Source organism: Anabrus simplex, chromosome 13, assembly GCF_040414725.1.
Source record: "Anabrus simplex isolate iqAnaSimp1 chromosome 13, ASM4041472v1, whole genome shotgun sequence".
Lineage (NCBI taxonomy): Eukaryota > Metazoa > Arthropoda > Insecta > Orthoptera > Tettigoniidae > Anabrus > Anabrus simplex.
This window is the reverse complement of record NC_090277.1, coordinates 44,483,651-44,627,829: the sequence shown is the minus strand read 5'-3', so window position 1 is coordinate 44,627,829 and position 144,179 is coordinate 44,483,651.

Genomic DNA, 144,179 nt, shown 5'->3' with positions numbered 1-144,179 from the left:
AAGGTTACGGCCGTTTCCTTCCCATTCATAGGCCTTTCCTGTCCCATCGTCACCATAAGACCTATCTGTGTCGGCGCGACGTAAAACAAATACCAAAAAGAAAAAAAACTATATTTGCACTAAAAGGAAGAAGAGTTAGTCCCTACTCAAAAAGTTTAGTTTGGAACTGTGAAAGCAAATTATTTACTGTCAAGAAAGTTTCAAAGTGATAACTTAGAAAGAAGGTTTACTCAGCACTTATAGCTTATTGGTGGCAACTACAATGTTACTGCACTAGAAAGTGAGATGAATATTAGGATTAAGTGTGTTCTAGTGTTGCGGTGGTGGTGGTGATGGTATGGAAAAGTGAGGTTTGGCTGTAGCCAATTAGAAATGTCTGATTCCATCAAGACAGGTGTTATTGGGCTCAATATGGAAGTAATAAACAAGTTAGACACACTTTTATCACGTGAATTTTTTTGGTGGGCATTTTGAGATATCAGGGGTAATATGCTGTACATTTCTGGGTATACACTAAGGACAATATCCAGAAGGATATGTTGTGACACTTCTTTAGGTCTCCTGCAGGGTAATGAAACAGGTGATCCCCATTTTGAAGAACTTCAGAGAGTTGGGTTAGTGGTGCCATCCCGTTTGTGTTGTGTGTGTCTGCAGAACAGAGGTATACGAAGACCACCTGGATTGTGAAAACTATAAAGAAATTCTGTTCTCTCTATTATGAGCTGCTTTAGGAAGATAAGACACTCAACAGTTCTGGTTTGAACGTCGTGCGATAGATTGTTTATTGTCTGCATTGTCTACATTTTCCAATGTCGTGTTAAAAAAGTGCTGAAAGCAGACGAAGAACACGAGTTATGTCAGCATTAACGATAAAACACTAAGCGGTGGAAGTTGCCAACGCTCCACAATAAATGAGCTTGTGACTGTTCTTTTGTTTTTATTTTTGTAAAATGTGTATTGGCGGTAGAGGTGGGATCCCTCGCTAAGTCGGAGGGAAAAACCGAACCTGGAGGGTAAACAGATGATGATGATGAAAATGTGTATTTCTAACTTCAATGAATGCATTTACTGATGTGTGTGTTTCTTAATACCATTTTAACAAAAGTGTGCATTTATCATAATCATCGTGTTGGTCTAAATGTAGTGAATACGCGTGTGAAATCGTTCAAAATCGGCACGCCCCCTTTTCTCTCGGTCTCCGCTTGACAGATAGATACAGCGTTGCCAAGCGTACCACCCGGCTCTAACTGTATATGGCTCTGGGTACTATCGTGGTAGGTATTTATTTCCTTATGTTGGTGGAGAAACAGGGGCCACTATAGCTTCCATGTCCTGTTTTCTCAGCGAACTTTATTATTCAGGAGTGACGGATCTATTTATCTTATATGATCCTTGGGCTGTGGTATAAAAACTACTTTCGCTTCGCCTTTCAGCCACCACGCAGCTCACCGTTACAGCTAATTCGAACAATCACCGCTAGATACCAGCACGTCAGGCTTCAGGCGTGAGCCTCCTCGATGAAGTTCTCTGTATTAAAATAACGTTGATTTTATAGAAGCAGACATTCCTCCACCATTAAGCCGTGTCTCAACATTGCCGTCTCTTCCAAACCTGTGACAAATTCTGATAGAAAACAATGTACAGGAGAAGCTCACACTTCGAAGTCGGTTACTTAAATTGAACAGTGTGAATGGATCCGTATATTTTGCAAATTCTATTGTTCAGTGCTGGATCATTTACTCATTTCTGTTAAAATCGTTCAATGTGTTTCGTGAATTGCAATATTTTCATTGCCGTGGTATACTACATCTTGTTACAAGATGTTTCTCACAAAGACTGATTATGTGAATATATTTAACTTCTTGAAAGCACTCGTAGATGGTATACATTCCATTCTCAATTTATATCCTTAAGTTCGTGCGATACGTTACATCAGGTGCTAATATTACCATAAAATCAATTTTTGGCTGCCCGAGTTTATTGAACTGAGGGCATGATTAAGTAATTTAACAAAGTTGAGGGTTCGCATTTTACGCGATACGTGTATCTGTGACACTAAAATATCTGTGATTCTCAGGGCCGGATTAACGGGGGGGCTAAAGGGGCTGCAGCCCTGGGCCCCGCGTGCCAAGGGGCCCCGGCCCTTGGTCGAACCTAAAATTGTATGAAAAGGCCTGCTGCTCCACCTCCGTGGATGTATATGAATATTTACGCTCGCAAAATATCGAACACGCACTCTTCTTTTCTTCAGCTTGCAAGTACGGGCACAGGGGGAATGAGGAAGACGTCAAGAAAGTGAGCGAGGGGGGACAGGGGAAGCACGGTGGAATGCGCATTCTATACTATATCTTTGCATCAAGAAGAGAACCAGTTCACCTCTGATTATTGAACCATTCGTATCTTACAACTGTAATGTTCTTGTAAAATGGATAGAAAATATCCTAGCGGTGCCAAAAACGTAAGTTCTGTTTTGTATGTCGATTTGATAGTGATGAAGAGACAAATGTAAAATATGTTAGGCATTATGAAATATTAACATGAAAAATAGAGAAAAATTGTAGTCTATTTCAACACTTCCCTATTCATCAATTTAAGTGGAAGTAGTTCTATAACGACTTCAGTCTGCTAGTCTTACGTGATGTTACGTAGAAGGGGCCCCACATTTTTAAATAGCCCAGGGCCCCCAAACACATTAATCCGGCACTGGTGATTCTGTCGCGGATAGCATAAGCATAGGATTATTGTTAGGGTTACTCTTTGGTCGCGGGCAGCTAGTATGGAAATGCTGTAGTTGATATGATGACTATGTCGGGCAGTTTTTTCTCGGAAGATTCGGTACATTAGAAATGGGAAAAATAATATTCACCTTTATAATCTTAAAGTTTTAATAATGCATAAGGAATGCATGATGTGCAATAAATGAACAAATTGAATGTAATTACCCGTGTCGTGTCTCCGGGATACCAGTTGCTTACAGTAGGCCCTGTCCGACTCGTTGGCTGAATGGTCAGCATACTGGCCTTAGGTTCAGAGGGTCCCGGGTTCGATTCCCGGCCGGGTCGGGGATTTTAACCTTCATTGGTGTCCGGCTCCATGGCTAAATGGTTAGCGTGCTGGCCTTTGGCCACAGGGGTCCTGGGTTCGATTCCCGGCCGGGTCAGGGATTTTAACCTTCATTGGTTAATTCCAGTGCCCCGGGGGCTGGGTGTTTGTGCTGTCCCCAACATCCCTGCAACTCACACATCATACACAACATTATCCTCCAACACAATAACATGCAGTCACCTACATTTGTCCGATGCCGCCCACCCTCATCGGAGGGTCTGCCTTACAAGGGCTGCACACGGCTATAAATAGCCACACGAAATTTAAAAAAAAAGAACAGTAGGCCGTACTTAAATTTAGGTTTAAGAATAAAATGACTAACTTTTATGACGAGTGTTAATCATACAATATAATGTCATTTCACACTGTCTATAAAACCAAGTCACGTAGGGTTATAGGTTGTTACAGGGTTTGTCTTAGTTTCAGAGTCATTAATATAATATTGAATGCAGATCTGTATGAGTCGGAAAAAAGTATTCCATATATAATATGATTAAAATAGTTTAAATAAAAGAAAATCTCTGTCTACTCCCTTACCCAGTTCACGCCTCGCCTCTGCGTAAAAAGCAATAATAGTGTACAGTTTTCGATATAGTCTGCTGAGCCATTGTAGGCTGTACAAATCGTAGCAGACAAGCATTCATTCCCTAAAGACACTGACCTAAATACATGGTGGGGTCAACACACACGGTCACACTACGAACAGGGCTTCGTTGACAACTCTTTTTCCCATCTCCACGCACTTTTTTCGGCTGGGTGGCGCTCTTCTCTGCTCAGTCGGCCCAAGAACAATCAAACGTGCAGACGCCTAGTTGGCTGTCGCCTCCCCTTTCCACCATGTACTCCTGCCTCATTAAGGGCGTGGACACATCTCATTCTCCGAGTTCCATCATGATGAAATTCACCGCAATGGAACGTATGTGGACGCAGTTCTTCGCCTCCAGGATGGCCTCTCCGGACAACCTTCTCCAGATGTCGTCGCCTTCTTCCGCTTTCCAGGCCCACCGCTCGGCATCATTGAAAATGGCATCCGACTATATGATGCAGACTACGCCGCAGTCGCTACACCGGAGCATCTCCTCCAGCAAATGCTTTCCCTTCCTGACTTCCCCATCTCTCCTACCATATCTCCCATCGTTACCCACTCCACCCCCACATTTACTACTACTACCACCACCACCACCATCACCACTTCTGTCCATTCTGCTCCGTCTCCTTCCACCTGCACTGTTTCGTCCTGTCACCCCTCTTCTAAAATGTCTGCCCCCATTCCCTCCCTCCCTGCTCACTCCCAACCGCCCCCTGCTCACTTCACTGATGCCACTGTAGCAGCTCAGCATCTCTCCCCCAACACTGCAGACTCCAACGTACCAGCTCCAGACCGGCCTTCGTCATCGAGTTGTGTCATCCGTGGCCTGGACCCAGCACTCACCGAGCGTGACATCCTAGCTGAACTGACCTCCGCCGGCGTTCCAGCCCGTCGAGCGCTACGCATCTATAACTCCAGCGGCCCGACATTCATGGTTCGTCTCCAAGTCTCCTCACCAGCCGACGTCGACCGCCTCATCACCACCGGCGTCCGATTTCGCGGACGTACATATAGAGTGGAGCCTTCTCGCTCCCCACCCCGCCCCGCTCATTCCCCTCCTCTTACCACTTCTCCTGGCCCACCGCCCACCGTCCACCCCACCACCCCCGCCGCCGCCGCAAGAGGTCCCTTTACCCGCTCCGCAACCTAACTTTTTCCTCCCACCCCTCCCGACCCTGGATCTCCTCCGCCTTCTTGCCACCTCCCTTACCAACATTACCACCTCCCTTTCCTACATTCTCTCTCATTACTACACCCCCCCTTACACCCAATTTCTCCCCACACCGTATATGTAATATGATTATGTACTTGTCTGTCAATTAATGTCATTCTCTGTAATGCGCGCCTGAGATACGTCAGTTTTCAATAAAGTCACTAGTCCCCAATTTCCCCGCAGTTCGTAGGGGTTTGCCTGTGCGGGGTGCTTTGCGGGTTTCGCCCTGGATTCCGACTTGTTGTGCCGGTGCCCTTACACCAGATTCATTCTTTCTTTTCCCCTTCTGGTGTGTACAACACACACCCCCTACGTTTTTCTCTTTCTAAACTACTTTTCCCTTCACTTCGCTTCGTCAAAATTATCAGTTTAGAGTTATATTTACGATGTTCTTAAAATAGTATCAGCGTGTTCCTTCGTCTTTGAACTGTTTTTTTTAAATCTTATTTACAAGTCACTTAGTAATCAGCACGTAGCTTCGTCAAATTGATCTTTTAACTGAATTATTCTTCTCTTTATACTCTAATGTCTAATCGATATGCACAGCAAAAGAAACACATCTTAAAAATACTGTTAAATCACCGGTCTCTTCAAACTGTTGAGTTGCTCTTTGGATTCTGTCATCCATTGAACATATTTTGTTTTCCCTTTTGTGGCTGGCAAATTCAACTCTGCCCGCATTATTTCTTCGTCTGAAATTTGAGAGGTGGTGGTGGTGATTATTGTTTTAAGAGGAAGTACAACTAGGCAACCATCCTCTATATAACACTAATCAGAAGGAAAAAATGGAAGGGATCCGACACTTTGATAAATGAAGGTATCGGCCAAAGGAAGACAAGGGCCACGAAGGGCGTGAAAATGAAAGACTCCCTAGCCCTCGCAAACCTAATAGCGTCGGGGTCGAAAAAAAGCAAGAGTTGACCAAGGAAGGTCAAATAGGATAGATGAAAGTGAGGAGCCAGGCACAAGTAAGTGGAAGCAATGCCAGGACTCAGCTAAGGGCCCCGTGGACGCCAACGCACGCTCCAAAGTTCAGAGCCCTTGGGGCCCCTTTTAGTCGCTTCTTACGACAGGCAGGGGTTACCGTGGGTGTTATTCTACCGCCCCCACCCACTGGGGGATGAAATTTGAGACTCCTTCAAACACAACACCAAGTCTCTTACACGGGGATGTAGTTTTCCGCATTTCAAATTCAGGTTATGGTTCCAACCCTGTAGAGAGTTATTCGTTCTATGCCTCTTCCCATGGCAATTCCACATTTCAATCGGAATATGCACGTTTTTAAGCCATTGCTCGACAAAGTAATCAAAAACACTCGATTAACTTTTCATTGTCCGGGAGTGTGCTATGAATGTGTCGCCAACCGTCTTCTACCTTTTCTGGTTTGAGGAATACAAATGCAGCACACTGCCTGATGGTGTTTCTGATTTTCTGGCTAGTTTTATGCATACCCGAAAGCCCAATTTCTTGCACTTTTCTCCAAATACTTTGGCTTAAGTGGAAAAAACAACCTTGCATCTGGACCCTTGGAAATATTTCTTCTATCGCTTTGATAGCTCCAACCTCAAAATCCATGTTTACTATTTCAGGTGACCATTCAGGTATTACATTAAGGATTTTTTGAAAAGGCGAACATTAAGTGGCTTTGCTCTTGTTTGGAAGCAGTGCGAAAACAACAGACGTTACGTTTGTTGCTTCCCAAGTCTACATGAATGGTGCACACTTTGCTACTGACACTCTTAAATGTCCCGCCCGTTAAGAAGTGTTTTTTGTTTCAATATTTCTTTGCCTCTAGGGCTCGCAAATATCAATAATCTGTCGCCTTCACAGACGTCAACCAATAGTAAGTTTGTGCCATCAGGCATATCCTACATAGAGTTTCTTCAGCTAAATTACTTCATCTGGATGCACTGGTTCTTTCTGCACTCCTTGTGCTTTACTCCGCTGTCTGTACAATGAACTCTCTAAACTTTGGAACTGAGGCATTCGAGTCACTAACTCGTATCCTGTCTGATGCAAGTGTCCGATTTCTTCGTCGTATATCTGAAAAAAAAAAAATACATGGCGTTAGGTACCAATAACATTATATTCGTCGGAGCTGAAGAAAATTGAAGTGCTGGAAGGAGTAGGATGAGAATCTATTTAACGATGTGTGACCACACAAACCAACCTGTATCGAAGAATGCAACAAAGCAAGTCCTGTTGCAGTCAATCTCCAGAAGAAAGGTAAATCTGGGGGTCTGGACAACGCATACGCAGAAAATCTCATATTCGTTGCTAAAGGTGACAGTAGAGGCACGATTCAATGCAGTATATAAGGCTGGAGGAATTCAATCTGACTGGTTAAGATCAACGTTTCGTATCGTACTTAAAAAAAAAACTAGAGAATCACATTGTGATGATTATCGCCTGATCAGCCTAATGTTACACATCTTAAAGGTATCATCCACACTCGTATCTACTGTTGGGAGATTAGAAGAATGCATATGCCCGGTGAGGAATGGGGTGTCAGCAGCCAAGCCTGTGATGTCATTGGCATAGCAATCCCACTACTATCCAGGCAACTTATTTTTACCCTGAAGTAGCAGCCCTCGGTGCTATTATTTGCAATCCCGCCATCTCTGCATTCATTACCATTGTATTATTCCACATTTGTTCATATATCTTTCTCGGTTCTTTCTTCTTTTGCCTTTTATCCACTGTTTCTGCTGTTGCCCTTTATTTCTGAGTAAATAACTGTTTTGTAAAGACTCTCGAATGCCCATCGTTAGCAAGAAAAACTACTCATAGTGAAGCTAGAGAACTGCTAAGGAACATTTTAAACCAGTGTGATGAGAAATTTAAACAGGGAAAATTCACGTACTTTGTAAGAGAGAGTGAATTGCGGGCTGCGAATTACATCTATGCATCAGTTTGAACGATCTCAACCATTTGTAAGGAAGGACTCCCTGCTGATGAGTCTCCACTGAGTAGCCTACTCCAGGGTATAAAGGGGAATAGATCTGAGGAATACAGGATTCATTGTCATGGCTTTGATACAAGAGTCATATGAGACATCATAAACGACTTCAATCTAACGCAGAGAATTGCTCCCACAGCAACTAAGCTACTGATGGTAGTTAAGGAGAAGGGACGGGGCATACTTTAGAATTCGTTGCATAATATAAGGTTCAGGTGGAAGAGATATGTCAGTGACAGGAACATACTGATTGGCCCCCAAATACTGTTTATTGGTAAGGCGACTATTAGGACACACAAAAATATGCCATACTCAGAACAGGAACATCATTTATATAGATGAATCTCACATTTAATAAATGTTGGACGGGATGTATTGGCTATGCAGTTTGGGTCTGGCACCCTTAGCTTGTATTTGGATGATAATGTGTTCGAACCCCACTGTCGGCAGCTCTGAAGATTGTTCTTCGTGGTTTCCCATTTTCACACCGGGCAAAAGCTGGGGATGTACCTTAATTAAGGTCAAGATAATTTCCTTCCTGCTCGTGGCCATAAAACGTGTCTGTGTCAGTGTGACGTTACAAATATTACCTTCAAGATGTTGACAAAATGAGAGTATTCGAGGAGTTAAATCCAATATAGCTTTTCAAACAGGCTGATGCTCGTCCATGCTGGTTCTGTCGCTAACCTAATGTTTAGAGCTGGAAAGTTTGCAGATTACCAAAGCCAAATTTTTGCAAGTGGGCAAGTGAGAAACTCCTTTCTGTTCTCCCTTCTAGAAGTGTAACATAATTTACTATGTGCCTTACCACAGTGCTGAAGAAAACAAAGTACCTTCTGGTTATGCCGTTAAAAGGGATGAGGTAAATGGCTTGAAGAAAACAAGGTAATATTTTATAAAGGAATGAAGAAACTTCAGCGTTCTGAACTGATGAAGGAGTTCAAAAATCCAGAAAAGAATACCTGTTCAATGGGCTACTGAGATTGTACGGACACTTGCAGCATTACGTTATGAACTCAAAGCCATCAAGCTGGCAGGGGCCAAAGTCAAAAGGACTGCACAAAAGCAAAACATAATGGGCAACACCTCATTAATGAAGCTGCAGGAAGTGATGACTAAAGCCCGACAGAGCTCGATAGCTGCAGTCACTTAAGTGCGGCCAGTATCCAGTATTCGGGAGATAGTGGGTTCGAACCCCACTGTCGACAGCCCTGAAAATGGTTTTCCGTGGTCTCCCATTTTCACACCAGTCAAATACTGGGGCTGTACCTTAATTATGCCGACTGTAACCATAATCGTCTTGATCTTCCTCTACTTATCTTGCTCTCCATGACAGAGACCATTATTCTACTGTGTAACCTATCCTCCATTTGCCTCACATGACCCGACCACCGAAGCCAGTTTTTATAACTTACTCTCAACCATTGATTGGACCTTCCCTTCCAAAATGCCTGTGAAAATCTTACTGGGTATAATGATCCTAAACCTCCTTACTGTCTATTGTTTGGAACTTTTCTTAATTATATCCATATTCTGTATAATTTTTGACGGGGTGTTTCTGTGCTCTTATTTGTCTCCGGACCAGAGGACACTTTCTGTATAATATTGCTATCTTAGGTGTACAGATGCTTAGGTCACTACAGGTCAGATAGTGGTGTATTAACAAAAAATTCTGAACAGAATAACCAAAGGATCATCCATGCACTAACTTTTCTAGGCTCACTTCATGACTACGAAATGAAGCATGTCTTCTTTAACACTTGTCTTTTGGGTTGGTACACTGAACATTAATTCTTATTCCTTGGTTTCTGTTAGAGATGATTAAGTCAAGAGACGGATGAAGCGGAAAAAGGTCTCGCCAGTGCTGCAGAATTAAAATTAATAAAATTATGTAATGGTTCCACCTTTTCAATACATGTAAGCTTAGTAATGTAAGGTTACATCACTAGTTGATCATAAACTGTACCGGTTTCGACCCAAATTCCGGGTCGTAATCAGCCCATCACTTAAAAACAGAAAAAACAATGCACAGATTAATAAACAATAATGTATAGTTTTTTCACCAGACGTAAGTTTGTGTGGAGCAGTATAAACCCTGTGAATGTTAGCACTATTTTGTAAAGGTTTTTAAATCTTGAAAAGGAGAAGAATAAATAGCTTGAGGATCAATCTTGTAATCGTTGCCAGACGTAAGTTCGTGTAGAGCAGTATAACACGTGTGACTGCAGCACTAGGTATAATTTTACCTTCTGCAGCCCAGAATAAAACATTATACGGAAGCGAAAATAATGCAATTCTTACTTGGAATTCCTTTTAGAGGAGAGATGTGTTCATTGCGATGTCTAGGAACCCACCATCCCGCCCTAAGAAGTACATCTACTTTTATAACCTAATAAAGAGCAGCACCTACCATCGGCCATGGCGAAAGTAGCTTCTTGCATTCTCATTGGACAACGTGAACGGAATGTGACATCATTGCCATCAGTGCTGATAAATACATTGCGTTACCAACCCCGGCTGAATAAAACCACAAACAAAAAACACCATGTAAAATATCAATGTGGCTTGTAACCGTCCAGACCAATGGTGTTGTCCAGATCCTATCCTAACCGTCCGCACGGCAAAAACCAGTTCAGACCAATCGTGTTTCCACACGAAACTAGGGGCCTAGGGCCTCTTTGCGGCTGAACGTGTACACAAACGACAGTCGTTCCGCGCGCTGCTGAATTTAGTGAGTACTGGGCTGCGGAATGTAAAATTATCATTAGCACTATGTTTTAAAAGCTTTTAAAATCTTGAAGAGAAGGAAGATAAATAGTTCGAGGATTATAATTGTAATCGTATGCCTGATGTATGAAGATGTCTTTGATTAGTCTTCTAATCACCGTGTGTCTTGTGTCACCTGGAGTGTGATTATTGATACAGGGTGAGCTCCAGAATTGTTGCTTTGCAGATGTGATGTTTAGGAATTAATTGAACCCCCTTTTCACATACTCCCACACAATACTTAAAACATCATATAACATTCCCCGAAGAATTCAGGTCTTAGCGTGTGTTCCAATATTTGACAACTCGATGGAGGTTACATTTGCTTTTGGTGCTGTTATATATATATACTTAAGAAAATGGAAATTGTAACACCATGAAGGCATTGGTCGTTTGTGTTGATTTTCAAGATATGGAACGATGCCATGTAGGTATTGTACCGGGAACGGCGGTACGAAACTAAATCCCCGTAATTAAGTTTAAAACTTCTCGTTACGCGCCGGCCCAGCAGCGGGAGACAGACTGGAACAGCAAGCAACAGCTGTGTGTGACGTAGAGCGGAGTGACGTCACAGCCTGCCTCACCATAATACAGAGAGCCTATACTAGTATGGAATGTTCCTCGAGTTTCTTCGGATAATAACTTTCCCCGCGATAATAACTAGACAAAACTAACCACATCATAGTGTAGCCCAATATTTTATCTACGTTCCTGCAAGGTTTAATAAAAATCCGACACGAGACGACGAAGTTGTGGAGCGAGATGCGAAGGCATGGATCGGGTATAAATGGAGTGCTGCTTCGCTTAGCAGACAACACTTACAATCACACGACTTCTCGCTAGGAGCGACATCTCCGAGTGGAACATCAAAGCTACTCCTTACTCGTTAATTTTTTCTTGGCCGGGTGGCACACCATCTTTACCTCAGCTACCTCGCCGACTTTAAAGAGCATATTGGCTGACACCTAGTTGGTAGTCGGCCTCCCCGCCATGCTTACCTACCTACTCCGTAACGTCAACCTCTCTCTCTCAGATGACGACATCGTCCAACAAATCCGCAAGGCAGGCGTTCCAGTTCATTGGGCCACAAGACTACTAAACAGTTCCGGACTGTCACCGGATGTACTTCTATATTTCCACACAGAGGACGACGTCTGTCGTCTCCTGAACAACGGCGTCTATATTCATCATATCTTCCATAGTGTGGAAGTTACTCCTGCGTCACTCATGGATCAGCTCATAGCCACTGATTTTACTCCGCCTGCAACGGTCGCGCCACCACAGGAGACTTCCTACCAGCTGCCTTCGCACCAAGTGGAATCTACGCCGTCAAGCCAGCCAACATCACACGCCGTTTCTACATCGCCGATAACTACCACTACCACCACCATCTCCACTACAACATCAACCTTCAACCCCTCCCCTATTCCCATCACTATGGTTACAACCAGTCATCCTGCGTCCAAAATGATTTCTTCCTCCCTCTTCCTTCAACACCTGAAGAACGTCATGCCTCATACATGCCTCCCGCAACATCTGCAGCACCGTCTTCTTCGTGTCTTTCAACGCCGCCGAAGAAGCACCACCCACATCGCAGTCATCACCGTCCCGCCACACCATGTATAGCTGTGTGATCCGTGGAGTGGATCGTGCTCACTCAGAACAAGCCATCCTCTAACAACTTCGAGCAGAAGGCGTACCCGTCCGTCGAGTCTTCAGGATCAAGAACACCTCCGGTCTGACGTACATGGTCCGCATCCACCTTCCTACTGCCGTCGACGTTCACCATCTCATCGCCAATGGAGTCTACATCTTTGGCCATCGCTACAAAGTCGAGCCATCTCTTTCACCACCCCAACCTGTTCTACATAACTCCAACAATGCCCGTCGTCACACCCGGCCACCCCCTCCATATCGACCCCCTCCACCCGTTTACCCTCCCCTCCTACCGCTCAGTTTCTTCCCCCCATCAGCTCCAACACTCGACATCTTGCGATTCCTAACCTCCTCCCTCTATAACATCACGGCGACCCTGCACCTCCTCAGTTTCCATTTACAGCCTAGTACCCTCCTCTAACTCTAAACATTTTACTCCTCGCGCACACCCTCATAACCTCAGCCCCGTAGCCATTCATCCAAATTTTCACACCGTTTTTCCCCTCTTCTTCATTTGAAACATCTCACTGTTCTCTCCATATCTCCCGGCCCGAGAGATCGCGACACGATCTAGGGGACCCGCCCCGTCCTTCGGGCGGGGAATGAAAGCTCTCCAGCAGCAGCAGCAGCTTAGCAGACCAGTGTGTGTGTGTATCGCAGTGGAGGAGAAAACTCCTCTTGGGGAGCGGACGCATACTCTCCATCGCAGCACCTTCAAATCTTTTGCTCGGCCGAGTGGTCTTCATCTATACTCACTACCCAGCCGACCTCAAGACAAACACATAGGCTGGCACCTAGTTGGAGGTCAGCCTTCCCAACACCACCATGCACACCTGTCTTCTCAGCGGTGTTGATCCCGCTCTCACTGATACTGACATCTATCACGAACTCCGCTCAACCGTCGCCCCCATCTACGATGCCTGCAGGCTGTTGGACGGCACTACTGGATTACGGTCATCAGCGGTTCTTCTTTAGCTCCCCAGAGTGGACGATGTGACCCATCTTCTCGACACCGGCGTTACTATCTATCAACGCTTTTACCAAGTGGAGCCTACTCCTCCGAACATCATCGCCCAACTCAACACAGATCCTGCTACCCTGCTCGCTGAAGTTGATTCTCCACCCATGACACCGCAAGAAGAGTCACTGCCCCCTTTCCCACTTCCCCCACGACTACCACTACCACCACCATTACGACTTCAGTCTGTACGCCTTCCAATACTCCCCCCACTACTATAACAACCCGCCATCCTTCGTCAATAATGATATCATCCCTTCCTCTTACTTCACTTCCCGAACAAACTATCCCCCAGCTACCCCCTAAGAACGTCTTGGATTCCCACGCAGCACCGCCACCACCACCATCTCCACACGCTGACGCTGCAGCAACCACCGAGTCTCTATCATCGAAAACGCAGCCACCACCATCATCCACAGCTATGCCTAGCTGTGTACTTCGCGGCATCGACCCTAACATCTCAGCACGGGAAATACTCCGGGAACTTCAAGCAGCTGGTGTCCCCGCCCGCCGTGCGTCCAGGATCCAGAACGCCACCGGTCCTACATACCTGGTCAGACTACACCTTCAAACGACGTACACTATCTTATTCAAAACGGAGCAACTATCTACCGCCATCGGTATAAGGTGGAACCCTCACGTTCACTGCCCCTACCACTTCGCCATTCCCTTCCAAACATTTCTCGTCGCCCCCGGCCAGCCCCTCCTCCCTTCGAACCTCGTCAACCGGTCTGTCCACCCCTTTCCCCGACAAGCTTCTTCGCTACACCCCTTCGGACGTTCGAACTCCTTCGTCTCCTCACTACCTCCCTTTGTAATCTCACCGCTACCCTCCAACTTCTAACCTTTCATCTCCACCCAGGCACACCACTTCAACCTCCACACCTCGCCCTCCGTCTTTGTAAATCTGTCACTAAAGCACTCGATAACCGACACGTCCTTTATTCTCATCTCCATTACTTACTCATGCCTCATTTTACCCATCTCCCTCTTTTCTCACTTCTTCTCAACCCCGTCATCTCTCCTGGCCAGAGAGATGGCGACACCCTCTAGGTGGCCCGCCCCACCCCTTCAAGGTGGGGAATGAAAACATTTGATAGTTAGATATCGCAGTGGAGTTCGTGCGGTCGGCTCGTGAGGACTGCGATGCGACGTGAAACGACTGTCATATATGGACTTTAACTCCGTAGCGTCGAGTATGGACTTATACAAGTTTCTTTAAATCGTGAGTGATAGAATTCTGCTCCAACGGAGAGTGATATAAATTGTGCTTCATCAAACTCTTAACATTATCAAGTGATTGTTTATTCTGAATGAATGTCTAAGACTTGCGATTATTTTTCCAAGTGCTCATAAATTAAATTTTAATGTTGTGGACAGTGACAGGATTTGGAACAGTTTTTGCTCCTTACGAAGTGACTGAATATTTCGAGAAATCTCATTAACGAGACTGTGCTTTAACTTAGAATTACTCAAGTGGCAAGCATTCCCTGGCTCATGACTGTCCCAGTGCTCTCGGGCCATCCGCCTTTTATACCCTGAGCGGGTTCGCGTGTGAACGGAGAAGCACTGGGCGCAGCCCGCGAGCGAGAGAAGGTATAAAGGCGACAGAGTAGTACAAAAATACTTACTCTGCCAGTGACTACATCACTAATTTACAATTTCGTGTGGAGATAATTCTCTAAACTGTGTAAATATTTGTGGATGATAGACTGTAGACTGTGTATTTGAACTGTGCATTTTCAATTCTACGAACATTCGAACTAAGAGCTGTGCATTTTCAACTCTACGAACATTTGAACTAGGGACTGTTGATAAATGATCAATTTCACTTTATTTTCATTAACATGCGTGAACAAGATTAACCTCACGAGTGAAAGATTCTTATTTCATTTCAATCCAACTGATTACATTGAACGGTGTTCAGACTAAGAAATATGTCGTGTGGCATAACTTCAGATTATGCCAAGTGTCACAAACTTTAGGTGACTATTTATTAGTTGACTTTATTGACATTCGACGACAAGTTTTAAGTGGTTATTCATTTTATGAGTGTTTAACTTATATGCTTATTCGAGTCTAGCGACTTTTTTTCATTTCAAATGATTAATGACATAACACGGGATAGATTTCAGTGACATTCTACCGTGTGATAATTCTTCAATTATACAGTTCTTACGTGTTATGAACCTTGTTAAATCCATTGCTATATCTTTTTCTCATCTGTGCAGAAGCCGCTTTTTGCATTTAAGCGTCCCAAGGCTTAACGTTGTTAGTTCACGTTTATCATTTACGTGGTCTATCTCAACGCCCTTACTTTGACACCGCATGGATCTTCTAGACATCGCATGGATCTTCTAGAACTTCCATCGAGGGAGCAATGGTGGTCCAATGGTGCGGAGAGGAGAGGAGCAGCCGGAATTCTAGGACATCGCCAACCCTAGGATGAGGAAAGAACACTTCCTACTGTTTCTTCTGTACAGAGGTGATATGATTTTGAACTTATTAATAAACTCAGAAAAAACTTAAGATTAAAAAAAGAAAACCCTCTCCCTCTGTATGCACTTCATCAGATCGGTACACGCCCTGCGTTTCTCATGCGCATCAAAGTACCACATTTACTGTTACAGAGGAGAGGGATAAAGAAATTGGCGCCCAGCGTGGGGCCCTATTTGGAGTGCACTAGAAATAGAAATTAACGCCTCAGCCATATTAGGGCATTTACTGTTACAGTATGTAAACCATCAAAGTTTCAGACCCATTGGATTGTTCTTACAGGTCTCCCCACGTGATTGGTCGCGGAGGAATCAACTCCAGTACACGGATTCTGGTGTAGAGTAGTTGACTGCAGTCTGTGCAGTGAAGTGTTCCCCGTCAAACATGCCTCGACGACAGAGAAGAGCACGCTATCAACAACTGTCACCGTTTGAGAGGGCTCGGATAATGGGGCTGTGTGAGGCTGGATTATCGCTAAGGACTGTCGCTGCACGTGTTGACCGACAGGCATCTACGGTACAACGTGTATGGCAGCAGTGGTTAAATGGAGATACCCACACTCGTAGACCTGGCACCGGCCCAGCGTGACAGATAACTGTGAGAGAGGATCGCCGCATCATTCGGATGGCCCGGATGGAACCCCATGAAACAGCAGCGCAAATTCGAGCAGCTGTGGCACCCCACGTTACACAACAAACAGTTGGCAATCGCCTCCGTGCAGCTGGCTTACGAGCCCGTGTCCCTGCAGAAGATGTTCCACTGACCCCACAACAGCGACGTGTAAGGCTGGCCTGGTGCCGAGAAAGATCGACGTGGGTCGGCGAATGGCATAGGGTCGTCTTTAGTGATGAATCGCGCTTCTGTCTTGCCCGCAGTGATCGCCGGAATCGTGTGCGCCGACGTACCGGGGAGAGGGCCGCCCAGATCTTATTGTCGAGAGGCGCACAGGGCCAACACCAAGCATTATGGTCTGGGGAGCTATTGGCTTTAATGTGAAATCAGAATTAGTGCTTGTTGAGAGCACTATGACTGCTTGACAGTACGTTGATAGGGTACTCAATCCAGTGGTTGTCCCTATGATGGCAAACATTGCTAATGGGATGTTTCAGCAGGACAATGCCCGGGTTCACATTTCACGTATCTCCAGAGAAGCTTTCCACGACATCACAACCTTAGAACGGCCCGCCAGGTCCCCGGACCTCAGTCCTATTGAGCATGAGTGAGACATGATGGGTCGACAACTGGCCAACCGTCCTCAGCCACCCACAACTCTGGAACAACTGAATCGTTCAGTGCAGCAATCATGGGCCACAATTCCTTAGGAAGCGATCCAGGGCCTTATTGACTCCATGCCTCGACGAATTCATCAATGTATTGCAGCTCGTGGTGGGGACGTCCTGTATTGATTGTTGTCCAAACTTGCGATCAGAGGGACCTGAAAGTTTAACCATCGAATCACAACCGAACACTCGTCCTGCATGTTCAATTGCAGCAATGTAGCACCACTCTTTCTGTGTGTTGCAATTTCCATTTTCTTCAGTGTATTTTGAGTCATTTTATGTGATGGGAGTATCCTGCTCTTGCAAGATGAATTTCTTTCATTCCAGGTTTATTTTTTCAAGTTTTACATGTTTTTGAGAGTATGGAGTTAATTAGAATTATACGCGTTGTTAGTGTGAAGAAATAGTATTATGATCATGAACTTACCTCACATTGAACTACCTAGCTGTTGCGGGTAAACTTGTGTGTGTGTTTGTGCTTCTTAACTGTTGTTTGGAATAAATAAACTCAAAATACAAACTGTGTGCATTATGCTGTGTTGTACTTCTTCCTTTCCTTCTCCTGTTTTCCATTCTCATACATGAAGGTAGTGGGAAGTGTTCAACGAACGGAGAAAAGAATGAGGTTATGTTATGTCGTGATTTAGGTAAGTGTGGGGGTTTTGGGGTTTTATATGAATTACACTGACATTTTCAGTAATCAATGTTGCATTTATTGTTTAATAGATGTAAATTTACATTAAAATGCGAACGGTGAAACGATACAAGCTAGCGTAATAAAAGGATTGCCAACATACAAGTACGGTAATTGCAATTTACATTTGAAGTAATAGACACGAGAAAAGCTCGTGATACTGAAATGCAATCATTATATCGTATTGCAATTAAAATTTTAACAAAGTAACTACTGTCATGAAGTTAATTACGACGTACTATCATAGCCGACTACAGTTACAAGCCGGAACCTGTAAGTTTGGCAACGTCCAGTGGAGGCCAACGTGAAAGCACGGGATCTATTCGTGTATGTTGAAGTCCAGTGAACTTCGTCTCGTGTTTCGTTTAATTTTTCACGGATAGGTTCGAGTGTATATATCAAGATAAGTGACGGAATAAGCATACGTAGAGCCTATTATCGAAATAATGTGAAGGCTAAGCAGAGCCGAGTAGCTTGGACTGTAGAGCTGGCTTTCTAAGCCCAGCTCTGTCCGGTGATATTTGAAGGTGCTCAAGTATGTCAGCCTCCTGTCGGTAGATTTATTGGCACGTTAAAGAACTCCTCCGGGACAACATTTATGCATCTCTACGTCTCCAAAAAACCGTAAGAGTAGTTAGTGGGACGTTATATCAATAACGTTATTATTTGCGAAAGTGCGGGCTGAATTTGGCTTATTAATAAAACGTTTCGTGTAATTGCAGATGCCCAGAAAATGTTGTGTTCCCATGTATCGTAACAACTATAGCATTAAAAAAGGTTGCTACCTAGTTTAGTTTTACTTCAGACGAGGAATTAAAACAAAAATGGATTTGTCATTTTAAACGGGATAATTAGGAACCTGGGAAGGATTCAGTCGTATGCATAAAACATGTCACACACGAACGTTTTTCAACAGGGGATAAAATTTGTGATAGTAAAGTCAACGTAACTAGGCCAATACTATCAACTAAACCTAACGAGCTTCTTCCTGATGTATGTCCAATTATTTTCCCAAATTTGCCAAAATATTTGTCATCGAAAAGTGTTAAAAGAAAATATTCTGAAGGTAGAAGCCTAGAAATGTAGAGTAGGGTAAACAAGAAGATGGATGATATGCCAAATGTAACCTATTTACTCAAAATTCACCAAGATATGAATGTCACTGTATATGTTATCAAGTGTTGGTAAAAGAAATGACACCGGGCGAGTTTGTGCGGTTAGAAGGGCGCGGCTGTGAGCTTGCATCCGGGAGATAGTGGTTTCGAATCCCACTATCGGCAGCCCTGAAGATGGTTTTCCGTGGTTTCTCATTTTCACACCAGGCAAATGCTGGGGCTGTGCATTAATTAAGGCCACGGCCGCTTCCTCACCACTCCTAGGCCTTTCCTCTCCCATCGTCGCCATAACACCTATCTGTGTCGGTGCGACGTAAAGGCACTAGCAAAACAAGTGACATGTTTATTAGATGATAAAATATCAAAGCGGTTTCAACTAAATGCATATTTGTTAAATTGTATAGGAACCACTTCTTGTAGTGTTAGTGTTAAATGTGTACAAATAAATCTAACATGCTTCACAGACAAGTAGAGTATCGTGAGGTAAGCAGTGAAAACACCCTATTTGTCTTGCATATTTTTAAGGAAACAATTCGAACTTTGCACTAAAAGGGTCGGGCTGAGTGGCTCAGACGGTTAAGGCGCTGGCCTTCTGAATCCAACTTGGCAGGTTCGATCCTGGCTCAGTCCGGTAGTGTTTGAAGGTGCCCAAATACGTCAGGCTCGTGTCGGTAGATTGACTGGCGCGTAAAAGAACTCCTGAGGGACTAAATTCCGACACCTCGGCGTAGCCAAAACCATAAAAGTATTAAGTGGGACGTAAAGCATATAACATTATTATTATTATTATTATTATTATTATTATTATTATTATTATTATTATTATTATTATTATTATTATTTGCACTACCGGGCGAGTTGGCCGTGCGGTCAGGAGCGCGCGACTATGAACTCGCATCCGGGAGATAGTGGGTTCGAACTCCACTGTCGGCAGCCCTGAAGATGTTTTTCCGTTGTTTCCCATTTTCACACCAGGCAAATGCTGGGGCTGTACCTTAATTAAGGTTACGGCCGTTTCCTTCCCATTCATAGGCCTTTCCTGTCCCATCGTCACCATAAGACCTATCTGTGTCGGTGCGACGTTAAAGAAATACCAAAAAGAAAAAACTATATTTGCACTAAAAGGAAGAAGAGTTAGTCTCTACTCAAAAAGTTTAGTTTGGAACTGTGAAAGCAAATTATTTACTGTCAAGAAAGTTTCAAAGTGATAACTTAGAAAGAAGGTTTAGTCAGCACTTATAGCTTATTGGTGGCAACTACAATGTTACTGCACTTAGAGTCCTAGAAAGTGAGATGAATATTAGGATTAAGTGTGTTCTAGTGTTGCGGTGGTGGTGGTGATGGTATGGATAAGTGAGGTTTGGCTGTAGCCAATTAGAAATGTTTGATTCCATCAAGACAGATGTTATTGGGCTCCATATGGAAGTAATAAACAAGTTAGACACACTTTTATCACATGGATTTTTTTGGTGGTCATTTTGAGATATCAGGGGTAATATGCTGTACATTTCTGGGTATACACTAAGGACAATATCCAGAAGGATATGTTGTGACACTTCTTTAGGTCTCCTGCAGGGTAATGAAACAGGTGATCCCCATTTTGTAGAACTTCAGAGAGTTGGGTTAGTGGTGCCATCCCGTTTGTGTTGTGTGTGTCTGCAGAACAGTGGTATACGAAAACTACCTGGATTGTGAAAACTATAAAGAATTTCTGTTCTCTCTATTATGAGCTGCTTTAGGAAGATAAGACAATCAACAGTTCTGGTTTGAACGTCGTGCGATAGATTGTTTATTGTCTACATTGTCTACATTTTCCAATGTCGTGTTAAAAAAGTGCTGAAAGCAGACGAAGAACACGAGGTATGTCAGCATTAACGATAAAACACTACGCGCTGGAAGTTGCCAACGCTCCTCAATAAATGAGCTTGTGACTGTTCTTTTGTTTTTATTTTTGTAAAATGTGTATTGGCGGTAGAGGTGGGATCCCTCGCTAAGTCCGAGGGAAAAACCGGACCTGGAGGGTAAACAGATCATGATGATGAAAATGTGTATTTCTAACTTCAATGAATGCATTTACTGATGTGTGTGTTTCTTAATACCATTTTAACAAAAGTGTGCATTTATCATAATCATCGTGTTGGTCTAAATGTAGTGAATACGCGTGTGAAATCGTTGAAAATCGGCACGCCCCCTTTTCTCTCGGTCTCCGCTTGACAGATATATACAGCGTTGCCAAGCGTACCACCCGGCTCTAACTGTATATGGCTCTGGGTACTATCGTGGTAGGTATTTATTTCCTTATGTTGGTGGAGAAACAGGGGCCACTATAGCTTCCATGTCCTGTTTTCTCAGCGAACTTTATTATTCGGGAGTGACGGATCTATTTATCTTATATGATCCTTGGGCTGTGGTATAAAAACTACTTTCGCTTCGCCTTTCAGCCACCACGCGGCGCACCGTTACAGCAAATTCGAACAATCACCGCTAGATACCAGCACGTCAGGCTTCAGGCGTGAGCCTCCTCGATGAAGTTCTCTGTATTAAAATAACGTTGATTTTATAGAAGCAGACATTCCTCCACCATTAAGCCGTGTCTCAACATTGCCGTCTCTTCCAAACTTGTGACAAATTCTGAAAGAAAACAATGTACAGGAGAAGCTCACACTTCGAAGTCGGTTACTTAAATTGAACAGTGTGAATGGATCCGTATATTTTGCAAATTCTATTGTTCAGTGCTGGATCATTTACTCATTTCTGTTAAAATCGTTCAATGTGTTTCGCGAATTGCAATATTTTCATTGCCGTGGTATACTATATCTTGTTACAAGATGTTTCTCACAAAGACTGATTATGTGAATATATTTAACTTCGTGAAAGCACTCGTAGATGGTATACATTCCATTCTCAATTTATATCCTTAAGTTCGTGCGAAACGTTACATCAGGTGCTAATATTACCATAAAATCAATTTTTGGCTGCCCGAGTTTATTGAACTGAGGGCATGATTAAGTAATTTAACAAAGTTGAGGGTTCGCATTTTACGTGATACGTGTATCTGTGACACAAAAATATCTGTGATTCTCAGGGCCGGATTAACGGCGGGGCTAAAGGGGCTGCAGCCCCGGGCCCCGCGTGCCAAGGGGCCCCGGCCCTTGGTCGAACCTAAAATTGTATGAAAAGGCCTACTGCTCCACCTCCGTGGATGTATATGAATATTTACGCTGCAGCCCCGGGCCCCGCGTGCCAAGGGGCCCCGGCCCTTGGTCGAACCTAAAATTGTATGAAAAGGCCTACTGCTCCACCTCCGTGGATGTATATGAATATTTACGCTCGCAAAATATCGAACACGCACTCTTCCTTCCTTCTTATCAGCTGTCGGCGTTAATATTTCATCACTGCTAGAGTCAGTTACCATCCGGAGACACGAATCATCGCCACTTACGCACTGTAATTATTGTAAAGGTTATTGTTGACGAAAATTAAAATCTGGCAGCTTGCAAGTACGGGCACAGGGGGAATGAGGAAGACGTCTAGGAAGTGAGCGAGAGGGGACAGGGGAAGCACGGTGGAATGCGCATTCTATACTATATCTTTGCATCAAGAAGAGAACCATTTCACCTCTGATTATTGAACCATTCGTATCTTACAACTGTAATGTTCTTGTAAAATGGATAGAAAATATCCTAGCGGTGCCAAAAACGTAAGTTCTGTTTTGTATGTCGATTTGATAGTGATGACGAGACAAATGTAAAATATGTTAGGCATTATGAAATATTAACATGAAAAATAGAGAAAAATTGTAGTCTATTTCAACACTTCCCTATTCATCAATTTAAGTGGAAGTAGTTCTATAACGACTTCAGTATGCTAGTCTTACGTGATGTTACGAAGAAGGGGCCCCACATTTTTAAATAGCCCAGGGCCCCCAAACACATTAATCCGGCACTGGTGATTTTGTCGCGGATAGCATAAGCATATGTTTATTGTCAGGGTTACTCTTTGGTCGCGGGCGGCTAGTATGGAAATGCTGTAGTTGATATGATGACTATGTCGGGCAGTTTTTTCTCGGAAGATTCGGTACATTAGAAATGGGAAAAATAATATTCACCTTTATAATCTTAAATTTTAATAATGCATAAGGAATGCATGATGTGCAATAAATGAACAAATTGAATGTAATTACCCGTGTCGTGTCTCCGGGATACCAGTTGCTTATAGTAGGCCCTGTCCGACTCGTTGGCTGAATGGTCAGCATACTGGCCTTAGGTTCAGAGGGTCCCGGGTTCGATTCCCGGCCGGGTCGGGGATTTTAACCTTCATTGGTGTCCGGCTCCATGGCTAAATGGTTAGCGTGCTGGCCTTTGGCCACAGGGGTCCTGGTTTCGATTCCCGGCCGGGTCAGGGATTTTAACCTTCATTGGTTAATTCCAGTGCCCCGGGGGCTGGGTGTTTGTGCTGTCCCCAACATCCCTGCAACTCACACATCATACACAACACTATCCTCCACCACAATAACATGCAGTCACCTACATTTGTCCGATGCCGCCCACCCTGATCGGAGGGTCTGCCTTACAAGGGCTGCACACGGCTATAAATAGCCAAACGAAATTAAAAATACAGTAGGCCGTACTTAAATATAGGTTTAAGAATAAAATGACTAACTTTTATGACGAGTGTTAATCATACAATATAATGTCATTTCCCACTGTCTATAAAACCAAGTCACGTATGGTTATAGGTTGTTACAGGGTTTGTCTTAGTTTCAGAGTCATTAATATAATATTGAATGCAGATCTGTATGAGTCGGAAAAAAGTATTCCATATATAATATGATTAAAATAGTTTAAATAAAAGAAAATCTCTGTCTACTCCCTTACCCAGTTCACGCCTCGCCTCTGCGTAAAAAGCAATAATAGTGTACAGTTTTCGATATAGTCTGCTGAGCCATTGTAGGCTGTACAAATCGTAGCAGACAAGCATTCATTCCCTAAAGACACTGACCTAAATACATGGTGGGGTCAACACACACGGTCACACTACGAACAGGGCTTCGTTGACAACTCTTTTTCACATCTCCACGCACTTTTTTCGGCTGGGTGGCGCTCTTCTCTGCTCAGTCGGCCCAAGAACAATCAAACGGGCAGACGCCTAGTTGGCTGTCGCCTCCCCTCTCCACCATGTACTCCTGCCTCATTAAGGGCGTGGACACATCTCATTCTCCGAGTTCCATCCGTGATGAAATTCGCCGCAATGGAACGTATGTGGACGCAGTTCTTCGCCTCCAGGATGGCCTCTCTGGACAACCTTCTCCAGATGTCGTCGCCTTCTTCCGCTTTCCAGGACCACCGCTCGGCATCATTGAAAATGGCATGCGACTATATGATGCAGACTACGCCGCAGTCGCTACTCCGGAGCATCTCCTCCAGCAAATGCTTTCCCTTCCTGACTTCCCCATCTCTCCTACCATACCTCCCATCGTTACCCACTCCACCCCCACATTTACTACCACCACCACCATCACCACTTCTGTCCATTCTGCTCCGTCTCCTTCCACCTGCAGTGTTTCGTCCTGTCACCCCTCTTCTAAAATGTCTGCCCCCGTTCTCTCCCTCCCTGCTCACTCCCAACCGTCCCCTGCTCACTTCACTGATGCCACTGTAGCAGCTCAGCATCTCTCCCCCAACGCTGCAGACTCCTCCGTACCAGCTCCAGACCGGTCTTCGTCATCGAGTTGTGTCATCCGTGGCCTGGACCCAGCACTCACCGAGCGTGACATCCTGGCTGAACTGACCTCCGCCGGCGTTCCAGCCCGTCGAGCGCTACGCATCTTTAACTCCAGCGGCCCGACCTTCATGGTTCGTCTCCAAGTCTCCTCACCAGCCGACGTCGACCGCCTCATCACCACCGGCGTCCGATTTCGCGGACGTACATATAGAGTGGAGCCTTCTCGCTCCCCACCCCGCCCCGCTCGTTCTCCTCCTCTTACCACTTCTCATAGCCCACCGTCCGCCCACCACCCCCGCCGTACCGCAAGAGGTCCCCTTACCCGCTCCGCAACCTAACTTCTTCCTCCCACCCCTCCCGACCCTGGACCTCCTCAGCCTTCTTGCCACCTCCCTTACCAACATTACCACCTCCCTTTCCTACATTCTCTCTCAATACTACACCCCCCCTTACACCCAATTTCTCCCCACACCGTATATGTAATATGATTATGTACTTGTCTGTCAATTAATGCCATTCTCTGTAACGCGCGCCTGAGATACATCAGTTTTCAATAAAGTCAATAGTCCCCCATTTCCCCGCAGTTCGTAGGGGTTTGCCTGTGCGGGGTGCTCTGCTGGTTTCGCCCTGGATTCCGACTTGTTGTGCCGGTGCCCTTACGCCAGATTCATTCTTTCTTTTCCCATTCTGGTGTGTAAAACACACACCCTTCATTTTTCTCTTTCTAAACTACTTTTCCATTCACACGGCCGAAGAGCTCCTTAGTTGAGCTGATGGCCCGCCCCTCCTTCTGAGGAGAGGAATGAAATAACTTGTTTTCGCTTCGCTTCGTCACAATTATCAGTTTACAGTTATATTTACGATGTTCTTAAAATAGTACCAGCGTGCTGCTTCGTCTTTGAACTGTTTTTTTAAAATTTTATTTACAAGTCACTAAGTAATCAGCACGTAGCTTCGTCAAATTGATCTTTTAACTGAATTTTTATCTTATTTACAAGTCACTTAGTAATCAGCACGTAGCTTCGTCAAATTGATCTTTTAACTGAATTATTCCTCTCTTTATACTCTAATGTCTAATCGATATGTACAGCAAATGAAACATTTCTTAAAAATACTGTTAAATCACCGGTCTCTTCAAACTGTTGAGTTGCTCTTTGGATTCTGTCATCCATTGCAACATATTTTCTTTTCCCTTTTGTGGCTTGCAAATTCAACTCTGCCCGCATAATTTCTTCGTCTGAAATTTGAGAGGTGGTGGTGGTGGTGGTGGTGATTATTGTTTTAAGAGGAAGTACAACTAGGCAACCATCCTCTATATAACACTAATCAGAAAGAAAAAAATGGAAGGGATCCGACACTTTGAAAAATGAAGGTATCGGCCAAAGGACGACAAGGGCCACGAATGGCGTGAAAATGGAAGACTCCCTAGCCCTCGCAAACCTAATAGCGTCGGGGTCGAAAAAAAACAAGAGTTGACCAAGGAAGGTCAAATAGGATAGATGAAAGTAAGGAGCCAGGCACAAGTAAGTGGAAGCAATGCCAGGACTCAGCTAAGGGCCCCGTGGACGCCAACGCACGCTCCAAAGTTCAGAGCCCTTGGGACCCCTTTTAGTCGCTTCTTACGACAGGCAGGGGTTACCGTGGGTGTTATTCTACCGCCCCCACCCACTGGGGGATGAAATTTGAGACTCCTTCAAACACAACACCAAGTCTCTTACACGGGGATGTAGTTTTCCGCATTTCAAATTCAGGTTATGGTTCCAACCCTGTAGAGAGTTATTCGCTCTATGCCTCTTCCCATGGCAATTCCACATTTCAATCGGAATATGCACGTTTTTAAGCCGTTGCTCGACAAAGTAATCAAAAACACTCGATTAACTTTTCATTGTCCGGGAGCGTGCTATGAATGTGTCGCCAACCGCCTTCTACTTTTTCTGGTTTGAGGAATACAAGTGCAGCAGACTGCCTGATGGTGTTTCTGACTTCCTGGCTAGTTTTATATATACCCGAAAGCCCAATTTCTTGCACTTTTCTCCGAATACTTTGGCTTAAGTGGAAAAAACAACCTTGCACCTGGACTCTTGGAAATACTTCTTCTATCGCTTTGATAGCTCCAACCTCAAAATCCATGTTTACTATTTCAGGTGACCATTCAGGTATTACATTAAGGATTTTTTGAAGAGGCGAACATAAGTGGCTTTGCTCTTGTTTGGAAGCAGTGCGAAAACAACAGACGTTACGTTTGTTGCTTCCCAAGTCTACATGAATGGTGCACACTGTGCTACTGACACTCTTAAATGTCCCGTCCGTTAAGAAGTGTTTTGTGTTTCAATATTTCTTTGCCTCTAGGGCTCGCAAATATCAATAATCTGTCGCCTTTACAGACGTCAACCAATAGTAAGTTTGTGCCATCAGGCATATCCTACATAGAGTTTCTTCAGCTAAATTTACTTCATCTGGATGCACTGGTTCTTTCTGCACTCCTTGTGCTTTACTCCGCTGTCTGTACAATGAACTCTCTAAACTTTGGAACTGAGGCATTCGAGTCACTAACTCGTATCCTGTCTGATGCAAGTGTCCGATTTCTTCGTCGTATATATGAAAAAAATACATGGCGTTAGGGACCAATAACATTATATTCGTCGGAGCTGAAGAAAACTGAAGTGCTGGAAGGAGTATGATGAGAATCTATTTAACGATGTGTGACCACACAAACCAACCTGTATCGAAGAATGCAACAAAGCAAGTCCTGATGCAGACAATCTCCAGAAGAAATGTAAATCTGGGGGTCTGGACAACGCATACGCAGAAACTCTCATATTCGTTGCTAAAGGTGACAGTAGAGGCACGATTCAATGCAGTATATAAGGCTGGAGGAATTCAATCTGAATAGTTAAGATCAACGTTTCGTATCGTACTTAAAAAAAACTAGAGAATCACATTGTGATGATTATCGCCTGATCAGCCTAATGTTACACATCTTAAAGGTATCATCCACACTCGTATCTACTGTTGGGAGATTAGAAGAATGCATATGCCCGGTGAGGAATGGGGAGAAGGGGTTTTCACCAGCCAAGCCTGTGATGTCATTGGCATAGCAATCCCACTACTATCCAGGCAACTTATTTTTACCCTGAAGTAGCAGCCCTCGGTGCTATTATTTGCAATCCCGCCATCTCTGCATTCATTACCATTGTATCATTCCACATTTGTTCATATATCTTTCTCGGTCCTTTCTTCTTTTGCCTTTTATCCACTGTTTCTGCTGTTGCCCTTTATTTCTGTGTAAATAACTGTTTTGTAAAGACTCTCGAATGCCCATCGTTAGCAAGAAAAACTACTCATAGTGAATATAGTGAAGCTAGAGAACTGCTAAGGAACATTTTAAACCAGTGTGATGAGAAATTTAAACAGGGAAAATTCACGTACTTTGTAAGATTGAGTGAATTGCGGGCTGCGAATTACATCTATGCATCAGTTTGAAATATCTCAACCATTTGTAAAGAAGGACTTCCTGCTGATGAGTCTCCAGTGAGTAGCCTACTCCAGGGTAAAAAAGGGCATAGATCTGAGGAATACAAAATTCATTGTCATGGCTTTGATAGAAGAGTCATATGAGACACCGTAAACGACTTCAATCTAACGCAGAGAATTGCTCCCACAGCAACTAACGTACTGATGGTAGTTAAGGAGAAGGGAAGGGGCATACTTTAGAATTCGTTGCATAATATGAGGTTCAGGTGGAAGAGATATGTCAGTGACAGGAACATACTGATCGGCCCCCAAATACTGTTTATTGGTAAGGCGACTATTTAGGACACACGAAAATATGCCATACTCAGAACAGGAGCATCATTTATATACATGAATCTCACATTTAATAAATGTTGGGCGGGATGTATTGGCTATGCAGTTTGGGTCTGGCACCCTTAGCTTGTATTTGGATGATAATGTGTTCGAACACCACTGTCGGCAGCTCTGAAGATTGTTCTCCGTGGTTTCCCATTTTCACACCGGGCAAAAGCTGGGGATGTACCTTACTTAAGGTCAAGATCATTTCCTTCCTGCTCGTGGCCATAAGACGTGTCAGTGTCAGTGTGACGTTACAAATATTACCTTCAAGATGTTGACAAAATGGGAGTATTCGAGGAGTTAAATCCAATATAGCTTTTCAAACAGGCTGATGCTCGTCCATGCTGGTTCTGTCGCTAACCTAATGTTTAGAGCTGGAAAGTTTACAGATTACCAAAGCCAAATTTTTGCAAGTGGGCAAGTGAGAAACTCCTTTCTGTTCTCCCTTCTAGAAGTGTAACATAATTTACTATGTGCCTTACCACAGTGCTGAAGAAAACAAAGTACCTTCTCGTTATGCCGTTAAAAGTGATGAGGTAAATGGCTTGAAGAAAACAAGGTAATATTTTATTAAGGAATGAAGAAACTTCAGCGTTCTGAACTGATCAAGGAGTTCAAAAATCCAGTAAAAGAATACCTGTTCAATGGGTTACCGAGATTGTACGGACACTTGCAGCATTACGTTATGAACTCAAAGCCATCAAGCTGGCAGGGGGCAAAACATAATGGCAACATCTCATTAATGAAGCTGCAGGAAGTGAAGACTAAAGCCAGACCGAGCTCGATAGCTGCAGTCACTAAAGTGCGGCCAGTATCCAGTATTCGGGAGATAGTGGGTTCGAACCCCAATGTCGGCAGCCCTGAAGATGGTTTTCCGTGGTCTCCCATTTTCACAACAGGAAAATGCTGGGGATGTACCTTAATTAAGCTGACTGTAACCATAATCGTCTTGATCTTCCTCTATTTCTCTTCCTCTCCATGACAGGGACCATTATTCTACTGTGTAACCTATCCTCCATTTGCCTCACATGACCCGACCACCGAAGCCAGTTTATCTAACTTACTCTCAACCATTGATTGGACCTTCCCTTCCAAAATGCCTGTGAAAATCTTACTGGGTATAATGATCCTAAACCTTCTTACTGTCTATTGCTTGGAACTTTTCTTAATTATATCCAAATTCTGTATAATTTTTGACGGGGTGTTTCTGTGCTCTTATTTGTCTCCAGACCAGAGGACACTTTCTGTATAATATTACTATCTTAGGTGTACAGATGCTTAGGTCACTACAGGTCAGATAGTGGTGTATCAACAAAAAATTCTGAACAGAATAACCAAAGGATCATCCATGCACTAACTTTTCTAGGCTCACTTCATGACTACGAAATGAAGCATGTCTTCTTTAACACTTGTCTTTTGGGTTGGTACACTGAACATTAATTCTTATTCTTGGTTTCTGTTAGAGATGATTAAGTCAAGAGACGGATGAAGCGGGAAAAGGTCTCGCCAGTGCTGCAGAATTAAAATGAATAAAAGTATGTAATGGTTCCACCTTTTCAATACATGTAAGCTTAGTAATGTAAGGTTACATCACTAGTTGATCATAAACTGTACCGGTTTCGACCCAAATTCCGGGTCGTAATCAGCCCATCACTTAAAAACAGAAAAAACAATGCACAGATTAATAAACAATAATGTATAGTTTTTTCACCAGACGTAAGTTTGTGTGGAGCAGTATAAACCCTGTGAATGTTAGCACTATTTTGTAAAGGTTTTTAAATCTTGAAAAGGAGAAGAATAAATAGCTTGAGGATCAATCTTGTAATCGTTGCCAGACGTAAGTTCGTGTAGAGCAGTATAACACGTGTGACTGCAGCACTAGGTATAATTTTACCATCTGCAGCCCAGAATAAAACATTATAAGGAAGCGAAAATAATGCAATTCTTACTTGGAATTCCCTTTAGAGGAGAGATGTGTTCATTGCGATGTCTAGGAACCCACCATCCCGCCCTAAGAAGTACATCTACTTTTATAACCTAATAAAGAGCAGCACCTACCATCGGCCATGGCGAAAGTAGCTTCTTGCATTCTCATTGGATAACGTGAACGGAATGTGACGTCATTGCCATCAGTGCTGATAAATACATTGCGTTACCAACCCCGGCTGAATAAAACCACAAACAAAAAACACCATGTAAAATAGCAATGTGGCTTGTAACCGTCCAGACCAATGGTGTTGTCCAGATCCTATCCTAACCGTCCGCACGGCAAAAACCATTTCAGACCAATCGTGTTTCCACACGAAACTAGGGGCCTAGGGCCTCTTTGCGGCTGAACGTGTGAACAAACGACAGTCGTTCCGCGCGCTGCTGAATTTAGTGAGTACTGGGCTGCGGAATGTAAAATTATCATTAGCACTATGTTTTAAAAGCTTTTAAAATCTTGAAGAGAAGGAAGATAAATAGTTCGAGGATTATAATTGTAATCGTATGCCTGATGTATGAAGATGTCTTTGATCAGTCTTCTAATCACCGTGTGTCTTGTGTCACCTGGAGTGTGATTATTGATACAGGGTGAGCTCGAGAATTGTTGCTTTGCAGATGTGATGTTTAGGAATTAATTGAACCCCCTTTTCACATACTCCCACACAATACTTAAAACACCATATAACATTCCCCGAAGCTGCTGCTTCAATGCTTTCATTCCCCACCCTGAAGGGGTGGGGCGGGCCACCTAGAGGGTGTCGCCCTCTCTCTGGCCAAGAGATGCGGGCGGGTTGGGGAGATGTGATGGAAGAAGGAGGTGGGTAAAGGATGTGGAGAGTTAGGAGATGGGAAAGGATTTGCATCTTTACTAAGTGCTGGTATATAAGACTTTATTGATATTTTGGTGAGTTTTACAATGCAGACTGATGGATGAGGTGATACAATTCTTAAAGATGAGTATGATGTGCCTAAGTCGGTCGGACGTAGGGTCCGGGGTAGCTATGGGAGGTTAGGAACTGGAGGGTGGTGGTGATTGCAAGTGACTAATCTCATGTGGTGGTGATGTTATGGAGAGATAGAATGAGGAGGCGAAGAAGGTCGTATGTTTGGAGAGGTAGAGGGATGGGTCCAGTTGGGAGAGGGAACGGAGTTTGTTGTAGATATGGGGGAACACGGGGGAGGGTTGGCTGGGGGCGGCAGTGTGAATTGATCGATGGTTGGCGGTTTCGTGGGGGTAGGGGTGGGGAGTGGGAGGGCTCTACTCGATGGTGGCGACCATAGACTTGTGCGCCGGTACTGATGAGGTGCTGGGCGTCTTCTTTACTGGGCATCTGGAGGCGCATCATGAAAGTAGGTCCATGGCTGTTGTAAATTCTGATGGCTCTAAGTACATTGACTCCAGTTTTCCGTAGTTCTTGGATTATGTTTTGCTCGGTAACTTCTGGAGATATCCCACGTAGTACACAGCTGAAGACGGCTGGTGGGGGCGTCTGTTGTTGGTTTGCTGGTGGTGAGACTGCGGCGTCCGGCGGAAATTGCAGTGGTGGGGTGGCTGGGGTCTGCTGGGATGATGACATTACTGGGGATGGGTGGGAAGTTGTGACGATGGTGAATATGTCTGGGGAGGGGGTACAAGTTGACGAAGTTATGGTTGTGAGGGTAGTTGTTGTTGTTGTTGTTGTTGTGGGTAAGGTTGGTAGGGGCGATGGGGGCACCTGGATGATGGGGATGTGATAAGGGTCGGCTTTTATTTGGTTCAGGATGCATGGGGGGGTTGGCACCACTGCGTAGGTTTTATTATGGATGTTTGCTCCGGTGGTGAACAGGCGGCGTTGGGCTGCTTCTCCTTCTAGTTGGACTAAAACGTGAGTAGATGGTGCTGCGGTCTGACCGTCCTGTAGTCTGAAGGCGTTGAGAACTGGAACGTCGTCTGCTTGGAGGTCTTCAAATATGTGATCTTCGGGAATGTGGAGTTCCACGCCAGGGATGAGGCAGTAGGTCATGATGAGGATAGGCGACTGCCAACTAGGCGTCTGCCTGTTTGTGTTTATATTGGGCCGACTGAGTGGACTATTAAAGATGATGGCCACCCAGCCGAAAAATTTCGGGCGTGTGTTATGTATGTTCCCCTCTCCAACCAGAGCAGGTGTTCCTTCCCCGAAGAATTCAGGTCTTAGCGTGTGTTCCAATATTTGACAACTCGATGGAGGTTACATTTGCTTTTGGTGCTGTTATATATATACTTAAGAAAATGGAAATTGCAACACCATGAAGGCATTGGTCGTTTGTGTTGATTTTCAAGATATGGAACGATGCCATGTAGGTATTGTACCGGGAACGGCGGTACGGAACTAAATCCCCGTAATTAAGTTTAAAACTTCGCGTTACGCGCCGGCCCAGCAGCGGGAGACAGACTGGAACAGCAAGCAACAGCTGTGTGTGACGTAGAGCGGAGTGACGTCACAGCCTGCCTCACCGTAATACAGAGAGCCTAGACTAGTATGGAATGTTCCTTGAGATTCTTCGGATAATAACTTTCTCCGCGATAACAACTAGACAAAACTAACCACATCATCGTGTAGCCCAATATCTTATCTACGTTCCTGCAAGGTTTAATAAAAATCCGACATGAGACGACGAAGTTGTGGAGCGAGATGCGAAGGCATGGATCGGGTATAAATGGAGTGCTGCTTCGCTTAGCAGACAACACTTACAATCACACGACTTCTCGCTAGGAGCGACATCTCCGAGTGGAACATCAAAGCTACTCCTTACTCATTAATTTTTTCTCGGCCGGGTGGCTCACCATCTTTACCTCAGCTACCTCGCCGACTTTAAAGAGCATATTGGCTGACACCTAGTTGGTAGTCGGCCTCCCCGCCATGCTTACCTACCTACTCCGTAACGTCAACCTCGCTCTCTCAGATGACGACATCGTCCAACAAATCCGCAAGGCAGGCGTTCCAGTTCATTGGGCCACAAGACTACTAAACAGTTCCGGACTGTCACCGGATGTACTTCTATATTTCCACACAGAGGACGACGTCTGTCGCCTCCTGAACAACGGCGTCTATATTCATCATATCTTCCATAGTGTGGAAGTTACTCCTGCGTCACTCATGGATCAACTCATAGCCACTTATTTTACTCCGCCTGCAACGGTCGCGCCACCACAGGAGACTTCCTACAAGCTGCCTTCGCACCAAGTGGAATCTACGCCGTCAAGCCAGCCAACATCACACGCCGTTTCTACATCACCGATAACTACCACTACCACCACCATCTCCACTACAACATCAACCTTCAACCCCTCCCCTATTCCCATCACTATGGTTACAACCAGTCATCCTGCGTCCATAATGATTTCTTCCTCCCTCTTCCTTCAACACCTGAAGAACGTCATGCCTCATACATGCCTCCCGCAACATCTGCAGCACCGTCGTCTTCGTGTCTTTCAACGCCGCCGAAGAAGCACCACCCTCATCGCAGTCATCACCGTCCCGCCACACCATGTATAGCTGTGTGATCCGTGGAGTGGATCCTGCTCACTCAGAACAAGCCATCCTCAAACAACTTCGAGCAGAAGGCGTACCCGTCCGTCGAGTCTTCAGGATCAAGAACACCTCCGGTCTGAAGTACATGGTCCGCATCCACCTTCCTACTGCCGTCGACGTTCAACATCTCATCGCCAATGAAGTCTACATCTTTGGCCATCGCTACAAAGTCGAGCCATCTCTTTCACCACCCCAACCTGTTCTACATAACTCCATCAATGCCCGTCGTGACACCCGGCCACCCCCTCCATATCGACCCCATCCACCCGTTTACCCTACCCTCCTACCGCTCAGTTTCTTCCCCCCATCAGCTCCAACACTCGACATCTTGCGATTCTTAACTTCCTCCCTCTATAACATCACGGCGACCCTGCACCTCCTCAGTTTCCATTTACAGCCTAGTACCCTCCTCTAACTCTAAACATTTTACTCCTCCCGCACACCCTCATAACCTCAGCCCCGTAGCCATTCATCCAAATTTTCACACCGTTTTCTCCCTCTTCTTCATTTGAAACATCTCACTGTTCTCTCCACATCTCCCGGCCCGAGAGATCGCGACACGATATAGGGGACCCGCCCCGTTCTTCGGGCGGGGAATGAAAGCTCTCCAGCAGCAGCAGCAGCAGCAGGAGCAGCAGCAGCTTAGCAGACCAGTGTGTGTGTGTGTATCGCAGTGGAGGAGAAAACTCCTCTTGGGGAGCGGACGCATACTCTCCGTCGCAGCACCTTCAAATCTTTTGCTCGGCCGAGTGGTCTTCATCTATACTCACTACCCAGCCGACCTCAAGACAAACACATAGGCTGGCACCTAGTTGAAGGTCAGCCTTCCCAACACCACCATGCACACATGTCTTCTCAGCGGTGTTGATCCCGCTCTCACTGATACTGACATCTATCACGAACTCCGCTCAACCGGCGCCCCCATCTTCGATGCCTGCAGGCTGTTGGACGGCACTACTGGATTACGGTCATCAGCGGTTCTTCTTTATCTCCCCAGAGTGGACGATGTGACCCGTCTTCTCGACACCGGCGTTACTATCTATCAACGCTTTTACCAAGTGGAGCCTACTCCTCTGAACATCATCGCCCAACTCAACACAGATCCTGCTATCATGCTCGCAGAAGTTGATTCTCCACCCAGGACGCCGCAAGAAGAGTTACTGCCCCCCTTTCCCACTTCCCCCACGACTACCAATACCACCACCATTACGACTTCAGTCTGTACCCCTTCCAATACTTCCCCCACTACTATAACAACCTGCCATCCTTCGTCAATAATGATATCATCCCTTCCTCTTACTTCACTTCCCGCACAAACTATCTCCCATCAACCCCTAAGAACGTCTTGGATTCCCACGCAGCACCGCCACCGCCATCATCTCTACACGCTGACGCCGCAGCAACCACCGAGTCTCCATCATCGCCAACGCAGCCACAACCATCATCCACAGCTATGCCTAGCTGTGTACTTCGCGGCATCGACCCTAACATCTCAGCACGGGAAATACTCCGGGAACTTCAAGCAGCTGGTGTCCCCGCCCGCCGTGCGTCCAGGATCCAGAACGCCACCGGTCCTACATACCTGGTCAGACTACACCTTCCAACGACGTACACTATCTTATTCAAAACGGAGCAACTATCTACCGCCATCGGTATAAAGTGGAACCCTCACGTTCACCGCCCCTACCACTTCGCCATTCCCTTCCAAACATGTCTCGTCGCCCCCGACCAACCCCTCCTCCTTTCGAACCTCGTCAACCGGTCTGTCCGCCCCTTCCCCCGACAAGCTTCTTCGCTACACCCCTTCCGACGTTCGAACTCCTTCGTCTCCTCACTACCTCCCTTTGTAATCTCACCGCTACCCTCCAACTTCTAACCTTTCATCTCCACCCAGGCACACCACTTCAACCTCCACACCTCGCCCTCCGTCTTTGTAAATCTGTCACTAAAGCACTCGATAACCGACACGTCCTTTATTCTCATCTCCATTACTTACTCATGCCTCATTTTACCCATCTCCCTCTTTTCTCACTTCTTCTCAACCCCGTCATCTCTCCTGGCCAGAGAGATGGCGACACCCTCTAGGTGGCCCGCCCCACCCCTTCAGGGTGGGGAATGAAAACATTTGATAGTTAGATATCGCAGTGGAGTTCGTGCGGTCGGCTCGTGAGGACTGCGATGCGACGTGAAACGACTGTCATATATGGACTTTAATTCCGTAGCGTCGAGTATGGACTTATACAAGTTTCTTTAAATCGTGAGTGATAGAATTCTGCTCTAACGGAGAGTGATATAAGTTGTGCTTCATCAAACTCTTAACATTATCAAGTGATTGTTTATTCTGAATGAATGTCTAAGACTTGCGATTATTTTTCCAAGTGCTCATAATTTAAAGTTTAACGTTGTGGACAGTGACAGGATTTGGAACAGTTTTTGCTCCTTACGAAGTGACTGAATATTTCGAGAAATCTCATTAACGAGACTGTGCTTTAACTTAGAATTACTCAAGTGGCAAGCATTCCCTGGCTCATGACTGTCCCAGTGCTCTCGGGCCATCCGCCTTTTATACCCTGAGCGGGTTCGCGTGTGAACGGAGAAGCACTGGGCGCAGCCCGCGAGCGAGAGAAGGTATAAAGGCGACAGAGTAGTACAAAAATACTTACTCTGCCAGTGACTACATCACTAATTTACAATTTCGTGTGGAGATAATTCTCTAAACTGTGTAAATATGTGTGGATGATAGACTGTAGACTGTGTATTTGAACTGTGCATTTTCAATTCTACGAACATTCGAACTAAGAGCTGTGCATTTTCATCTCTACGAACATTTGAACTAGGGACTGTTGATAAATGATCAATTTCACTTTATTTTCATTAACATGCGTGAACAAGATTAACCTCACGAGTGAAAGATTCTTATTTCATTTCAATCCAACTGATTACATTGAACGGTGTTCAGACTAAGAAATATGTCGTGTGGCATAACTTCAGATTATGCCAAGTGTCACAAACTTTAGGTGACTATTTATTAGTTGACTTTATTGACATTCGACGACAAGTTTCAAGTGGCTATTCATTTTATGAGTGATATGCTTATTCGAGTCTAGCGACTTTTTTTCATTTCAAATGATTAATGACATAACACGGGATAGATTTCAGTGACATTCTACCGTGTGATAATTCTTCAATTATACAGTTCTTACGTGTTATGAACCTTGTTAAATCCATTGCTATATCTTTTTCTCATCTGTGCATAAGCCGCTTTTTGCATTTAAGCGTCCCAAGGCTTAACGTTGTTAGTTCACGTTTATCATTTACGTGGTCTATCTCAACGCCCTTACTTCGACACCGCATGGATCTTCTAGACATCGCATGGATCTTCTAGAACTTCCATCGAGGGAGCAATGGTGGTCCAATGGTGCGGAGAGGAGAGGAGCAGCCGGAATTCTAGGACATCGCCAACCCTAGGATGAGGAAAGAACACTTCCTACTGTTTCTTCTGTACAGAGGTGATATGATTTTGAACTTATTAATAAACTCAGAAAAAACTTAAGATTAAAAAAAAGAAAACCCTCTCCCTCTGTATGCACTTCATCAGATCGGTACACGCCCTGCGTTTCTCATGCTCATCAAAGTACCACATTTACTGTTACAGAGGAGAGGGATAAAGAAATTGGCGCCCAGCGTGGGGCCCTATTTGGAGTGCACTAGAAATAGAAATTAACGCCTCAGCCATATTAGGGCATTTACTGTTACAGTATGTAAACCATCAAAGTTTCAGACCCATTGGATTGTTCTTACAGGTCTCCCCACGTGATTGGTCGCGGAGGAATCAACTCCAGTACACGGATTCTGGTGTAGCGTAGTTGACTGCAGTCTGTGCAGTGAAGTGTTCCCCGTCAAACATGCCTCGACGACAGAGAAGAGCACGCTATCAACAACTGTCACCGTTTGAGAGGGCTCGGATAATGGGGCTGTGTGAGGCTGGATTATCGCTAAGGGCTGTCGCTGCACGTGTTGACCGACAGGCATCTACGGTACAACGTGTATGGCAGCAGTGGTTAAATGAAGATACCCACACTCGTAGACCTGGCACCGGCCCAGCGTGACAGATAACTGTGAGAGAGGATCGCCGCATCATTCGGATGGCCCGGATGGAACCCCATGAAACAGCAGCGCAAATTCGAGCAGCTGTGGCACCCCACGTTACACAACAAACAGTTGGCAATCGCCTCCGTGCAGCTGGCTTACGAGCCCGTGTCCCTGCAGAAGATGTTCCACTGACCCCACAACAGCGACGTGTAAGGCTGGCCTGGTGCCGAGAAAGATCGACGTGGGTCGGCGAATGGCATAGGGTCGTCTTTAGTGATGAATCGCGCTTCTGTCTTGCCCGCAGTGATCGCCGGAATCGTGTGCGCCGACGTACCGGGGAGAGGGCCGCCCAGATCTTATTGTCGAGAGGCGCACAGGGCCAACACCAAGCTTTATGGTCTGGGGAGCTATTGGCTTTAATGTGAAATCAGAATAAGTGCTTGTTGAGAGCACTATGACTGCTTGACAGTACGTTGATAGGGTACTCAATCCAGTGGTTGTCCCTATGATGGCAAACATTGCTAATGGGATGTTTCAGCAGGACAATGCCCGGGTTCACATTTCACGCATCTCCAGAGAAGCTTTCCACGACATCACAACCTTAGAACGGCCCGCCAGTTCCCCGGACCTCAGTCCTATTGAGCATGAGTGAGACATGATGGGTCGACAACTGGCCAACCGTCCTCAGCCACCCACAACGCTGGAACAACTGAATCGTTCTGTGCAGCAATCATGGGCCACAATTCCTTAGGAAGCGATCCAGGGCCTTATTGACTCCATGCCTCGACGAATTCATCAATGTATTGCAGCTCGTGGTGGGGACGTCCTGTATTGATTGTTGTCCAAACTTGCGATCAGAGGGACCTGAAAATTTAACCATCGAATCACAACCGAACACTCGTCCTGCATGTTCAATTGCAGCAATGTAGCACCACTCTTTCTGGGTGTTGCAATTTCCATTTTCTTCAGTGTATTTTGAGTTATTTTATGTGATGGGAGTATCCTGCTGGTGCAAGATGAATTTCTTTCATTCCAGGTTTATTTTTTCAAGTTTTACATGTTTTTGAGAGTATGGAATTAATTAGAATTATACGCGTTGTTAGTGTGAAGAAATAGTATTATGATCATGAACTTACCTCACATTGAACTACCTAGCTCTTGCGGGTAAACTTGTGTGTGTGTTTGTGCTTCTTAACTGTTGTTTGGAATAAATAAACTCAAAATACAAACTGTGTGCATTATGCTGTGTTGTACTTCTTCCTTTCCTTCTCCTGTTTTCCATTCTCATACATGAAGGTGGTGGGAAGTGTTCAACGAACGGAGAAAAGAATGAGGTTATGTTATGTCGTGATTTAGGTAAGTGTGGGGGTTTTGGGGTTTTATATGAATTACACTGACATTTTCAGTAATCAATGTTGCATTTATTGTTTAATAGATGTAAATTTACATTAAAATGCGAACGATGAAACGATACAAGCTAGCGTAATAAAATGATTGCCAACATACAAGTACGGTAATTGCAATTTACATTTCAAGTAATAGACACGAGAAAAGCTCGTGATACTGAAATGCAATCATTATCTCGTATTGCAATTAAAATTTTAACAAAGTAACTACTGTCATGAAGTTAATTACGACGTACTATCATAGCCGACTACAGTTACAAGCCGGAACCTGTAAGTTTGGCAACGTCCAGTGGAGGCCAACGTGAAAGCACGGGATCTATTCGTGTATGTTGAAGTCCAGTGAACTTCGTCTCGTGTTTCGTTTAATTTTTCACGGATAGGTTCGAGTGTATATATCAAGATAAGTGACGGAAAAAGCATACGTACAGCCTATTATCGAAATAATGTGAAGGCTAAGCAGAGCCGAGTAGCTTGGACTGTAGAGCTGGCTTTCTAAGCCCAGCTCTGTCCGGTGGTATTTGAAGGTGCTCAAGTATGTCAGCCTCCTGTCGGTAGATTTATTGGCACGTTAAAGAACTCCTCCGGGACAACATTTCGGCATCTCTGCGTCTCCAAAAAACCGTAAGAGTAGTTAGTGGGACGTTATATCAATAACGTTATTATTTGCGAAAGTGCGGACTGAATTTGGCTTATTAATAAAACGTTTCGTGTAATTGCAGATGCCCAGAAAATGTTGTGTTCCCATGTATCGTAACAACTATAGCATTAAAAAAAGGTTGCTACCTAGTTTAGTTTTCCTTCAGACGAGGAATTAAAACAAAAATGGATTTGTCAATTAAAACAAAAATGGATTTGTCATTTTAAACGGGATAATTAGGAACCTGGGAAGGATTCAATTGTATGCCTAAAACATGTCGCACACGAAAGTTTTTCAACAGGGGAAAAAATTTGTGATAGTAAAGTCAACGTAACTAGGCCTATACTATCAACTAAACCTAATGAGCTTCTTCCTGATGTATGTACAATTATTTTCCCAAATTTGCCAAAATATTTGTCATCGAAAAGTGTTAAAAGAAAATATTCTGAAGGTAGAAGCCTGGAAATGTAGAGTAGGGTAAACAAGAAGATTTATGATATGCCAACTGTAACCTATTTACTCAAAATTCACCAAGATATGAATGTCACTGTGTATGTTATCAAGTGTTGGTAAAAGAAATGACACTGGGCGAGTTTGTGCGGTTAGAAGGGCGCGGCTGTGAGCTTGCATCCGGGAGATAGTGGGTTCGAATCCCACTGTCGGCAGCCCTGAAGATGGTTTTCCGTGGTTTCTCATTTTCACACCAGGAAAGTGCTGGGGCTGTGCATTAATTAAGGCCACGGCCACTTCCTCCCCACTCCTAGGCCTTTCCTCTCCCATCGTCGCCATAACACTTTCTGTGTCGGTGCGACGTAAAGGCACTAGCAAAAAAAGTGACATGTTTATTAGATGATAAAATATCAAAGCGGTTTCAACTAAATGCATATTTGTTAAATTGTATAGGAACTACTTCTTGTAGTGTTAGTGTTAAATGTGTACAAATAAATCTAACATGCTTCACAGACTCATAGAGTATCGTGAGGTAAGCAGTGAAAACACCCTATTTGTCTTGCATATTTTTAAGGAAACAATTCGAACTTTGCACTAAAAGTGTCTGGCTGAGTGGCTCAGACGGTTAAGGCGCTGGCCTTCTGAACCCAACTTGGCAGGTTCGATCCTGGCTCAGTCCGGTAGTGTTTGAAGGTGCCCAAATACGTCAGGCTCGTGTCGGTAGATTGACTGGCGCGTAAAAGCACACCTGAGGGACTAAATTCCGACACCTCGGCGTAGCCAAAACCATTAAAGTATTAAGTGGGACGTAAAGCATATATTACTATTATTATTGTATTATTACTGAATTATTATTATTATTACTGTGTTATTATTATGATTATTACTATTATTTGCACTACCGGGTGAGTTGGCCGTGCGGTCAGGAGCGCGCAACTGTGAACTCGCATCCGGGAGATGGTAGGTTCGAACTCCACTGTCGGCAGCCCTGAAGATGGTTTTCCGTTGTTTCCCATTTTCACACCAGGCAAATGCTGGGGCTGTACCTTAATTAAGGTTACGGCCGCTTCCTTCCCATTCATAGGCCTTTCCTGTCCCATCGTCACCATAAGACCTATCTGTGTCGGTGCGACGTAAAACAAATAGCATAAAGAAAAAACATATTTGCACTAAAAGGAAGAAGAGTTTGTCCCTACTCAAAAAGTTTAGTTTGGAACTGTGAAAGCAAATTATTTACTGTCAAGAAAGTTTCAAAGTGATAACTTAGAAAGAAGGTTTAGTCAGCACTTATAGCTTATTGGTGGTAACTACAATAGTAGTATAATTGGATGGTTCGGGCGCCACCTCCTCCTCCGGCTCTCGGGAGAGGCCTCCACCTCCCGCGGGAAATTTGCATTTTGGCGGGAAATTTGAATTTTGGCGCGAGATTTGAATTTGTAAACAAAGCCACTTGCTTTTTGACAGCTGTCATCGACAACAACGCATCGCTAACCTCACTGCTGCCATCTTGACGGGCCTAAACCTCAGTGGTACCAACTTAACCTAACTAGCGCGAGATTTGAATCGGTAAACAAAGCCACGTGCTTTTTGACAGCCACGTGCTTTTTGACAGACAACGCATCGCTAACCTCAGTACTGCCATCCTGACGGGCCTAAACCTCAGTGGTACCAACTTAACCTCACTAGCGCGAGATTTGAATTTGTAAACAAATCCACGTGCTTTTTGACAGCTGTCATCCGCCATCTTTAAACTACAGAGGACCGTGCTGCCCTCTTTATCGAAGTAGCTGCAAATTCGTCACCTGTCATCGGCAGTGCTGCCATCTTGGCGGGTCTAAACCTTAGTGCTACCAACTTAACCTCACTAGCGCGAGATAAACAAATCCACGTGCTTTTCTGACAGCTGCCATCCGCCATCTTTAATCCATAGAGCACAGTGCTGCCCTCTTTAGCTACTTACCTTTGAAATGTGGTGGCGGGTAATTTTTACGTCACAGCTGTCATCCGCCATCTTGCATCTCAAACCTCAGTGCTGCACTCTTTAGCTAGATACCTTTGAAATGTAGTGGCGGCAATTTGAAAAATTCTTTATGCTCTTGTTTGGAAACAAAGCCACGTGCTTTTTTGACAGCTGTCATCCGCCATCTTTAATCAACAGCGCACCGTGCTGCTATCATGCGGGCAATTTCGTCAGCTGTCATCGGCCATCTTTAAACCACAGAACACCGTGCTGCCCTCTTGCGTCAGCTGACATCCGCCATCTTTAAACTACAGAGCACCGTGCCGCACTCTTGCGAGCAATTTCGTCAGCTGTCATCCGCCATCATTAAACTACAGAGCACCGTACCGCACTCTTGCGGGCAATTCCGTCAGCTGTCATCCGCCATCTTTAATCAAGAGAGCGCAGTGCCGCACTCTATGTGGTGGTGACAAATTCCACATTCGCCATCTTTAATCTACAGAGCGCCGCGCTGCACTCTGTGGTGGCGGACAATTTGAAAAGCTGCCAAGAGAGCATCGTGTTGGCATCTTTATTCTTTGACATGTGGTGGCGGCAAATTCCACATCCGCCATCTGAGAGCACCGTGCTGCGCTCTTGATCGTAGTAGCGGACAATTTCAAAAGAACATGTCAAGGAATACCTTTGTTCTAAAAGAAAACAAGACTACAGTTCTGAACTGCTTGCGTAAGATAGCGATTGTTATAACCTCATTTTCCCTGCTCTGTTAAGGTATAGCTTTATCGAATACTTGAAGATTATATTACAAAATAAGTGATTAAGAATATAATCGAACACTCTACTCGATACAACATATGATCAGAACATTGAATGATGTGTTTGGGGTGCACCTTCGTTCTAAGAGAATCGAACCCGAGACTGCCGGGTGAGAGGCAAGCACACTAAACCAAACCGTAGGAGCCGGCAATTCTCTTTCTATATAATAATTTCGTGAGGCTATTTCTAGCCAAGTGCAGTCTAAAAATAAATCCTAGTCTTGTTGCATCAGGAATGGTAACTGGCTAAATCCTGGTCTTTCAGCGTCAGGAAGGGCAATCGGCTGTAAAACAGATTCTTGCGATTTAAACTCTTGTGTCAGGAGGGGGCACTCGGCTGTAAAACATATTTTTAATCCCAAGAAAATTGAACCCGAGACTGCCGGGTGAGAGGCAAGCACACTAAACCAAACTGTAGGAGCCGGCAATTCTCTTTCTATATAATAATTTCGTGTAGCTATTTCTAGCGAAGTGTAGTCTAAAAATAAATCCTAGTCTTGTTACACCATGAAAGGTAACTAGCTAAATCCTGGTCTTTCAGCGTCAGGAAGGGCAATCGGCTGTAAAACAGATTCTTGCGTTTTAAAATCTCATGTTAGGAAGGGGGCACTCGGCTGTAAAACATATTTTTAAATCCGGCCCTGTTACGTTAGGAACCACATCTAGCTGTAAAAAGGAGCTCCAAACACTTACAGTGTTAAGCTTTAGTAGCAGGCTATGTGCTCACACCGGGTTACATTTTTTTTGTTCCACCCTATAGAACATTGTGTTTGAAGTTGTATCGGCGCAGTCAGGCAGAGCGACGTGAGGAATGCATGCGTTGACTGAAATTGTACACTCGGCTTCCGACTGTAGTAACCTTGAACGAGGACACTGCGTGCTGATAAGCTACTTGTAACTCACGGAACATTTTCTTAGCCGTGTAGCATTTAGCTGGTGTAAGTTCCTAACATAAAATATTATGATTGTACGGAGAGGTTAAAACCCAGTACTAGCACATAGCCTACCCCTATCGAAAGAGCCTGCACGGTGCCGGTACATAGCCTACTCCTACCCATGAAGCCTGCACACAGCTTATCGCCTCCATCCGACAGATGAATCACCATCAACATCTTGTACTCACAATCATTTTCGAAGGAGTCTGCATAAGGTTTAACGCCCCCATCAACAGCCCTTACTTAATGCTGGCTTTTTTCACACCCTCTGGTTATTCGAAACTGCCTTATAATATACAACAGTAGGGAAAGGGTAAAACTCGGTGCCGGCACATAGCCTACCCCTACCGATGAAGCCTGCACATAGCTTATCGCCTCCATCCGACAGATGAATCGCCATCAACATCATGTACTCACAATCATTTTCGAAGGAGCCTGCGCAAGGTTTTACGTCCCCATCAACAGCCCTTACTTAATGCTGGCTTTTTGCACGCCCTCGAAACTACCTAAGAATGTAATATACAATGGTAGAGAGAGGGTAAAACTCGGTGCCGGCACATAGCCTACTCCTACCGAAGAAGCCTGCACACAGCTTATCACCTCCATCCGACAGATGAATCACCAACATCTTATACTCACAATCATTTTCGAAGGAGTCTGCACAAGGTTTAACGTCCCCATCAACAGCCCTTACTTGATGCTGGCTTTTTGCACGCCCTCGAAACTACCTAAGAATGTAATATACAACAGTAGGGAGAGGGTAAACCCCAGTGCCGGCACATAGCCTACTCCTACCGATGAAGCCTGCACACAGCTTATCGCCTCCATCCGACAGATGAATCGCCGTCAACATCTTGTACTCACAATCATTTTCGAAGGAGTTTGCACAAGGTTTAACGTCCACATCAACAGCCCTTACTTAATGCTGGCTTTTTGCACGCCCTCGAAACTACCTAAGAATGTAATATACAACAGTAGGGAGAGGGTAAAACCCAGTGCCGGCACATAGCCTACTCCTACCGATGAAGCCTGCACATAGCTTATCGCATCCGTCCGACAGATGAATCGCCATCAATATCTTGTACTCACAATCATTTTCGAAGGAGTCTGCAGAAGGTTTAACGTCCCCATCAACAGCCCTTACTTAATGCTGGCTTTTTGCACGCCCTCGAAACTACCTAAGAATGTAATATACAACAGTAGGGAGAGGGTAAAACCCAGTGCCGGCACATAGCCTACTCCTGCCGAAAGAGCCTGCACAAGGCTTATCGCCTCCATCCGACAGATAATAATAATAATCGTATGGCCTCAGCTACCGTGTGCAGACATTTCAATTTGACGCCATCTGGCTGTCTGCTCGTCAATTTCGACGTTCCGTTTTTCTCTAGGCCCCCACTAGGTGGCAGACCGAGTAAATCGAAACTCTCTTGGGCGTCTATGGCTGAGATTTAATGAATTTTGTCGGGTAAACACCAAATGTGTCACCAGAGATCTTTTACATGCCGACATCGTACGACATGGAGTGTCGAATGGACTTTTTTCCGCCCTTCAAAAATCCGACTACCTCTGCCGGGTTTGAACCCGCTATCTTGGGATCCGGAGGCCGACACTCTACCGCTGATCCACAGAGGTAGCTATCCGACAGATGAATCACCATCAACATCTTGTACCCGCAATCAGTTTCGGAGAAGCCTGCACAAGGTTTAACGTCCCCATCAACAGCCCTTACTTAATGCTGGCTTTTTGCACACCCTCTGGTTATTCGAAACTGCCTAAGAATGTAATATACAACAGTAGGGAGAGGGTAAAACCCGGTGCCGGTACATAGCCTACTCCTGCCGAAAGAGCCTGCACAAGGCTTATCGCCTCCATCCGACAGATGAATCACCATCAACATCTTGTACCCGCAATCAGTTTCGGAGAAGCTGCACAAGGTTTAACGTCCCCATCAATATCCCTTACTTAATGCTGGCTTTTTGCACACCCTCTGGTTTTTCGAAACTGCCTAAGAATGTAATATACTACAGTAGGGAGAGGGTAAAACCCGGTGCTGGTACATAGCCTACTCCTACCGATGAAGCCTGCACAAGGCTTATCGCCTCCTTCCGACAGATGAATCACCATCAACATCTTGTACACGCAATCAGTTTCGGGGAAGCCTGCACAAGGTTTAACGTCCCCATCAACAGCCCTTACTTAATGCTGGCTTTTTGCACACCCTCTGGTTATTCGAAACTACCTGAGAATATAATATGTAACAGTAGGATCGCCCCCAAGCGGCAGATGAATCACCATCAACATCTTGTACCCGCAATCATTCTCGCTACTTCGGGAGATAGCGGGTTCGAACTCCTACTGTCGGAAGCCGTAAAATAGCAAATGCTAGGCGAGGGGTCTGCGCGATCGTCATAACGTGTAATTACATGATCTAGCTAGATGCGGTTTTAGCTCAATACCTTTAAGTGCCAACAGGTAAGGAAATACCGCGGATGTCGGCTTCTTGCTTAGCTTAGTACCCTCCCGTTTAAGTCCAGAGGTCGAGGATCGCGCGCTAACTTTCCAAGGCTCGATCCGCTGCAGAACTCTTAAATTCTGACACCTCGGCATCAACAGCAGGTTCGATCCCGGCTTAAATACGTCAGCCTGCAGAACTCAGCGTAAGACCCTCAGGAGAGCTCTTGTTGCATAAACATTTCGTTCCAACTGTACTGCAAACGTCTGCAATTCTTGATATCCGCTTGGTAACAAGGAGCATATTTACTCGCTGCAGTCTGCGTGAAGCGCTCACAGTTCTTTGTGTGTGTTTATTATGTGCACATCTCCCGTCTAAGTACTGTCTGCTGTGAATATTATTCTTCAGCCTTCAACTTAAGGTAAGCCTGAACTGTTAGTTACTGTTTGCAAAGCAACTTCTACGCTAGGTAATAAACATCTACATTCATATATTTTCTTTTCTTTTTTAGGTACAACTAGAATATTATCATTCGAGTTACAGGCTTGAAAGTACGCATTTTATTCATCCGAGTAACAGTCTGCAGCACGTACATTTTTAAGGTATGTTTCGAACTTTGAGTTGTAAAGATAGCCAGGCTAGCTGACGTACCCTACACTACATTCATATGTGTTTCTTCTTTTTTCGGTACGACCAGAATATTATCATTCGAGTTTCAGGCTTGAACGCACGCATTTTATTCATCTGAGTAACAGTCTGCAGCACGTGCATTTTTAAGGTATGTTTCGAACTTTGAGTTGTAAAGATAGCTAGGCTAGCTGACGTACCCTACACTACATTCATATATGTTTGTTCTTTTTAGGTACGAGCAGAATATTATCGCTCGAGTTTCAGGCTTGAACGCACGCATTTTATTCATCTGAGTAACAGTTTACAGCGCGTACATTTTAAGATATGTCCGACCTCAATAGGTTGAAACTTGGTTTCTTCCGAACATCGTAACTTTAGTCTAATCATAAATAGTTGTTTTCTTCAATCTTCACGCTATAGAAGAGGTTAATCTTATAATTTCAAACTTACAGCAATGTCTGACCTCAATAGGTTGAAACTTGGTTTCTTCCGAACATCGTAACTTTAGTCTAATGATAAATAGTTATTCTCTTCAATCAGCATGCTGTAGAAGAGGTTAATCTTATAATTTCAAACTTTCAGCAATGTCCGACCTGAATAGGTTGAAACTTGGTTTCTTCGAACATCGTAACTTTAGTCTAATGATAAATAGTTATTCTCTTCAACCAGCATGCTGTAGAAGAGGTTAATCTTATAATTTCAAACTTACAGCAATGTCTGACCTCAATAGGTTGAAACTTGGTTTCTTCCGAACATCGTAACTTTAGTCTAATGATAAATAGTTATTGTCTTCAATCAGTATGCTGCAGAAGAGGTTAATCTTATAATTTCAAACTTTCAGCCATGTCCGACCTCAATAGGTTGAAACTTGGTTTCTTCCGAACATCGTAACTTTAGTCTAATGATAAATAGTTGTTCTCCTTAATCTACATGCTGTAGAAGAGGTTAATCTTATAATTTCACACTTTCAGCAATGTCTGACCTCTAAACGTTGAAACTTGGTTTCTTCCGAACATCGTAACTTTAGTCTAATGATAAATAGTTATTCTCTTCAATCAGCATGCTGTAGAAGAGGTTAATCTTATAATTTCAAACTTTCAGCAATGTCCGACCTCAATAGGTTGAAACTTGGTTTCTTCCGAGCATCGTAAATTTAGTTTATTGATAAATAGTTGTTCTCTTTAATCCTACATGCTGGTTAATCGTTAATCTTATAATTTCAAACTCACAGTCATGTCCGACCTCTATAGGTTGAAACTTGGTTTCTTCCGAACATCGTAACTTTAGTCTAATCATAAATAGTTTTTCTCTTTAATCCACATGCTGTAGAAGAGGTTAATCTTATAATTTCAAACTTTCAGCAATGTCTGACTTCTATAGGTTGAAACTTGGTTTCTTTCGAACATCGTAACTTTCGTCTAATCTCTATTGGTTGTTCTCTTTTCAGGTGTTCCCCTGCTGTGAGGAATGCAATGTAACGTTTACAAGGCGAGATAACTTCATGCGCCATATGAAATCAAAAACCCTAGCATAACATCTGCTTTATGTAAAGTTTGTGGTGTGTATTTCGCTAACGTAGAGCGATACGAGGCTCACTTAGTAGAAGCACATCAGGTATCTACTTGCCCTCAGGTAATAGGAGAAAAGCGTAAAAAAACGGATGTAGCTGTAGAAAGTTCTAGTAGTAAAAAACCTAGAAAAAATCATGAACTTCAAACTATTCACTGCGAGCACTGTAACACTGATGTACCATCTTCACATTTTCAGGGGCACTCACGCAGTTATGAGCATAAAAATAATGCTAGTAGAAGTGGCTGTAATGCAAACATCGAGGAAATTAATACTGTATTTAAAAGCAGGATTTTTCGTTGTAGAATTCGCGCCAGTCAAACGTTTCAGAGCACTTCAAACTTTTTAAATTGTGTTCAACCGGATGTACAACAGCTTCTTGCTAAATCTTTGTCAATCATAATTTATTTAAAGTTAATTTTGAACTTTTCGCCTTGTACATTAAACGCACTGATGAATCCGAAATAACGGACATTAAATCATTTAATACGAAAAATTTCGTTATAAGTCAGTCAACTAATTTTGGTGATGTACTTAGGGATGTCTCGAACGTTATTTCAACTAAGAGCGAGGAATTTCAGGAAAAGGAATCAGGGTGGGCTTTAGTTGAAATAATGTATCTAGAAGTTAACATCAATAAGTACAATCCTATGCGAGGATCTTCACACATCGAGCTGCCGACATGGATTCAGCGAAAAGAAGCTGTTGTAAACATCTCAAACAATAACGAGGCATGTTTTGCATGGCCGGTGATGTCGGCTTTAAATCCTGTGAAATGGAATGTAGCGAATAGAACATCATCGTATCCACACTATTCAACGCAGCTAAATTTCGATAGTATAGAATTTCCTGTGCAGTTAAAAGATATTAAGCGCTTTGAGGAACTAAATAACATTAGCATTAATGTGTATAGTGTAGGGAAAAAGTCTGTAGTAGGTCCTCTGTATTATACATGTCATAAGAAGAGTACTCATGTTATACAATCAGCCATTTCAATCATTAAAATGATGTGGCCTCTTTAAGTCGTGGGTATAGGTAGGCCTTCAACAGTCTTCTCCAAGTAGAACGGTCTTGGGCAGATCTCATCCAAGTGGTACCAGCGATCTTCTTGATATCTTTGTCCCATCTGTCCGGTGGTCTTCCTCTAGGCCTTCGATGTTCTCTCGGACTCCACTCCAGCACTAGTTTTGTCCATCTATCATCATTTCTTCGTGCAACATGGCCAGCCCACTGCCATTTTAAGGAGCGTACTCTCTCTAAGATGTCTTTAACCTTTGTAACAGACCGGATGTCATCAGCTCTTTTCCTATCTTTCTTTGTATAGCCTAGCATTGACCTTTCCATGGCTCTCTGCGCGGTCCGAAGTTTCCCTTTTGTGAATTCGTTCAGAGTCCAAGTCTCACAGCCATAAGTCAGCACAGGAAGGATGCATTGGTCAAATACTGTTTTCTTCAGATTTGCTGGCATTTTTGATCTTAATACTGAAGAATTCCTTCCAAATGCTTGCCATCCGAGCTTGATGCGCCTATAGATTTCTGGTCTTATATCACCTGTCATATTTATAATCTGGCCAAGGTAGATGTAATCACTGACCTCTTCTAATGGCATGTTCTTAATATTCACATTTCCAGCTTGAACCCATTCGTTGGACATAACTTTTGTTTTGGAAAGGTTTATGCTTAGGCCAATCAACTGACATTCTAATGCAAGATCTGTAATTAAGGTCTGGAGCTCTTCGAAGTCGTTTGCCAGTAAAGCAATATCATCTGCAAATCTCAAGTTATTTAGCCTTTTCCCATTAATTCTAATTCCCTTTTCTTCCCAGCTCAGCTTAGACATAGCCATCTCTAGGACCGCTGAGAATAGTTTCGGGGAGATGGGATCACCTTGTTTGACACCTCTGTTGATGGGAAATTCTGGGGTTGATTTACCGATATTAACGAAAGCTGAAGAAGTCTCATAGATATTGTTGAGCACTTGGATGTAAGCTGCTTCCACTCCTTGCTCATGTAAAGCTTGCATGACAGCTGTATGGCTGACAGAGTCAAATGCCTTTTCAAAATCAACAAAGGCAATGCAGAGAGGCAAATGATATTCATTTGCTCTGCTTATCACTTCTCTTACAGTCAGTATGTGGTCTATTGTGCTAAAATTACTACGGAAACCTGCTTGTTCAATAGGTTGGGCTGAGTCAAGGATGAAACTGATTCGATTTAACAAGATCTTTGTAAAAAGTTTATACAAAATAGAGAGCAAGCTGATAGGACGATAATTTTTGATACTGTGAATATTTCCTTTCTTATGTATCAGTATGATCTTTGCTTTGTTCCATGATGTTGGAATTGAAGCCGAGTGCACACAGGAAGTGAATATTTTTGCCAAGTGATTTATTGTCTCCTCCCCTGTGAGTTTCAGGATGTCCACACAAAGCTCATCATCACCCGGCGCAGTTCCCTTTTTCATACTATCTAAAGCACACTTGACTTCCGAAGGGAGAATATCTGGAACATTAGATATATCATTTAGTTTAGGTCCATTCAGGGCTTCCTTTGGTTTGCTATACAGATTGCAATAAAAGTCTCTGATGAATTTCAAAACTTCCTCCTTTTCAGTAATTCGACCATCATTTCCATCTAGAGCAATTAGCTGCTTTTTACCGATTATGAGTTTTCGTTTGGCTGTCTTGAAACTCGTCTTGCTCTCTAAGCTTGTTCTTAAAGTGTCTTCCCTGAATTTCTGTAAGTCAGTTTTCATTTCTCTTCGTACTGCCTTACATATTTCAGAATATTCTATCATGTCACGATCAGTCTGAATTTTCTTTTCTCTCCTTCGCTTTAGCAGGGTTTTAGTTTTGTCACTGAATTTCTTTGGTTGGTCACTTTCCTTACATATGCCCCCGATTTCTTGAGCACACGAAACAATCATTTCTGCTAGATCTTCAGCCTTAGTTACATGGTACTTACTTTGAAGAGCTGCCCGGAATGATTCCGAATTGTTTTCTAGGTTTTTGAGATTGATTCTGTTGCTCTTTCTTCTTATGAGTTTGTTCCTTTCATATCTTACATTAAGTTCAACTCTTGCTCTCACAAGACGGTGATCACTCCCAGTGCTGAATCGGTTTAACACTGATACGTCTTTTACAATATGCGGTCTGTTCGACAGAATAAAGTCAATCTCATTTTTTACACTGAAGTTAGGGCTCCTCCACGTCCATTTTCGTTCAGGATGTTTCTTAAAGAATGTATTCATGATGGACATATTGGTGTATTCAGCAAACTGGACTAATCTCTCACCTCTATCATTTCGGTCATCAATTCCATATTTACCCACCACAGTGTCACCTTGTTTCTTGGTACCGACTTTTGCATTAAAGTCTCCAATAACCATCTGGAAGTGGCAATCACTACCCTTTTTGCAGGTGTTATCAAGGCTTTCATAAAAGGACTCAATTTCTTCGTCTGGATGGCTTGAAGTGGGAGCATACACCTGAACGATCTGCAATTTGTATTTATTCGACAACTTAAGGACCATTCGAGCTACTCTGCTGGAAGATCCTTCTAAAATTGATACTCTATCAGCAATGTTCTTGTTAATTAAAAAGCCAACTCCATTGAATTTCCCTTCCGGATCACCACAAAAATAGAACAAGTTGCCAGATTTCAAACGGAAACAGTCTTCCCCTTTACGGCGCACTTCGCTTAAACCAACAATACTCCAGTTGATTTTTGTAAGTTCTTTCTCGATCTCTTCTAGTCTGTCATTGCCTAATAGAGAACGACAGTTGTATGTACAGATCTGGAATATCTGTGAATTCTTTCCAACATTTCTTAATGCTTCGGACATCAAAGTTGCACCCACCCGGAGATCCGACTGTGGGGCTAATTTACCTCCGGAAGATTTAACGTTAATGCCACTCATCATGATTGACTTAAAGGGTATGAAGCATAATCACCACGCCTGCTTCAATGACGGATTGGTGATCCTCCCGCACTGATCGGCTCGCCGACCCAGTTTCCCGCTGGGGTTGGATACCCAACCTTCCACTGGGTTGCTCGGCTTAACAGGGGCACCTCTTGTAGGTTACGTGCTTGGAGTTGAAGTGAGAGAGGCTAGAGAACTCAAACTTGCCGAGTTCTTATATTATTGTTGCTAGATGGGCAGCAACGACGCATCTCACTTCCATTACACCCCCAGTTAACTTACTCTATATCTAAAACAGTGAGAATAGCCACTTTTGCTGGATTAAAAATCTGAGTAGACTTGTTGGTAGTCAGTTGTCAAACAAGAGTAACAAAAAGTGGCTATGTGATGGATGCTTGCAGTTTTTTAGAACTGAAGATCAGTTAACGAAGCATTCCAAGAATGACTGCAATCATGTACGTACAGAGATACCTACTACAGGCAATAATGTTTTAAAATTTACAAATTTTCACAAGCAGATAAGGGTACCTTTCGTGATTTATGCAGACTTTGAAGCCATCCTCACGCCATGCAACACATGCTTACCTAATCCTGACAACTCTTTCACTAATACTACGCACATGCATGTCCCGTATAGCTTCGCGTATTACATCAAGTGTAGTTATGATAGTACGCTTAACAAGTTAGAGCTGTATCGAGGACCTGATGCTGCTAAAGTATTTTTAGAAAGACTTGAAAGTGATGCAGTTCGTCTTGGTCGTATTCTAAATAGTAATATTCCTATGAAACCACTCACCGAAATTCAGTCAAATGATCATGAACGTGCTACAAAGTGTAGCATTTGTGATGGGGAATTGCCGAAAATGACCCTAACGTTTTTGATCATGATCATTTAACTGGTTTCTACAGATGTGCCGCTCATTTTAGCTGTAATCTTAAGTACAGAGTTCCTAAATTTATCCCCGTAATTTTTCATAACTTATCTGGTTACGACTCACATTTCATCATTTCACAATTTGGAGCTTCAGATGAAAAAGTAGATATAATCCCTCAGAATAAAGAGCGGTACATTGCGTTTGCAAAGTCTGTAAAAGTAGATGCGGAGCAGTCTATAAAACTGAGATTTCTTGACTCGTTTCGCTTTATGGCGAGTAGCCTCGATAAACTTTCTAGTTATTTACAGCCAGAACAATTTACGGAAATTCGACGCGTTTTTCCTGAAGAAGCGCAGTTTAATTTACTTCGGCGTAAGGGTGGTTTTTGTTATGAATATCTTGACTGCTTAGAACGCCTCGAAGAACGTGCTTTACCATCGAAACTATCCTTTTACAGCTCGCTGAATTCAGCGGATATTAGTGATGATGACTATTTATATGCACAACATATCTGGGAGCAGCTCCACATTCAAACGCTAGGTGAATACTCCGACTTATATTTAAAGACGGATGTACATTTGTTAGCTGATGTTTTTGAAAATTTTCGCTGTGTTTGCAAGAAAACCTACAGCCTTGACCCATGTCAGTATTTTACTGCGCCTGGGTTAAGTTGGGATGCGATGTTAAAATACACGCAGGTGAATTTGGAACTGCTAACTGATATTGATATGGTGCACTTTATAAAATCGTCTATTCGAGGCGGTCTAAGTCAGTGTAGTGGGCGGTATTCTAAGGCAAATAATAAGTACATGCCGAGTTTCGATTCTAGTCAGGAATCTCAGTATATTGTTTATCTCGATGCTAACAATCAGTATGGGTGGGCAATGAGTCAGCATCTACCGGTGAGTGGTTTCCGCTGGCTAACGCAGTGCGAAATTGATGCTTTACAGTTGCACGCCCTAGGCGATGAAGCTGATAAAGGCTATTTCCTCGAAGTTGACTTACAGTATCCTAAAGAGTTACACACTTTTCATAATGACTTACCGGTCTGCCCTGAAAATATGAAGTCCCCGTACATCGCATCAACGACGAAAATGCTAATTGCTAATTTGTATGATAAATCTAAGTATTAAAGTTAAAAACTTTTATTTTATAACCACCTATTCAATACAAAGATAATGCACTCAATTATTTATAAAATATTCATGAGGTACATTGGTTAATAGGACATATTTCGTTCGTCTTTGCGAACATCATCAGCTATAAATAACAAAGCCTAAGGTCAGGGCCCTGAGTTTATTTAAATGGTTAAAAATGTCGTTATATTAAAAGAATGGTAAAATTGCGATCCTACTTCCAAAATCCAACGAAGTTTGAAGAACCTATTGAAAAACCTACCTTTCTTATTACAAGAACACGAGTATCAAAAACTTATAACAATGAACCCAAAACTCCCAACTGCAAAAGCCCTACCAAAAATCCACAAAAAAGATGTACCTATACGCCCTATTATTAACTGAATGAATAGCCCCTCTTATACAGTCTCAAAATTTTTGCATAATTTCCTTAATAAACATTTTAAGTTCAACAACACGGCTTGTATAAAAAATTCTGTTGAGTTCTGTGATAAATTGGCGAAATTCAACCTTGAGAACAACCACATAATGGTTTCCTATGACATTACTAACATGTACTCAAACATTCCTGTAAATAAAACAGTTAAAATTATTGAAACAAACCTTTTAAAACACAACAACTTGAGCAAATGTGAAATAGAAAATGTCATTAATCTATTAAAATTTGTCCTTAATAACAATTATTTCACTTTTAATAATAAAATATACCACCAAAAGGGTTTAGCAATGGGAGATCCGATCTCGGGCATTCTAGCCAATATTTTCATGGATGATTTGGAAAACAACAAAATAATTAATAACATCAACGGCCTCCAATTATGGCTAAGATATGTTGATGACACTTTTGCTATTATTGATACTCAAAAAAATGATAGTCATAGTATTTTAACCTCCCTTAATGAACTTGACAACGACATCAAATTCACTAAGGAGGATGAAATTAAACGGTTCCTTAAACTTCTTGGACTTAAACATCTCAAGACAGAATAACAAGTTTAATTTCCAAATATATAGAAAGCCTTCCTGCGCCCCCGTCACTATAAGAAACGATTCTTTACACCCGCAATCTCATAAACAGGCTGCATTTTTCAGTCTCGTTTATAGAGCATTAAAAATCCCGCTCACAACCGTAAATCGTAAAAAGGAATTAAATTACATCAAAGATTTGGCCAGAATTAACGGCTATAACCCCTTGATGATTAACAAAATCATCAATAAGGTAAAATTAAAAACTGCGACTAGGTTAATTCCGGACAAACCTAAGAAATCGAAATATGCCGCTTTCACCTACACAAACCCAGGCCTATTTCAAATCACCAACCCCCTAAAGAAATACGACATCAACATCGCCCATAAAACACGATACACGAACCGTAATATTTTTCTCAATTCAAACATAGTTAACAGTAATCACACTAAATTCTCGAACTCTGGTGTCTATAGACTTAAATGTACTCATTGTGATTTTTCATACATCGGACAAACCGGACGCAGTTTTTTGACTAGGTATCTTGAACATTACAACGCCTCAAAACACAAAAAATATTCCGCCATGAGTATTCACATGGAAGAAACCGGCCACAGTTTTACAACGATTGAAAAAGATCTTCAAATCCTAAAATACGTCAGTAAAAGCAAACTAATGACAGAGTTCGAGAACATTTACATATCCTTGGACCAACATTTCAATGGAAATCAAAACTTAAACGAAATTTCAGAAATCAAAAGCCCATTAATTGAGAAAATCCCAGAATTACTCTCTTTTTTAAATATAAATAACAACAACTTTATGAACATTTTTAATTTTCCAACCGCTAAGAACATTTCCTCAGTAACAACAGTTACTACTCCATCACCCCCCCCCATCTGACACCCCCTTCACGAACATCTAGCGCGTCTAAAGAATCAGCTACTTCCCCTCCTCACATGACTCACTCCCCGCCTCTACGTATACACACATATAACACGAGAAGCAATAACAAAGCCGCTTGCCAGTTTGCCTCACGCAGCTAACGTCAGCGGACACTCCCTTTCTATCAGAGCAGATTTAAATAATTTAAAGTTCATGCTTCCAACATTATCCACGCGTCACATATGGACATATTTTAGTGCCTACAATATTATCAGTCTCAACCCAACACAATTCACTAGATGCAATAACAAGTGGCCTGCCTTGTCCTATTCACGCTGTTACCGCTAGCAAATATCTTCACCGGTCTAATGGGTAAGCTTTTCCCTTTTACTATTTCCATCCCCCTTTTTATTCTCGTTTTAAACACTACTTCACTCTTCCATTTTTCGTTCTTTTCAGATTTCAAACTTCAAGTTTATACCCAACAACTCTACAATTTAATCCACTCTTCAAACATCGAAGTCTTTTTAATGTCTACTATTACATCTTTTCTAATTTAATAACCCCTATGATTGTTTTTACTTTCCAGATTATCAATATTCATTGTACTTTATGAAAAATTCTTGATGCTAATCGTTATACTATGTTACAGTCTAATTTTAATACTAAACAACTACTTTTATCGCAATTTTACCATTATTTTAATATAACGACATTTTTAACCATTTAAATAAACTCAGGGCCCTGACCTTAGGCTTTGTTATTTATAGCTGATGATGTTCGCAAAGACGAACGAAACATGTCCTATTAACCAATGTACCTCATGAATATTTTATAAATAATTGAGTGCATTATCTTTGTATTGAATAGGTGGTTATAAAATAAAAGTTTTTAACTTTAATACATTATCTTCAATACGGTCTAATTATGAGATTTATCACATGTAAATCTAAGTATGTCATTCATTAAGGAAATTTAAAACAGTGCTTGCAGCATAGTTTGAAGTTATCCAAAATTCATCGCGTACTAGAATTTAATCAGTCACCGTGGCTAAAGTCATATATCGATCTGAACAATAATTTAAGAACGAATGCGGTTAACGAGTTTGAAAAAGATTTCTACAAGCTCATGAATAACAGTGTGTTTGGTAAGACTGTGGAAAATGTTGACAAACGCGTTGATGTAAAATTGATTACAAGCTGGGAAAATATTAAGAAAAGGTATGGTGCTAACTATTTAATAAGTAAACCAAATTTCCACAGCTGCACTATCATACATGAGAATTTAGTTATTATACAGATGAATCGTGTTAAGGTTAAGTATGACAAACCTACCTACGTCGGCTTTGCAGTACTTGAATTGGCTAAAACACTCATGTATGAATTCCATTACGATTATATGATGAAGAAGTACGCGCGTAATGCGCATTTGCTCTACACAGATACCGATTCGTTTATTTATCAAATCAAAACTGATGACTATTACAATGATATAAAGCCAGACTTGGGTAGGTTTGATACAAGTAACTATCCTGCAAATAATCAATATCATCTACCGCTAGTGAACAAAAAGGTTCTAGGTAAAATGAAAGATGAATGTGCTGGGAATATTATCGATTCATTTGTAGGTATTAAATCCAAGTCATATTGCATAAAACTCTTAAATGACCTACAAATAAAGGGACTGAAGGGGGTTAAAAAGAATGTCGTTCAGAATCAGCTAAGTTTTGAAAACTATAACAATTGCATTAAAAGTAATCCACCTGTTTTGCATAAGCAAATGTCTGTCATTAGAAGCAAGAAGCGCCAGTTGTACACTCATTTAATTAGTAAGGTAGCCCTTAATAATGATGATTGCAAACGGTTTGTCATTCCAAATTCTACCAACACTCTAGCCTGGGGGCATAGTAGTATTGATGGGTACTACTTTACATAAAGCGGATGTGTGTAAACATTATGCTAGATGTCTGTACTTTGTAATATGTACGTTAAGCTGTCTTACATCACAATTCACTGTTCATATTGTATAAAGATAGGGAGAGGTATGCTGAGAGCGTAGTACGGCAAGTTTAAACTTGTACATACAAGAATTGTGTCGAGAATAGGAGAAGTACGCAAACATCACTAGGGTAAAATGATTCGAGATAAAACTTGTACATACAAGATGTAAATAAATAATGTAGAATTGCCATATTCTTTTATTTTAGGTTAGGTATTACCTTCCTTCCGCGCCTTATTTGCACGATAGAGTTCCGTTTATTACTCAAAGAAGAAAAGCAAGAAAGAAGGTGATGAGCAGATTCGTAAGTATGTTATTGTCTAGCTCATGTTGAGAAGAGAATTCTTTCTTTTTCTAAACAGTGTTTGATTCTAGTCTTGCAATGCAGTGTTCAACAATATCGAACTATAAACGGTAGTATGTGTTCAAGTCTAAACTTGCACACTCTTGCTTTTGCAATGCATGTTCGATAAAGCTATACCTTAACAGAGCAGGGAAAAGGAGGTTATAACAATCGCTATCTTACGCAAGCCGTTCAGAACTGTAGTCTTGTTTTCTTTTAGAACAAAGGTATTCCTTGACATGTTCTTTTGAAATTGTCCGCTACTACGATCAAGAGCGCAGCACGGTGCTCTAAGATGGCGGATGTGGAATTTGCCGCCACCACATGTCAAAGAATAAAGATGCCAACACGATGCTCTTTTGGCAGCTTTTCAAATTGTCCGCCACCACAGAGTGCAGCGCGGCGCTCTGTAGATTAAAGATGGCGAATGTGGAATTTGTCACCACCACATAGAGTGCGGCACTGCGCTCTCTTGACTAAAGATGGCGGATGACAGCTGACGGAATTGCCCGCAAGAGTGCGGTACGGTGCTCTGTAGTTTAATGATGGCGGATGACAGCTGACGAAATTGCTCGCAAGAGTGCGGCACGGTGCTCTGTAGTTTAAAGATGGAGGATGTCAGCTGACGCAAGAGGGCAGCACGGTGTTCTGTGGTTTAAAGATGGCGGATGACAGCTGACGAAATTGCCCGCATGATAGCAGCACGGTGCGCTGTTGATTAAAGATGGCGGATGACAGCTGTCAAAAAAGCACGTGGCTTTGTTTCCAAACAAGAGCATAAAGAATTTTTCAAACTGCCGCCACTACATTTCAAAGGTATCTAGCTAAAGAGTGCAGCACTGAGGTTTGCGATGCAAGATGGCGGATGACAGCTGTGACGTAAAAATTACCCGCCACCACATTTCAAAGGTAAGTAGCTAAAGAGGGCAGCACTGTGCTCTATGGATTAAAGATGGCGGATGGAAGCTGTCAGAAAAGCACGTGGATTTGTTTATCTCGCGCTAGTGAGGTTAAGTTGGTAGCACTAAGGTTTAGACCCGCCAAGATGGCAGCACTGCCGATGACAGGTGACGAATTTGCAGCTACTTCGATAAAGAGGGCAGCACGGTGCTCTGTAGTTTAAAGATGGCGGATGACAACTGTCAAAAAGCACGTGGATTTGTTTACAAATTCAAATCTCGCGCTAGTGAGGTTAAGTTGGTACCACTAAGGTTTAGGCCCGTCAAGATAGCTGCACTGAGGTTTGCGATACGTTGTTGTCTGTCAAAAAGCACGTGGCTGTCAAAAACACGTGGCTTTGTTTACCGATTTAAATCTCGCGCAAGTTAGGTTAAGTTGGTACCACTGAGGTTTAGGCCCGTCAGGATGGCAGTACTGAGGTTAGCGATGCGTTGTTGTCTGTCAAAAAGCACGTGGCTTTGTTTACCGATTCAAATCTCGCGCTAGTTAGGTTAAGTTGGTACCACTGAGGTTTAGGCCCGTCAAGATGGCAGCAGTGAGGTTAGCGATGCGTTGTTGTCGATGACAGCTGTCAAAAACACGTGGCTTTGTTTACAAATTCAAATCTCGCGCCAAAATTCAAATTTCCCGCCAACATTGAAATTTCCCGCGGGAGGTGGTGGCCTCTCCCGAGAGCCGGAGGGGGAGGTGGCTCCCGAACCATCCAATTATACTACTTAAAATGTTACTGCACTTAGAGTCCTAGAAAGTGAGATGAATATTAGCATTAAGTTTGTTGTAGTGTTGCGGTGGTGGTGGTGATGGTATGGAAAAGTGAGGTTTGGCTGTAGCCAATTAGAAATGTCTGATTCCATCAAGACAGATGTTATTGGGCTCAATATGGAAGTAATAAACAAGTTAGACACACTTTTATCACGTGAATTTTTTTGGTGGGCATTTTGAGATATCAGGGGTAATATGCTGTACATTTCTGGGTATACACTAAGGACAATATCCAGAAGGATATGTTGTGACACTTCTTTAGGTCTCCTGCAGGGTAATGAAACAGGTGATCCCCATTTTGAAGAATTTCAGAGAGTTGGGTTAGTGGTGCCATCCCGTTTGTGTTGTGTGTGTCTGCAGAACAGTGGTATACGAAGACTACCTGGATTGTGAAAACTATAAAGAATTTCTGTTCTCTCTATTATGAGCTGCTTTAGGAAGATAAGACAATCAACAGTTCTGGTTTGAACGTCGTCATTGTGGGCGTGACAATAATGGTGCGATAGATTATTTATTGTCTACGTTTTCCAATGTCGTGTTAAAAAAGTGCTGAAAGCAGACGAAGAACACGAGTTATGTCAGCATTGAGGATAAAACACTAAGCGGTGGAAGTTGCCAACGCTCCTCAATAAATGAGCTTGTGACTGTTCTTTTGTTTTTATTTTTGTAAAATGTGTATTTCTAACTTCAATGAATGCATTTACTGATGTATGTGTTTCTTAATACCATTTTAACAAAAGTGTGCATCATCGTGTTGGTCTAAATGTAGTGAATGCGCGTGTGAAGTCGTTCAAAATCAGCAATTCTGGATAAATGAATGAAGAATTATTTAAAAGGTTATTATTCAAAGACTGAAATTAGACATATAAACAAGGTGTGAAATGGACTGCTGTGAAACGGCTTGATCTTTCATTTATGCATTACTTTTTTAGCTTTAGCATACCTGCCTGAAATCTTACGGTTGGATTTGTCTTTTTTCCTCATTTAAAAACATTGTATCATCACATTAAGACATTTGTCAATAAAAATATCAGCACATTCCTTACACATATGATGCAATGAATTAACATTTAATAGCTGGACAATTTTCCTCTTAACATGAAGCCTACTAACAGAAAGAAAATCTATAAAATCCCGGCTTTAATCTGAGAAGAGGGATAAAAGAAAGAAAAGTTTGAAAATGTTGTTGATAGTGATGCTTTGAGGAATATTTACGTACAATTAGAGTAAAAATGTAACATACCCTTGGCTGTATAGTCGAGGATTTTTAAAGTCGCTGGCCTGGAAATGATCTGAACAGATCTTATAATTCTTATACAAGCGCAACGTCCCTTCTTTCTTGTACACTTTATTCAAATCGCTTCTGTGACATTTCAAAACCCACAGATCACACCTACAACAACACATCGGTATTGAAGGTTAACTGCTGCACTATACAATAAAATATGCGTATTATATTTTAAGCCCGTTAAAACATGGGTCGAGCGGGTCAGAAGATTATGAAGTACTATAAAAATCTCTGTCACTGGAAGAATATATATGCAAACACAATATTACTTACATGTTCTTGTCACGAGGGAACCTGAAGAACGACCGCGCATTTTTCTCTACTTCGTAATTACTGCAGCCAAATACAGCACATACCTTTCCCCTCATGTTGAGAGGAGATATCAAGGAATGACACACGCTACTATTTAATTATGTCAACTCACTGAAAACGCATAAATAACACCAAAAACTTCACACAAAAATACACTAAGTGGTCTCCAATGTTTTGGTACAAACAACATGGCGGCCGCTTGTGTCCACTGACTTCAACTCAGACAACACATTGCCATCTCTATGTTATTCTGTGCTCGGTGGGCTGTGGTCACTGATCTCTATACATGGATCGCTGATGGCAGGTCTCCGCTGCAGGAGAAAGTACGCCAAGTTGAACGCGCGGTTCGCCATGTTGGCGTACCCAACCTCGAGCTCTCCTTATGGGGAAGCAATGATAATATAGTCAATTTTAAGTCGCAATTAATGGCGCATTGGAATAATTAAAAATATAGAGACATGTTCACTCAAAGCATAAGGACATTGGGATCACTGACACGTCATTCCGAGGTCAGTAAATCTCCGGGATAGCAATAAAAATGAGTGTATAATAACTGCCGGCAAATATTAACTTAGGTGCTGAATACATGCAATTAGCGATCGGTAACACAATACGAGTGAAAACCAGTTTCTGGAAACATTGCTGTAAATTGTATACATGTAGGGCCTATGCCACGAAATTATGCATTCTTAAAATGATGTACCTATAAACGCAGCTCAATATACAGGCCTAGATTCGACATATCGTAATCGGTGCTTGATAATGAATTTCTGTTTCCTGTTTCCAAGAAATAACGCGCATATTATCAAATTAAAATATCATTGAAGCAAATTTACACATTTATAAAACCAGCAAATATTCAAAACTAGTCAATATATCACATTACCTCCAGCTTAATGTACTATTACAGACCTCTTTAATTAAATTCAGCTAGCAAAGCGATATTGATAGTCATCATCAGAAATATATAACACCAGTTAAAAGAGTCCCAAATACCACGAATAGTATAATGGAATAGCCCCAAACACCCAGCACACTTTCCCTTCTCCCACCACTCCAGTGTCTGAAACCCATAATTATTACTGATGTAAATAAGGTCTAGAATTCCTCCAGACTTCATTTTCTAAGATTGTTATAAGGTCACGTCAATTATTTCATCGAAACCGTCAGTTTAATTATGGGAAAAAAAAATATAAGTAAATCTTTACTTGCAGTTAATGTTCAGCAAAATTGAAAACAGTTGGCTGTACATCACTTCTAAGGTGTACAGTTTGTCCATTTCTATCAAAACAGTCTTCCTCTAAGTGATCCGAGCAGAGAACAGCTGTTTTAGAAGGCTCCCAATTCTCCCGCCTGATACTCCTAATCGATGATCTTAGATGTTCGGGTCTCGAGAAAGGAAACCTACAAAAATTAATTGCCATTTTGCTCCCGGAATATGTGAAATAAGATACAATAAACCTAAAACTCAAAACACTACCCTAGGAAGATTCTTATGTACAGTATAAAACTCCCCGGGCCGGGCTGAGTGGCTCAGACGGTTAAGGCGCTGGCCTTCTAACCCCAACTTGGCAGGTTCGATCCTGGCTCAGTCCGGTGGTATTTGAAGGTGCTCAAATACGACAGCCCCGTGTCGGTAGATTTACTGGCACGTAAAAGAACTCCTGCGGGACTAAATTCCGGCACCTCGGCGTCTCCGAAGACCTTACAAAAGTAGTTAGTGGGACGTAAAGCAAATAGCATTATTATTAAAACTCCCCGATGAAATGATTTCTCCTTCTGCTGATCGGTTCTGTTTGTACATCCATAAGCTGAATACTGCGGTATGTTAATACCCCGTAGAATGTTTCTTCATTCATATTTCAGATAAACACGTACATATTTAAATTTAATCTTGTAATTCACAAGCATACTACAAGGCAACGAACCTAAATTCGTAAAATACACTACTATTTACTTTGCAATAACACAGCACAGAACACTCGTGAAACTACAATCAAGAGGCCTGGCGTCACTGAACTAAGCATAAACAAAGCAAGCGCGCTCCTCGTGGTCTATTGCACCATGCGCTTGCTGCCATCTTACGACGCCAGTCATCTTCTATTCGGCTTACTGCTACCCAAGCTACCAGCCATCCAGGTATAGAGATCAGTGGCTGTGGTATAATCACCGCCGTCTCGATCCTCTTATACTGCCTGCTCTATGCCGCTAGTTTAACACAGGAAGGCGCGACTACCAATAGTTCTCCAAATTGCCGTAAGAGTGCAGCAGTAGACGCACAATCTTCGCTGTCAGTGTGGGTGTAGCACTGTATTGGTGCATGAATGTGTGTGAAAACCTGAGTTATTTTGTACAATGAGTAAACGTGTCTGGTCACTTTCGTTCGTACAATATATATTTTGAATAGAACTGTGAAATGAATTAACCATGTTATGTTTATAGATATTTCAAAAGTGATTTTAAGGTGTTGGTACTTGTTTCTTTCCGTTCGTGCAGATATATTTTTCGTAGAACTGAAACTTCAGATTCTTTCTCCGAAATATTCAACTGTTGTATACCATGTTGCCAATCTCGGCAAGGTTGTTCGCAGCCAGAAAATATACGATTCCATGAAATACAGTCTAGAAGAGAATTGAGAGAAAAGCGGCTGTCTGCTTTATCTAGGCAAGGACCTAATGAAGGAAGTAATTGGATATCCTCAGATTACTCTCGCATCTGTGACTTTACACCTTATTTCAGAATTTGATGGAGCCTCCGCGGCTCAGGCGGTAGACGCCGGCCTCTCACCGCTGGGTTCTGTGGTTCAAATCCCGGTCACTCCATGTGAGATTTGTGCTGGACAAAGCGGAGGTGGGACAGGTTTTTCTCCGGATACTCAGATTTTCCCTGTCATATTTAATTCCAGAAACACTCTCGAATATCATTTCATTTAATCTGTAATTCATTAATCATTGCCCCGGAGGGGTGCGACAGGCTTCGCCAGCCGGCACAATTCCTATCCTCCCTGCTAGATGGGGGCTTTATTCATTTCATTCTTGGCCCGGTCGAATGACTGGAAAAAGGCTGCGGATTTTTTTTCCACAAGGTGATAAAAGCCGTGGAGGATAGTGGATTCCTTGCGATAAAAATTGTGACGGACAATCACAAAACGCCTTCATGTTTAGACATTTTGGACAACCTCAGATATCCAGACGATAATATTCCAATCAAACTAGAAACAGGAAATCAAATCCTAACTTGCGGGTACTAGGTTCGTGTTGTTGAAGAGAGGATGGAATGTGACATTTTTGTCAGCAACATTTCACTGCCTAGAGCTTCGACACGTCTAAATGGAACTGATTATACATCAGGACAGAGGAGTTCGATACCCAAAACCTAGTTTTGTTGCTCTGAAGAAGTATCTCAAGGAGTTCGTTTAAACTGATGTGCCCTATTGTCGAAGTCCTTCAAGCGTATGAGCGTAATGCGAGGACTTGCGACGTCTTCCCTTTCAGAATACCGGGCGAGTTGGCCGTGCGGTTAGGAGCGCGCAGCTATGAGCTTGCATCCGGGAGATAGTGGGTTCGAACCCCACGGTCGGCAGCCCTGAAGTTGGTTTTCCGTGGTTTCCCATTTTCACACCAGGCAAATTCTGGGCTGTACCTTAATTAAGGCCACGACCGCTTCCTTCCCATTACTAGACCTTTCCTATCCCATCATCGCCATAAGACCCATCTGTATCGGTGCGACGTAAAACAAAAAAAACTTTCAGAATGTGTTTTGTTACAGTGTGAGGTCAAGGAACATCACCAAAATGTTAGTGATATTATCCTAACCAAGGACCAAAGGTCAAGGAACATCACCAAAATGTTAGTGATATTATCCTAACCAAGGACCAAGGGGGATGTTTTCATTCCCCTCCCCATCCTAACCAAGTTCGTAAGACCTCTATTATTTGATATTGCGTTGGCAAGAACACAAAAAGTACGGTACCATCCAAGCTTTCGTCCAGGAAAATCTTTAAATTGTGCATGAAGAGACCAACTGCGACTTCGTGCAGGTAATATTGCCGATATTTAATATTACTGATGTAATTTACGAGCTTCAGTGAACATATGACCATACTGCATAGTGTTTTGTAGGCTGTCGTCATTAGAATACGTTTAGACCATTGTGCGTCAATGTCTGCCATCTAGCGGAGAAATTTTGTCGCAGCGTAGTCGCAAAAATGCTCGCATAGAGCAGGCAGTATAGGGGGATCGAGACGGCGGTGGGTATAATAACTACTTTCGCTTCGCCTTTCAGCCACCACGCAGCGCACCGTTACAGCTAATTCGAACAATCACCGCTAGATACCAGCACGTCAGGCTTCAGGCGTGAGCCTCCTCGATGAAGTTCTCTGTATAAAAATAACGTTGATTTTATAGAAGCAGACATTCCTCCACCATTAAGCCGTGTCTCAACATTGCCGTCTCTTCCAAACCTGTGACAAATTCTGAAAGAAAACAGTGTACAGGAGAAGCTCACACTTCGAAGTCGGTTACTTAAATTGAACAGTGTGAATGGATCCGTATATTTTGCAAATTCTATTCTTCAGTGCTGGATCATTTACTCGTTTCTGTTAAAATCATTTAATGTGTTTCGTGAATAGCAATATTTTCAATGCCGTGGTATACTATATCTTGTTACAAAATGTTTCTCACAAAGAGTGATTATGTGATTATATTTAATTTCGTGAAAGCACTCGTAGATGGTATACATTCCATTCTCAATTTATATCCTTAAGTTCGTGCGAAATGTTACACATATCACATCAGGTGCTAACAGTGCCATAAAATCAATTTTTGGCTGCCCGAGTTTATTGAACTGAGGGCACGACTAAGTAATTTAACAAAGTTAAGGGTTCGAATTTTTCGTGGTAGGTGTATGCAAGGTTCTTAAACACTACTAAAGGTTGGGCCCAACGCGAGACGAGCTGCTATTGGTTAACGAAATGACGTCACAGAAGGAGCAAAGCAGCCAAGCCCATAGCGCGCAGTTCAGTAGGAATCTCATTATACCAGCAAACATTACAGTTTCTCAGAACTAAATGCAGACCAGACATAAAGATTACTGCTGTTATAAGATTGAAGGAGAGTACAGCATAGTAAGTTTCATTATTTCTGTTACGAATAAGACGTAAATGTAACGTGACGGCACACTGACCAACGCTCGAAATTTATTAACAAATCCAAGTTCCTCTATTTAGTTTGAGGAAGGCTACGTGCTCTCAAATCTGTCAACATAAATATTTAGAGATACGAAATGTTTGTAATATTAAATGTTGACAGCAGAACTTCCGTAATGGAACTACCGCATGTTAACACACGATACATGACTCACTTCCGCAGGTATCAAGTTTAAAGCTTAACACATATTATAACAGCAGCAGAAGTAAGTTCATATTCGAAACCTTGCATAGATATTCCTACTTTTTAAACTTAAAGAATAAGAACAGGAAAAACACTTAATTAGAACACAGTCCTACCTGTGAGATCAGATGTCATGAAGTGGTTGCTTTTGAAGATAAAATCCACTGTCGTGCCTTTCGCCCATGAGTAGCCGTGGACTGATCGATTTTTCTTTTCTTCGGAGATACATTCTCAAGAGTCTCTATAGCACTCTTCTTAGTTTCTCTGGCTAACTGCCTCTCCGATCTGTTCTTCTCCATTTTTTGCTCCGAAGACTGTGGAATTGACGAATTTCTCAGGAATAATTGTGCACTTACTGGGCTACTACTGTAAATGCTACCGGGAAGGTTCTCAGTAGGTACTGCATCCTTTTTCAAGATCTTCCTGGGAGGTAAATGCAGTAATTCTGCTCTTAAATCGCGAACATAACTGGCGTCAGTAAAATGCCGCGAGCACATAGTAGAAGTAGCTACATTGAAGAAATCCTTCCTTTTACATTTTTGTATCCAAACTTTTTGCAGGTCTGAAGCTTTGGGAAATTAATGATAAACGATATCTGTTCCTTTCGTCTTCTGCTGTATGACAGACAGCCAGTCACTGCACATCCAGGCATTTCGAACAGATATCATGTGCTTTAGCCTAACAAATTTAAGAAATTTTATTCACACTCAAGATTTCGTAAACTGACACGCAAATATATACCGTACACTACTATTTCACACGCAAATATATACACTACAATTATACTATGAACACAGAAATTTCATTCCAGCTACTATTACACTCTTCACGCAACTGACGAAAAGAAAATAACTGCACGAAAATACAGTAGGCCACTATATAAACCAATAGCAATATACGGAAAGAAACTAAGTATAGATATTACTTGGAAATCATTTCTTTATAAGGCAGACAGCGATAAACAACGAAATAAGATTCACGCGCGGTTGTATGCTACACAGTCACGGTGCTCCTTGGATGACGTCACGCGCAGGACGAGAGAAAACTAACATCTACTGCGCAGCCGATCTGGGCCACCCGTGGGTGTATGTTTGACACAAAAATGTCTGTGATTCTGTCGCGGATAGCATAAGCATAGGATTATTGTTAGGGTTACTCTTTGGTCACGGGCGGCTAGTATGGAAATACTGTAGTTGATATGATGACTATGTCGGGCAGTTTTTTCTTGGAAGATTCGGTACATTAGAAATGGGAAAAATAATATTCACCTTTATAATCTTAAAGTTTTAAAAATGCATAAGGAATGCATGATGTGCAATATATGGACAAATTGAATGTAATTACCCGTGTCGTGTCTCCGGGATACCAGTTGCTTACAGTAGGCCCTGTCCGACTCGTTGGCTGAATGGTCAGCATACTGGCCTTAGGTTCAGAGGGTCCCGGGTTCGATTCCCGGCCGGGTCGGGGATTTTAACCTTCATTGGTATCCGGCTCCATGGCTAAATGGTTAGCGTGCTGGCCTTTGGCCACAGGGGTCCCGGGTTCGATTCCCGGCCGGGTCGGGGATTTTAACCTTCATTGGTTAATTCCAGTGCCCCGGGGGCTGGGTATTTGTGCTATCCCAAACATCCCTGCAACTCACACATCATACACAACACTATCCTCCACCACAATAACATGCAGTCACCTACATTTGTCCGATGCCGCCCACCCTCATCGGAGGGTCTGCCTTACAAGGGCTGCACACGGCTATAAATAGCCACACGAAATTAAAAAAAAAAGAACAGTAGGCCGTACTTAAATGTAGGTTTAAGAATAAAATGACTAACTTATGACGAGTGTTAATCATACAATATAATGTCATTTCCCACTGTCTATAAAAACAAGTTTCGTAGGGTTATAGGTTGTTACAGGGTTTGTCTTAGTTTCAGAGTCATTAATATAATATTGAATGCAGCAGGGGCGAATGCTGGTCATGAAAGTCAGGCTTGCTCTTCCATTCGTGAAAGTTGGTGCATAGTTCTGAATGAATAAAATTCATAAACCCAAAAATCGTTAAATCACATGAACATTTTAATCATGCATTCAAACTGGTTACGTCACACCTTCAAGAATGGCCAAAAGAATAACAATCAGACAAATTTTATAATTATCAACAAATCATGACAAGCCAGTGATTATAAAATTTAAAGAAGTAAACGTCAAACTATGTACACAGAAAAACTGCAACTATTTATTAGTTCTTCCTACTTGAAAACAAACTCTACTCTGCGGCTTCTCTTTACAAAACTATGCGCCGGACAGGGCCTACCATTCTTATTAATGTCCGTTTTCTCTTGGATAGTCCTCCGAGAAAATAGATTTGATAACAAGCTGTCAATAATGCACGGTTCGGAACCCATTGCAGCACGTCAAATCATTCAGAATAGATGATCAGGAACTTACAGTACACTACTCACTGACAACACACTAGATCTGTAGCTCTCAGACCAGAGCTTCCAACTACACATTACAAACGTGACAGCTTGCAACCGGCCTTGGAGAGAAGAAACCTGCGCGCGCATACATTTCTCGCTGTGTCGACAGCTCCGCTGAAGCTTCTAAGATACGAGCAAGCCTCGCTGAACTCGCCAAGATAAATGCAACATGCGATTTGTATAATGCAGATCTATTACAGATACGGTACATATTGTAATTTTTTTTAACTCGCCTGCTTTAGAAAAATATTGCGCTTGCGCAGCAAGCGTAGCATGCTCGGAGAAATCGCCCCTGGAATGCAGATCTGTATGAGTCGAAAAAAGTATTCCATATATAATATGATTAAAATAGTTTTTAAAAAAAGAAAATCTCTGTCTACTCCCTTACCCAGTTCACGCTTCGCCACTGCGTAAAAAGCAATAATAGTGTACAGTTTTCGATATAGTCTGCTGAGCCATTGTAGGCTGTACAAATCGTAGCAGACAAAGCATTTATTCCCTAAAGACACTGACCTAAATACATGATTCATTATCAACAAATAATAGAAGGAATTGTTCCGAACATTTTGGAGATGAAGATTATCAGCGAGAATTGAAGTGAAGGATCGTGATGATGGAAGTCAAGGGTAAAGAACAGCCACCTCGTCATAGAAAGCGATTGCGGAGTGAAAATATGTCAACCTACAGCAAGTGGTGGCACTATTTAAAATGTTCTCACAAACTTCAAATTTAAACTTGAGAGAGAGCTGATTAGTATTAAAACGAGCAGTACTTACCTTTATTTGAATATGTCTAACCAATCATCCACGATAACACAAAATTTCACAAGTAGAAAAACAAGCGGGGTATCGAAGCCCATAGATTTTTTTTTTTTTTTTTTTTTTTTTGCTAGTTGCTTTACGTCGCGCCGACACAGATCGGTCTTATGGCGACGATGGGACAGGGAAGGGCTGGGAGTGGGAAGGAAGCGGCCGTGGCCTTAATTAAGGTACAGTCTGGTGTGAAAATGGGAAAACACGGAAAACCATTTTCAGGGCTGCCGACAGTGGGGTTCGAACCTACTATCTCCCGAATACTGGATACTGGCCGCACTTAAGCGACTGCAGCTATCGAGCTCGGTCATAGAAGTTTTTTTTTTTGCTAGTTGCTTTACGTCGCACCGACACAGATAGGTTTTATGGCGACGATGGAATGGGAAAGGTCTAGGAGTTGGAAAGAAGCGGCCGTGGCCTTAATTAAGGTACAGCCCCAGCATTTGCCTGGTGTGAAAATGGGAAACACGGAAAACCATCTTCAGGGCTGCCGACAGTGGGGCTCGAACCCACGATCTCCCGGATGCAAGCTCACAACCGCGCGCCTCTACGCGCACGGCCAACTCGCCCGGTCATAGAAGTTTTAGCTCTATCTATAATTATAAAAGGAAGTGTTTGTCTGTCTGTGTGTCTATCTGTGCGCGATGCCCAGCAAAATCTACAGTACGCAGATATCTGAAATTTTGACCACAGGTAAATGGAAAGGGGTCCGAATGCACCTCGAAGCCGGAATTTTCATTTTCGCTTTCGTTGGTGAGTTATGAACGAAAAACAATCGGAAAACGTGTATTGGGATAAGACAAGACAAACCAACGTGCTGTCACCAAGATTGAATGCATAGAGTCGCTGTCGCTAGGCAACATATTATCCGCACACTTTATCTTGGTGCATTTACACCCTAGTGCTGAATCGGTCGACCGACCTCGGCGATCTTTGAGATTCGTACTGGCAACGTTTGAAACACAAACTATGAATCGCTTAAGCATCGTTGTGCGACATCTGGCGTACACTTTACGTACTAGTACTGTTGTTGTTTACACAACAAAGCCAAAGTATAGAATTCATGCTAGGAACAAGATTCGCATCGAGAAATGTTTTATAATGTTATATAATGTGTATGTGACACAGTTGTTGGCTTAAGATGATAACGGTTTAGAAATTTCATATCGATCGATCATATTCTCGATTCAATTCAGATTTCATTTTCATTCAGATGGCAGCACCAGGCAGCACTATCGATACCGGGACAGCTCCCTCCTTACTCCTCACCCCCGTACACAAATGCACCAAGATAAAGTGTGCGGATAATACATAAGGTAGGTAGAGAACGCGATATTCAAGGAGCCATTTTTCGTCCAGGGCGTAGGAAACCGTTTTTGGTCTTATATGGTGTGAGGGCATATGACGCTTTTGATGCTCTGCAATGAACACGGCTCTGAAACTGATGACGAATATTATTGAAGCCACCATCATTACTGAGCATGCTGCGGGCGAAGTAATATTCGTCGGACTGTAAGTCCATTGAGTAGGAAGCCATTTTCGGTCCGCGATTCGAGGAGCCATCAGCCCGTAATATTCGGAAGTGTTGGTGTGTATGTGAGCGAAGCCCAGTCAAATCTACGGCACACAGAGATATGAAATTTTGACATAGGACAATCGCTTAAAGCTGTAGGACTCCATCTTTGAAAACGGTGCCTTTGTCATTGTCAGCTGTACGTGGATTGTTCAAGAGTTCGAAAGGCAAACACAATACAGTGTACATCTTACCTCCAAATGGAAGGACATTAATATAGTTTATTCCGCAGCTCTGTAAGGAAACAATATATTTTGTATTATATAACAGGGTCTTTTACATGGTTTTAATATTATTTGTACCATCCATCAACCCGGTATCTTACGCATTGAAAGTAACAATATATTAAAAATAAAATAAATAAATAAATTGTGAAATATTAGCAAGATATTTTGATCAACTTTTGAACTGTCCTGGACCAAGTCATAAATTAGAATTTCAAGATATTGATGAAAATTTGGAAGAAGACATACCACCAACTATAAAAGAAATTGAAGAAGTAATTAAAACCCTCAAAAACAACAAAGCTAGCGGAGAAGATTCTATTACAGCGGAACTTTTGAAGTGGTCCTTGCCAAATATAGCAAATGAGCTACAATTACTCTTTGAAGAAATCTGGAAAACTGAAAAAAATCCTGAGGAATGGAAAGTAGCCTTGATATATCCACTCCACAAAAAAGGTTATAAACAGGACGTTAATAACTACAGAGGAATATCTTTATTAGCAGTGGCATATAAAATATTTTCCAAGATTTTATTAAACAGAGTAGAAACAACACTAGACAATCTTTTAGGTGAATATCAAGGTGGTTTCAGGAAAGGAAGATCATGCTCAGAACAAATATTTAATCTTAAGTCAATAATTCGCCACAGGTTACTTAATTCAAAGGACATTGTAGTAATGTTTGAAGATTTCAAAAAGGCTTTTGATTATGTTGATAGAGAAACTATATATAAAATAATTCGAGAATTTGGCATAACGTCTAAACTGGCAAAACTAATTCGTGAAACACTTACAGACACAGTCTCTAAAGTGAAATTTCTGGGAGAGATATCACAGCCTTTCAAAATAAAAACTGGTGTACGATAAGGCGACGGACTATCCCCAATTCTTTTTAATTGTGTCCTACAGAAAATAGTGAGAATTTGGAACGAAAAACTTATTGAACTCAACATTTCACTGATAAGGTTAGGAAGAGGAAACAAAAGGATCGAAATAAATTGTCTTGCATTTGCAGATGACTTTGCAATACTTTCTGAAAATGTGACATCTGCTATAACCCAAGTAAATGTCTTGGAAAGAATCGCCAGCAGAACTGGCTTAAGAATTTCTGCAGAAAAAACAAAATTTTTAACAAATATTTGGGATGCACCAAAATTTCTGAAAACAGATATTGGCCAAATAGAGAGGGTAAAAAAATTCAAATATCTAGGGGAAATAATCTAAGAAAATGGTTTAGAAAAATCTGCAGTAGAGGAGAGGGCACATAAAATGGAGAGAGCTTATGGTGTTACCAAAGATTTCTACAATAAAAGATGCCTATCCAAAAATGCAAAAATAAGGCATTACAACACAGTAGTGAAGCCAGAATGCCTATATGCAAGCGAATGTCTGGCATTAAACTATAATTTAGATAAACTAGAAATACTAGAAAGGCGAATCATGAGGAAAATATTAGGCCCACAAAACACAGCAGAAGGTTGGAAATTACGAAGCAATGCTGAAATATATCAAAAACTAGAAAATATATCAGATGTAATGAGGAAAAGGAGACTTATGTTTTTTGGACATTTATATCGAATGCAAGATAGTAGATTAACCAGTAAGATTTTCATATATTTGTGGGGTAAGAAATCATCGACGAGCTGGGTCAATGAAGTAAGAAAGGATTTAGAAAAAAATTAACAACAGAAGAAATAAATAATAGAGAAGGCTTTCGAGAAAAAGTATTGAAAATAGAAGGATTCCAAGGTAGGAAAGTAAAAAAGACTGGTTCAAAGTGGTCTGAAGACAGAAAGAAGAAACATAGTGAACAGATGAAAGCGTACTGGAAGAAAGGAAAGAACAAAGAAGAAGGAATTGAAATTGGCACGTGGTCCTCTGGTGGCCCATTCGAAAGAAGAAGAAAATAATGTATTTCATGCAATTTACGTCAAAACGATGTGAGTTAATAAATATAATGTTTTAATTTGCTTTTAAATAAATAGTTTAGAAACATCTAACGGTTGAATTAAAAATGCGGGTACCTGGCGAGTTGGCCGTGCGGTTAGGAGCGCGCGGCTGTGAGCTTGCATCCGGGAGATAGTGGGTTCGAATCCCACTGTCGGCAGCCCTGAAGATGGTTTTCTGTGGTTTCCCATTTTCACACCAGGCAAATGCTGGGGCTGTACCTGAATTAAGGCCACGGCCGCTTCCTTCCAACTCCTAGGCCTTCCCTATCCTATCGTCGCCTAAAGCCCTATCTGTGTCATTGCGACGTAAAACCATTAGCAAAAAAAAAAAAAAAAACGCGGGCAAAGCCGCGGGCACATGCTAGTTTCAAGATAAAGTTGAAACCAAGTCCGGTAAGTTACTAATAGGTGGCAGTATATACTATATTTTAGAAATATTGGCCAAAGTTGCCTGCAAGTAATTGTGCCAACCTATGAAATTAAAGTACACTGACTGACAGAGCAAATGCAACACCAAGAAGGAGTGGTCAGAACTTTATGCCAATTGCAGGGTAGACTGACGTCACTGAGGCATGCTCATGATGTGAAATGCGCCGCTGTGCTGCGCACGTAGCGAACGATAAATGGGACACGGCGTTGGCGAATGGCCCACTTCGTACCGTGATTTCTCAGCCGACAGTCATTGTAGAACGTGTTGTCGTGTGCCACAGGACACGTGTATAGCTAAGAATGCTAGGCCGCCGTCAACGGAGGCATTTCCAGCAGACAGACGACTTTACGAGGGGTATGGTGATCGGGCTGAGAAGGGCAGGTTGATCGCTTCGTCAAATCGCAGCCGATACCCATAGGGATGTGTCCGCGGTGCAGCGCCTGTGGCGAAGATGGTTGGCGCAGGGACATGTGGCACGTGCGAGGGGTCCAGGCGCAGCCCGAGTGACGTCAGCACGCGAGGATCGGCGCATCCGCCGCCAAGCGGTGGCAGCCCCGCACGCCACGTCAACCGCCATTCTTCAGCATGTGCAAGACACCCTGGCTGTTCCAATATCGACCAGAACAATTTCCCGTTGATTGGTTGAAGGAGGCCTGCACTCCCGGCGTCCGCTCAGAAGACTACCATTGACTCCACAGCATAGACGTGCACGCCTAGCATGGTGCCGGGCTAGAGCGACTTGGATGAGGGAATGGCGGAACGTCATGTTCTCCGATGAGTCACGCTTCTGTTATGTCAGTGATAGTCACCGCAGACGAGTGTGGCGTCGGCGTGAGAAAGGTCAAATCCGGCAGTAACTGTGGAGCGCCCTACCGCTAGACAACGCGGCATCATGGTTTGGGGCGCTATTGCGTATGATTCCACGTCACCTCTAGTGCGTATTCAAGGCACGTTAAATGCCCACCGCTACGTGCAGCATGTGCTGCGTCTGGTGGCACTCCCGTACCTTCAGGGGCTGCCCAATGCTCTGTTTCAGCAGGATAATGCCCGCCCACACACTGCTCGCATCTCCCAATAGGCTCTACGAGGTGTACAGATGCTTCCGTGGCCAGCGTACTCTCCGGATCTCTCACCAATCGAACACATGTGGGATCTCATTGGACGCCGTTTGCAAACTCTGCCCCAGCCTCGTACGGACGACCCACTGTGGCAAATGGTTGACAGTGAATGGAGAACCATCCCTCAGGACACCATCCGCACTCTTATTGACTCTGTACCTCGACGTGTTTCTGCGTGCATCGCCGCTCGCGGTGGCCCTACATCCTACTGTGTCGATGCCGTGCGCATTGTGTAACCTGCATATCGGTTTGAAATAAACATCAATTATTCGTCCGTGCCGTCTCTGTTTTTTCCCCAACTTTCATCCCTTTCGAACTACTCCTTCTTGGTGTTGCATTTGCTCGGTCAGTCAGTGTATATGTGGTGATACCCCAATGTCAGAACGTAATACTGCAGTCCGAAAGTAACCCCACTTTACGGTATGCAGCGTATATGACTTTTTAAGGAAGGATCCAAAAATAAACAAAATAAATTGGGGAGAAAAAACATTCCTCCCATTAAGTTCCAGGGAACAGGAATCAGTCTGAAAGACTCCGTGAAGAATCTTGGCCTAATCATTAGCAAAAATCTAACTGGGTCTGAACAGGCAAGAAAAAACTGCCAGCAAACTTTCTATACACTAAACTCCTTTAATAGGCTAAGATATCTTCTCCCACTTAAAACAAAGAAATTACTTATACAAAGTATAGTACGCGAACGTTTTCTTGAGCCCTAGTTCCCATTCAGCACTATGGAGTTCAGGGCTCAAGAAAAAGTTCGCGTACTAATTCTACCCATTTTTGACTACGGAGATGTAATATACTACAGTTTAAACAGCACACTAGGTACCAAATAATAGTGCACATCCAACGCATGTAACCCGCTTTATCTTCAATAAACTAAGACCTCAATCAGTTATCTTGGCTGTATTTAGAGGAGAGACGAAACCTGCACTCTGTGTCAGTTATTCATAGTGTTCTTTCTTTCTTTCTTAATCTGTTTACCCTCAAGGGTTGGTTTTTCCCTCAGACTCAGCGAGGGATTTCACTTCTACCGCCTCAAGGGCAGTGTCCGGGAGCGTGAGACTTTGGGTCGGGGGATACAACTCACCTGCTATGCTGAACAGGGGCCTTTTCGGGGGATGGGAAGATTGGAAGGGATAGACAAGGAAGAGGGAAGGAAGCGGCCGTGGTCTTAAGTTAGGTACCATCCCGGCATTTGCCTTGGGGAAAAGTGGGAAACTACGGAAAACCACTTCCAGGATGGCTGAGGAGAGAATCGAAACCCCCTCTACTCAGTTGACCTCCCGAGGCTGAGTGGACCCCGTTCCAGCACTCGTACCACTTTACAAATTCCGTGGCAGAGCCGGCAATCGAACCCGGGCCTCCGGGGTTGGCAACTAATCACACTAACCACTACACCACAGAGGCGTAGACTATAGGTTACACAATTTAAGAATGTTATAGAATTTAACATTATTATGGTTGGGCATAATAGCAGGTTCTATAGCCTGAGCCATGCCATAGAAAACAAACCAAACCAAATCACATGGCACTACAGCCCTTGAAGGGCCTTGGCCTACCAAGCGACCGCTGCTCATCCCCAAAGCCTGCAGATTGTGAGGTGTCGTGTGGTTAGCACGACGATCCTCTCGGCAGTTATTCTTGGTTTTCGAGACCGGGGCCGCTACCTCACAGTCAGATAGCTCCTCAATTCTAATCACGTAGGCTGAGTGGACCTTGAACCAGCCAGGTCCAGGTCAAAATCCCTGACCTGGCCTGGAATCGAACGCGGGACCTCCGGGTAAGAGGCACGCACACTACCCCTACACCATGGGGCCAGCTAAAGAAAACAAGACAAAAATAAATAAAAAAATTAATATACAACTGAAGCACAGGGATAAAGAGCAGTATGCCAAATTGAAAACGGCAATGTGGTGAAAATGTGGGGGAGAGGGGGAGGAGTTTGGCTGGTGGAAAGAGAAATAGAATATCCCCAGGAGAAGCCTAACTTCAACCTTCAGAAGAAAATCAAGGAATTTATGGAGAAATGTCGCAAGCCATATAAAGCTACACTGAGGGACCAATAGCATTATATTCGTCGGTGCTGAAGAAAACTGAAGTGCTGGAAGGAGTATGATGAGAATCTATTTAACGATGTGTGACCACACAAACCAACCTGTATCGAAGAATGCAACAAAGCAAGTCCTGATGCAGTCAAGTTCCAGAATAAAGGTAAATCTGGTGGGGGGGGGGGCTGGACAACGCACACGCAGAAACTCTCATACTCGTTGCTAAAGATGACGGTAGAGGCACGATTCAATGCAGAATATAAGGTTGGAGGAATTCAATCTGACTGGTTAAGATCATGTATCGTACTTTTAAAAAACTAGAGCATCACATTGTGATGATTATCGCTTGATCAGCCTAATGTAATACATCTTAAAGGTATCATCCACACTCCTATCTACTGTTGGGAGATTAGAAGAATGCATATGCCCGGTGAGGAATGGGGAGAAGGGGTTTTCACCAGCTGGTTCATGCGCCCATGAACGTATGATTTATTGGCAATTCTCACTATTTTTGGTACTTTTCTACTTGTTTGAATTTAAGTTTGATGTTGCGCTTACCTTTAATTATGCTAGGTTTAGTTATTTTTCGTTGATTTATAACAAGTTCCCCTTGGCGTGCAATCATGTCACATGTCATACGAACACTGCTTATTTTCTTCCTCTCGCTTCGCTAACTTACGCCATTTTTCGTCGCCTGTTGATTGGTCACATTACCTTCACATGACTGCTTGCGTCACCGGTAACTTGTCTCCAGCTGGTACCGAGAATGTATTCTTCCGCGTCTTTCTATTTTTTCATTGGTTATTTCTGTTTTTTCCCTTGCCTTTATTATATTATTAATTGTGTGGAAATTATGAATATTCTTTCTGGACTTCTCTTTTTTCATTATTTTGTATTTTTTATAAGATTTCTCACGTACTTTTTAGTAATTACTATTGTTAGTCTTGCAGCACTACTTTTTGTTGAATCTGGAATCTTCTGCAGTGCTTCTTAAGGACTGCCACTCAACATGTTCACTGGGACTCCGCTCCAGGACTCGACTTGAGGACTCGGCTCCTCACTTTGCTACGGGCAGCTCACTAGAATTGCCAGTTCTCAGTAACGTTCATGCGGACTACGCATCCAGGCTGTTAGCCTCGCCGCGTGCTTAGAAGCGGCATTTTTCACGACATGCATTCACTTCGCCCTGTTTGGGGCCGTTGACATGGGCTTGCCCTCTTGTATGAACGAAAGTATGTCAAGCCGAGTACCTTCTACTCTGCACCAGCTGGCCTGTTCAGCAATTCTATTTTACGAAATTTTATTAATGCCAGCCTTGAGTTGGCATTCTGCCTTACTTTTATGAACATTTAAATCTACGTTTGTCAGCATGTCTGATCTGGAAGATGACATTTTCTACTGAACTGGTTTGCCTAAAAGGATTTTTCTTTTACACTACAGTGTTGGACTATTAATCTGACAGCTTAATGTTTTCATTATTTTCAATTTTATCTCCCCGGTGGAGAATTTAATGCTGCAAGTCTGCCTGAAGTTCGTTATTAAATTTCGTGTCCTTTTCAATCTATTGTTAAAGCAACCCTTTTTTCTATTTAGCTTCGTCGTTTGATGTTTTTGAATATTCATTTATTACTCTGTTAAATTTCAATACTGGTTTGGCTTGGCCAGCCTTCCATATTAATGTAATTTTCAGATATTTCTGAATTTTGTCAGTTTCAATTTATATTCACTATTGTGTGTACAGCCGGTGGTCAGTTCGGCTCAAGGCTAGGTGTACGTTACTTGAATTTCAAATTTAATCATTGATCAAATTATTCAAATAATTTATTGTTGTTTTTTCTAAAATATTATAATAAATGTTGTTGACTGCTGATCCTTTATCTTTCATTCCCGTAAAACTGGGAATTACTCCTTGTCCTTTTATGGTTTTACCACCAGCCAAGCCTGTGATGTCATTGGCATAGCAATAACACTACTATCCAGGCTACTTATTTTTACCCTGAAGTAGCAGCCCTCGGTGCTATTATTTGCAATCCAGCCATCTCTGCATTCATTACCATTGCATATTCCACATTTGTTCATATGTCTTTCTCGTTTCTTTCTTTTTTTTTTTTTTGCCTTTTATCCACTGTTTCTGCTGTTGCCCTTTATTTCTGTGCAAGTAACTCTTTTATAAAGACACTCTAATGTCCGTCGTTAGCAAGAAAGACTACTCATAGTAAAGCTAGAAAACTGCTAAGGGACATTTTAAACCAGTGTGATGACAAATTTAAACAGGGGAAATTCACGTACTTTGTAAGAGAGAGTGAATTGCGGGCTGCGAATTACATCTATGCATCAGTTTGAAATATCTCAACCATTTGTAAAGAAGGACTTCCTGCTGATGAGTCTCCACTGAGTAGCCTACTCCAGGGTAAAAAGGGGAATAGATCTGAGGAATACAGGATTCATTGTGATGGCTTTGATACAAGAGTCATATGAGACATCATAAACGACTTCAATCTAACGCAGAGAATTGCTCCCACAGCAACTAAGCTATTGATGGTAGTCAAGGAGAAAATAAACTACGCGTGGAAGGGGCATACTTTAGAATTCGTTGCATAATATGAGGTTCAGGTGGAAGAGATATGCCTTTGACAGGAACATACTGATTGGTCCCCGAATACTGTTTATTGGTAAGGCGACTATTTAGAACACACGAAAATATGCCATACTCAGAACAGGAACATCATAAATGAATCTCAGGTAGACAATAACCTCACATTTAATAAATGTACGACGGGATGTTTTGGCTATGCAGTTTGGGTCAGGCACTCTTAGCTTGCATTTGGAAGATAATGGGTTCGAACCCCACTGTCGGGAGACCTGAAGATGGTTTTTCCGTGGTTTCCCATTTACACCGGGCAAAAGCTGTGGATGTACCTTAATTAAGTTTAATGTCATTTCCTTCCTAGTAGCCCTTTCCTATCCTCTCGTCGCCATAAAACCTGTCTGTGTCAGTGTGACGTAAAAAATATTACCTTCAAGATGTTGACAAAATGAGAGTATTCCAGGAGTTAAATCCAATATAGCTTTTCAAATAGGCTGATGCTCGTCCATGCTGGTTCTGTCGCTAACCTAATGTTTAGAGCTGGAAAGTTTGCAGATTACCAAAGACAAATTTTTGTAAGTGGGCAAGTGAGAAACTCCTTTCTGTTCTCCCTTCTAGAAGTGTAACATAATTTACTATGTGCCTTACCACAGTGCTGAAGAAAACAAAGTACCTTCTGGTTATGCCGTTAAAAGTGATGAGGTAAATGGCTTGAAGAAAACAAGGTAATATTTTATTAAGGAATGAAGAAACTTCAGCGTTCTGAACTGATCAAGGAGTTCAAAAATCCAGTAAAAGAACACCTGTTCAATGGGTTACCGAGATTGTACGGACACTTGGTTCTACACTTGCCTCATTACGCTATGAACTCAAAGCCATCAAGCTGGCAGGGGCCAAAGTCAAAAGGACTGCACAAGAGCAAAATATAATGGGCAACATCTCATTAATGAAGCTGCAGGAAGTGATGACTAAAGCCCGGATTTTCATGCGGTAATAGGTTAGAACTAATTTGGTTAGTAGGAAATGGCGGCCACCTGCTGTTTCATAATGTAGTAAGAGTAACATAAATTATAGGGGTTCTGATGGGCCGTTCCCCTAAAGTTTATGTAAGCCCCTTAGCATAATCGTTGTGAAGGTAGACTATACTTGCTTCTCGCTTCAGTAAGTTTGCATTCTAACCTACAGTTATTAGTGCATATAATTCCGGGCTCTAGTGATGACGAATGCTATCGCATCTGTGACATCCGTCGACAATAAAGAATTCGATGAACATGTTATCAAACTAGAAAATGAGTTCTGCGAGAAAGATAGCTTGATTTTTTTATATGACCCCCCTCGTCCCCCGCCGCTAAGGGTTCCTGGTGTGTCTTACCCCCCCTTGTGGTTTGTCTCCTGATACTGAAAATCCTGAGTGTCGCTATTCACTTTGGCGACCCCGAAAACTATGTATTCGACATTATTTTCGATTATTTGTATATATCACTACCCCCTCGCCCCCACCCCAAAGGGGGCTGAACTTGGACTTTTAAAAAATTGGAGTGTCACTATTCATCTCAGCGACCCCGAAAAGTATGGATTCGACACTATTTTCATTTATTTTTATATATGACCCCCTCGCTCCCCCCGCCGCTAAGGTTTCCTGGGATGTCTTACCCCCACGTGGTTTGTCTCCTGATACCAAAAATCCGGAGTGTCGCTATTCACTTTGGCGACCTCGAAAACTATGTATTTGACACTATTTTCGATTATTTGTATATATCACTCCCCCCTCGCCCCCACCCCAAAGGGGGCTGAACTTGGAACTTTTAAAAATATCGGAGTGTCACTATTCATCTCAGCGACCCCGAAAAGTATGGATTCGACACTATTTTCGTTTATTTTTATTTATGACCCCCCTCGCCCCCCGCCCCTAAGGGTTCTTGGCATGTCTTACCCCCACGTGGTTTGTCTCCTGATACTGAAAATCCGGAGTGTCGCTATTCACTTTGGCGACCCCGAAAACTATGTATTCGACATTATTTTCGATTATTTGTATATATCACTCCCCCCTCGCCCCCACCACAAAGGGGGGCTGAACTTGGACTTTAAAAAAATTGGAGTGTCACTATTCATCTCAGCGACCCCGAAAAGTATGGATTCGACACTATTTTCATTTATTTTTATATATGACCCCCCTCGCCCCCCCGCCCCCAGGGGTGTTTGGGATGTCTTACCCCTACGCGGTTTGTCTCCTGATACCAAGTCATAAGTGTATCAAATTTGGTTGAAATCGCTCCAATGGTTTGGGAGGAGATGTGGTACAAACCCACCCACCCACCCACATACATACAATGACTTTTATATATATTATATATAGATAGATTTATTCGATTATTTAAAAAATCTAATGGAGGTAATTCGAATATTAAAAAAATCGATAATGCCATCACTGCCACTGAATGATATTTAATATTCATTCCAATATTTTATTGGGTTACTTATTCCGTTATTTAAATAATCGGATGGAGGTTATTCGAATATTAAAAATATTCGATTATGCCATAACTACATCTGAACGATATTTGTAGCTCATTCTATTATTTTATTTGAATATTTAAATAATAGGATGGAGGTTTTTCGAATATTAAACGTATTCGATTATACCATCACTACAACTGAATGTCATTTGTAACTCATTCGATTATTTTATTCGATTATTTTAATAATCGGATGGAAGTTATTAGAATACTAAAAAAGGTCGATTATGCCATCACTACAAGTGAATGATATTTGAAACTCATTCGATTATTTTATTCGATTATTTAAATAATCGGATGGAAGTTATTCGATTATTAAAATTATTCGATCATCACATCACTACTTCCCATACAATATGGGCTGCCACAAGGACAAAGTTCCACACGAAACAAATTAATCTAAAACTATAAATTAAATACACAACCATTGTTTCTTGGGTAGTAAAATACAGAATGATTGGTAAAATATCAATAAACGGCACAATAAAGATACACTTCACGCATAATTCACAGGTTAAAAAAAATCAAAAATAAACCTTCAGATGAGTACCCGGGAAGAGCCCGGAGCAGTTATATATCACGATATCTTCATAACGAATGTAGCGCGGATTCCCTAATGTTGCATTTAAAAGAATGACATTTATGTACCAAAATTTATAATATAAGAAACCGTACTACTTGAAACATTCCCATACACAGGTTTTCCTATTATAACTGTGACACATATCGAGGTCTTTGAGAAAAAGCAGCAATCCCGAAAGGAGTGAGGCAAAGTTGCAGTTTGTGATCCCTACTATTCAATGTTTATATAGAACAGACAGTAAAGAAAATCAAAGAGGAATTTGGGAAGGGAATCACAATCCAAGGAGAGGACATAAAAACCTTGAGATTTGCTAATGATATTGTTATTTTATCTGAGACTGCAGAAGATCTGGAGAAATTGCTGAATGATATGGACAGAGTCTTGGGTAAGGAGTACAAGATGAAAAAAAACAAGTCCAAAACAAAAGTAATGGAATGCAGTCGTACGAAGTCAGGTGATCCAGGTATTATTAGATTAGGAAATGAAGTCTTAAAGGGAGTAGAAGAATATTGTTACTTGGATAGTAAAGTAACCAACGATGGAAGAAGTAAGGAGGACATAACATGCAGACTAGCACAAGCAAGGAAGAGCTTTCTTAAGAAAAGAAATTTGCTCACTTCAAACATTGATATCAGAATTAGAAAGATGTTTTTGAATACTTTCGTCTGGAGCGTGGCATTGCATGGAAGTGAAACATGGACGATAACCAGCTCAGAATGAAGGAGAATAGAGGCTTTTGAAATGTCGTGTTACAGAAGAATGCTGAAGGTGAGATGGATAGATCGAATCACGAATGAAGAGATACTGAATCCAATTGATGATAGGAGATCGATTTGGCTAAATTTGACCAGAAGAATTATAGGTCACATGTTAAGACACCCAGGATTTGTGTACTTGGTTTTTGAGGGGGAGTGTAGGCTGTAAGAACGGTAGTGGTAAACCGAGGTATGAATATGACAAGCAGATTTGAGCAGATGCAGGATGTAACAGTTACGTATAAATGAAAAGTTAGCACAGGACAGTGTGTCATGGAGAGCTGCATCAAAGCAGTCTATGGACTGATTACTCAAACAACAACAACAACACATATAAAAATTTGTGGAGTTAAACGTAATATTATAGGAGAAAAATGAATTGAAATTTTCAGTTTAACAGTATGTTAGGCGGGGCGTGGGGGGATAAAATTAATATGGAAAATTGGAAATCGAGGAAAAAGGTACTGTAGTTGTACAGTAGATAAACAAATCTTTTTACCTTATGGGTGGATTTTCGTGTAGTATTCAGTGAATGTATTCTAGACGATATAAAAGTTTTGTTGTTGTTGCTGAATCCCCGGTCTAGAAAGCCAAGAATAACGGCCGAGAGGATTCGTCGTGTTGACCACACGACACCTCGTAATCTGCTGGCCTTCGGGCTGAGCAGCGGTCGCTTGGTAGGCCAATGCCCTTCAAGGACTGTAGTGCCATGGGGTTTGTTTTGGTTTGTTTGTTGCTGAATCGTTACCTAAACCTATCGAGAACAATATTATACCTTCAGTAACATGATTGAAGTATATATTTTATTTCCAGACTTTCCAGATTTTATTTGCTTCATTTATTTTGTTACTGGCTGATGGTGTTACAAAAACAACCCAAAGTAGTACGGTGCAGCAAAATAATTAGTATTTTCAAAATTTTGAACATTTGATATTAAAAACATGCCTGCTGTCATTTCTTGACGGATACAGTTTATTTTGCACCCGTCTCTTGGCTTAGTCCAAAGCAAAATGTAGCTTCCACCGAAGTCCCAGTCTCATCCATGGCTGTGAGAATATGGAAGTTGCTGGCTCATAGGGTTAGTCATGCTACAATAGCATTTTATGGTCCAGTGGGGAAAGCAATGGTAAACTACATCACTCATCATCTTGTCTAGTACGCCTCATTTTGGTACTGCCAACGGTTTTTGTGGTTTTCCTATAACTACGTAGCCTTTGGTGGTGCTGTTTGTGGATCCAACCAACCTCTGGGCTGATGACGTAACAGGCAGACATATTAAAACTATATTGGCCGGAATTATTAATTCCTGAACCAAATATTTTTCCTCTGTTCAGCACTCTTCATTATACGGGATGGTCGAGAGCAATATGAACCAAGTATATTAGCGTTAGAGAGTTGGACATACTGGTAAATAATTTGTAAAACATCATTCGATAGTTCGCTCCTTTGTCATTTTATTAACTGTTGAAATACTTGAAATGGCGTATTCCTTTTAGTGCCGGGAGTGTCCGAGGACAAGTTCGGCTCGCCGGATACAGGTCTTTTGATTTGATTCCCGTAGGCGACCTGCGCGTCGTGATGGGGATGAAATGATGATGAAAGACGACACATACACCCAGACCCCGTGCCAGAGAAGTTAACTAATGATGGTTAAAATTTCCGACCCTGCCGGGAATCGAACCCGGAACCCTATGGACCAAAGGCCAACACGCTAACCGTTTAGCCATGAAGCCGGACGGTTGAAGTTAGGCAGACACAGCACTTCGCGGGCGAATTCTAAGGCGGTTTTGCTAGGCAGTGTTGCTATAGTTGTGCCCACGAGAGTTGGAGTCTGACATTTGAGCGGCGAAAGCAGTAACTACGAAGTATGCTGCGTTGTCATAGTTACCTCACTCTGCGGCATATCACCCTTTCGTACAGGCTGAGTGTTTAATCATTTATTGTTGGCCTAATGCAATTCAATAAACTTTGACCCGTTCCTAAGCTCGTGCTAATAATTCCGGCATTTAAGACGGAACACGTCATTGCCGATAAATACGATATGTCATCATCACTAAACTGACAATAACGTCAACAAATTCACATGTTAAATGGAGAATAGAACTGTATAACTAGTCACTGATTAACTCACAAAAAAACTAACAGCGAAAGTAATATTCAGGAAACAAACACTTGGCCGCCTCTGTGGTGTAGTGGTTAGCGTGATTAGCTGCCACCCCCGGAGGTCCGGGTTCGATTCCCGGCTCTGCCACGAAATTTGAAAAGTGGTACGAGGGCTGGAAAGGGGTCCACTCAGCCTCGGGAGGTCAACTGAGTAGAGGTGGGTTCGATTCCCACCTCAGCCATCCTCGAAGTGGTTTTCCGTGGTTTCCCACTTCTTCTCCAGGCGAATGCCGGGATGGTACCTAACTTAAGGCCACGGCCGCTTCCTCCCCTCATCCTTGCCTATCCCTTCCAATCTTCCCATCCCCCAGCAAGGCCCCTGTTCAGCATAGCAGGTGAGGCTGCCTGGGCGAGGTACTGGTCATACTCCCCAGTTGTATCCCCCGACCAAGAGTCTGAAGCTCCAGGACACTGCCCTTGAGGCGGTAGAGGTGGGATCCCTCGCTGAGTCCGAGGGAAAAGCCGAACCTGGAGGGTAAACAGATGATGATGATGAATAAACACTTAAATTATTACATAAACTAGCAACAACTAGCCAACACAGTACTACTCCGAATAACATCACAAAAGCGACTGAGAGCAAGACAACCCACGTGGCGATAGCTTCTTTAAATGTGGCATCTCTATTATCATTGCCATAGCAACAGGCCATTTTCGAACAGCGTTAGTCAACTTTTTCTCGCCGGTGGCGCTAAACGTCAGACCTCAACTCTCGTGGGCCCAACTATAGATCTGTACGTGGCTTAAGACTGGCGTTGCAATCTGTGCGCATGCCACATCGCTGCTTAAGGAACATTTTCGTAATGACTGATAGCCTACAAGCTACTGATGCTGAGAAATCAGCATCAAACACAAACGCATTGTGGGTTTCCATCTGTGTCACCGTAGTGTATGTGTTATGGCGCGATCCTTTCAAATCGGAAATCCATATCAAATCAAATCCCTCCCCTGATGAAATTGTTTCTTCGATTGGTTCTCTCAAGTCGGTTTGAAAGCACGTGCGATTTTAGCAACACCGCCTTACAAAGCCAATTTGAATTCACCCGCGAAACGATCTGATTGGCTAACTTGAGCAGCTGATAAATTGAGAACGACGCGAAATATCAAATTATTTTGTAAAAAAATGTATCAGTATGCCAACCCCCTAACGCTCACATGCGCGGTTCATGTGCTTTCCTACCACCCTTGATTAAATGTTGAACTTAGCATAACTGATGCTTATTGTTTCAAGGGGCATAACATATAGGTCATCGTCCGCCTCCGTTGCGTAGTGTTACTAGCTGCCGTCCTCGTGGGTTCGGGTTCGATTCCCGGCAGGAGGGCTGTTATATGGTTGAAATAGTACATGCAGCCCACCTCCATCGGGGATGTGCCTGAAAAGAGCTGTACCACCTCGCGGTGAGGACACGAGTGTTTGCCCGGCTCCATGGCTAAGTGGTTAGCGTGCTGGCCTTTGGTCACAACGGTCCCAGGTTCGATTCCCGGCAGAATCTGGAATTTTAACCATAATTGGTTAATTCCCCTGGCTCGGGGAATTCATCATGATCATCACGACGTGTAGGTCACCTACGGGAGACAAATGAAACGACCTGCACCAGGCTTCTCCGGAGGTCACACCCCATTATTATATAGGTCTTCGGCCCTGATGGCATGAGACGAGACGAGATAATAGATTACAATTTATCTACTGATTAGGACTAAAATGATGATGATGATGATGATGATGATGAAGGAATGATAATAATTTCGTGTCCTATTTCTATCCGGGTGCAGACCCTCCGATGAGGATGGGCGGCATCTGCCATTTGTAGGTAACTGGGTGTTATTTTCGTGGAGGATATGTTAAGTATGGCATGGAGGTTGCAGGGGTGTTGAGGACAACACAAACACCCAGTCACCGAGCCACTGGAATTAACCAATGAAGGTTAAAATCCCCGACCCGGCCGGGAATCGAACCCGGGACCCTCTGAACCGAAGGCCAGTACGCTGACCCTTCAGCCAACGAGTCGGACATGATGAGGGAAAGAATATGTTATCCTTTCCGCCACTCAACTTTTACAGAATATTATTAAAACACTATTAAAGGTAGGACCTTCATATCTTTACATTTACAAATATAATAATTTACAGAATAAAACATCAATTTTTTTTTGTTATTTGCTTTACGTCGCGCCGACACAGATAGGTCTTACGGCGACGATGAGGCAGGAAGTGGCTAGGAGTGGGAAGGAAGCGGTCGTGGCCTTAATTAAGGTACAGCCCCAGCATTTGCCTGGTGTGAAAATGGGAAACCACGGAAAACCTTCAGGGCTGCCGATAGTGGGGCTCGAACCCACGATCTCCCGAATACTGGATACTGGCCGCACTTAAGCGACTGCAGCTATCGAGCTCGGTATCAATTATTTTAGGTATTTAATTATTTATTGACATGTTCTGGAAACATCTATATATTTACTAGAAACAGGTTTGTCCAGTCCGGCCGGCCGTTCTACTGGACCAATTTGCTTCGTTCCTTTTTTATTCTCTCCGGAATTATATGCCGGTGGGTTATTAGACAATGATAGGTTCAGTCAACTTTGAATAATCCCAAAATCAAATCACTTAAATACCACTCCAATAATTGCAGGCGAAGGCTTACTCTAGCCCGCCATACATTCTATACTTATCTGGTTGCTAATCGATTAACACCTTCATTAATATTCTGATACATGTGATTTCCATCCTTAATAATGTCTAAAGCCCGGATTTTTATGCAGTAACAGGTTAGATTGCAAACTAATTTGGTTAGTAGGATGTGTCGGCCACCCGCTCTTCAATGATGTAGGAAGAGTAACATGAATTATAGGGGTCCTGATGGGCCGTACCCCTAATGTTTCTGGAAAATTCATAGCATAATCGTTGTGAAGGTAGACTATACGTGTTACTCGCTTCAATAAGTTTGCATTCTAACCTATTAATGCATCAACATCCGGACTCCAGCTAATGTCATTGCATGCAGCCATGTTTGTTTACTACCTGTCAAGCCGGAGAGTATACACTGCCTCTGAATCATGGAATAATACTACTCTCCGCTATATACTCTGATCCTCTGACCTTCCCCAGCTTCTAAATATTCTCAACAGATGGCAGAACGTTCCTAATAACTTACACGCTGCTAATAAAAAACAGTACACGTACGCACTGACGGGAATGTACTTATCAAGTCGACTAGACTTTTGTATGACCTTTAATAAAACTCAGGGACAAACTCTTGAAAAAGTATCTACTTACCCACGGCCTATTGTATGTTGCACTATTTCGGGCAAGATCATTTGAAAATGTTAAGATCCAGGTAAGCGTAAATGGTCAATGCACAGTGAATATTGTATGGAATACACTACGAATGATCCAGTTATTATGTACCGGTATTGAATGTTCATAAAACTATTGAAAAGAGCAGGTAAACAATATACCTACGACAGGCATATCAAGACGAGTTATCTGACCTATTTATAACGACTGCTGCGGAACCTACTTCTCCATGTTAAAAAATATTTTGAAAATAACCACAATTTTCTCTTCAAAGGAGGAGACTAACTGCTTCACAAACCTTTGGGGTTCTTTGCGTAATTGTATGGAAGAGAATTTATTGTTTAAGATTTCGGAAATCCAGTCTGAACTTATGCAATCCTATGTGAGCTGGAATCTCTGTGCACTTCAGTTTATTAAATCACCCCCGTAGATTTAAAATCAGCAATTCATTATTTACATTTGAAGAAATACACATTAACTCTTATTTTCTAAGAGAAATGTACATCTACATTGCTTGTGGGAGGTACAACAGCGTTTTGAATAAATGAATATATTCTTATATGGACGGGTGAAAGAATTTATTGAATTCTTCAGAAAACATACATTTATCTATGATTGGAAAAATATAAAAATATACTTTCCGATCCTTTTATTCTTCTTTGTATTCTTCTTCTTCTTCTTCTTCTTCACCTGTTTACCCTCCATGGTCGGTTTTTCCCTCGGAATCAGCGAGGGATCCCACCTCTACCGCCTCATAGGCAGTGTCCTGGAGCTTCAGACTCTGGGTCGGGGGATACAACTGGGGATAACCAGTACCTCGCCCAGGAGTCCTCACCTGCTAATCTTAACAGGGGCCTTGTGGAAGGATGGGAAGATTGGCTAGTTGCTTTACGTCGCACCGACACAGATAGGCCTTATGGCGACGATGGGGCAGGGAAGGGCTAGGAGTGGGAAGGAAGCGGCCGTGGCCTTAATTAGGGTACAGCCCCAGCATTTTCCTGGTGTAAAAATGGGAAACCACGGAAAACCATTTTCAGTGCTGCCGACAGTGGGGTTCGAACCTACTATCTCCCGAATACTGGATACTGGTCGCACTTAAGCGACTGCAGCTATCGAGCTCGGTAGGGGAAGATTGGAAGGGACAGGCAAGGAAGAGGTAAGGAAGCGGCCGTGGCCTTAAGTTAGGTACCATCCCGGCATTTGCCTGAAGGAGAAGTGGGAAAGCACGGAAAACTTTTTTTTTTTTGCTAGGGGCTTTACGTCGCACCGACACAGATAGGTCTTATGGCGACGATGGGATAGGAAAGGCCTAGGAGTTGGAAGGAAGCGGCCGTGGCCTTAATTAAGGTACAGCCCCAGCATTTGCCTGGTGTGAAAATGGGAAACCACGGAAAACCATCTTCAGGGCTACCGATAGTGGGATTCGAACCTACTATCTCCCGGATGCAAGCTCACAGCCGCGCGCCTCTACGCGCACGGCCAACTCGCCCGGTCACGGAAAACTACTTCGAGGATGGCTGAGGTGGGAATCGAATCCACCTGTACTCAGTAGACCTCCCGAGGCTGAGTAGACCCCTTTCCAGCCCCCGTACCACTTTTCAAATTTCGTGGCAGAGCCGGGAATAGAATCCGGGCCTCCGGGGGTGGCAGCTAATCACACTAACCACTACACCACAGAGGCGGACCTGATTCTTTTAATAAAATAAATCATGATTCTCTTTTCTATCTTCCTCATTTTAACAAGGAAACGTATTGTTTTCAGTTCAGACACATTCACATATTTCTCCGTTTACGACGAGAATTGTGTTCTATTGGTTACTAGTTACGGGATATACCACGCATGCGCAGGAGATAGACAGCGCTAGGAACTTGTATCTGGTCACCAGTTTGCCGGGCTTGGTCGGAGAGCCGTGTCGTACACAGCTGCTTACGTACAGCTGGAGGCTATCTTTACGTGACGCCGAGTGATCAGTTAGTAATTTTGTTTAGTGAATGGTTACGCGAGAAATAGTTATCCTCAAAAATAAATGAGAAGGAATTTATTATCCTCACCTGCTAACAAAACATTTCATCCATGCAATTTTGAAGTTCACATAACATAATTGTAAAAACATCCTTTTAAAATTAAATGAACATGAGTCATTTTGCGACCTTGCTTGCCCGAGAGAAATAATTCTTATTGTGTTCTTAAAAGATCTGCTAAATTTTAAAATCATGGACAAACCATTTGGATGTACTAGCATTTTCAAGGTAAGTTCAATGAGTTCACAGCGTCCTTTACATGTCACGGTTTGATTCTACTTGCTCATTCCATTAGTTATATGAGAAAAAGACGTTGCCAGGCTAGAAAATTTAGGTTTAATATGTAAAGGGCCTCAAATGATTATTTATATCTTTATTGAAAATCTCTTCTTCATTTTCTATCTTTTAGGCTCCATCTGTAGCATATTACGCAAAGGCCTAATTAATCTTAGCGGTTTATTACAACAACTTAATAATAATAATAATAATAATAATAATAATAATAATAATAATAATAATAATGCTATTGTTTTCACGTCCCACTAACTACTTCTGAAGGTTTTCAGAGAGGCCAAAGTGCCGGAATTGTGTCCCGCAGGAGTTCTTTTACGTGACAGTAAATCTACCGACACGAGGCTGACGTATTTGAGCACCTTCAAATTCCACCAGATTGAGCCAGGATCGAACCTGCCAAGTTGGTGTCAGAAGGCCAGTGCCTCAAACCCCTGAGCCACTCAGCCTGGTAATAATAATAATAATAATAATAATAATAATAATAATAATAATAATAATATTGTGGTCTTCGGAGAGGCCTCGTGCAAATCTTTTGAGTTGACGCCCTGTAGGTGACCTGAGCGTCTGTGAGGATAGAGTCCTATCTAAGATGAATTCTACTGCTGAAGGCACCACAAACACCCAGCCCCCGAGCCAGACGAATTAATTAATGAAAGTTAAAAAATCCACGCTGCGACCGGGAATCGAACTCTCGACTTCCTGGACCAAAGGCCAGAATGACAAATGGATCAATCAATCAATCAATCAATCAATCAATCAATCAATCAATCAATCAATCAATCAATCAATCAATCAATCAATCAATCAATCAATCAATCAATCAATCAATCAATCAATCAATCAATCCCGATCTGCATTTAGGAGAGTCGCCTTGGTGGCAGATCTCTTATCTGTTGTTTTCCTAGCTTTTTCTTAAATGATTTCAAAGAAATTGGATATTTATTGAACATCTCCCGTGCTAAGTTATTCCAATCCCTAAGTCCCCTTCCTATAAGCGAATATTTACGACCTTTCTTACTTTTAGAAACACCACTCAAATTTATTCGTCTACTACTGTCATTCCATGCCATTTCTCCACTAACAGCTCGAACAAGCCACTTAGTCGAGCATTTCGTCTCCTTACTCCCAAATCTTCCCGGACAAACTTCCACTCTTTTGTCGGAAATCACCCAGAACAAATTGGGCTGCTTTTCTTTGGAATTTTTTCCAGTTTTCCAGTATTCCTGGTGTGGGTATCATACACTGGAACCATACTCTAGTTGTGGTCTTACCAGATACATACACGCCCTGTCCTTTACCTTCTTTCTACAACCCCTAAATACCCTCATAGGAAGAGATTTCTTAAGATCCATGTACATACAAACATTTCATCCTCATTACAGACTGCGACGCCCTTCAGCTTTCAGTCTCTCTGAATGTACTAACCACGTCTCAAACCTCGATTCACGGATATTATTATTATTATTATTATTATTATTATTATTATTATTATTATTATTATTATTATTATTATGCAAACACTTTCAATCCTCACCACCTCATTTAAAATTATTAAAATCTGTGTTTAGCCATTGTCTCCGGGGCCCTCTTCAGGTTCTCTTATCCTCCATGGTAATTTATACAATAATAATAATAATAATAATAATAATAATAATAATAATAATAATAATAATGATAATAATAATAATAATAATAATAATACCCAAACCACATGGCACTACAGCCCTTGAAGGGCCTTGGCCTACCAAGCGACCGCTGCTCAGCCCGAAGGCCTGCATATTACAAGGTGTCGTGTGGTCAGCACGACGAATCCTCTCGGCTGTTATTCTTGGCTTTCTAGGTCGGGGCCACTATCTCACCGTCAGATAGCTCCTCAATTCTAATCACGTAGGCTGAGTGGACCTTGAACCAGCCTTCAGGTCCCGGTAAAAATCCCTGACCTGGCCGAAAATCGAACCCGGGGCCTCCGAGTAAGAGGCAGGCACGCTACCCCTAAACCAAGGGGCCGGCACAGTAATATACGTACCTGTAAATTGATCTCCTTCAAATACCAGCGAACTGAGTCGGGCTTGAACTCATCAACTTCGGTTCAGAAGGCTCTACCATTTGAGAAACTGAGCCTGCCTCATTGAATGATCTATGGACACTAACTGTCTTTTGGACTCTAACGTATTTTCTTTTGAAAAACACGCATTTAAAATTATTTATACTTCAGGATACATCAGCGTACACATGATAATATACCGCAGCTGATCTGAAACAATTGAGCAATTGCTTACAATGGTATAAGTGGTCGTTGGTTAAGTGGCTCATCCTGTGAAATATAATGACGATGGTGATTCGTGGGGAATCCTTAATGATATTTATAACAATATCAATTAAGCATGCATACATCTTTATTATAGTCTGTTATGCTTTTCGACGTCCGTCTTTGTGGTGTAGTGGTTCGTGTGATTAGCTGCCGCCCCCTGGAGGCCCGGTTTCGATTCCTAGCTCTGTCATGAAATTTGAAAAGTGGTATGAGGACTGGAATGGGGTTCAGTCAGTAGAGGGGGATCGATTCCCGCTTCAGTCATCCTCGAAGTGGTTTTCCGTGGTTTCCCACTTCTCCGCCTGGCAAATGTTCGGATTGTACTTAACTTAAGGACACGACCGCTTGTTTCTCACACCGAGCGAGTGGCTGTGCGGTTTGGATCACGTAGCCATCAGCTTGCATTCGGGAGATGGTGGGTTGAATCCCACTTTTGGCAGCCCTGAAGATGGTTTTCCGTGGTTTCGCATTGTCACACCAGGCAAAAACTGGGGTTGTACCTTAATCAAGGCCACGGCCGCTTCCTTTCCACTCCTAGCTCTTTCTTGTCCCAACGTCGTCATAAGACCTATCTGTGTCGGTGTTGCGTAAAAAGAAATCTTCCGTCCCCCTTTTTTCTTTTTACAATTAACTTCACCTCACACCGACACGGATAGGTCTTACGACGACGATTGGACAAGAAAGAGGAGTGGGAAGGAAGCGGCCGTGGCCTTGATTAAGGTACAACCCCAGCATTTGCCTGATGTGAAAAAGTGGAACCGCGAAAAACCAACTTCAGAGCTGTCGTATCCTAAGGATAGAACAGGCTGGGGTCTTTGGGAGCGTATAATCAGATTGGCAAAGATTAATTTCACTTATATTCTAAGACTGTTGAACATACACAAATATATACAATTGTATACAATTATATATACACTTCTGACACCATTTAACCCTTTCTTTCCTTGCGGTTTCACTCTGAAGCCACCTCTTCATAGCGCGTAGAGAGTATCCAAACAAATCATTGGTCTCTAACCGAAACCTGCGGTGCAGACAATATACACGAGACATCCGGGACCGATTTGGCAATTCTTTGATGTCACCAGTGCAAATGTTTTCATCACCTGCAAATACTCCGACTCTTTGGCTGAACGGTCAGCGTACTGGGCTTCGGTTCAGAGGGTCCCGGGTTCGATTCCCGGCCGGGTCGGGTATTTTAACCTTAATTCCAATGGCACGGGGGCTGAGTGTATGTGTTGTCTTCATCATCATTTCATCCTCATCACGACGCGCAGGTTGCCTACAGGCGTCAAATAGAAAGACCTGCACTTGGCGAGCCGAACCCGTCCTGGGATATCCCGGCACTAAAAGCCATACGATATTTCATTTCACCTGCAAAGAAAATTGCATTGAAATACCAATGACACTTGTTGACTATAATTGCTGGGCCGGAACCTCAGTCTTCAAGTCCTACCCTTAAGACGTCAAAAATATAATACAGCCCAGTTTTCTTCCGGAGACATGACATGATAACTCCTCTCATATGCTACAGAAATTACGATATTGTAGGTTATAATACTCGTAACGAAATGCAATTTACGAAATAGGGCTGTATGGCATGCAATCTCTGTGGTGTAGTGGTTAGCGTGATTAGCTGCCACCCCCAGAGGTCCGGGTTCGATTCCCGGCTCTGCCACGAAATTTGAAAAGTGGTACGATGGCTGGAACGGGGTCCACTCAGCCTCGGGAGGTCAACTGAGCAGAGGTGGATTCGATTCCCACCTCAGCCATCCTGGAAGTGGTTTTCCGTGGTTTCCCACTTCTCCTCCAGGCGAATGCCGGGATGGAACCTAACTTAAATACACGGCCGCTTCCTTCCCTCTTCCTTGCCTATCCCTTCCAATCTTCCCATCCCTCCACAAGGCCCCTGTTCAGCACAGCAGGTGAGGCCGCCTGGGCGAGGTACTGGTCATACTCCCCAGTTGTATCCCCAACTAAGAGTCTGAAGCTCCAGGACACTGCCCTTCAGGCGGTAGAGGTGGGATTCCTCGCTAAGTCCGAGGGAAAAACCGAACCTGGAGGGTAAACAGATGATGATGATGATGGCATGCAATACAGGTCTTTGTTTAACAGAAGATAAATAACTGTTTCGTATAATTCCGAAGGAGAATGCATCAGTTAATTTTTTTTTTTTTTTTTTTTGCTAGTTGCTTTACGTCGCACCGACACAGATGGGTCTTATGGCGACGATGGGACAGGGAAGGGCTGTGAGTGTGAAGGAAGCGGCCGTGGCCTTAATTAAGGTACAGCCTCAGCATTTGCCTGGTGTAAAAATGGGAAAACCACGGAAAACCATTTTCAGGGCTGCCGACAGTGGGGTTCGAACTTACTATCTCCCGAATACTGGATACTGGCCGCACTTAAGCGACTGCAGCTATCGAGCTCGGTCAGTTAATTTTATCACCAATGTTTAGAAGTTCCAGATGAAATCACACTAGATATACAACAAGGGTAAGCGTTTTTATTATTCGTGTGTAATATTAATATTTTCGAGATTAAAATTGTATTTTCTAGGAGGAATATTTGTTTTTTACATTTTAAATTAATGGGCCTGAAAGGGTTAAGTCTCAAATCTCCTTTCAATGAATAATAATGTTATTTGCTTTACGTCCCACTAACTACTTTTTAAGGTCTTCGGAGACGCCGAGGTGCCGGAATTTAGTCCCGCAGGAGTTCTTTTACGTGCCAGTAAATCTACCGACACGGGGCTGTCGTATTTGAGCACCTTCAAATACCACCGGACTGAGCCAGGATCGAACCTGCCAAGTTGGGGTTAGAAGGCCAGCGCCTTAACCGTCTGAGCCACTCACCCCGTCAAATCTCCTTTCAAACTTCAGGTCTTTCTGTAAGTCTTTCATGTCTTTATATTACACAAGAATACATATGTTCACTGGATGAATACTTAACTACAGGATGTTGCCGATCCCCGAACAGCGGAGGTCTTCTTTTTTCTTTTCTTCTTTCTTCTGCGCTGGCGTCCCTGGAACCAGTTACTTCGGCGGCGAGGCGAAACTTCCCCAATTAAGAATAGTTGCTGGTTTATAATGATTAGATTCCAACACCTAATTGACTACTGGTGTGGAAAATCTTGTGACTGTCCCCTAACGAGTCATACTTAGTCTGAGAGCCTAATATTACTCTGAGTTGCTAACACTTTTAGCCACATAACACAAGTGCGGCTCTGCCCAACTCTACCAGCACCTTGGCAGGCCTCCCTGGCCGTCTAACTATCAGTTCCCGCCCGGACAGGGCCTTCGGCCGATACACGTAAGAAGTTGAGAGTCAAAAGCCCTGTTATTTACGAGATATCACTTTACATATTTTCTTCTTTTCCTTCGACAACAATCCACTGAGCAATGCATCACCACCACTAGTCACTCGTACACGTCACAGTGCCACTGTTCTTTGATTGGTTCCTTAGCATGGGACCTCCCTGTCACGTTGCATTACACATGGCATTCTAGAAAAGCTCGGAAGCTCTCTCTGTGCCTTTTACGCTTGACATCGTACATTTCCACAATAACTGCGCACTTCGCTTACACAAGTATCTTCCGTAATATTGCTTCATAGCCGAGCTTGCTACAAGTTCTGACTCTACATCGAATATTCGAGTCTTTTCTTTAAAATATGCCAACGGTCGTAGCCGTGATGAAACACCGGATCCCGTGAGGTCTCCGAAGTTAAGCAGCATTGGGCATGGTCAAGATTTGGATGGGTTGCCGCGCTGTTGGTTGGGGTAAGGGAATGGAGGATCGGAAAGGAACTGGCCACCCTACCGTACGTAAACTCCGGCTTAGGCACACCGCTGTGGAGGTTAGGACCTGCGTTCAGGCAGAATACACCCTTACCTTACCTCTTTAAAATATCATTCTTCTTGTTATTATTATTATTATTATTATTATTATTATTATTATTATTTATGAATTATGCAGACTCTCCTGTAATTTTCCTTCATATTTACATGTGTTCATATACCTGCTATCCTTATATCACAGGTCGCGGACTGGAATCCCGTTCGAGTCCGTTCGCTCACACCTAAATACGCGAGAGGCGCGTTGCGAACCCCGTTCAGGACAGGGCTGCCGACAGTGGAGTTCAAACCAACTATCTCCCGAGTACTGGATATTGGTCACATTTAAGTGACTGCAGCTATCGAACTCGGTCCGTCCCTTTTCGTTGCCCATCTCTGCTAAAATTCCCATCACCCCAAAAGCCACTCTTCAGCGCAGCAGGTGAGGCCGCCTGGGCAAGGTACTGGTCCTCCTTCCCAGTTTCATCCCCGACCAAATGTCTCGCGATCCAGGATATTGCCTTTGAGGCGGTAGATGTGTGGTGGTTATTATTAGTGAGGTATGTTGTATGTAAATGATCCAAAGCCTAGTCATCACCGTACAGGACATGAAGCCCCTTGGAGGAGTGGAAGGTAAAGGCTTGCAGTATCCGTAACCTTGGCTCTTGATGGGGTAGAGTGGTTAGGTATACGCCCAGCCACCTTTGCCCAGAGCCCTCTGACCCTAAGGCCAGTATGCTGGTCATTCAGTCCTAAATCTCTTATCTCTAAATTATTAAAAGCAGAATCTATCGTCATCTCGACCTCCCTCTAATTTTTGGCGTCGTAAGGATAGGAAAGGGAAGAGGCCGTGGCCTTGACTAAGGTACAGCCGCAGCATTTGCCTGCTGTGAAATTGGGAAACCACGGAAAACTATGGGCAGGGCTGCCGACCTGCCTTCTCTCAAATGAAAGCTCACAGCTGCACGACACTAACCAAAGGGCCAACAAACTCCGTCAGTTGTTTCATTTCATTTAATTTGTTTCTAGCAAGTCATTTGTCAATATTGCACTACAGTAGTGTTTTCGTTGGAATGGCTCAGGCAGACGTCACAATTTACACAGCGAGCTTTGTTTATACACTGACTGACAGAGCAAATGCAACACCAAGAAGGAGTGGTTCGAAAGGGATGAAAGTTGGGGAAAAAACAGAGATGGCACGGACGAATAATTGATGTTTATTTCAAACCGATATGCAGGTTACACAATGCGCACGGCATCGACTCAGTAGGATGTAGGACCACCGCGAGCGGCGATGCACGCAGAAACACGTCGAGGTACAGAGTCAATAAGAGTGCGGATGGTGTCCTGAGGGATGGTTCTCCATTCTCTGTCAACCATTTGCCACAGTTGGTCGTCCGTACGAGGCTGGGGCAGAGTTTGCAAACGGCGTCCAATGAGATCCCACACGTGTTCGATTGGTGAGAGATCCGGAGAGTACGCTGGCCACGGAAGCATCTGTACACCTCGTAGAGCCTGTTGGGAGACACGAGCAGTGTGTGGGCGGGCATTATCCTGCTGAAACAGAGCATTGGGCAGCCCCTGAAGGTACGGGAGTGCCACCGGCCGCAGCACATGCTGCACGTAGCGGTGGGCATTTAACGTGCCTTGATTACGCACTAGAGGTGACGTGGAATCATACGCAATAGCACCCCAAACCATGATGCCGCGTTGTCTAGCGGTAGGGCGCTCCACAGTTACTGCCGGATTTGACCTTTCTCCACGCCGACGCCACACTCGTCTGCGGTGACTATCACTGACAGAACAGAAGCGTGACTCATCGGAGAACACGACGTTCCGCCATTCCCTCATCCAAGTCGCTCTAGCCCGGCACCATGCCAGGCGTGCACGTCTATGCTGTGGAGTCAATGGTAGTCTTCTGAGCGAACGCCGGGAGTGCAGGCCTCCTTCAACCAATCGACGGGAAATTGTTCTGGTCGATATTGGAACAGCCAGGGTGTCTTGCACATGCTGAAGAATGGCGGTTGACGTGGCGTGCGGGGCTGCCACCGCTTGGCGGCGGATGCGCCGATCCTCGCGTGCTGACGTCACTCGGGCTGCGCCTGGACCCCTCGCACGTGCCACATGTCCCTGCGCCAACCATCTTCGCCACAGGCGCTGCACCGTGGACACATCCCTATGGGTATCGGCTGCGATTTGACGAAGCGACCAACCTGCCCTTCTCAGCCCGATCACCATACCCCTCGTAAAGTCGTCTGTCTGCTGGAAATGCCTCCGTTGACGGCGGCCTGGCATTCTTAGCTATACACGTGTCCTGTGGCACACGACAACACGTTCTACAATGACTGTCGGCTGAGAAATCACGGTACGAAGTGGGCCATTCGCCAACGCCGAGTCCCATTTATCGTTCGCTACGTGCGCAGCACAGCGGCGCATTTCACATCATGAGCATACCTCAGTGACGTCAGTCTACCCTGCAATTGGCATAAATTTCTGACCACTCCTTCTTGGTGTTGCATTTGCTCTGTCAGTCAGTGTATTTCAGCATCGACAGATTTTGATCCTGCCGGGCACGTGTGTTTAGAAATGTGTCCCAGGGAGATCCAGCATCATTTGCCCAGAGTTGATTATTTATAATTTATTTAACTCGTTTGCACCCCGGGGCTGGTTTTACCCCAGACTTAGCTAGGAATGTCACCTCTACCGCTTCCAGGGCAGAGTCCTGGAGCGTGAGACATTTCGTCTGGGATACAACTGGGGTGGAGGACCAGTATCTCGCCTAGGCTGCCTCATCTGCTATGGTAAACAGGAGTCTTGTGGGGGATGGTGGGGCTGGAAGGGATAGGGGAGGAAGTGGCTATGAGTTTAAGTTAGGTACCATCCCGGCATTTACCTGAAGAAGAAGTGGAAAACCACGGAAAACCACTTCGAGGTTGGCTGAGGTGTGAGTCGAACTCCCTCTACTCAGCTGATCTCCCGAGGCTGGGTTCACCCGGTTCCAGTCCTCGTACCATTTTTCGAACTTCGTAGCAGAGCCGGGAATCGAACCCGGGTGTCTGAGGGTGGAAGCTAATCACACTAACCACTACACCACAGAGGTGATCGCCGAGAGTGGATAGTTTTACTAAATTTCGCTCATTCTGTATATTTATCCTGAGATTTACGGGGATATTATAGGACATACCAATCACTATTGAATGGCCCCTACCGAATTATTATTATTATTATTATTATTATTATTATTATTATTATTATTATTATTATTATTATTATTATTATTATTATTAAGGGAGGATGTTGTTGAAATGTCATATTTTTCCACCCTTTGCATTAGAACGTTGCTCAGTATAATAGAAATTTATTCTGCGACATAACGAAGGATTATAATACTTTTTTATTTTGCATTCTTTTGCGTTGTCTGCATATCGTTGTTGCATCATCAAACACCGCTATGTGAAATATTTCAGCTTAGAACTTTATCCGTCAAGGTTCTCATTGTGCGAGTAATTTCAGACAATTCTCGCTCTCCTGATATATGTGTTGCGGGTCAGTATTTCCTCCACAATATTAACACATGGCGGTTTTCGCAGCGCAACGGTGATGTTTGGGATGAGCTGCCATTATCTGATCTTTTACGAAGGTCTTATTTCAATATATACCATTTTCAAGAATTTTTATATCATTTTAAAAGTCTCTTTTAATTATAAATAAATTAATTTTTTTATTGTCAGACTGATAAAAGTCCACAAGTGACAATATAAAAATTATATGATTATTTATTTAGCGTGTCCTAACACACTGGGGTATACACTGACTGAGCAAATGTCATGGGATAGCGGAGCACTGATGCGCAGGTGTGTTGTCTGCGCACCCTGTGCCAGCGGCAGTTGTATAGGAGACCTTGTGAGCAGTGGCTATGCATGTGACAGGTGTAACATCGAACGTCGTCGTGAGCTGACACCGTTCGAACGGGGTATGGTGGTCGGTGCACGACGGATGGGAAGTGCGATTTCGGAAGTGGTGCGGGAATTCGGCTTCACACGATCAACCGTGTCCAGAGTGTATCGTGAATGGTTGAATGCGGGTGTCGCCGTCCACAACAGACGAGCGACCAGCCGTCCAGCCACCCTCGATGACCGTGACCGGCGACATCTGAGACGGATTGTCAGTAGTGACAGATGGACAACCGTGCAACAAGTCACGGCTCAATTCAACACAGGCCGTGCTAGACACGTCTCCCAGTGGACAATTCGTAGGAACATGGGTTCTATGGGGTATGGGAGCCGGCGCCGCATACGGGTGCCACTGTTAACCCAACGTCATCGGGCACAACGACGCGCATTTGTCACCAGTCACCAGGGATGGACACTGGAACAGTGGCGTAACGTGATATGGTCGGACGAATCACGGTTTCAACTGTACACCATGCCGATTGGAGGCACCGTGTATGGCGCAGACCATATGAAGCGATGGATCCCGCCTGCTTCGAAGGTGTGGTCCAGGGCGCTAATGTCTCTGTTATGGTCTGGGGTGCATTTTCCTGGTATGGGATGGGCCCCCTAGTTATTCTGGAAGAGACTTTGAATGGTACGCGGTATGTTGAGCTGCTCGGAGACCATCTCCACCCATTTTTGGCCTTCCAGCGCGGTGTTTCAAGATGATAACGCGCCGCCACATCGCTCCCACGTCGCCCGGGAATTGTTCCAGGAACATGCAGCGGAGATCCAACGACTGCCATGGCCACCCAGGAGCCCCGATATGAACCCTATCGAGCATATCTGGGATGTCCTGGAACGTAGGCTTCGTGCCATGGATCCTTCACCCAAGAACAGACCAGCATTGGCGCTCTGCAAACGATTTGGTGTCAGCTGCGTCCAGAGGACTACCAGGGACTTGTCGACTCACTTCCACGGCGTCTCACTGCAGTTCGCAGGGCCAGAGGCGGCCGCACACGCTATTAGGTGACTATCCCATGACATTTGCTAAGTCAGTGTACAGCAATATATACATTATATAATAAAATAACTAGGGCGTTATTACAGTTAGGCATAAAACAGAGGATACAATGACAACGTAAATGCACTTATATAGTGAGAGTTAATTTGTTTATCGAGTTAACAGCATCTGGAAGCAACGTTAGAAAGTCCTTCAGATCACCTGAGTAGGACACAATGTGTTGGATGGTCTGGGGACTCGCTCCACAAACACAAGATGGATCAGATATTTTGTTCCATTTGTAGAGGAAGTAATTGCATACTCCATGGTTTGTACGAATCCTGTTGGTAGTTTTCCACGTACGTCGAGGTAGGTCAAAACCAGCTGGTTTAGTTAGGGTATTTAAAACAGTTATAATGTCTGGTGGTGTGAGCTTGATCCATTCTTATTCCCAACGTTCATTTATATTGAAGCCCCTATTAAAAATGTTCAACAGCAGATTTGGAGGTCTGGATTTTAACCTGCCAGATATTGCACTTGGAATATTTTCTTATATCACGTACCACAGCATTCTGTTTTCTCAGCGCAGGTGGATGAATGTGACTTCAAGTTGGAAGCCAAAATGTTGGTGTAGTTTTTTAGACAACCTGTGATTGTACGCACTGTAGTATTGTAGTTGGTCACGTCCGTAGGAATTACCTCCTCATTACCCTACACGTGTCCCCTGGGTGGTGGTAAACGAGCAACAATAATTCATTGGGGGCCAAACTGTCAACAGTTGGTGATCTCCTGGGCGTAATACACATGTATAATAAAAATTATAAATTTCTCTTACATATTATGGTAAATCTGCTAAGTGTCTTTCATGGCCAAGCAACTGTCCAGCAGTTGTTGGTAACCCTAAAAGGGTACACGAAGGATTTGAACCTGTGAGTCTTGTGTTTCCGAGACATGTGTAGAAACACGATATATGACTCTGACAATTAGGAGAAAGTATTTCTTAACATTCCTCAAGCACAAGGGATGCACCAGCCTTCGCCTACGCCCCTACAGCATGTCATCCACCCCGCGTACACGAAGAGCAAGAACAAATGAAAAGGAGAAGGGGCTATAAACAAGTTAACTTTCCACTTCAGTATAGAATAATCCTCCCAAACATTTCTATGCAAGAAAAATACCAAAAGTGAAACCATCACAAAGTGTATTTTAAAACCAGCCAGTGAATGAATTTGGAAAATACGTATTTACGACAGATTGGCGTGTCTTGTTTTCTAAATTATTAAAGTGAGTGTGGAAAGGAAGTTTGTTGTACAACAGAGCATTAAACGAGGAAATCATATGAAAGCTGCAACAAGTGCGTAGAACAAGAGTTCCCAGCAAGTTATTATGTCCATGTTATATACACTTCCAAGTAAATTAGGGGATAATTTGTATTGTAAAAGCCAAAGCTGTGCAGTGAACGGAACAGCTATATATTATTTGTAAAAGCATTGTTGCACAGTCACCAGAATTCAGTTTGTTCAAAATTTTGAAACAATTTTATTATTTATTTTATATCATATTTAATAAATTTGAGGGCACTTTAGGGACCATTTTAAGATCAGTGGTAGTAGTAGTGGTAGTGGTAGAAGTGAATTCTCCCAATATTGGAGGACGATAAGCAAATAAATCAATTCTTCTGCGGGTTTTTCTTCTTCTTCTTCTTAATCTGTTTACCCTCCAGGGACGGTTTTTCCCACCCAGTCCTGAAGATGGTTTTCCGTGGTTTCCTATTTTCACACCAGGCAAATGCTGGGGCTGTACCTTAAATAAGGCCACGGCGCTTCCTTCCCACTCCTAGGCCTTTCCCATCCCATCGTCACCATAAGACCTATCTGTGTCGGTGCGACGTAAAGCAAATAGCAAAAAAAATTCTTCTTCTTCTTCTTAATCTGTTTACTCTCCAGGGTCGGTTTTTCCCTCAGACTCAGCGAGGGATCCCACCTCTACCGCCTCAAGGGCAGTGTCCTGCAGCGTGAGACATTGGGTCTGGGATACAACTGGGGAGAATGACCAGTACCTCGCCCAGGCGGCCTTACCTGCTATGCTGAACAGGGGCCTTGTGTGGGGGGATGGGAAGATTGCATGGGACAGGCAAGGATAAAAGGAAGCGGCCGTGGCCTTACGTTAGGTACCATCCCGGCATTTGCCTGGAGGAGAAGTGGGAAACCACGGAAAACCACTTCCAGGATGTCTGAGGTGGGAATCGAATCCACCTCTACTCAGTTGACCTCCCGAGGCTGAGTGGACTCCGTTCCAGCCCTCGTACCACTTTTGAAATTTCGTGGCAGAGCCGGGAATCGAACCCGGATCTCCGGGGGGTGGCAGCTAATCACGGTACGGGTTTTTCTTGTTTTTCCAAAAGGTTTTCGTTATTTCCGAGAAGGCTCATTTACATTCTTTCGACCACTTTGGTCTGTTCGGTTTTTGTTGTGCTTGCTCTGATGTACTGTAGCTTCCCAATTGTATATTTTGAGTCTAAAATATGTCTCTTTCTAGAATGTCTGTAGAACTTATGTTTAAGTTTTAAAACTTATTATTATTATTATTATTATTATTATTATTATTATTATTATTATTTGCTTTATGTCACACCGATAGAGATAGGTTTTATGGCGACGATGGAATACGAAAGGGCTAGGAGTGGGAAGGAAGCAGCCGCAGCCTTCATTAAGGAGTGACAATGGGAAACCATAGAAAAACATCTTCAGGGTTGCCGCCGGTGGGGTTCGAACCCACTAACTCCCAAATGCAAGCTCACAGCTGCACGACCCTAACCGCACGGACAGCTTGCTCGATATTATTATTTAATTACTATTACTAATGTAACCTAGTGAGGGGCTGCCTGGCCGAGGCGGTAAAGGCGTGCTCGGTTCACCCGTCAGGAAGTCGTAAAATTTAATAAACGAGATTTCCACTTCCGGAGGTGCATATGGCCCTGAGGTTCACTCAGCCTACACCAAAAATGAGTACCAGGTTAATTTCTGGGGGCAAAGGCGGCCAGGCGTAGAGCTAACCACTCTACCCCATCACGTGCCGAGATTAACAATGGTGGAAGCCTTTACCTTCCACTCCTCCAAGGGCCTTCATGGCCTGTACGGAGGTGACTTTGCTTTGATTTGCTTAATGTTATCTAGTTGCTGTAAAGAACTTAAACATGGTCGGCAGATATCAAAATGTCAGGTGGGCCTCGAGAAAAGCATATAATAATAATAATAATAATAATAATAATAATAATAATAATAATAATAATAATAATAATAATAATAATAATGTACGGGTGTATTGTGCCCGAAGGTCTTAACCTCCGCAGAGTTGTGCCTGCGCCGGAGTTCACGTTCGGTAGTGTGGTCAGTTCCTTTCCGCTCTTCTATTCCCTTACCCCCCACCGACAGCGCGTGGCAAACCCATCCAAATCGTGACCACGTCCAATGTTGCTTAACTTCGTAGATCTCACGGGATCCGGTGTTACAACACGGCTACGGCCGTTGGTAATAATAACAATAATGAAAGAAAAATTATATGAAAAATACTCGGTCCGCTAAGAACTACAGAACTCTGGAAATGATGATGGTGATTATGATACTTTGTTTAAAGGGGCCTAACATCGAAGGTCAACGGCCCGAACTCTGGAAATCAAGAAGTAATGATGAAATATAACGGAACGTAGAAAACATAACAGATACAATGCGGAAGAGGCGACTAATATTTTTTGGACATTTATACAGAATGGATGACAACAGGTTAACTAAACAGATCTTCAAATATCTTTGGAACAAGAAGTCAACAACAACCTGGATTGATGAAGTCAAGAAAGATTTGGAAAGAAACAACATACGGGAAGAAGAAACAACAGAGAGATTTTTAGAAAGGAAGTGTTAGAAATGGAAGAATTCCAAACTCGGGGGGGGGGGGGGAGAAAACAGGCTCAAAATGGTCCGAGGAGAAAAAAGGAGGCATAGTGAGCGGATGAAGGATTAATTATTGCAGGAAAAAGAAGGAACAACACAGAATGTAGCATTGAAATTGTCACGTGGTCCTTAGAGACCCTAACGGAGAAATAAATACATAAATAATAATAATAATAATAATAATAATAATAATAATAATAATAATAATAATAATAATCCCCATAAGCTGATGGAGAGTGAAGTGTTAGAGCCAAGTTGAAGTGTTAGTGAAATCAAATCCGCAGAGAAAACTGGACATCCTCCTCACCTGCATCAAATTTGTCTAGCAAACATTTCACACGGAGTCCCCGAAATCTGAATCCTTGAACAGCAATGACATGTTGTCTTCGGATAGTTCTGGAGATGGAAAAGAGAGCTATAATAAATAAATAAATAAATAAATAAATAAATAAATAAATAAATAAATAAATAAATAAATAAATAAATAAATAAATAAATAAATAAATAAATAAATAAATAAATAAATCTCATTAACTATTTAAAAGGCTGCCCTATGGCGTAAGGGAAGCGTGCTTGCCTCTTACGAGGAGGTCCTGCTTCGATTCCCGGCCAGTTCAGGGTTTGTGCCTGACCTGAGGGCTACGTGATTACAATTGAGGAGCTGTCTGACGGCAAGATTGCGTCCCCGGTCTAGAAAACCAAAAATAACGCCGGGATGAGTCTTTGCGCTGACCACGCACCACCTTATAATCTTCAGGCCTTCGGGCTGAGCTGTGGTCGCTTGGCAGGCCAAACCGGTAGTACCGGGGGACGGGGAAATTAATTAACATAATTACAGTTAGTGTTAGTGCCATTATATTTCAGATGCTTCAATAATCCATATACTGCAATGAATACCTTGTGTATGAATTCTCCGACTCATTGGCTGAATGGTCAGCGTTGTGGCCTTCGCTTCAGAGGGTCCCGGGTTCGATTCTTCTGGCCCGGGTACTGGGTGTTTGTGTTTGTCCCAACACCTTCCTCTTCATAGTCAGACAGCACACTACAGTACCAACCACTGCAGAGACACGCAATAGTGAGTAAATTCCTCCATATAGGGTTGGCGTCAGGAAGGGCATCCGGCCGTAAAACAGGGCCAAGTCCACGCGTGCGACACAGTTCGCACCCGCGACCCCACAGATGTGGGAAAAGAAAGATACCTTGTGTGTGAATTCTGCCTATTCTGATAATCATATTTGTAGATATTGTAATATTCATAATATACGTATTCAAAAGGTTCCGTTCTAATTTTGTTTGCGTTAATTGAAATAAAACACAAATAATAACCTCAGAGTTGGCTGATATCAGAAATCCAGTAACGTCTGTGTTCTAAACTCGAAAACATTTAACCGTGTCGAGTTTTCTGGCCAGTTTATTATCTCGTAAAGACGAGAATAACCTCCCTGGTGAGATGTTTACAAGCTCTTGCCGGAGACATTTATGTTTTTACAGCTCCCCTTTAAGTGACAAAAGAGATCCCCCATATATTTCTCTCGTAGTAGCAACAGCTGTATGTCCCATAAATGTACATTGTGCTTGGCGAGAGCCATTAACTCTCCTGAAGTAAATCTAGACAGCAATATACGCAGGCTAAATGGAATGTTGTGTGTTAGGAAGTCGTGAAATGAGTGAAAGGTATAATATGGAAAGTCGTAGGGCATAGTACAGAACCCTGAGGTAACCCGAAATTATTATATCTTTAGAAAAGTAGGAAGGGATATCTAGATGTGGTACTAAAGGAGTTCTCGATTCACTAGGAACGACGTGGGTTCGATTCCCAGTCAGGAAGTCGAAAAATTTAGGAAACGAAAATTCCACTTCTCGAATCGTTCTGAGGTTCACTTAGCTACTCCAAGACTGATTACCATGTTATTTTTTGGGGGCAAGAGTGGTCGGATATATATAGCTAAACTCTCTACCCCACTCAGTGCCAAGGTTACAAATAGTGGAACCCTTTACCTTCTGCTTCACCTTCTTGGCCTGCACGGAGAAGTCTTTTCTTTGGCTTCGTCTCCTTTTTCTTCTTATTCTTCTTCTTTTACCCTCAGGGTCGGTTTTTCCCTCGGACTCAGCGAGGGATCCCACCTCTACCGCCTCATGGGCAGTGTCCTGGAGATTCAGACCCTGGGTCGGGGGATACAACTGGGGAGAATGACCAGTACCTCGCCCAGGCGGCCTCACCTGCTATGCTGAACAGGGGCCTTGTGGAGGGATGAGAAGATTGGATGGGACAGGGAAGGAAGAGGGAAGGAAGCGACCGTGGCCTTAAGTTAGGTACCATCCTGGCATTTGCCTGGAGGAGAAGTGGGAAAACACGGAAAACCACTTCCAGGATGGCTGAGGTGGGAATCGAACCCACCTCTAGTCAGTTGACCTCCCGAGGCTGAGTAGACCCCGTTCCAGCCCTCGTACCACTTTTAAAATTTCGTGGCAGAGCCGGGAATCGAACCCTGACCTCCTGACATTCCATTTCGCCTACTTATGTCATATCATGCCAATTTTCTACTGGTAAGAACATACCACTTAGTTGGGCAGTTCGTCTGCTTACTCCCAAGTCTTCCCAGCCCAAAGTTTTGCAACATTTTCGTAACGCTACTCTTTCGTCGGATATCGCCTAGAACAAATCTTTGTTTTTTCTTTGAAACTTTTCCAGTTCTCATATCAAGTAGTCCTGGTGAGATTCCCATACACTAAGACCATACTCTAATTGGGGACTTATATACCCTTTCCTTTGCATCCTTACGCCTGCATTTTATTTGTTAGTAGACCTCACCCAATTGTTCACATACCTTTTGTTTTCTATCGTCTTGCCAATCTGCATTATTGCTTTTGTTGATCATAACCTGTGCGACAGTGGCAGAATAAAAGATTTCTTGGAAAATGGATTGGTAAGAGAGGTGCTTTGGAATGGCCAGCAAGGTCGCCAGACCTGATCCTTTCGAATTCTTCCCATGGAGTCATTCTCATAAGCCTGAGAATATTCAAGAACTGAAAAATAGAATAAGCCGAGGAGTCGGCGAATTAGTGAAGAAACACTCCAGAAGTTCGGCGAGGAGTTCAAAAATAGGCTGTATTACTGTTTAGCAAATAATGGAGCACATTTTGAACACATAATTTAGTGAATTGGATTAATTACATTTAGGAAATTTCCCAAAGTAAATAATATTTTCATCCAACAAAATTACTCAATCTTTGTTCAATTTAAATTGTGTTAGGATGCCAAAAAGACAGAAGACAAAATATATGAGAAAATTTAAATAATACATCGGAGATTTTCGGTGACGCAAAGGTAGTGAATGTGGCCTTAATTAAGGTACAGTCGCAGCATTTCCTGGTGTAAAGTGGAAACCACTGAAAACCATTTTCAGGGCTCTCGGCGGTGAGATTCGAACCCACTGTCTCCCGAATGCAAGCTCACAGCTACGCGACCCTAGCCACAGGGCCAACTCGCTCGGTCAAATTAAACTTCAAAATTAAAGAAATATCAAATTGAGGGACTATTACGTGCTTTCACGTCTGTTAGTGTCTTAGTTAAAAATCGCGCTTATTTACTTCATTAAAAGTCCAAAGCTGAAGTGTGTTAAACTATTAATTGTCATGGAGTGCGAGACTTTGGAAATGTTAACCAATCGTATGTCATTTGCAATGTCTTAAACTTTCTGACGTTGATGTAGCATTCTTCTTCTTCTGTTCGATATTGGCCACTGTGGACCACGGAGTAGCAACTACGGTATCTTGGATCATCTTTTCCCTCCCCTGGCTTTGATCTTTTGCCAATATAGCTTCATTCATTGGTTCATCTGCTTCCTTCTTTATTCTGAAATAAATCAGTTTTGAAGATTTCTTTTCTCCTCTTTCTCGGAAGCCTCTGAAGTCTTAAACTAATTGTCGAAAGTGGTTCCTGTTTTGGATGTCTTCATGAGTAATGCCTATTCTCTCCATATCAGCATGTATCTCCACAAACAACTTGGGAACAATCTTTTTCGCTTCGAAATGTGTAAGGAGTTTTCGAGTCAGCCTTTCTTGATTCTTACGGAGGAGATATCCATAAAATTATATTCGTCTCTTCTTCATCGACTCCATAATTCCCTCAGTCTCATTGTATAACTCTTTGTTAGGTCTTAATCTTCGTTGTCCACCAACATACATTACCGCTCATTAATTTCAATACACCCCGGTAATTCAGATTTAAAACACAAATCAAACGTTATTTCTCACAAAAGATAATTATGTTAAGTTACACACATATAATACAATCAGAAACATTATATTTTACTTTCATCGAAGTCTCCTCCTTTGGATTTAATGACTGCCTCACAAAAAAGAGGCATGCGGTCAATCAGTTTTTGTTGGTATCGTGAATCTATATGATTCCACACATCCTTAACAATATTCCAGACATGTTCCTTGCTGGATATATTAACTTCCCTGATACGTCTGTCCACTTCATCCCAGACCATTTCAATGGGATTGCAATCGGGCCTTTGGAACGGCCATACCATATCTTTCAGCACTTTCTGTTTTTCCTTTGATGCAATGTAGTTCGTACAGTATTCTGACCGATGTTTTGGGTCATTATCCTGTTGTCAGGTGAACCCTTTCCCTATTAAGCGCAATCCACTTGGTACTGCATGATACTGAAGTATGCGGTGGTACTGCTTCTGATCCATACATCATTCTATTTTCATAATGTCGCCAACTCTATCTCCGGCAAAACACCCCTAAACCATAATAGAACCTCCGCCGTGTTTAACTGTAGGTAGAACACACTGCTGGGATACCCTTTCCCCTACAAATCGACGAACAAATATTCTCCTTCTGGTTCTAGAAATCTCGAACTTCGATTAATCGGTGAATAACACCTTCGTCCACTTTTCCTATGTCCAATTACGATGTTTTCTAGCCCATTGAAGTCTCTTCTGTTTATTTATGGGCCTTAGAAGGGGTTTTCTTGCTATGACACATCCTTTCAAGCCGGCTTCAACCAGTCTCCTTTTTACTGTTACAACATATAATTTTGTCGTATTCATTTCTACCAATTCTGCACGAATTTGGGGAGCTGTTTGGAATCTATTTCTTTTACTGGTAATTCAGATATATTTATCATCACTTTTAGTTGTTTTATGAGGTCTTCCTGGTCGTGGTATGTCCTTATTGCTACCTGTTGTCTTCTGGCGGTGAAGGGTGTGTAGGGTGTATTGCACTCTCCTATAGACGCACTACATTGTTTCGTAATTTGGCGAATAGATAAACCTGCTTGGCTAAGTGCTACAATTACAGCACGTTTTTCTATGGATATATCCACTCGTGGAGCCATACTAGCAGTGTGCACTCTTCAACTGTCACGAAGGAACTGACATGCAGATACCACATCACTACAGGGAACAACACAGGTGCACCAAATGAGGCAAATAGGTAAACACACATATCCGATAGGTACACAACGTTTATGTACACAACATTGGTTGTTGGGTACTATTGTATCTCGATGACCACAAACAAAAATCATGTCTTGTGTACAACTGTTGTACCATTCCTTTGCTTCCTCAACTGTACCCATGGTATTAGACCTTATCTACAGAGAACGAGATGTCAATTATTGGGTGTATTGAAATTAATGAGCGGTAATGTATATAGGTCCCAGAATCTTCCTTAGGATCTCCCTTTTCCTCTTCTCCTGTTGTTCCAGCAATCCTCTGCTTGTTAAATCCAAGGCCTCAGCAGCGTATAGTCCTTCTGGTTCTATCATGGTGTTATAGTGACTTAGTTTTGTTCTCAGACTTAATGATTTCTTGTTGTTTATATAGCATTACTGAAATAATGATGAAACACCTTACACTAAAGGTTGAGACTTTTAGCGGCAACCATTCTCCTCTCAATCCGGCTCTTGGCTTCACTTCTCATCAAGGTTCTCACTCCCTCAATGTATGTTTTTCTTGGTCTTCCTCTTCCTTTCCTCCCAAGTATTTTTCCTTCAAAGACGTTTATTAGAAATTCATTGTCTCAGCATGTCCTCATCATTTTGTTCCAAATCCCCATTTCAGTTGCTTCCAGTGAATCTCTTTCCTTTCTTCCCGTAGTTCATCTCTAACAACTATAAAGTAGTACACTCCAGACAAAGGATTTTACAAAAGTCTTTCTTGTTTCTAAACTTTTATGGGAATTTGTTAAAGGATTTATTTTGAAAGGCCTGTTTAGTAAGAGCTATTCTTCTTTTAATGTTCTCTGTGCTTCCTAACAAAAATATTGCACTTGTTCTACTTTGGAATTTCCTATTCTAATGTTTGGATTTGCACCCCTTCCATTTTTGTCCACAAATAACATTTTGACTTTCTTATTATTGATATTAAATTTGTGATGTTACAATGTATCACACAGAACATTCAATATTGTATTTAATTCCTTGTCAGAGTCTGCTACTATGAAAATGTCATCAGGAAATCTAATGCTTTGGATTCTATTCCCATTTATCTTATAACATTGATTGGCTGCTTGAATGATAACTCTTTTTTGGCGAGTCTTCTTTTTCTCCTACCGCTTTTCCCACATCTGTGGGGTCGCGGGTGCGAATAGTGTCGCACGTATGGATTTGGCCCTGTTTTACGTTCGGATGACCTTCCTGACGCCAACTCTATAAGGAGGGATGTGGCCACTATTGCGTGTTTCTGTGGTGGTTGGTAGTGTAATGTGTTGTCTGCATGTGAAGAGGAGAGAGTTGGGACAAACACACACACTCAGTCCCTGAGCCAGGAGGATTAATCAGATGCGATTAAAATCCCCGACTCGGCCTGGATTTGAACCCAGGATCCTCTGACCCGAAGGCCTCAACGCTGACCACTCAGACAATTAGTCGAACAACTCTTTATTAGTTAGTACGATTGCATGTTTCTTTCATCTAAATGTTCATTTTTTATAATATTTTACGTCAGCAATTTGGAATATTTATTTGTCAGAGAACTGAAGAGTTCCTTCTTATAATATTCCATATTACAAAAAATAAAACGAAAAAATTGTTAGTCAGTGGCAGTTCTGAAACCAGTGTATCCGACTAAACATAGAAGAACGTGGGAAACCCAGAATTATGTAATTTAGTGTTATTGGCGTGGAATAACGAAGCTTTATAAAGTCCTATTTAATTAGGGGCAATTATATGCTTTTGTTGTTCTTGTGTTGTCAAGTCAATAATAACAGGACGGGCAGTGGAAAGAAAGTACGTTGTTTGAGTTCTGGTCTTCGTTAAGCAGATTGTAGCAAGCGAGAGCTTCGATCAGTTCCTCTCGGCTGCACTTCCCAGCATCAATAACTACTAGTTCGGAAACTCATACGGGTATCCTATTGGCTGATTCAGGTAGTTCCAGTCAATACTCTACGAGGCCGAGCATTGGACTGTATGTCTCAGATTCTCTGAGCTTGGAATTAAAATTATAATAAAAATAAAATTAATTCCATAGAAAAAGAGGGTTCTCTTAAGGTATCAAATTTGTGTGAGTTGATTCATTGATATGTAACATACCTACAAAATTCTAGGATAATAATAATAATAATAATAATAATAATAATAATAATAATAATAATAATAATAATAATAATAATCAAGAAAGACTGACTCGAAAACTCGTTACACATTTCGAAGGGAAAAGATTTTTTCCTAGGTAGTTTAGGGAGTTACATGGTGATATGGAGAGAATGGGGATTAGACATGAAAATATATAAAACAGGAACCACTTTTGACAATTAGTTTCAGACTTTAGAGACTTCCGGGGAGGAGAAGAAAATAAATCTTCAAAAGTGATTTTTTCAGAAGAAGGAAGGATGCAGATAAGCAGAAGATCAAAGCCAGTGGAGGGAAAAGATGATCCAGGATATCGTAGTTATTACTCCGTGGTTCATAGCGAACATAATAATAATAATAATAATAATAATAATAATAATAATAATAATAATAATAATAATAATAATAATAATAATAATAATAATAATAATAATAATACCCGTGTGGGGATTTACCGGTTACCTCCATCGGGCGCGTCCCATTGGAATTGGGGAAGCTCGCTGGCTCTGCCGCCAGCAGAGTCAGAGGGTAGTAGGGAAATAAAATACCACCGTGAAAAAAAAACTGGTCCCTTGCCAGGGTTACGGCGAAGACTGGTAAATGACCAGAAGCCAGAAAACATCTTGAGGCAACCTCTACGGCTAACAACCCTAGTTGTAAAAGGATGGGTACCCGTCCAAAGCAAAGTCAAGTCAAAAAGCATGATGGCACAACATTTCAAGAAACACACCCCAGGGGGTAAATCTTCGGATAAATCCCTCGTCGTGAACGCCACGGCGCACGAGTCTCGTTCGGATTCTGGGGGAGACTCGACATCATGCAAGAGACGAGTCGGAGCGTCTCGGTGTACCCCGAAGAGTCAAAAACTCAGGCCAAAAACTAAAACCTTTCTAGCAACTTTCAACATAAATTCACTTATACAAACTGGCAAGCTGAAAACCCTCACCAAAGCTCTTCACGAAAATCAGATATCCATAATGGCCCTACAGGAAACAAGGTACCCAGATGAAGAGATTTTTGAATCCGAAGGCTACCGATTTTTCAAGAGCAAAGCGCAAAAGGGAATCCTCAATGGAGCTGTGATGCTTGGAACCGCGTTTGCTGTTAGAACCAAGATCCTTAAATCGGTTGCAAATTTCGAACCTGTGAATGACAGATTGTCCATACTCACAATTAAATGCGCGAACAAAACCTACGCCCTAGTTAACGCACATGCTCCTACAAACGATAAGAACAAGTCTGATCCAGACGAAGTTGATAATTTCTGGGACCTACTGGATGAAAAGTTAAACAAAATCCCCAAACACCATGTCAGGCTTCTTTTGGGTGACTTCAATGCCCAACTAGGTCGTGAACAGAAGTACAAGAAAGTTATAGGAAATTACCCTGCTCACAAAAGAACCAATCCCAACGGCAAAAGACTGGTGTCCATTTGCGAAAATCACAACCTGCAGGTCATGTCGACCCACTTTCGCCATCTACCCAGAAAGCAAATGACTTGGCGTTCTCCCGTCCAAGCTCTCGGAGAGTTCCAAATTGATCATGTTGCAATCTCCAGGAGAAACAGCCCTGAGATTATGAATGTCAAGGTAAAGAAAGGCATCAATGTGGCCTCAGATCATTATACGTCTCTTATCAAATTCAAACCAATTCCCGCAAACACAAGGAAGACAACCAAACAGATCACACGCTTCGACAATGATAAACTTCGGCAAAGGGTCGAGAAGTTCCAGGAGAAGGCTAGACCAAATGACTGTGACTTTAACAACTCCAAAAGTCTCCTTGTTGAGGCCGCCAAAGACGTTGCAGAAATCAAGAGAAGCAAAAAGCATGCCTGGTGGAATGGTGCCTGCGAATCAGTCCTCCAAGAAAGACTGAATGCGTGGAAACAGTACTACTCTACGAAATCAGAAAATGATTGGGAAACCTACAAAACCCAACGTGCCCAAGCAGCTAGGGTGTTCAGAACTGAGAAACGTAAATACGAAAAATCTCTCATTGAAAAGATAGAACAAAACTTTAGGAAGAATGAAAGCAGAGAGTACTACAGAGCCTTCAAACGCAAACTCACTGGCTATAAACCACCATCTCTATGCTTTGAGCGAAAGGACGGCTCACTGGCGACGTCAAATGAAGAAAATTGCAGCATTCTGGCAGATTACTTCAAGAATTTACTTAATTGCTCTAAACCGCAAAGCCCCATTGAAACCAAGGAACCCTTACTCAGGTACCCAGATTCCAGACCACCCGACAGAGATGAAATCAAGCGCCACATTGCCCGTCTCAAAAATAACAAAGCGCCGGAGGAAGACTCAGTAGTAGCAGAATTATGGAAATATGCCCCAGAGGAATCACTTGATATCTTGCAAAGGCAAATAGAAGAAATTTGGAACAAGGAGACCCTACCTGAAGATTGGAAAATAGCTTTGATCCATCCATTACACAAAAAAGGCAGCATGAAGAACATCAACAACTACAGAGGAATATCTTTGCTACCCGTGACTTACAAAATTCTATCACTTGCCATCCTGGAGCGTTTGGAAGCACAAGTCGATCATCAAATAGGTGAATACCAGGGAGGGTTCAGAAAAGGTCGCTCAACAGCTGAACAGATCCAAAATCTCAAAACGATCATCAGATATTGTACACTAAGGTACAAGCAGTATGTGTCTGTCTTTGTGGACATTAAGAAAGCGTACGACTCCATTGACCGGGAAGTACTGCTAAACATCTTAAATGAATTTGGAGTTGATTTGAAACTGCTGGCATTAATTAGAGCCACCCTGACCGATACAAAATCCAAGGTGAAGTTCCACGGATGTCTCTCGCATTCCTTTGACATCAAAACAGGAGTCCGACAAGGTGATGGGCTATCCCCGATACTCTTCAACTGTGTTCTTGAAAAGATCATCAGAACCTGGCGGGTGAGATTACAGGAAACCAACTACAGTCCATTGAGAATAGGAACCAAATCTAAGGGGATCGCAACAGACTGCTTAGCATTTGCCGATGATATTGCTGTTCTTTCAAACGACATAGAAACCGCTAGAGCTCAAGTTGTAATTTTAAAGGAAATTGCCGAAAAAACTGGTTTGCAGATATCGTTTGAGAAAACAGAAGTAATGACTAACATCAAAGAGGCTCCACCAAAACTCCATACAAAATACGGGGACATCACCCGAGTAGACAAATTCAAATACCTGGGTGAGATCATCATGAAAAATGGACCGGACAAAGAAGCACTTCAGGAGCGAGTACGCAAACTGGAAATAGCCTACCAAACATCCCGCACAATCTACAACAAAAAATGCCTTTCTCAAAACACCAAGATACGTCACTATGAAACAGTTCTGAAGCCAGTAGTTCTATATGCAGCCGAAACCCTGTCTCTAAATGCCAACAAAGGCTCCTTAAAGAACTGGAGAAAAGAGAACGCAAAATTGTGAGAGGAATCTTGGGATCAAAGTACAGAAATGGAGTCCATCAAAAGAGATCCAACAAGGAAGTCTACAGCAAAATAGAGAAAATTACCGACACAATCAGAAAAAGACGGGCACGATTTTACGGTCATCTGAAAAGAATGGACGGAAGAAAGTTAAAAGAAATATTTCACTTTTTTGATACAAACCCCAAAACCACAATTCCCTGGTTTAGAAATACCAAAGAAGACCTTCAAATGCTACATATCTCAGCTGAAGTCGCCCTTAACAGAGATCTCTTCCGCAAGAAAATTTTGACGAACGGGCTAAACCGAGACGAGCAACCGAAGAGAAGACACGGTGCCCCTTGGACAGAGGAGCGTAAGCAGGCCCACTCACAAAGAATGAGGGAAATTTGGGCTCTAAAGAAGGCCAAGTTCTGTGTCAAATGCAACAAGACTTAACGTGGTCCTTGATGGCCCCAGCGAATTATATATATATATATATATATATATAATAATAATAATAAAAGCCCGGATTTTCATGCGGTAATAGGTTAGATTGCAAACTAATTTGGTCAGTAGGAAATGCCGGCCACCCGCTGTTCCATAATGTAGAAAGAGTAACATAAATAATCGGGGTTCTGATGGGCCGCACCCCTAATGTTTATGCAAACCCCATAGCATAATCGTTGTGAAGGTAGACTATACTTGCTTCTCGCTTCAGTAAGTTCGCATTCTAACCTATTAGTGCATAAAATTCCGGGCAATAATAATAATAATAATAATAATAAATAATAATAATAATAATAATGATACAGGACAGAATAACATTTAGCAAAAAGCTTACGGGAGTGTGGGATGTACTCTAAAAACCACGGCACATTTCGATGGTTGTGGTGGTACCATTATCTATTAACACTAATCAGAGAAATAACATGGAACTGTACCGACACTTCGAAAAAATGAAGGTATCAACAACAAAAAAAAACCGAAAGGGCCACGAAGGCTTCGGGAACCCAATACCGTCGGGGTTTGGTAAAGAACAGGAGTTCACCAAAGAAGGCCGGTTAGAATTCGTGAAAGCGGGGAGCCTGGCACAAGTATGTAAACAATAGAGCTATGCCAGGACACAACTCAGCCCCGTGGTCGCTATCCCACGCTCCCAAGTTAAAACCCCTGGGGGCCTCATTCACCGTGGGTGTTATTATACCTTCCACACCCACAAGGGGTCGAGAAATATCAGCGGAAGAACGAGAAAGGAGGAGTCAAAGACTTAAGAATGCAAAGATAAGGGCAGGCAGATTCTGTAAACGTGGCTCACAGAAGACCGTATCGATGAATAATAATAATAATAATAATAATAATAATAATAATAATAATAATAATAATAATAATAATAATAATAATAATAATAATAATAATAATCGTATGGCCTCAGCTACCAAGTGCAGGCATTCCAATTTGACGCCATCTGGCTGTCTGCTCATCAATTTCGACATTCCGTTTTACTCTAGGCCTACTAGACGGCAGAGCAAACCGAACCTCCCTTGGGCGTTTATGGCTGAGATAGAATGAATTTTGTCCGGTGAACACCAAATGTGTCACCACAGATCTTTTACATGCCGACATCGTACGATATGGAATGTCGAAAGGACAATTTTCCGCCCTTCAAAAATCCGACGACCTCTACCGGGGTTGAACCCGTTAACTTGGGATTCGGACGCCGACACTCTACCACTGATCCACAGAGGCAGCTAATAATAATAATAATAATAATAATAATAATAATAATAATAATAATAATAATAATAATAATAATAATAATAGATATCACGAGCCTGAGAACAAAATACGGTAAAATCGACCGGGTCTCGTACTTTAAATACCTCGGAGAATTCATCGAACCGACAGGCCTTGAGAAGATCTCACAGCAAAACCGTCTCCAAAAAGTCAAGAAGGCATTAGGGTTAGTTCAAGACATCTACAACAAAAAATGCATGTCAAGACAGACAAAAATTCGGCATTACAACACAGTCATAAAACCAACAGTCCTTTACGCAAGTGAAACATTGTCACTTAACAGTAAACAAGAATTAGAAGAAATAAAAAAGCAAGAGAGGAAGATCATCAGGAAAATCCTAGGAGCAAGATACAGTATACCCAAGATGGTTACAGGCTACAATCAATCAAAACAACAGAAAAAGTTTCAAACATTGAAATTGACATTAAGAAAAGACGAATGAAATTCTTTGGACACCTCACAAGATTACCAGAAAATCGACTGTCAAAAAGAATATTAAATTATGTTAGCTCACTTAAGAATTCAACACCTTGGCTGGACGAACTTCGAAAGGACCTCAAAGACGCAAACATATGTGCAACAAAGAGACACCTTCAGACACAAGGTCAACGAGTGGGAAGTTACATCAGAGCAACGAAAGCAAAAACAGTGCAGACCGAAATGGTCGGAAGAACGTAAACAAGCCTTCTCAGAGAGAACGAAAGCCTATTGGAGGAACAAGAAGAACCCAAAGAAAGCTTGATTGAGTTGTTTGCTTAACGTCTTCCATTATTGGGAGAACACGCTAATAATAATAATAATAATAATAATAATAATAATAATAATAATAATAATAATAATAATAATAATAATAATAATAATAATTTATTTAGCGTATGATGAATACAATATTGTATACAATATGTACAACAATCATCTCAAGTTCATGACTAAAGTTCCATATCAGACGTTGAGAACCAGAAAAGAGCCTCATTTGAGACAAAGTCCTCTGTAGAGCTTTTATAAGGATGTAAGGGACACTCGAATGCAATGTGACCCACTGTCTGCTTCTCTTCTCATCAGCCACATTGCGGTGACGTCTTCCATTCCCATTTTAAGAGAGTGGCTCCACATCTACCTTGGTCGGTCCTAATTCGGTTTAGCGTCCTCCATTGCTGTCTGGGAAGTAAAAATCCATCTGGGCACTTGGAGGGGTTCTTAATGATGTGATGATGTGGTCACGAGAATTGCTCCTGCCGTTGTTCTTTCCAGGTGTCCGATACGTTAAAGGAGGTCTTCTGTAGATTAATTTCAGTACGCCAAGAAGGATGTCTGGCTGGAGAAGCTGCTATGTCAGAATGAATAGGGAGGTGAGGATTGTTTTCTATTTTGTTCCAAAAGTTAAGCAGTGACTGTGATCTGTTGCACATGTCAGTAGGTTTAACATTAAATTACCCTACACATGTCCCCCGGGTGGTGCTAAGTGAGCGACATTAGAATAGGATGAAACCGAACTGTCGTATACTTGACCTCTCGGTCAAGGAAAACGGAAGAGAAACACACCTAGAGGGCCATTTCAGGGCCTTCAAGTTCGTAACATTGGCATTTCAATAGAAATAATAATAATAATAATAATAATAATAATAATAATAATAATAATAATAATAATAATAATAATAATAATAATAATAATAATAATAATAATAATAATAATAATAATAATAATAAAATTAATAATAATAATAATAATTGTTACCGTGGTTTGGTAGATCAGCAGAGGTGATGAAAGAAGGTGCCGGGGTGAATGGGTGTAACTACTTTGTCAAAAAAGAATTTAAACTGAAATGGAAGGTTATATTTTCAAAAAGCAACAATTTCTCACTTAGTGAGATAACAATAACATAGTAAGTTGAAAACAAGATTTAGAAAAACAAAATCCAAGATTTCGAATCTTTAACACACTTCGGCTAAACTTTTGAGCTCCTAGTTTAACTTTAACCAAGTAACAATTTGTTCAGAAGGGCAGAAAACCCCAGATACATGGAACACTTGCTCCCAATTTCAAAATCAGGCCTCCCAGAGGCACTTTTATAACACAAGAAAAGAGCTGACATGCTCTCAGTTTTTCTAGCCTCTTCAAGGCAATAGTAGACTTTACAATTACTTGCCATTAAGGCACCACTTACAAAATGAAACGGGGGTATATTGTACCCAACCTAATGGGCCTTAGCAGAAAAAGAGCAGGTTAAGTAAATGGCCCAGAATACCAAAAGGAATGAAGGCATGCATATGCGCTCCTACACATGCATTCTTAAAACCTAAAAAGGCACTAGGCCGATGACACAGGGGCTAATCCCAAACTATGGAGGTGACCCGTATAAGAAAGAAATTTAAAACATTAAGGAAGAGATCCAGTTACCAAAACGTAGTCACCTCAAACCAAAATGAAGGGGAGCTCGAGAGGGTAAATCACTCTCTATCTCCGAATTACAGTTACAGATTTTATGAAGTTTTTACATCAGCCGGCAGAAAATTACATGTTTAGAAAAGTAGGTTACATATTAAAGTTTCGGACCTTTCCCGCGGGTTAAACTGCTGAGCTAGCAAGAAATAAGATGTTAAACGGCAATTACCTTGCTGAAGAGCTGCTGGCTGAAGAAAGAGGCACTACCCGCCTCCTGCTACAATCCCACACACACTAGGTTAGATGTCGATTAAGTGGCCGAGAGACGAGAAAATCAACAGTTTATAAACTCTCGGGGAAAGTTCGAGACCTTTCATGAATAATTAAGCCACACCCTCTCTTTTTTATTGGGTCGCTTAAAGTTACACATCAAATCGAAGAAGAAACCTGTGATTGGTTAGAAATTAATTACAGAATTTCTGGATTGGCTAAATTCAAAACTGGCGGAAAGAACGATAAATATTGCCAACCCACAACTGAATGAACGAAATTTAGTAAAGAACAAACTTATGAATACAAAATTTCTTCAAATAAAGTGCCTTCACTTCGCACCAGGGTGCATGATCATAGTTTTTTAGTAGAGACATCTATGAGAGAGCGTCCACACTTCCTGAGGAACAGAAAACAAAACAACTTGATATTCACACAGTACTGGCAACTTCATAATCACAAAATTAAGGTAGTGACATCTTCTGAGAAAATTTATAAGATGGTCCAGTTTTAGGTTCCGAGTTTCTCATGTAGAGGAGGTTTTATTGGCGCAAGATTTAAAAGTGCGGCGTAGAGATGTACCTCCCGGTACAATAATAATAATAATAATAATAATAATAATAATAATAATAATAATAATAATAATAATAATAATAATAATAATAATACCATTATTGTCCGGCCTCCAAGTGGCGTGGCCATGCGTGTTAACGCGCTACGGCTGTGGAGACAAGTTGGTTGGAATCCCGTTGTTGGCTATTCGGAGAATTATATTCTGTGGTTTCTAATTTCCACTTCCAAGAAAATACTGGAACAGTTCCTATTCGTATTTCAAAACCGATTCTTTCTATCTCCCTACCCACTTTCATTTAACTTTCATAGCTCCTTAATTGAGATTGGCGTCAGGAAGGGCATGTGGCCGTAAAACATGCCGTATATAATCTCATCTCATCCCCAACCGCATATTAGAAAACAGGGTAGACATAGGCGTTACTGGACTCCGATTGTTCAGGCAGTAATATAATAATAATGTGTGTATGTTAGATATTCAGCCCGAAGGCTGGTTTGATCCTCTGCAGCTCCACCAACAGCTGTCATAAATAGCCTAGGCGTCATTTTGAAGAGGCGTACTAGGGAAATGAGGAGTGAGGTAGTTTCCCGTTGCTTTCCTCACCGAGCCAGCCGTTGCTATTTCATATCAGTCTGCCAAGCCCACTGAAATGCATGCAGCAAGCGACCCTATGAGCGATATTTTCACACCATTCATAACAGGGACTGGCTGCATAAGAAATGGTGTTACTAGCGGCACTCATACCTAAGCCCCTTTCATATTGTCAAAGCCAAGGATGAGACTGAGACAGGTCAATGAAAGTAACAAATTTGATATAGCCCATACCAGAAGACATGGTGCACTGTAAACACTACATCTCGCCTGCAAAGGCATAATAATAATAATAATAATAATAATAATAATAATAATAATAATAATAATAATAATAATAATAATCATCATCATCATCATCTTGGCTTTACGTCCCACAAACTACTTTTACGGTTTTCGGAGACGCCGAGGTGCCGGAATTTTCTCCCACACGAGTTTTTTACTTGTCAGTACGAGGCGGACGTACTTGAGCACTTTCAAATACCACCGGACTGTGCCAGGATCGAACGTTTCAAGCCGGGGCCAGAAAGACAGCGCCTCAACCATCTGAGCCACTCAGCTCGGCTTATAGGTTAGAATGCAAAGTAATATGGTTATCAAGAAGTGTTATCTATCCCGTTCTTCCGTAATGCAGTGAAATCAACATAAATTCTAGGAGTTCTGGTGGGCCGTACCCCTAATGTTCATGCAACACTCATAGCATAATCGTAGTGTACGGTAGGCTATACCTGTTACCAGATTCAGTTTGCATCCTGAACTATTACTGCCAAATAATCTGGGCTCTACACATTACTGTCTGGCTTCTTAGTTAAAAGGTCAGCATAACGGATTTTGGTTCAGAGAGATCCCAGATTCGATTCCCAGTCGGGTCGGGGATTTTAAGCGCGTCTGATTACTTCCTCTGGCTCTGAAACTTTATATTTTTGTTAGTGTCAATACACCGCTTTTACATTCATACACACTACCAACCATCGGAGAAATAAGAATCATCCACACCATAAGCGAAGACTGCAGATGATGATGGGTGTGTGTGGAGTCTGCAAGGGCTCATACATCGCTGATGTTCGGAAGAGGAACGGCGCGAATTGGATATGTTGCTCTTTCTGTGGGATACATTATCACTAAATCCCAGATTTTCATGCCGTAACAGGTTAGATTTCAAACTAAATTTGGTTAATAGGAAGTGTCGGCCATCCGCTCTTCCATAATGTAGCAACAGTAACATAAATTATAGGAGTTCTGATGATGGGCCGTACCCCTAATGTTTATGCACACCCCATAGCATAATCGTTGTGAAGGTAGACTATACTTGCTGCTTCCTTCAGAACTTTGGATTCTAACCTATTAATGCATAAAAACCTGGGCTCTAATTATCACCAAGACTGTCAAGTAGCAGAAACTGATGTTGAAGTCTTCATGTGTGGCAACTGTGCTTAAAAATAAAACAATATAAAATCAACAATTTCATGCAGGCAAAAACCAGTTTTAATAAAATTTTAGCCTGACATTCACATGAGCTTCATAACAAGCTGATTATTTTACGGCTACGATCACGCAGTAATGAGAAAATTTAATTAACATAATTTACAAGAAAGTTTTTCAGAAATATCAGATGAAATTAAAACTTGATATATAGGTAAACAATGAGTTTTTAAGTCCTACTAAATAATGACCATATCAATACTTTTAAAGTTATGAATTTTTCCAAATGAGCACTCCGTTGGGAATGAAAAAATTGCCGGCACTTTCTTTATTCAACCTGCATTAAATTTTTGACTGGGTACGATAATAATCTTCACTATACGTACTTAAACGTAGGATAAGATATACTAAATTTTTGTGTAGCTTGTTTCTTTGTGCGATAAATGGTAAACTTAACGAATAAATTCGGATGCGTATACTTTTTCCCACGACTGTAATCCTAAAATTGACAGTAATGGGCCGTACCCCTAATGTTCATGCAACACTCATAGCATAATCGTAGTGTACGGTAGGCTATACCTGTTACCAGATTCAGTTTGCATTCTGAACTATTACTGCCAAATAATAGTAACTGGCAACAGGTTGTGGAGGTGGACTATATTTGCTGCTTCCTTCAGAAACTTTGCATTCTAACCTATTAATGCATAAAAACCTGGGCACTAATTATCACCAAGACTGTCAAGTAGCAGAAACTGATAACGAAGGAAACATAACTGTTGATAAGTGCAAGAAAGAAAATAATTTAAAACATGTTTTATTTTACAAATATAATTGATTAAAAGTACGTTAATTAACAATATTTATTTAATGTGTTAAATGAAGCGGTCATTGTTAATGAGCCAAACAGGTACTGTTGAGAAACACAAAAGAATGTGTGCATCTTCCTTTTGAAACTGTAATGAGCTCTTGCTGCTGCTCAATATAACCATTTCATCTGCTTAAAAGTAGATATTAACATCTTCAGTCAGTACCTTTTGTACAACGTCATGTTTGGTCATACTGAACATCACGGAGCTCAGGGGGCCACCTTGTATTATTCCGTTCGTTTGTATGATGTCTTTTGACTGAAGAAGACCATCACTGCTGTTTATTACATTCCCTTCCATGATCTTTATTATTAACTGGAGGAAATGATCTTCAGGTCCTAAAGAAGCTTCGAGCTTCTCTATGAGGATGTTACGGTTTACCCCACCAAACGCCTTGGTATAGTCGATGAATACAACGAATGCGTGCCCTTTTGGTTTCCTTATTGAATCTCCAATATACCCGAGTACACAGTAATAATATTGGCGTATGGCCTCCGGAGAGGCCTGGTGTGGGTTCTTTCTCGTAGACGGCCTATTAGGCGACCTGCATGTCTGTGAAGATGAGGGTCCTACCTACGATGATTTCTAATGATGAATACGCTTCAAACACATTGGAATTAACCAATTATGGTTAAAATCCCAGACCCGGCCGGGAATCAAACCCGGACCCTCTGGACCAAATACCAGCACGCTATTTAGCCATGCAGCCAGACAGTAGATTTACCTGGTATGAATCCATTGGCATGATTTCCATCAACCAGTCAATGATCCTGTCCGTAATTATATTGGATAGCTTCTTAGAGGCTGCATATTCTTGCACAATCCATGTGTACGAGTCAGAAGAGCTCTGAGGTCCTTTACCTTTATATAACACCTTTAACATTGATCTTCTCCGGGCGTTGGGGATCGTTCGGTGTTCTATACTGTTGTTATATAGTGCTGTCCATATGCTGATGGTGTACGGGAGGGCCTCCATGATTAGTTCATTTGTGATATTATCTGGACCGGCAGCTTTTCGGGATTTGCTTTCCAGTACAACTGACCGTATTGCTGCTTCTGTTACGTCCGAGTATGTCACAGTTTCAGATCGATTCCTTCTTGAGTCATGATAGGCGAGTTTCGTTTCTCTTATCAGTTCAGAATAATGAGCGTCCCAGGTTTACTTAAGGATGCAAGCTGCCACCGTGGTGTTCTTGATGTTAAGTATTCTATAAGGTTTATTTTATGTTTCCTCAATTAGTCGCTGTTCCATCCTTTGCGCAATATCATTTTCTTAGTGTGGAGTATCATAGCGTATGTCGTTCTCTCCTGAGTAGCCTATATGTTCTCCGGTTTTCTGAGTTTGGCGAATTACTGAATGTATGTAGCAAATGGAGAATCTTATTTCTTGCTGTAGAACATTTTCTATCAAACCAAGATTTGCTTTTCCTTTTAGACCCTGGTTTAACTGCATCAGTTAGAACAGGCATCGTCAATCGAGAGCGAAATGCCTCCGGAGCCAGTTTACTCCCCGCTCTTGTGGAACGAGAGCAACTTAGCGAGCAAGCAGGGGAAGAATTGCGGGAAGTACATGACGTAGTGTGTACTGGAGGCCAGTGGCGCAAGCACAGTACGGCCACGGTATGCAACCCGCCTGTCCGCTGCTCTCTTGTCACGTGACAAACACCCGTCCCGAGCGGAGCAAGTAACACCGACTCCCTAGAGCAACTACGTGATGACGTCTGACTTAGAAGGCACTCTTGTAGTATGCACAATACACTATCGATTTATCACTCGTTCGTTATCGAATGTCTCGTTGAAGGATTCAATGTTCAATGCTCTTGTGGACATTATTTGTAATACATTCGGTTCCTGTTGGGTGATCTTCTGTACTTGGAAGACTACTTTTAATGGGAGATTCTTTCTGAATATTGCCCATGAATTTGTGATTAGGACACAATGTGTGTGCACAGTCATCACGTCACCACGGTAGAAAAATATAATCTCTCAGCCATTTTCAATTTTGACGTCAAATTCGTAATAAGAGACTTCAAAACCCTTAAGGGAGACTACTTTTTAGGTTTCTATATACACCATATTTTGACCAGATTTCTGCATTATTTGGACGGTCATGTCGCCTGATATCAGCCAGTTGTGTAGACCTGACGTGCAGGTTGCACTCTTCTCGCAAGTTAGCTCCCACTGTGCCGCTTTTGAACTTTTCTTCTTAACAAGTTTCGTGACAGGTTAACGAGTTAAATATGATAAGGAGGTATCCCGTGAGACCTGCTTGGTACGATATTTACGGTTGAAGGAGGCACAGAAGATTAGAAATAACTATCTCTCTCTCTCTCTAATCCTTTCATCCCGTGCCCACCAAAGCGGGCCTATCAAGTAATTAAACCTCTTTTGACGACCTCCATGACTAACCAAATCTTCTTGTACTCATTAGCAATGAATTAAAGTAAACTTCATCACTACCTGCAGAGAGTTCAAAAACAGTTAATTACCTTCAACGATCTCTATGCAAAAGTCCTTCTCACCAAAATATAAAACATAGATCTCTCTCTCACTCAGAGAATTCAGATATGACTGCGATTTGAGCGAATAAAAAACGTTTTCATAGGTTTCAAGACCACACACTTAGAATAATTAACTTCAGATCTGAAGGAAAAAGCGATAGGGAAGTTACAAATGAGGGATACTGAAACATTCACCTGTTAAATATTAGTCAAATTACTGAATGAATTCCTTCTCGACCGTTTTTCTACAGAACTGTATTCTTTAGAAAAGATTTACTTCTTAATTAATTCGTACCTCTTATAAGTTACAATATTGTGAGCAACTGCAAAAATACCTCGAAAATGTTGTGAGATGGACAGCAGACAAACGGGGATAACAATCAGGTTGTGAGCTTCACAAGTAGAAAAGTCCTCTCAGTTGTAATTAGCGCGTTGGTGGGTTGAAAGTTCTTTATGGGGATCGCTAAGTACTTAAATGTTAATATAAAGAAATATCTTCATTGTGTTAATCACATAAACGGGATTACATATCTCTGCACCTGGTTTAGAGGGTATTCTGGGGTTGTAGTAGGGATGTAAAGGAGAGGGTATATAAGTTTCTGGTAAGACCCCAACTAGAGTATGCTTCCAGTGTATGGGATCTTCACCAGGATTACTTGATTCAAGAACTGGAAAAAATCCAAAGAAAAGCAAGTCGATTTGTTCTGGGTGATTTCTGACGAAAGAGTAGCGGTACATTAATGTTGCAATGTTTGGGTTGGGAAGGCATCGGGGACAGGAGACGAGCTGCTCGACTAAGTGGTATGTTCTGAGACGACATTGGAGAGATGCCGTGGAATGACATTAGTAGATGAATAAGTTTGAGTCGTTTTGTTCAAATGGGGAAGACCATAATATGAAGATCAGGTTGGACTTAAAGAGGACAAATTTGGGCAAATATTTGTTTATAAAAATAGGAGTTAGGGATCGGAATGATTTACCAAGGGAGGTGTTCAATAAAATTCCAAATTATTTGCAAACATTTAAGAAAGAACTACTTAAACGACAGATACGGTATCTGCCGTGTGGGCGGCTATCCTAAATGCTGATCAGAGGTGGTTTATTGATTAACTGAGCAGTCATCTTCGCCCAAGGTCTATATAAAGACCTTGATTTTTGCTGGCTCACAGCAGCGCCATGCCGCGGAACAGCCGAGAGTTAATGCTGGGCGTACCTTAGTTACTCAATCACACTAATACTTTGGCTGAAAAAATAACAAAAGCCTTTTCGATCTGCCGTCGTATTTTGATCATTGGAATTCATCAGCAAAATGTAAGCTGACGCAAATCGTATCCATCTATCGTTTCTTAAGACTTGCTTTAAGATGGATATATTTTAGTGCTGAGGTTCTATCTGGAATAGTTTTCCGACATCATCGTAACAATGACAACCAGTGTTCGTCCATGTAGACTAGGTCAGTAACGTCATCTTCTCACTGTGCGCCTTCTTCCTGTAACTAAGAGCTTGACAAAATCTCGGATCAAGTGAACCACGCTCTGCTACACTGGCCAGAATTAAAATCATTGAACTGGGCGAAAAACGAACCCAGAGCCTTAGAATAATAGACATGCACGCTAAATCTACAAAGAATAATAATATATTTATGACGTTTTCAGTGTCTTTCATTTTCTCCACAAATCGTGAGCCTTACCATTATTCTGTGGCTATACTCCTTTTCCTTCTGATTTATCAGGAATTCTTTATCTTCCGTGTGAGTGGAGTCAAAAGATGCATTATCTGTACCCCCGGCATGTCGTAAGAGTCTACTAATAGGGGAACAACCAAAGAATCTGTACTCGCTCTCTCGTCTTCTAAGCGCAAAAACATATCCATGATATTATGTTTTTCCTTGTAGCGGAGTGCAAATTTTGTTGAAAGAGAGGTTGTCTGTTGACAGACAAATTTGTACGCTGTTTCATTTCATACGAAGCAACGAATAAACAAAAATATCCTTTTGAAAGATGGTCCTAAGAATTTTAATTTAATCCTCAATTCGTTGCTTAGGTTTTTTGATCATTCAAATACATCAGCTAAATGTGAACTGAAGCATTTAAAATCCGACGAAATCTTATCCATCAATCGTTGTTTAAGTCTCGTTTCGATTGCCTATTTGTTGTAAATAATGTTCTCAAATATAATTATATTGTCGAATCTGCGATAGAGCATTCTTTCGATCAGAGGAACCTACCGAGTTGGAGTCAGAAGGCCAGCGCCTCAACCGTCTGAGCCTCGGTGATGAAGTGATGATGATGATGATGATGATGATGATGATGTTGCTTGTTGTTTAAAGGAGCTTAACATCTACTGTAAGGTCATCGGACCCTAATGGTACGAGGTGGACGACATGATATGACAATTAACCTTTTGAAATGTATCCACTGACTAGAATTTAAAACATATGATAAAATGATAGATGATGGATTATGGTAGATTAGGACATTGCCTTAAAATGCAATAATATATCATGCAAATTACTATTTTAAAACGCATTAAAATCTACAAACACAAACTAAAGGAGAGTCCACGTAATATAACGTAGTAAACAATAACATAGAGACTAATACGAAACACAACGTTTATATATGCGATAAAAGAAACCACTCTCCTTTATAAAACAGATGTCGAGGTCTGCTGACTGCTCTTCATTTCGCAGGATGAGGGAGATTGTACTCGGGAGTTTTAGACTACGCGCAGATCGACCAGGTCCATGCACTCCGTAAGGATGTGTACCACAGTAAGTTGATCGCCGCAAGTACACACCGGAGAGGTTTCTCCTTACTATGCGTTACTGTACCGTGGTCGATCCGAAGACAACATAATACCACTGCTCCCTTCCTCATGACCTTTTTTGTTCCTTTTATCGCTCTCAGCTTATTTGTAAGTGGAGTGGCCTGCCACTCCATCTCCCAATGGGACATAACCAAATGTCTCAGCTGAGTGCGAATATCACTTGCTGGAACCTTGTAAGGCTACGGGGGCAATGTAACAGCCACCTTGGCAGCCTTGTCAGCTAACTCATTTCCCTCTACACCCATGTGGTTTGGGAGCCACATGAAAGTAATCCTGGTGCCGGCATACGAATACCCGGTGTGATGAACTAATATAATAGCAACTCATGGAAAATAACAATATATATTCTATATACATTATTAGTGAAATGTCGAGGAATGTATAGTCATTTACAATTTATAGTCCGGAAATCATAAGTGGCTGACATAATTTTATGAATTTTTAGATGCTGTAAAGCTTATTATGTAGGCTTTACATGACGAGTTGAAGTCTGATCAGCCGTCCTGTTTTCACGAACTGCACTGTTGTAGATAGTTCATAATCCTTAAAGAGGAGAATTTATATTAGCAGATTTTCTAACTTTTGCACCTCTGTGGTGTAGTGTTAGTGGGATTAGCTGCCACTCCCGGAGGCGCGGATTCGCTTCCCAGCCCTGTCACAACAGTTGAAGAATGGTACGTGGACTGGAATGGGGTCCACTCAGCCTCGGGAGGTTCGAATCTCTCCTCAGCTATCCTCGAAATGGTTTTCCGTGGTTTCTCACTTCTTCTCCCGGCAAATGTCGGGATGGTACCTAACCTACGGTCACGGCCGTTTACTTCCCTCTTCCTTGCCTTTCTCTTCCGATCTTCCGATTCCCCACAGCGTAGCAGGTGAGGCCACCTGGATCAGGTACTGGTCCTCCTCCCCAGTTTTATCACTACCCTTGAGGCGGTAGAGGTGGAATCCCTCGCTGAATCCGAGAGAAATACCAACCATGGACAGTAAAAGGATTAAGAAAGAAAGAATTTCTAACTTTCTTAGTTTGAAATGTTAAGTATCTGCTACTGTACTATTGACCCTAGGAAGATGAAATTTTAAATGCTAGAATTCAGAATGATCTATTCTATTTATTATTTTGTAGAGAAATGTCACAGCATCATTCTTCTATCAGAAAACATGCGGTGTCTATTGAACGTTTTTTAACTTGGGAAGAAACGACTCCCATACAGATCTGAACCAGAGATTTCGCTATCTGAATGTTTGGCACTTCTTGAGATCCATTGAGGCACCTAGTTGAAGATCTGATATTCGATAAATAGGTCACTCCCTTCTTGAGGGCAATCTACTCTGACGCTGTTTGCTTATAATCAAACTCAGCCCACTTCCTCTGTCCTAATTGGCTAAACTTAAACTTTCTCTACCTTATTGCAAGTATTTATGGGTCACAGGAACAATCTCTGCTAATTTTAATTATTGACTATGGTAGAGTGACTAGATTACAAGCATGAAAATACAGGACACTTCGACTTCCGTTGATTATTAGGCCCTATTTATGATTAGAATTTCATAACACGAACCACATACCTCACAAGGAGTACCATTTATTTATAGAAATACATTATTATTATTATTATTATTATTATTATTATTATTATTATTATTATTATTATTATTATTATTATTATTGATTCATTAAGCCCAAATAAGGAGCACGTTTGAACTTATTAGCATATTTTTGTTTTTTCTTCTCTTCCCTATATCTATTCATCCTCTCACCGTGTTCCTTTTTACGCAGTACAGTCCATCCTGTATTTAGTCGGATAGGTTTTACAGAAAATTTCTGTTTGTGAATTAAAGAGGAGAGACGAGAGGACGTCTCATGTCTTCCCCCTGTCTTGATTTCAAAACTTTTCTGAGAGCGTTCCTCTGAACTCCATTTGTAACCTGATGTTATTTAAAGTCTAATATATAACAGAAAAACAAAAAAGGAAAATTCTCAGAAAAATCTTTGGACCAAAATACGAAAATGGAATTTGGATGAAAAGGAAATCACATGAAATCTATCAAGTTACAGAAAAATCACAGTTACAATCAGGAAACGGCGATTGCAATTTTATGGTCACTTACACAGAATGGATAATAACAGGCTGACATTTTAAAACTTAGCCTTATCATTGAAAAAATTACAAAACAAAATACAATGTTCGCTATGCAGGATTTTTACATTTTGTATGCGTCTGTCTCACTGGTTTACCCCCTGTGGGTGAGGGCGGTAGAATAACAACCACGGAATCCCCTTCCTGCCGTAAGAAGTGAGTAAGAAAGGGACCAGGGGCTCTGAACTTGGGGAGCGTGGATTGGCAACTATGGGTCCCTTATATGAGGCCTGGCCTTGCTTCCACATACTTGTACCAGGCTCCTCACTTTCACCCATCCTATCCGACCTCCCTTGGTGAACTCTTGTATTTTCTGACCCTGATGGTATTGCGTATGGAGACCTAGGGAATCCTTCCTTTTCATGTCTTTCGTGGTACTTGCCTTTCTTTTGATGGTACCTTCATTTTTCGAAGTGTTGGATCCCTTCTATTTTCCCCCCTGGTTAGTATAATTAGAGGATGGTTTCCGAATCGTACTTTCTCTTAAAACAATAACCACCACCTCCACCTCACTGGTATGTTACATTTAGCTCCAAAAAACTGTAATCAGCTTACACAATAATAATAATAATAATAATAATAATAATAATAATAATAATAATAATAATAATAATAATAATAATAATAATAATAATAATAATAATAATAATAATAATAATAATAATAATAATAATTGTACCGGGAGGTCACACCTCAACTCCCCGCATTTAAAAGAAGCGCCTTGATGAACGTTACCTATCATACGAAACTTGAAACAGCTAGTGCAGGAAGTTGGGGCATTGATCAACAGATATCACTACTTTTTTTTTTTTTTGCAAGTTGCTTTACGTCGCACCGACACAGATAGGTCTTATGGCGACGATGGGATAGGAAAGGCCTAGGAGTTGGAAGGAAGCGGCCGTGGCCTTAATTAAGGTACAGCCCCAGCATTTGCCTGGTGTGAAAATGGGAAACCACGGAAAATCATTTTCAGGGCTGACGATAGTGGGATTCGAAACTACTATCTCCCGGATGCAAGCTCACAGCCGCGCGCCTCTACGCGCACGGCCAACTCGCCCGGTAATGTAACTACTAAAGGGATAGATGATGATGGTGGTGATTATTGTTTTAAGAGGAAGTACAACTAGGCAACCATCCTCTAAAGGGATAGATTAAAGTGACATTTTCAGGTTGCCTAAACTGACTGGATTTCTTTTGTTTTTGGGTGTTTGCCAAATCTATTTCAAGAAGTTTTGGACTTTTTTATATGGATGTCTCTATTAAAAAACTGATGTCATGCACGCTGGTGCAAAGTGGACCAACTAGTAATTGAAAGAAATTTTGTGTTTGTGGGTTTTCTGATCTGAATGGACTTTCTTAGTTTTTAATATTTCAAGGTTCCAACACTTCTTATTCATCCCGCCAACGGGGATTCTAACCAATCATAAATTTCAGGTATTTATTTTCAGCCAATCCTACGCTTCTTGTACCTATTATATCCGCCAATAAAAACGAGAGGGTGTGTCCGGTTTTAGTCCAGAGCCTTCTCGAACCCTCCTCTCGGGTATAAAAGCTGACGACTTTTCGAGGTAACTTGTCTTTCTGATCGTCGTCTTACTGAGTGTGTGTGTGTTAAGACATGAGGCGGAGGCCTCATTCTTCGGCAGGCAGAACATCAGCTAAGGTAATGGCCAACAGTTATCTCCGCAAGCTGACCCGAGGGGAAGGTTCCAATGTTTAACTATGTAACTGTCAATTTCCTAAAATGTAAACTTTCCTCCTTCTAATGTAAAAGTTCAAGTAAGTCGAGTACTTAAACTGTAATCTTGGGATAGAGAGTGCATTACCCTCTCGATTTCCACTTTCTATTAATTTTGAGGTGACTATGTTTTTGTATCCGTTTTCTATGTGTGGCCTTGTAACTTAACTTGTCCATCTAGTCACCTCAGTAGTGTGGGATTAGCCTCTGCATCGTCGGGCCACATGCCAAAGTAGGGTTTTAACCTTTTAATTTCAAGGCAAGTGTCCACCTTCATACATTTTGTTTTTGGGGCCAGTAATTAAACCTGTTCATTTCCACAAGGGCCCAGTAGAATGGGTACGAGATAGCCCTGTGTAAACTAATCGATATGGTGTTGTAAATTGCGAGTTGTACCTAGAGAGGTCTGAAACTGTCGGTTTATTGAGCAAAGACCCTCTAGTAAAAGCATGGTTTCCTTGAATAGGCTGTAAGGGTTTGGGAGCGCGGTCTCCTTGGCAGAAATTGTAGAGCATTTCCTTAAAATGTAAATATATTTTTTGTGATATTGAATGGTGCCTTTGGAAGGCCATATCTTGTAACCCCTGGAGCAATAGGTAGTTAATTAGTTTTGGATTCCTGGGCATACCACTCTCTTCAAGCAGGTACGAAGAATTTGTAAACATTCTTGTAATGAATACACTAGCAACGCGCCGAAAATGTGCGAACGCAATCTTAGCGATTACATGCTTGAAGAGTAAAGTGGACTGTCCGGCTATACTGGGGTTGATCCCACTTCATGTTCCAAGCAGGCGAACAAGGCAGAAATGTACATTCCACCTGCCCAAATGTAGGACGGTTGCACATGAAAATTCTTGGTTCATGCAAGCCCTTAGGATCATAAATCAGCTGGAAGGGTCAGTAGACATTTTTACCACCATTCCACTGCAATTCGGAAACTTCTTCTCAAGGATGGAACGTGATAATTTTGCAAATTATGTAAATAATGTGTAGAAAACACGTGAAGATTTATATCTGTTTGTATATAAATTTGTATATATATTATTTAATTTAATTTTTAATTTAATTGTCTATTACATCATCTGTAATTGGGACGTCCTGTAGATGATAAATAAGTATATTCTATTCTGTTCTATAAGAAGAGAAGAAGTGATTATGAAAGGAAGAGAGAAATAATGATGAAGAGGGATAAATATACACCTGATCTTTGTGGTAAATAATAAACACGGTTTAAATACGGGACGATTCACACAAGGAAACAAGGGACACTTCTGTAAAATAAGGGACGTCCGTTCATCCTAGACTAAGTGGTTAAGACTTGTACTCTTCCGTACGCAACGCTATTTTTCAGATGAATTATCCATCCCAAAATCCACCTCGAACATCGGCCGTCCAAATGGAAACATCGTAGCTAATCCATTGAATTATTCACCCCTCCCCACCACCGTCTGAACTAAATTGATGTAATTTAACAGTTTCATTGAAGCTGAAATATAGCGGTCATGCTATGCTCTCAGGAATTTCGTCTCCTGTCATACGCCCCACTTCACTTATTAGACCACAATATACTGAATGATCCACTTGAGACGGAACAGTTACTCGCTTAATTAACTCGTGATTGAGAATCCACATCTAAATAATATCAATGTTAAGCCCACATTGGTTTATATCCATAAGTAGAGCCCAGTTTCATAGGCTGTAACAGGTTAGAATTCAAACTTACTGAAGCGGAATCAAGCATAGCCTAACCATGCACAACGGTTATGCTATGAGTGATGCATACGCATTAGAGTTTACATCCAATCAGAACACCCTAGAATTTATGTTACTCTCTCTATATAACGGAAAAATGGCCTAGACTACGCTTCCTAATAATCAAATTTGTTTGCATCCTAAGCTATTGCAGCCTAAAAATCCAGGGTTTATCCAGACTCGCATTCGACCAACACTCTCTGTTAGTGACATTTTTCATTCAATATTGACGTTTCACTGTTTCATTGCCCCTGTAAACATGTCCCGAACAGGCTTTTCTGGATATTTCTATAACAGACGAAATAGGCTAATAAATAGTTTTCATTTATACATATTTACAATCATGGAAATAAAAAAGGTTAAGAATAGTGGCCGCTTTTTATAGAACTTAACAACTTGTCTACAAATTCATTTCCACAGATTCCGTCATTAGTCTGTACCTCACTGTGTTATGCGACTGTTCGTAGACTATCACAATAACATGAAATTTGATGTGTCTCTGGGTATATCGATGCCGACAGCGCCTTAGTCACCGTGGCTATACAGTGCGGAATTTTAGAAACTGAACAACTTCGGAATATACACTGAGTGACCAAAAGTCATGGAATGACACTAACTGTGATGTTAATAACGAGATGATCTTCCGAGAGCCCTCAAAACTGCAACAGTACGGCTAGGCATCGACTCTACAAGGTGTTGGAATCGTTCTGGAGGCATCTAAACCCAAGCATCCTTCACTTCTACCCACAATTGGTCTTGCGTAGTTGGTGCGGGGTTCATAAATGCTCGACTGGATATAGATCGGGGAATTGGAGGGCCACTTCATGGTCGTAACTTCACTGGAGTGCTCCTCCAACCCCCTGAGTGCCATTGCAGAGTGGCGACATGGCGCATTGTCCTGTTGAAACATGACATCTTTTTCAGGGTACTCTAGGGTCAGAAAGGGATGCAGATGGTCTGAAGGAATATCCGCATAACGTGCATCTGTCAGCACTCCCTGCAGTCGGACAATGGGGCCTAATTGTGACCATGAGAACACAGCCCAAACCAGAACTGAGCCAGCACCCGGCTGGACACAACCTTGTTGTTGCGCAGGACCCATAGCTTCAAGGGGCATACGCCCCACTCTCAGGCGCCAATCAGCTCGATACAACTGGAACTGGGATTCAACGGACCATACCACACGCCGCCACTGTTCCATGGTCCATTGGCGATGTTCGCAGGTCCATGAATGTCGTTGAGCTCCGTGTCGAGGTGTCAGAAAAGGGTCACAAGTTGGTCGTCAGCTGGTGAAGACTATGCGGTGCAGTTGCCTCCTTACAGTCCTGGTAGATTTGGGTTCCTGACTGTCAATATTCAACTGGGCGGTGATTTAACTCACAGTAGCTCATCGAGCGCCCAGTATGGTTGTACCCAGGTTACGTGATGTCCGTTCGTTAAACACCTGTTCTTCCCGCGCGGCGGTTTACGCGGATGGAAACATTCTCTCTGCGATATTGAAGATCCATCCTCGACACTGTTGACTTAGGAAACCCGAATTCGCGTGTAATCTCCGCAATGCTATGACTCATGCGCCGATGATCAACACACGTTCAAAGTCGGTTAACTCGCGTTGTATCTTCATGACACTAGCTGCAGTTAGCCGCAACGCTCAGGGATCATACACGGCACATTTTCTAATGGGACACCCCTTCCCATGACTTTTGGCCACTCAGTGTATATACGCGAAAAAAACAACAACAACAGAATTCACGCTGCCAGAGGACGGGTAAAAAAGTACATTTTGTTTTCGAATTTTCCAACTGTGGACTGCATAGAACTTAAAGCTTCTTGGCCTTTCTTCTTTTACCTTCCCAGAAACTATTCATTCTTTCGCTTCTCATCTTTCTCTCCTTTTCTGGAAGTGAACCGTTTTGGTATGCTTTTTGGTGGTTTCTCTCCAAATGATTTTAGAAACTCGACCTCTTTTGTATTGAGGATCATCTCTAACGTGATTCCAAATTCTTCTGAATTGCTCTTGACCTCTTCTACCCACTTCTAGTTGACCTTGAATTCTATGATGTATCTGAAGGTCTTTTTGAACAATAATTTGTCATCCATTATCCGTACTTACTAGTCCGTAGAATTCCAGCCTTAGTTTCCGTATTGTGTCCGTGATTTTTTCGGTGTTCTTGTAGAGTTCCTCATTTCTTCTTATCTTGTAGGTTCCATCAGAAGCTTTCTGCGGTCCCAGCATCGTCCTTTTCATCTTTTCGAGGTGTTGCACCTCACCTTTTTATTTATTTGAAATAAGACACAATGAAGCGTACAATCCTTCCAGTTTTAATACTGCGTTATAATGTCGGATTTTGTCCTTGTACGATATTGTCCGCTTGTTATACCTGCTCTGTATTAGCTTGTAGACGAGATCTAATTTTCTGACTCTTGCCTTCGTTGCCTCTTTACCCAGTTCTTTCGAGTGGATTCAATCTGTTCTCCCAGGTAGTTGAACTTCTCTGTCCTTTTAATCTTGTCATGTTTTCCCTCCAGACCTCTCACTTTGGTGCTTGTACTCCATTATATTCTGTCTTTTAACAAGAGAAAGTACGATATTATTACTAGAAGACGGTTTCATATGCACTCATTCACTGCAAAATTCTGTTTTTCTTTCTACTGTATGTGTAATGTCATTTTTCCATATATCAACTGCTGAAACAGAATTCATATAGTTATTTTTCCTTTTGGCATGATTTTTGTGTTTGCGGGTCTTCATGCAAGGAAAAAAAGATTAAATGATGGTTTATAGATCCAACATGATGACGGCTCCTATGAGCTCATAATGCACTGAATAAGCTTGCCTACATCAGTGCATTATACACTGCTATGGAATGAAATGAAATGGTGTATGGCTTTTAGTGCCGGGAGAGTCCTAGGACATGTTCGGCTCGCCAGGTGCAGGTATTTTGATTTGACTCCCGTAGGCGACCTGCGCGTCATGAAGAGGATGAAGTGATGATGAAGACGACACATACACCGAGCCCCCGTGACAGAAAAATGAACCAATTATGGTTGAAATTCCCGCTCCTGCGGGGAATCGAACCCGGGACCCCTGGTACCAAAGACCAGCAGGCTAACCACTTAGCCATGGAGCCGGACATAGCTATGGAATAACACAAAAGATGAATGAAAACGATGAAAGATAGCTTAAAGCTACAAAATATTGGTCTGTTTTTGTTAGGTCCAGTTAATGACAAGACCACAGGCTGCCATGCCATGATTTTGACTTATGACATATTTCCTCTATCTCTTAAGTGGAGCAAAGGGGATCCATGAACTTTCGCCACCGGACTCTGTTCTGCGCCATCGTGCTCATCTCGATCCAGGTCTGACCGGGCGAGTTGGTCGTGTGGTTAGGGGCGCGCGGCTGTGAGGCTCCATCCGGTAGATAGTGGGTTCGAATCCCACTGTCGGCAGCCCTGAAGATGGCTTTCCATGGTTTCCCATTTTCACACCATGTAAATGCTGGGAATGTACCTTAATTAAGGCTACGGCCACTTCCAACTCCTAGGCCTTTCCTATCCCATCGTCGCCATAAGACCGATCTGTGGCGTTGCGACGTAAAGCCACTAGCGATCCAGGTCTTCCCTACTTTCTGCATCCCTTCCGCTATTATACTCCTCCTCCAAGTGTTCCTTGGTCTGCCTCTTCTCCTGCAGCCTTGTGGGTTCTATTACAGGGCTTGGCTTGCTATGTTGTCTTTATCTCGCCGAAATGTGTGTTCAATCCACTTCAATTTCCTACAAAGCATCTCAATGTTAGTGGGGGTTTGATGGGTTCTTCTCCACAACTTTTATGGGAGATTACTTGTGACCACCATATCCTCAGGATATTCCTCAAACTTCTGTTCAGAGTTGTTTGGTAGTCTTCCAAGCTTCACACCCATAGAGCAGTACCGACTTGACATTTGTATTGAAGATGCGCAGTTTGGTATAGGTGGCAAATGATATTCATTTCTTTGCATTGTCGTACTGATTTGAATATCAATATAGAGTGACTGAGCAAATGTCATGGGATAGCGGAGCACTGATGCGCAGGTGTGTTGTCTGCGCACCACACGCCCCCTGTGCCAGCGGCAGTTGTATAGCAGACCTTGTGAGCAGTGGCTTTGCATGTAACAGGTGTAACTTGGAACGTCGTCGTGACCTGATACCGTTAGAACGGGGTATGGTGGTCGGTGCCCGACGGATGGGAAGTGCGATTTCGGAAGTGGTGCGGGAATTCGCCTTCACACGATCAACCGTGTCCAGAGTGTATCGTGAATGGTTGAATGCGGGTGTCACCGTCCACAACAGACGAACGACCGGCCGTCCAGCGACCCTCGATGACCGTGACCGGCGACATCTGAGACGGATTGTCAATAGTGACAGACGGGCAACCGCGCAACAAATCACGGCTAAATTCAACACAGGCCATGCTAGGCACGTCTCCCAGTGGACAATGCGTTGGAACATGGGTTCTATGGGGTATGGGAGCCGGCGCCGCACACGGGTGCCACTGTTAACCCAACGTCATCGGGCACAACGACGCGCATTTGTCACCAGCCACCAAGGATGGACACTGGAACAATGGCGTAACGTGACATGGTCGGTCGAATCACGATTTCAACTGCACCATGCCGATGGGAGGCACCCTGTGTGGCGCAGACCACATGAAGCGATGGATCCCGCCTGCCTCGAAGGTGTGGTCCAGGGCGCTGGTGTCTCTGTTATGGTCTGGGGTTCATTTTCCTGGTATGGAATGGGCTCCTAGTTGTTCTGGAAGAGACTTTGAATGGTACGCGGTATGTTGAGCTGCTCGGAGACCATCTCCATCCATTTTTGGCCTTCCAGCGCCCAGACGGTTCTGCGGTGTTTCAAGATGTTAACACGCCACCAATCGCTCCCACGTCGCCCGGGAATGGTTCCTGGAACATGCAGCGGAAGTCCAACGACTGCCATGGCCACCCAGGGGCCCTGATATAAACCCTATCGAGCATTTCAGTGATGTCCTGGAAAGCAGGCTCCGTGCCATGGATTCTGCACCCACAAAAAGACCAGCATTGGCGGCCGCTCTGCAAACGATTTTGTGTCAGCTGCGTTCAGAGGACTACCAGGGACTTGTCGACTCACTTCCACGGCGTCTCACTGCAGTTTGCAGGGCCAGAGGCGGCTCCACACGCTTTTAGGTGACTATCCCATGACATTTGCTCAGTCAGTGTACAGTACGGTGTACCCTTTGTTTTATATGCAATAATAATAAAAAACTGGAATTATGCATTTATATGCGCTATACAAGTTAGGGATTCGATTTCAAATGCTATGCATCGCCTTTATTCCTTATGGGCATATTATACAGGGTGAACCAAAAGTCCATTAACTTTTGACGAGGCAATACTTCACGGAATATTGGAGGTAGAGAAGTAATAATTGACACACATGATTGGCATGGCATGGGGTTTTATTGACACCAAAATAAAGTAAATAACGCTTAACTTACAGTGGCTTTCCTGATAAAGTCAACATGCAAGGGTATCTGACGCTCTCTCTCACGACAGCTCCTTTTATACCGTACACGGGTCTCGTGTGGCATCACTGATGTGTTGCTGTCCAGCGCCATCTGTTCACCTGTTTGTGCACTCGTTGTTGGTGCCAATAAAACCCCATGTCATGCCAAGCATGTGTGGTCATTTGTACCTGATATGTTGCTGTCCAGCGCCATCTGTTGGCCTGTTCGTGCACTCGTTGCTGGTGTCAATAAAACCTCATGTTATGTGTAGCCATTTGTACCTGAAGTGTTGCTGTCCAGCGCCATCTGTTGGTCATTTTGTGTACTTTATTTTGGTGTCAATAAAACCCCATGTCATGCCAATCATTTGTGTCAATTAGTACCTATCTACCTCCAACATTCCATGAAGTATTGTCTCGTTAAATGTTAGCGGACTTTTGGGTCACTCAGTATATTGAAACAAACAAAACTTGCAAACATACCTAAGTCCTCCTCTAATTATTATACTAGATACTTCAAAACATCAGCGTACTTACAATTCTCAAATGACTGAGAGCTCACCATTAATCTCGGATCTGTAATGCCCCAGCAATGTGTAAACGCAGCCTACAGGGAAGTGAAACAGTGTAATCTGTGCTTTTCATTATCAGATGAGATTTTAGCAGGTAGCTAATGGATTGCTTTTCACTGCTGTTGTCAGGTTCTGATAACGTGAGGCCATCAACACGTTAAACTCTCATAGGAGAAGGAAAAAGTCAAAATTCCTTTCGCACCACAATAATCTACTCGTGGACAATGCACACTTCTGTCAACATAGTACTATTAGAATTCGTGGCTACGTAGCGTACAAAGTGCCCCCAACCCGATGTTGTTTTGTGACCTATTTATGCTCCGCAACATTGCAATGTTAACAAAAATAAACCACTGAGTATTCCTAATTTAATAACACTGAGCTGGTAGACGAAGCTGCATACAACACAACGCTTTTTCTTGCTAGTTGCTTTACGTCACATCGACAGAGAGAGGTCTTAAGGTGACGATGGGATAGGCAAGGTCTAGGAGCGGGAAGGAAGCAGCCGTGGCGTTAATTAAGGTACAGCTCCAGCATTTGCCTGGTGTGAAA